This window comes from Lates calcarifer, linkage group LG12 (assembly GCF_001640805.2).
Source record: "Lates calcarifer isolate ASB-BC8 linkage group LG12, TLL_Latcal_v3, whole genome shotgun sequence".
Taxonomy (NCBI): Eukaryota; Metazoa; Chordata; class Actinopteri; family Centropomidae; genus Lates; species Lates calcarifer.
In genome coordinates, this window is record NC_066844.1 from 19,966,173 (window position 1) to 20,090,452 (window position 124,280).

At 40.4% G+C, this 124,280-nt stretch overlaps 8 protein-coding genes and 2 long non-coding RNA genes across 13 annotated transcripts; 6 read left to right on the forward strand and 4 right to left on the reverse strand.

The window, feature by feature from the left end:
* The first annotated feature begins 741 nt into the window (after nt 1–741).
* dyrk3 (dual specificity tyrosine phosphorylation regulated kinase 3) lies at nt 742–11,176 on the forward strand. Of its 3 annotated transcripts, none has more exons than XM_018686741.2 (6): nt 742–1,644; nt 3,781–3,890; nt 7,064–7,269; nt 7,386–7,689; nt 7,831–8,247; nt 8,356–11,176. In XM_018686741.2, exons 1-6 carry the CDS (start codon nt 1,602–1,604, stop codon nt 9,085–9,087), a joined length of 1,812 nt encoding a protein of 603 aa, XP_018542257.1. In that variant the 5' UTR covers nt 742–1,601; the 3' UTR covers nt 9,088–11,176. The 3 variants fall into 3 exon arrangements, with proteins under 3 accessions (XP_018542257.1, XP_018542258.1, XP_018542259.1); XM_018686742.2 differs by lacking the exon at nt 742–1,644 and adding an exon at nt 1,955–2,074; XM_018686743.2 differs by lacking the exon at nt 742–1,644 and adding an exon at nt 2,340–2,490.
* Nucleotides 11,177–27,663: 16,487 nt separating this feature from the next.
* On the forward strand, nt 27,664–52,297 carry mapkapk2a (MAPK activated protein kinase 2a). Its single transcript, XM_018686738.2, has 10 exons — nt 27,664–28,445; nt 43,706–43,845; nt 48,021–48,085; nt 48,317–48,396; nt 48,551–48,677; nt 48,818–48,893; nt 48,985–49,109; nt 49,955–50,040; nt 50,160–50,240; nt 50,454–52,297. Exons 1-10 carry the CDS (start codon nt 28,206–28,208, stop codon nt 50,601–50,603), a joined length of 1,170 nt encoding a protein of 389 aa, XP_018542254.1. The 5' UTR covers nt 27,664–28,205; the 3' UTR covers nt 50,604–52,297.
* Nucleotides 52,298–56,340: 4,043 nt separating this feature from the next.
* il10 (interleukin 10) lies at nt 56,341–59,080 on the reverse strand. Its single transcript, XM_018686737.2, has 5 exons — nt 58,504–59,080; nt 58,255–58,314; nt 57,948–58,112; nt 56,988–57,050; nt 56,341–56,878 (listed from the first exon to the last, which is right to left on the reverse strand). Exons 1-5 carry the CDS (start codon nt 58,666–58,668, stop codon nt 56,768–56,770), a joined length of 564 nt encoding a protein of 187 aa, XP_018542253.1. The 5' UTR covers nt 58,669–59,080; the 3' UTR covers nt 56,341–56,767.
* A 10,175-nt stretch (nt 59,081–69,255) lies between these two features.
* Nucleotides 69,256–71,644, reverse strand: il19l (interleukin 19 like). The gene is made up of 6 exons (XM_018686736.2): nt 71,588–71,644; nt 70,962–71,141; nt 70,632–70,694; nt 70,358–70,510; nt 70,210–70,272; nt 69,256–69,739 (listed from the first exon to the last, which is right to left on the reverse strand). The coding sequence occupies exons 2-6, from the start codon at nt 71,115–71,117 to the stop codon at nt 69,653–69,655; spliced, it is 522 nt and encodes a 173-aa protein (XP_018542252.1). The 5' UTR covers nt 71,118–71,141; nt 71,588–71,644; the 3' UTR covers nt 69,256–69,652.
* On the forward strand, nt 71,546–73,925 carry LOC127143089 (uncharacterized). The gene is made up of 2 exons (XR_007814274.1): nt 71,546–71,685; nt 72,106–73,925. It is a non-coding gene; the product is annotated as an uncharacterized LOC127143089 (long non-coding RNA).
* prelp (proline/arginine-rich end leucine-rich repeat protein) lies at nt 73,573–82,452 on the reverse strand. The gene is made up of 7 exons (XM_018686732.2): nt 82,304–82,452; nt 77,674–78,112; nt 77,405–77,590; nt 77,103–77,260; nt 76,771–76,967; nt 74,506–74,581; nt 73,573–74,323 (listed from the first exon to the last, which is right to left on the reverse strand). Exons 2-7 carry the CDS (start codon nt 78,106–78,108, stop codon nt 74,233–74,235), a joined length of 1,143 nt encoding a protein of 380 aa, XP_018542248.1. The 5' UTR covers nt 78,109–78,112; nt 82,304–82,452; the 3' UTR covers nt 73,573–74,232.
* An 11,764-nt stretch (nt 82,453–94,216) lies between these two features.
* On the reverse strand, nt 94,217–100,167 carry zgc:113307 (uncharacterized protein LOC553753 homolog). Of its 2 annotated transcripts, none has more exons than XM_018686727.2 (5): nt 99,733–100,167; nt 98,036–98,271; nt 97,579–97,903; nt 96,963–97,280; nt 94,217–95,683 (listed from the first exon to the last, which is right to left on the reverse strand). In XM_018686727.2, the coding sequence occupies exons 2-5, from the start codon at nt 98,189–98,191 to the stop codon at nt 95,532–95,534; spliced, it is 951 nt and encodes a 316-aa protein (XP_018542243.1). In that variant the 5' UTR covers nt 98,192–98,271; nt 99,733–100,167; the 3' UTR covers nt 94,217–95,531. The 2 variants fall into 2 exon arrangements, with proteins under 2 accessions (XP_018542243.1, XP_018542241.1); XM_018686725.2 differs by having other exon boundaries at nt 98,036–98,367.
* Nucleotides 100,168–106,763: 6,596 nt separating this feature from the next.
* Nucleotides 106,764–110,752, forward strand: fmoda (fibromodulin a). Its single transcript, XM_018686751.2, is given in 7 exon segments — nt 106,764–107,183; nt 107,925–108,320; nt 108,866–108,946; nt 108,948–108,989; nt 109,081–109,221; nt 109,305–109,572; nt 109,663–110,752. Coding segments are annotated over 6 exon segments (1,062 nt in total). The 5' UTR covers nt 106,764–107,183; nt 107,925–107,942; the 3' UTR covers nt 109,815–110,752.
* A 2,131-nt stretch (nt 110,753–112,883) lies between these two features.
* slc6a14 (solute carrier family 6 member 14) lies at nt 112,884–118,510 on the forward strand. Its single transcript, XM_018686750.2, has 15 exons — nt 112,884–113,210; nt 113,570–113,714; nt 113,814–113,945; nt 114,700–114,861; nt 115,014–115,128; nt 115,220–115,352; nt 115,490–115,630; nt 115,754–115,889; nt 116,146–116,238; nt 116,331–116,456; nt 116,557–116,675; nt 116,776–116,875; nt 116,964–117,073; nt 117,317–117,484; nt 117,591–118,510. The coding sequence occupies exons 1-15, from the start codon at nt 113,145–113,147 to the stop codon at nt 117,744–117,746; spliced, it is 1,902 nt and encodes a 633-aa protein (XP_018542266.1). The 5' UTR covers nt 112,884–113,144; the 3' UTR covers nt 117,747–118,510.
* Nucleotides 118,511–119,727: 1,217 nt separating this feature from the next.
* LOC108889996 (uncharacterized) lies at nt 119,728–123,859 on the forward strand. The gene is made up of 4 exons (XR_001962091.2): nt 119,728–119,923; nt 121,103–121,166; nt 122,265–122,326; nt 123,324–123,859. It is a non-coding gene; the product is annotated as an uncharacterized LOC108889996 (long non-coding RNA).
* The last annotated feature ends 421 nt before the right edge of the window (nt 123,860–124,280 follow it).

The following is a 124,280-nucleotide window of genomic DNA, read 5'->3' on the forward strand; positions in this document are numbered from 1 at the left end:
AGCATCACCCTCTGCCAAGCATGTATCACTGTCTGAATTTAGCCTGTTCCCTTCCTCATGCCTGCCTGGTCTCACTTCGTCCGTCCTCTGCCCTGCCCCTAACTATATCTAGACCTGTATAGATCTCCATATCCTCTCCAGTTTCAATCTACGGATCAGCTTTCCTGACAGGGTATGAAAAACGAATGACCAACGGCACCGTGTGGACCTGAGGAGAGGTCTTGTTAGCCCTGGGACTGCTGTTTCCATTGTAAATCAATCTGCAGATTATTTTCTTGATTGATCAGTTGATTGTCCAGTTTATAAAAAGTTTTTTAAAAAGAAAGTAGTGAACAGTGACCCAAACAATTAAGTCACTATAAAAATAGTTACATATTGATTAACTACTTGGGTCGACCAATTGCTCTAGCTCTACCAAGCCGCTTCAGTCTCAAGCTTTGCACTGTGAAAAACATGAACCTGTAGTAAACGTATTAACCGTTCATAAAGCCATTAGGTACAAGTTATAAACACGTTATAAAGAGAGACATATTATATATACGTGTGTGTGTGTGTGTGTGTGTGTGTGTGTGTACATATAAAATTCTTGCTTTGCCAACAGTTTCATGATAGAGTGTATCTACAGTATATTACAGCTGGAGCACATCCATACCGGCTCCTCTGCAGAGCTCCATTTGGCCGCAGCGGGGCGCTCTTCTGCTTGTTGTGTCGATGCTAAGCGCCGCCCTGCGCCCTCCCCCCGTTTGCCTGCTGACTCCAGGCTTAGTGAAGACGCCCTTAGCAACAACACACAGCTGCGTCGAATAAGATACTCCTACCGCAGAGAAGAAGGATTAAACACTGCCGCTTTATTGCACTGACTACAGGTGAAGCTTTCTTGCGTGGGAGATGCTCCGGTTGTTTCTGCAGTTAACATGGGGCATCAGTGCAGCTAGCGAGCTAGCCTGTTTTGGCTAGCTATCCCAGAAGACGAGCGAAGCAGCCCCAAGCTGTCCCGAAGGAGGACACAGTCCGGGGGGTTCACCGAGTGGCAGCATCGCTGTTTGCTAGCTACAAAGTCAGCTAACCGGGAATAAGCACGGGAATGGTGCTCTGGCATCGATTCACTGCACCGACAGAGAAAGGCGAGGGGCACCCGGGTCAGACCACCAAGCTGTAATATTTGGACTCAGACTATTTTTAACAGAGGGAGCGGCTCTCGGGCGGACGAGTGTTTTTGTGGCTGTGCGAGCTAGCTGGCTAGCTAGCTGAGGGAAACGACCCCCACCGCCTGCTCAGGTTTTTCAAACGGCAGCCAAGGCTAATGCCAGCCAGTGCGAGTAGCAAACTGAACACACTAGGCTGTTGAATAAAACAAAAATAAATTCTAGAGAAAGCCAAGAAAAAAGAGCTAGATAACCCCAAGGAGAAAATAACTTGAGTTAGTTCAATCGAAACCACAGCTCAAAGGTACTGAAACTCCTCTCATTAGCAAACACGGCAAACTTCTAGATGCTTTTAGCTAAGTTTGCTACGTGACTCTAGCTTGAACCTTTGTTTTCCACTTTTTTACTCGGGATTTTTTCCACTTCGGATGCTGGCATCACATATTAATTGCAATCATGATGATAATAAGCAGAAAACCAGAGGGCCCAATAGCAACAGGTAACCACAACAGAGTTTCACTCTTTGTCAGTACTTTTTGTTTCCTTGCTTTTCTCCGCTGTCGAAGTATTTATGCCTTGTTTTTGTTAAATTCTTGTTTAAACTGTTTTAAGTGACGCGATGACGGTATTAAAGTGGCATCTCGTGGGACTGGTTCCATCCCCAAGCAGCTCTCGGCATTTACAGAAATACCTTGCGCCTAAAATGGCATTAATTGACAATTTTTCGGCTTAAATGTCACGTCGTGTCGTTCTGTGAACAGAGAACGGACAGATGCAGATAATGTCACAATGCCGTGGGCATTTCACAAGACGCAGGATGTAAACATGTTTTCTTTTGCTTTGCAATTCTATATCAATCACGAGACTTCAGTCTGTGAATGTTTTCAGGAAGGTCCAGGAACCGCTGCGTTGTTTTTACGTCTTTACTCGTAAGCATTTACTGTCTTATCAGAGCTTGATAAGCCTCGATTTTCAATGTCGGTTACATTTGGAATTTGCACCGTGACTGTCATGGTGGTTATTGTTATCTACATTGGCACTGACCTCATCATAGTTTTGTCTATGTGTTGTGTGTTTGCAGCTCCAGTACTTTAAACGTTTGTGAGTACTTTCAAGTCTCAGTCATATGCACTCTATACTGTACATACTGTCTTGAGGAGACTCTTTGTCCAGGACGCCAGGAAGAGGAGGACAAAAAGCTGAGCCTTTACCCCACCACACTGACACGTTTTATGACACATGATCTGCCGTATGTCTGTTTGCTTGAACCTTGTTCTCTACCCTTTGCTGTGCAGAGGGGGATTTTCACAGTGTAGAGAGGAGAGCTGATCGCCAGCTGGACGTGGTAGGCTGGATGTTTGATTACATCAAAGCTTTGGGCTCTGTTTATTTTTTTTTTCTGCCCCGGGAAAGATTGCTTGGACAACAAAGTCAGATACTGTACAGAAAGTGCTGAGCCCCCACTGAGTGATTAGGAGTTTGCAGAGGGCTAACGGGGTCTGTGCTTGCCTAATATTGTGTGTGGAGCCCTAATGCCTCTGTTTGCTGTGCTGTGCAGGTCTAATGCGTCTGTATCCAGGCAGCAGGTCTAATCTGTCCCGGAGCTGGTCTGTTGACGAGCTAGCGCAAGGGAACTGGGCTCTGACGCACCTGCACATGGTTACAACACTCTCAGGGGCTGGTCAGAGAGAACACCAAACTTTCTGCTAATGAGCTAACTGAACACGGTAGTTCTGTAAATGGCTTACAGCCTCATTTCAAGCTATCAAGAGATTATATTGGCAGCTTACTTCTATTGAAGTAGCAACTTATGTGCAAGCTGAATGACTGTTGAGATGAACAGCAGGCTGACGGGGGTTTGTCATTTGAGTAACTGGCTTCCTCCTACAGTCCCAAATGCTCCTCTCATCCATCCACTCATGTCTGTATCATCTCACATTAGGTGTTTGGCGTGATGCCACATAGGTGAGCGCGCGCACACAGCACTATTGAGTGACAAGCACCCGCATCCCTCCATATGAGCTCTATTTCTGAACACACCTGGTGTGTGCACTACATGACTCGGCCTGAATGGACAGATGGGCAGACGGAAAGATGCTGTCGTCACAGAGGCATCTGTTACCCCCATTAGGCCAATAATACCACTTGCAGCGCTAGCGATCTGAGACCCTAAGCCCTATCTAAGCTGGTCAGGTCGGAGCCCTGGCCTTGGATACAATGTATTGGATACAGTAGATTCAATGGTGTATCTGCTAATAATGGCCTTTCCACAGTAAATGTGGGTTAGGATGTTGTGGCAGACAATATGCATCCCTGCTGGTCTACAGAGAGCAGTGTAGAGGGGCTGACCTGCTGAGGCTAGCTCTTGGGATGTGTTGGCCCATACAAAATCATTTGTTTGAGTCTCAAGGTAGTTATTGGAACTGGTAGGTTGATAGATGAAGTAATCAATGGGACTTTGCCTGGTTTGAACAAACAAGGGATTGTCTGCCTCTGTGGAGAAGATTAGGTTGCATTCTGTAGATGCTACCTATGGATGTCATCCGCAGCTTTTATCCTTGAGTGCGTCTGTGTTGCAGATTTGATGATTCCACATGATCACACTGATTTATTTGTCCCCCTTTTGTCCCTTCAGCACGCCATGGTGACGGCCTGTATGACTCGTACATGAGGACAGACCACATCCTCAAAGACGAAGCCGATACAAACAGTCCGTCTGGGCTGCCCCCAATGCCCAAACACACAGTAAGTATACACACAAACATACACACAAAGCCAGCAAAGCCCTATTTCCTGTGCTGGAGCACACTCTGTCTCCAGACATCCTGTTCCTCAGAGAGATATTCCCCTCTCAGCCCTGTTCCTGTTCATCCTGGTTGCACCCCTCCTTCTTTGCTCAGTCTTGCTTTGCAGGGCGGATAGCGTATCTCTCGCCTTATCTTTTTTCTACAACCTGCACAATTCAGTTAAGTTTCATGCCCTTCAATGAAATGAGAATAACATGATCATGTGAGTGATATTGATTGACTGCCTGAGGGGGGACACAAGAATGCGTGTTGCAGCAGGCAATTCTCCATGACTGTATCAGATTATCTGACATGAAGTAGCCATTTTGTGTGCAGCAAAGGCAAATACAGAGATCCAGAGAACCACCAACAATTACCAGCCTTGACATTTGTTATTTGAATGTGCAAAATGTTCACTAACACAAATTCACCAATATTTGGTATATTTACATACTGTATGGTCTCCCATTTGCTTGTAACTTGTGGTGCGAATTTGTCTGTGGGGTATCTTCCTGCTATGTTAGCCTTCCTGAAAAGCCCCTTTGGCAGGAAAGTGCACACACACACACAGACAATGATACTCCATGGCCTCACACACCAGCAGAGGAAAAAAGGCTGGTTTGATATATTGTAAAGATTTATTGGGCTTGAAAATGTGACCCACAAACAAAATCACCAATCAACATTCCCCCCCCCTCCCCTTCTTCTGTCTCGTGTAATCCTCCATCAGTGGGCTCGCACAGAGGTTAGGCCTAGTTTTCTATTCTAGTCCTGTCCCTCTTCCTTTTGTATTTTCTGTCACGCTCACAGAGGTAATATCCTCTGTTGAATGTGACTGACAGCAGCTCGCCCCAGTTCAGCGTGTACAGTGCTTGGAGAGTTGCTTTGTGCTCTATTAAAGTAATAAAGTGATGTCATCCCTGTTCTCAGTCAGAGGAAGGGACAAACTAATAAAATAAATTGTAGCAGCTCTCAGTTCCAGGTCGTAATACAACATTAATGAGTGAGAGGATGGACAGCTCTGCTCAACATTGTAATAGACATCACTTTTGTGTCTGTGACCCAACTTTTATCTCGACCAGGGTATGCTGACGTATGTGTGACAGAAGGCTGCTTGTCTCTTACATATGTTGAGTTGTGCAACTGTGTGTGTGTGTGTGTGTATGTGTGCTTCAGGGGAAGGAGCATACATAGGTGTTTCTCTGACAGCGAAGAGATTAGCTCTTCTCCATCTGTTGCCCGATGCAGATTTGTAGACAGAGGACTCTCCACCCCCCCGGTATTACCTGTGTTAAAGAAGATTCACACTCCCTGGTTCTCGCTGGCCATTTTTTTCTGATAGCGCCCCCTACCCCGTCAATCAATAATACAGCACAGTTGGTGCGCCACACGTAGAAAGCTTTGATTTATATGCCAGCATTTGTGTCCGTGTATGTGGGTGAATTGGCTCAATCAATGACATTGGCTGGGTTTGTAGCACAGCCTTGGGACAACAGCTGCATGGAACCCTAGGTCAGCAGTAGGGCTGTTGTAATAAGTTAAGACTATATGGTTACACGTATGGAACCCCATCCTGCATTCCACCTCTATTTTAGGACTCAAAACTTACAACACAAACACACTCCAAGCTGAGCCCCCTTTCAGTGGAACATGTCAACACCTTCTTTTAATGTATGTTTCCTCGTTGTGTTTTCTATATCAGCTGATGTAGGTTCAGCCCCGGACCTGCTCAGCTGTATGTATGAGCTTCAGAAGGTCCTCAGGATGGCAAAGAAGACTAATGGGAGAAAAGAAAACATTAAGACCTAACATTTCCCCTCCGTCAGATGAGTGAAACCACTTTGCCATTAAAATAAAAAGTTTTCATATGAGAGAGAGGCAGCCAGAAAGACCCAGTTAATATGTCTCTCTAGTGTGTCTGTATATAGGAAGGCCATGCTGAGTTTATGTCAGCGCGTCTTATTAACAGCCACACTGCTTCTACAGTTTAAGAGTATAATCTAACTTTAATGACTGTCATTTCCCTTGTGCTCCATAATCTTGTGGAGGGCTCTTTCCGTTGGTGAGAGAGAGAGAAGAGAGAGAGACAGAGAGTGAAGAGGAATGAATTCCTGGGGTTGCTGAAACGAAGCTGTTTACTGGCAGGCGAGAGCAAGACTCTAGAGCTTTCCATAAACTCTTCTGACCTTTTAGGTTTTCTCAAGCAAAGGTCGATCTATCACTTTTAAGGTTGTGGGCAAATACGTTCAAAAGAGATTCTGAATTGTACAGTGGAAGTTAAATGTGGGACATCACAGAGTAAATGTTTATTGCCCCAAAGATTCTTTCTACCTTGTACCTAGTTGCTAACAACTAGCAAGCAAACAGCGAGTAGGTGGAGACGTGGGTCATTTTGCATGTTTTATGGATGGGGGTTGGCCTATTGTTGTTTTGAATTTCCTGACCGACTGTATGTAGATCCAGTTGTGCTGGTTCTTCCACTGCATCTCTTCTAAGGGCTCATGACTCTGAGCTGTTAATATTTAGGCCTGTGGGTAGCAAAACAAAAACGTGAGTCAGGTCTGCCAGCTAGTTGCATGTTCTTTTTGCACAGTGATTCACAAGTTCACTGGGAAAAGTTGCACTCTGTGATATCTTTTTCTCCGGCCACATCCAAATCACTTCCAATGAAGCACATTTTAGTGTGTGGTAGTGATATGTAAATAGGTACATCCGGAGTGTGCTGTTGTCTGTTTTCACCGTTTCCTCATCCCTCCTCTTTGTAAAATGAGCTTGAGAGTTGCAATTACAGTATTATTATATTATTGTTTATGAAATACTGATACGATTCAGTCCAATACCGAAATATTTTGTACACAATTGTGTTCCACATCCTCTCACTTGAGGTCTTACAGACTTCAGGAAGTCCCTGCTAGTATATTGCTAGTTTGTAGACACATACAGGGTGAAGTCCCCTTAGCTCTTTGACTACATTCATGGAACACAACGAACCATGTCTTCCACACAATAAAGTCTAATATGTACACCCAGTTCAAAGACTGCTTACGCTATAGTGGAGTGTTTTCCCAAGTGGATTAACTAATGCCCTGCTTTTTCCCCATTGTCTCTCTGTCTCTTTTTTTTCTCAAATAGGTTGTCAGTAACAAGGCTGTGATGCGGGATCAGGTAACTGTGCGAGGTGGCCAGCTGAAGGTCAAGTACCTGTATGAAGACTCCACTAACAACCGAAAGATCAACGCTATAACCACAGCAACCACTCAGAACAGCGGGACCACTGGTCAGACGCCCAGTAAACCTGCCCCAGTCTCCAGCCTGTCCAAGGAGCACAGTGTAGAAAGGTGAGAAAGATGGCGAGACGTCAGAGGAACTTAAAAACACCTCTCAAACCACGTTTAGTCGCTAAAAACACTTTCACACAAATTCATCAGTAACACCACTTGCTCGTTTGCCACAGCACTGAATCCAGTAAGGGCTCCACTGAATCCTCCAGCACACACGGAGGTGGTAACGGAGGGAACAGTGGCAAGCTGTGTGGCCCGCTAACTCCTGACCAGGCTCTGAGACTGTACCGATCTCAACTGACCACCCTGGAGCAGACGGAGATCCACTCCTACCCGGACATCTACTTTGTGGGACCCAATGCCAAGAAGAGACCTGCCGTCGCTGGAGGCAACAACAACTGTGGCTATGATGATGAGCAGGGCGGTTACATTCACGTCCCCCATGACCACCTGGCTTACCGCTATGAGTTCCTCAAGGTCAGACACATATATATTGATACTGTGAAGTGCTAAAAGGGTATTACAATAACACTCGAGTGCCTGTAAAACTAATAATGTTGTCTTTCTGGTTTTTAGCTAACATCGAATTCTTGTCTCCCTCTTTTTTTCTCTTTTCAGATTATTGGTAAGGGTAGCTTTGGCCAGGTAGCCAAAGTATATGACCACAAACTGCAGCAGCACCTGGCTCTGAAAATGGTGCGTAACGAGAAGCGTTTCCACCGGCAGGCGCAGGAAGAGATCCGCATCCTGGAGCACTTGCGCAAGCAGGACCGCAACGGCACCATGAATGTTGTGCACATGCTGGAAAACTTCACGTTCCGCAACCACATCTGCATGACCTTCGAGCTGCTGAGCATGAACCTGTACGAGCTGATCAAGCGCAACAAGTTCCAGGGCTTCAGCTTGCCGCTGGTCAGGAAGTTTGCACACTCCATCCTGCAGTGCCTGGAGGCCCTGAGCAGACACAGAATCATCCACTGTGACCTCAAGCCAGAGAACATCCTGCTTAAACAGCAGGGACGTAGCGGCATCAAGGTAAGACACCTGGCACATTTGTCTTGTGGAACTATGTACAAGCCCTGTAACAGTACAGCTGATGTTGATGTTCACTCATACATATCTTTCTTCTCCTGTCTCCGCCAGGTGATTGACTTTGGCTCCAGCTGTTTCGAACACCAGCGAGTGTACACCTACATCCAGTCTCGTTTCTATCGGGCTCCAGAGGTGATTCTCGGTTCACGTTACGGCCTTCCTATTGATATGTGGAGCTTTGGCTGCATACTGGCAGAGTTGCTGACTGGCTACCCGCTGTTCCCCGGCGAGGATGAGGGCGACCAGCTGGCCTGCGTCATGGAGCTGCTGGGCATGCCTCCACAGAAGGTTCTGGAGCAGGCCAAAAGGGCAAAGAACTTCATCAACTCCAAGGGCCACCCTCGCTACTGCGGCGCCAACACCCTGCCCACGGGGGCAACCGTGCTGACGGGGTCTCGTTCCCGTCGCGGCAAGATGAGAGGGCCCCCTGGTAGCAAGGAGTGGAGTGCCGCCCTGAAGGGCTGCGAGGACCCCACCTTTACTGACTTCATAAAGAAGTGTTTGGACTGGGACCCCTCGTCTCGTCTCACCCCTAGCCAGGCCCTCAGGCACCCTTGGTTGTACCGCAGGCTGCCCAAGCCCCTACCTGGGAACGAGAAGAGCCAAGGGGCCACAGTAAAACGACTCCCCGAGCATCACAGCACCTCCTTTCCCTCTATCCTGGCCAAAGGGGGGCCTGTCTTAGGCACCACAGCTGCCAACAACAAACTGAGGAGCAACATGATGGGAGATTCAGGGGAGGCCATACCTCTTCGCACGGTCCTCCCCAAACTTGTCTCTTAGGGGAAGAGAGACCGAGAGAGAGAGCCCTGTAATCTCCTCTCTCCCTCCACTCCCTCCTCCTCTGCACTTCTCAGGAGGAGTCAGAGTACAGGAGAAAGTGGAGCCTAGGTTTTAAAACTTGTTTGGTTGTTCTTTTATTTGTTTTCTACTGAGAGGTGTCGACACCCCAGTTCCTGGTTTTTAATATTAGCTGAACACAGAGAGAGCGCCAATAAAAGAAATACTCTAAAAAAAGTTTTTATACAGAGGATTTTCTTGAGCGGCTGTGGAGTTTCTGTTAACAGCCAACTGATAAGGTTTGATTTAGATAATGCTTTTTAAAATCTTCCTGGTGTGAGTGGATAGCTTCGTAAAAATGAGCAAATGTTTTTAACCTGCGTGTGTTGTCACATGAGTGTTGTGTTTTAGCAAACACACTCAAGCACACCTGCACTGTCACTTGCCTCACTTCACACTCTTAACACTCATAGGACACCACCCTTTCAAGGGAAATGTTTATATGAGTGACACTTGAAAAGGGCTACAGAGATTACTCTTATCAGGTTAGAGTTAGCAAACATCAGTTAACAGAAAAAGAATCATGCTTTAGTGTTTGGGCCCTGCACACACTGACAAAGTTGTCCCTCATATATACAACACAAATGCCTTCACACAGGTAATGAGGGATTGGCATTACATAGTTAATAATTAGGAAAACATTTTTTAGCAATAAGTTCACTTGCTCATATTTCTAATTGTGCTCTTTTTCTACCTTTCCTGATCCCTGGTGCTTGCATGTCAGCTCAATATGTGACGTTAGTATGTGTGTGCGCTTTAGTTTCGTGGTGCTACTGTGGGAGACATCGAGAGGGCGTAGGACAACCTATTTACAGCCCCCTCCTCCTCCTCCTCCTCCCCTGCCCAACTCCTCCATTTGAGTGCAAAGAGAGGGGGTGGGGGTGGGGAGGACAGTAGCTCCACTCCAACTCTGTCACAGAGGTGTCACCGTCACACTCGGTACTTCACAGACTGGTTTGCGTGAGGCAGAGAGATGGAGAGCTGCAAGTCATTTGCACATACACACCTGCGGGGTGATTGCCAGGAAAGTTGTATTTGGAAAGTTAAAAGTTTGTTACGAATGTCACCTGCCTGTGCCCCTAATTAGCTGCTGTGACTATTAGGAGTGGCGCATTAATCCAAATGGAAGAATGGCGCAAGATGAGAAAGATCACGGGGTAATATGAAGGGCAGTATGTTTAATATGAGCCAAGATGTTTGTTTTTTTTTCTCTGGGGGCGGTGTAGAAGAGTTGACAGGATGGGCCAGTGACAAAGGAGGGTTTTTATGGTACTGCAGAAAGAAGTGTTTCTCAGGGAGACATACTTGATACATCCCTTAATCTTATATGAACTGTGTTCCACTTAAAGTCCTCTGTCCCCGACTACGGATGAACATGCATGCAGTTCTGTCCACTGAGAGCCAGAGAATGCACGTATGAGTGTGTCTGCGAATGGGGGTCTGCATGCTCCACAATCTGACCTAGATTCTCTCCTCCCCCACCATCTTTCTCCCTCTCTCTCTCTCTCTCTCTCTGTCTCTCTCTCCCGGTCTCCCGTTTCTCTCTCTCTCATGTAGGGCAGGGAACCTCTTAAACTCACACACACACACACACACACACACACACATTTATATAGTGAATTATGGTGCTGTCCAAAAACGCGCACACACAGACACGCACACAATAGACACGTCCGGTGCATGTTGGTATGGACCACACCGCTCAAAGAGTTTTTTCTCTCGTCCCTCGTTTTCTAAGTGAAACTGTCAGGGATTTCTACTCTTGTCTCCATTTTTTTATAGAAGTGGTTTCTATTGCTATTCACTCCAGAAAATCAGAGGATGTAAAATGCAAAAGTGGAAAAAGAGAAAATTGTATACTGTCATGTTGTACTAGTGGTGTGCGTTAGTAGGAGGGTGTTATGGTGTTCCAGCATGAAATCACAACCTGTTATCAGACTGAGTGACAATGAGAAGAGAAACTGTACAGTAACCAAATGAAGTTGTGATAGTTTCTTTTTCTAAAGAAAATAAAAATGATTATTAACTGAAATGTGCTGAATCCGGGTTATTTCTGATTTATATTATTTATATTTTAACATTGATAAAACTGACTGCCTTATAAAAGTTGTTATATCTATTTAACAGGCAGAGTTGAGGCAAAATTTCCAGGCTCTGCCAAATCCACTATGTACTGTCCACAAAGAGCCAGCTAAGAACCGTTGTCCTTGAACCCTAACAGAATCCTTTTTTATCTGATTTCCAGTTGAGATCTGCTCTCGGGGGAGATCTGCATAGACGGCAAGACAACAGATGAAAAGAAACTTGAATTCAGATCATCCTCATTCGCCACCCAACCTGAAGCTCATGTAACCAGCAGTAACCAGTGTTGTTTTTGCCACTTGATACCTGGGGCTAGTGTTATCAAACAAAAGTGTATCTCCAGACAGCACCTGGTCCAGTCGCTATAGTGAGTCACCATAAAGTGAGCTGGATTTCAGTCGGTGATTAGGTTACAGATTCGGTGAACATTGGGACACTGATGAGTCAGTGGCCTGTGACACCACTTCAAGGCACTGTGTGATACTGACACTGCCTTGTTATTATGCACCTCCATGAAAGTCATTATACAGAACCAACTGAAGAAAGGCTGTAACATACGTTTGTGAAGATTTTGAACCGTTCAGGTCATAAGACATTATCTAGGAGTACTAAGGCTACACTCGACTCTCACTCACAGATAATGGAGCATAAGAAACGTTACTTAAGTTATACTTTTGCTCTGTAGTTTTTTCCTCTCTGAGTTTTTACGAAGGTGCCAGAGCAGCTGCAGCCAATAAAATTAATGATGGGTATGGGTTTGTATACAGTGAGTTAATGAGCAAGCGCTGACAATATTTGGTATCATTGTTAATTTATAGCCGCAGCTGCGTCTACCTTGCTGTGACATGTGAAACGGGTCTGCTCGGTGAGTAGTGATGTCACTTCCAGTTAATAAGTAAGCTCAGGTGCTCAGCGTTTGTCATTCTAGGAAACTTCGAGAACTGAACATCTGTTATGACGCTGTGTGTGGTTCATTAACTCTGTAACTAGGAACCTAAGGACCAAGTTAGTTGGATAACTGGCCTGAAAAAGCTCTTTTTAAGTCACATTTAAAGGGTGGTTACTTGTAGTTACGTTAGTCTAGCATCCTGCCCCTGCAATAGCCACATTTATCTTGTTTTCACCACGTTTTTAGTATCTATGTGTGAAAGTACTTTACACCTCCTCATAATGTGCCTCTGCTTTCTTCTTCCCCCCTCCCATACCAAACTATCTGCCCTGTGTCCCGTCTGGATGGTAACAGAACAGATGCACAGCACTGCCAGAAATATCCCTGTGAAGGAAAGAGTGGGGGTAAAAAGATGACTATCTGGTAATAATGACGAATATGACTGAGTAGACTGATCTCATGTAACACTGATGATTCATGGTTGTTTACACTTGCAGGCTGGTGTCCCAAGGGAAGAAAAAATCAGGTATATATGCAACAGGAGCAGGAGGAGGAGGAACCGGTTGAGCAACATCACCTACTGAAAAGGACCATAGAGAGAGAGGTTGTGTGTGTGTGTGTGTGTGTGGAGAGTGGGCGGTTGGGTATATGTACAGGAATTTGACACAGGTGTTTCATGCCAGCTGATCTTGAAAGTATGAAGGATGCTTCATGGCAAAATGACGCGGGTAACGTTATATCACATTGGCCTGGGCGAGGTTCATTCTTTCCATTGACAGCTTGTGTCTTCATTATCATGTTTATTCAAATTAGAGATCAGGTGGAACAAAAAAGAAAGCAGACAGTATATGAGAGGAGACAGGTGATTTTACTTTGGTGAACATAATGCAACCTCATCTTATGTCCTTATACTGTTGTGTCTTTATACAATGATTGTGCTACCCTGATATTAATCGTTCCTTAGCAGATTAATTCTTTGGAATTGGTGTCCATACAAAACAACCTGTTTTAACAATGCTGTATTCCTTTACACTTAACAGGAAGTTGTTTTCTAAATGGAAATGATTCTGTTTGTCTGTCTTTCTCCCTCCTCCTCTTTCTATTAATGAAAAAGTAGATTAGATCAATCCCATTAGACACCAACCCAGTCACCTTCTTACCATATGGTCTAAAGCTCCTTCGTCCCTACATCCACTTTGGCACACTGACTTCTATTCTCTGAACCACACACATTAGATGGTGTTTCCCCTTTACTCTGCCTATTCCTCTCCTCTCCTCTCCTCTCCTCTCCTCAGTCTCAACGAGTGTAAGCCTGCAGACCATATGGAGTCACAGCAGGACTTCTGGTTGTGAGTGTGGACAAGGAGGAGGAGGAGTAGGAGGAGGAGGGGGAGGTTGGCAAAAGCAGTGACATGTCTCTGATTACCACGCAGGTTAAGAAATCTTGAACTGCTTGTTGCTCCATGTTTGGCTAAAAGTGTAAACATCTGTCTATGTCTCTCTACCTGTCACCCTATTTCTTTATTTTCTTGTTGATGTCAGATACCTACAATCAGATGTGACTGGGTATTTACTTAAAAGACACCATTTGAAATACACCATTTGGCCAACAGACAACAAGAGCCCCATTTTTAGTTATAAATGTCAATTCAGCTCACTTCAATCTCACTGCTGTTGCATCTAGCCGTGACGGTAGCCATGTCTTGAGATATGACATTGTAGGTCTGTCAGATTTCTGCCCCAAATCCAGTGAAATGGAAGTTAGTGAGTCTCAAGGTATTAAATATCAGAGACAATGTCCCAGTTACACTGGGTAACACAGAGGCCTCCCTGTGTTAACTGAAGCTACTTCCTACTGAAGAAGTTGTCTCTTTGGAAGGAGTTGAAAGTGTGTTCAGTAGATTATCCAGAGTGGATGTGTCACAACCTAAGTAAATAAAAACAAAACTGTTGTCATCACTAGATACCAACCAAGGTAAAAGTGAAAATACTATATGTTTTTTTGTAATTTAGGTGAAGCTGCCCTTTAATTCAGTATGTTTTACTAGCTAAACTACCGGGCTGTGAGTTTGGTATTTTGCCGCCATTGGGAACGCAGTATAACCCAAAACAGCTGTGCAATTAATTGATCCTTTTTTCATCTAAAGAGTCTGTACTTGCTCTTTGTTGGTCTGTACACTGCTTTTCTATGTGCGGGACCCAAAAATAAACAAAAAACCCATTTAAACTAGCGGTTTAAGAACATATCTGCATGATTGTTACTTACATTGTTTTAATATTGTTAAGACTTGTGCCAAAAATATGTTAACTTGAACTTTTCCTCATTCTCCTTGAAAATTCTCTGTGACAGAGGACTTGCTCAACCTGTATTTAAGGCTGTTACAGAGTGACTGATGTGTCTTGGCAAACTTGAAGGGCTGCCCTGAAGGCTGGCGGTGCTGTTATGATGTTTTGTTTGTTCGCTTATTTGCATGTCATAAAAAAACTACTTCATGTGGTTTTTTTTAAAATGTCACTGCGAGCTCTGTCATGATCCACCAGAGTCCAACTCGTGTTGTTTTGATTGAGGCTTCAACCAGAACAGTAACTCACCTCTCCAACACAGAGTCCTCTGTACTTCACTCCTCCTTTACATAAGCTTTTTTTTTTTTTTTTTTTTGCTAGATGTTGGAACGGACAATACAGTCACACACGCACACACAACTATAAACACACACTGTCCTGGGTCACAGAGTGCAGACACACACCAGAGCTATGTGTGTCGTCTGGCTTCGGTCCACTGGGACAGCTGAGGTACGAACCAGGCAATGGAAGCAGCAGGAGAATGCCACATTAGTCCCCCCTGTTGCACCAGCACACACAACTACACACACACACAACACATGCCCCCACATGCACAAAAGCAGACTTCAGCCTACTGTTCCTTACTCATATATACACACACAATGACACACTCACAGCTGAGCTCACACCAGTCACAAACACACACAAATGCACAGCTGAGCACATGCCTATACAGGCTGAACAGATGCAGATCGTTGGGAGAGGTGGGGTTGTGCTCCAGGAACATTTGCCCACCCAACCCAACAATCTACATTCCACACAGACTGCAGGGTAGAGGAGCTGTGCATGTGTGCATGCTGCATGTTTTTCCTGCAAAAGGCATTTTGTTGAGACCTTTAACTTCTTCTGACTGGTCGAAACTCAAGCTACCCGTCTGTTCCTACAGTTACTGTATTTGTTGCCTGCATATACAGCCCCCATATCTAGGTTTTCAGTTTCCTTGCCTTGTTTACATGACCCGGCTGGGTCACAGTTGGGACTGGAATAGAGGATGACTCATCCCCTGTCTACAGAGATGAATCTGACTGTCTGTCTGTTTCTCTATATGTGCGTGTGTTTATGTGTGCGTAAGTTTGCGTGTGTTTTCATGGTTTTGTCTTTCCAGTTCTCTTATAGCCTGGAGGTAGCGGGTCTGCATAGCAACACTCTGAGAAGAAGCTCCAAGGGCACATCAGAGCAGTCATTTTTTCACAATATCTGTAAACCCACCTACTCGAAAGCTCCACAGAGGTTATTTTCCACAGTCTGGTTTGTGAGTGAAGAGGCGGATGAATATATTTATTACAAAAACAAAGTTTGGAGTTTTATTTTTGTGATCGATCGAAGTACTGTTTCGCAATGATTCAAGATTAGTATGACTTTTGCCCTTATGTTAATATCTTACTGTACTGCACAAAAACAATGCAACCATTGGCTCATTTTTTCCTTCCTGAGCCATAAACAAGCATCTGATTCATTTCTCTTTCCCCACTGTGTCTTCACACCTTCTGTTACCTATTTTTTCCTCCATCCACTGGAATATAAGGGAAGCTTATCTCTCAACAACATGGCAATTCAAAGAGCTTAAAAGCATTGAGACAAGAAATAATAAAACAAAATGGAATGTAACTGGTGAATAAACATTAGAGTACAATAATACTGTGGTACAATATGAATGATTAGTTCCAAATTTAATTTAATTAAAGGAGGTGGCAAACAGAAAAAATATTTAGGCCTCAATTTAAAAGGCAGAAACTATGATTAAGGGACTCCATCTGCTTCTGTATTTTTATGCTTAATGCACATACTCAGCTCAACCTCTGTCATGAAAGGGAGGTGGAAAATCTATGTCCTTATATGTACTCCATTACCACTGGAAGCCATAAATGGCTCCTCCACCCAGCAGTGCCAAACTACTGTCCTCAGATAACACAATTCAGATAATACAGTGGCCTCTTTCTTTTTTTTCCCCTCTCCATCTGTTATACTCCCACTCTCCTCCTCTTCCACACACACACATACATCCACTCTCAATGTTACAGTATGTTCTGATCAGCATGGTGACCTAAGACCGTGATGCGACAGGAGCTTTGTCGTACTAGATGTGTGGTTGTCACTAACAGAATGGTCCTTGTAGGTTATCTGTGGTGAAGCCGTACACTCCTATTGTCTGGAAGGGCACCTACAGTCTGGACGCTGTTGTCACAACCTTTCTGTTGCTGGGTAAATGGGATATTTATGGTTGGTTTCAGGTTTCATGGAGAAGACATGACAACCTTTACCAGGGGAATTTTTGGAGTTTGGGGAGACGGTCATCTGCTGGTGTGAACCTGGGCCCTTGTTGCTAAGCTACCTCTAATGTATCTTCCCTTCTTGGTCTCGGGTCACCACTGGCATTCAGATAATCTCACATTAATTGACCTGGCTTCTTGGAATTTGTAAATCAGGGGAATCGCATTTGTAAAAAAAAAAAAAAAAAAGGAAAGTAAAAAGAACATGCAAATATCAGGGCCTCCCTCCCCATCCCATCCAAGTTTTGCAGTCGCATGTGTGTATATGTACAACACGGGCTCATGTGCCGTATGTCTAAGTCTGTGGACGCACAGAGTAAACACAGACTCATCAGTTTCTGTCACATGCTCCATCTTGTTTGTACTTTTACTGAAACTGCTTTCCAAGTATAAACTCAATATTTTCCAGTGTTATCCAGCCAGAACAAAGAATTCTGTGAAATTGCCATTTTGTGCTGCTGCTTGTAAACAAGAACAGCAATTTAGTGTGCTTCAGTCAGGACATCTGTACTTTGAATGCTCTCGTAACAGTGGATACTTGGTAAAGTCAATTCGGTGCTGATTATAGTAAATCTAGTTTGAAGATGACACACTGCATTACTTTGTCCCAAGGGACAAAAGCTCCATTGAAATGTTCCCTGAGGGTATTTAACAGCACATTATATGGCAATGTTTGCAGGACAGGGTGGTACCAGCAGTGTACATGGTAGATGCTGTATTTGTATATAAGTTTAGATGTTTGTATGTTGGGTGGGGGGGATTGGCCTCATTCTCTCTGACGTCCTCCTTCTCTCATCCATCCCTCTCTCCTTTGTAGCAGCTGCTGGGTGAATTGTTGTCCTAAGAGCTTTTTCCATGGCACAGTGTTGAGAGCCAGTTTCCGTCTGCTTCTGACAGGAAACACGCTGACCTACTGAGGAGAGGAGAGAGAGGAGAAGAGTTTCCCTCACTAGCCAAAATGACGATGAAACTCGGTAGACTCTCTGTTTTTTTCTTTTTTCTTTTTTTGTCTGTCTCCCTCTCTAGTTTTCTGTCTGGCACACACAAACACACCAACCCACACACACACACACACACACATACTCTGAAGGAAACTGAGGAAATGTTTTAACAGAGCCCATCAGCTGGGCATCAATAATTCAGCCATTCTGTAATGCGTTAATGTTTGTGTTTCACTGGTGGATGAGCGCAGAAACTCTGAGCTATATTAAGACCTGAGGAACAGTGTTGAGAGGCAAACTGGCTGCTTTGTAAAACATCACTGCACTGCTCAGTGTTACAGGCAAAAACATTTTTGGAAGGACTATGTGAATACCAAATGCATTTGGTGGGGGCACAATGTTTTTTTCTCTCAGGCCTCCAGTGTTAAAGGAGAGCATCAGCTTTTTGGGAGATATGCTTATTCACTTTCTGGCAAGGAGGAATGATACCATTTTCTTATTTGTCCATTAAGTACAAGGCTACAGCTAGCAGCCTGATTAGCTTAGTCTAGCCTTTACACAAACAGCTAGTCTGGCTCCTTCCATCAATAACAAAAACTGCCTACTAGCACCTCCAAAGCTCAATAATGAACACATTATATGTTGCTTGTTTAATCCCTACAAAAAAGTGTAAAAATTTGGAATTTCGTTACCTTTTGACAGAGCAAGGCTAGCTGTTTCCCCCTGTTTCCGGTCTTTATGCTAAACTAAGATAATAAGCTGCTGGCTATCATCTTAAATTCAATGCACAGATTTGAGTCTTTGCATCTACCTCTCTGCCAGAAAACAAATGAACATATTTCAACACCAATGATTGTGCCACATATGCCTGGGTGCCCGTGTCTGTGTGTGAGAAGGGTGAAACTTTGCTCATGGTGGCTGTGTGGCGCACACACACAGTCAAGGTCAGAGTCAACACTTGGCTAAGACACAAACACAAACACATACAGACACATACAAAATCAAACAGTGTGAGGCCTGTCGGATTGAACAGTCGTAGTCTAGCCTCAATGTTCTCTGACTGCACTAAGTCCCAAGTTCAGGAGTTCAGGGCTTAATGTTACTAATCCTGTCAGTTGGTGAAATGTACACTGGAAACGTGAGGCAGGCAGTACAGTATTATGTATATACAGTATGGGCAGTGTACACTAAAGGTCCATAATGACGTCTATTTATGTTGCTTATGTGCAAATGGCACGGGTTCACGTCTTTTAGATAAGCAGGTGTGTGTGTGTGTGCGTGCTGTCATACATATACAGTATGTCCACATGGACGTACTAGGAGTAGAAGAGCTAGTAGGCATAAGGGGTGACAGGACGTGATATTGGCTGAGGGAAATGTATGTTTGAGGAGTGGGCTCCAGGAATGGAAATCCACACCAGTGGGGCATGCTGGTCTGTGGGTCATACAACCATACAAGGGCATAATAGAGGCCGAGGACCGTCGTACCAGCCCGGCACATGCACACATATCTCTGTTTGTGTGTGCGTGTGTGCATCTGTGGTGGTGGGGTGGAGGAGGAGGAGCGATGGGGTGGTAGTGCCAGCTGGGCAACTTAAAAATAGTGCGGAGTGGAGGATTTCAACTGCACGGGACTCTAGGAACACATGACTACCAGTCCAATAGTAATTCACAGTGGATTTCTCTCAGCTTTGTGATGACTGACGAGACAAGAGAGGATGATGATTAGACTGAGTTGTTTCATAGGGCCCTATCTGAGCTGCTTATCTTTAATAGTGAGACACTGTTGGAAGTGAAATGAGAACACTGTTTATTTTACTGCATTTTACAGATAGAGCTGTGTTACAGGTATCGCAAGGGTAGTAAGCTGAGGACTATGGAGTCTGTGGAGAAGTGAGCCGAGCAGGCATGCAGGGGCAGTGGGGCAGTAGGTTGAGTGTAGGAGGTGAAACGTGATGGGGATCAGACTGGCAGGATTAAAGAGCACTGCACTGACCTCTGCTAATGCACAGAACAGAGGAAAGGGATGAAGAACTAGTGGAAGGCTGCAGGAACAGCTGCTCATTAAAGAAGGGCCAGAGCACTATACCCCCACCCTGCCCCCCTCCTCCCATACACACCCATGCATATATATCAATACATCTGCACACACATGAAAGTGCAAATAAATGTGCCAGTGTGCGCATAACAACATACACAAACTGATTTGAATTGTAGGATAATCTTATGCACAAAGTGGCTCTTTCACCTCACATAATCTCAGTTTAGATTAAGATGGATTATTGGATTACGAGAGCCTCCCCCACAAGAGGGAGAGAGACAGGCAGAGAAAAAAGATGGATAGCTGAAACTTACACTTTGATACCATAGGAAACATGCATTACTATATTCATTATTACATATAATATAATATAATATAATATAATATAATATAATATAATATAATATAATATAATATAATATAATAATACTATTAATAATATTACCCTTGCTTTTATTTCATTCCCCAGTTTTACAGCATGTCTATTCACTTAGGTTTTTATACAGTTCTGGATTTTTGTAATGACTTTATGACTTCTGCAGTATGAGCTCATGAACTCATGTCATTTCCCCCTATTTCCCATCATATCCCTTATATCCTCCTTGTCTCTTCCTTTAAAGCAAGAGTAATAACATTTTTGGGAATACACTTTTTGCTTTGTTGCTGAGGGTCACTCTTGCATCTGTTTGGTAAATATGAAGCTACCGTAAGCAACAGATCAGTTTAGCTTAGCACCAAGGCAGGAAACACTTAGCCTGGGTCTCTCCATAGGTAACAAAATCCAATTCCTGAAATTCTGAACTATTGCTTTACAGTGTTTACAGTACCTATCATCACTTATGTTTGTGTATTGCTCAGGGTGGTTTTATGGTACATCAGATGCTTTAATCAATATTTTTCACTATTACAAGCAAAGTTCTTGCCTGTTTCTTAATGTTCTCTGGGCATTTTGGTCTACCTCTTTGTTATTACATAACATACATGTGACATAACATACATGACATGAAAAACATTAAATTAATCTGAGATGAAGGACGGGGGTGTGGGAAAAACAGAGTCATGTGTAAGCACTCTGGAAAAAGAAAAGATGTGTGTTCTCACTGAGAGAATATTGATTTAACAGACACAGGACATTTCATTGAATTAAATGTATAAGCATACAACAACACACAGTGTGACCTTTATGCCAATCTGTCAAGAATAGACACCCACACAAAGAGGGGATATTCACAGTGTAACAATTTATTGTACATCGATATCCATGAAGAGCACTTTATGAGCTATGACCATAATATTCTAGGTCATCATAATCATAGCAGACTTGTGACTGAACTTGTGTGTTTGTGTCTGTCCAAGTGCCCAAACAGACACATTCAAGTGTTTCTCTGGTTGTGTGAGTGTGTATCTTCCCTCCAAGACTGGGTCAGTGGCCTGGAGTGAATCATGGGGAGAAAAAACAGCACATCGTTGTTGTGTCTGTGAGGAAGTCAGTGTTGTGCCAAAGCACCAATAACTGCAGAGGCTCCCTCTGTGCAGGATAACTAGAGCGTCCTGCTGCCCCAATGTCACTGGGTCAGCAGAATCAGACCTGTGTATCTGTGGGCAAATGTGAGAAAGAAACAAGAGACAGAGTGGGTTACAAGTTTGTGAGTGAAAAGGAGAAGCGGGTGTGAGTGTGCATGTGTATGTGTGTGTGTGTGTGTGTGTGTGTGTGTGTGTGTGTGCGTGGTTGTTTATTAGTAGGGTGGGAATGAAATTAGGGCATTCTCTACAGCTGAGCGGGGCAGAAAACAAGCTGGCAGCAGAAGTGGGCTAAATAATCATCCTCTACCATCAAATGGCCTCTTGTTTATTTGGGGGGGTGGGGGGTGGTGGTGGTCGGGAATGTTCATGTGACGAAAACGTGAGCGCAACTGCACACACATGAGCTAACAAATTGTTGTCCCATTAACCCCGAAAGAAAGAAAAAAAGAAAACGCATCCTTCGTGTTTCTAGTCTATTTCACCAATTTATCAGTTTCAGTTGAAAAGTTTTTTTTGCTCCAAATTTCCCTCTATTTTCCCTCTATTTCCTTTCTCTTTCAGTCACACAAAACTTTCCCTCTCTCCTCAGCTCCTACAGCAGGCCCCGGGGTCAGTTTGAAAAGGCCAGCGCACAAGACCGCCGAGGGCCCTCATGCCTCTGCGGGGACCTACGTGGTTCATTCTCTCTCTGTTCATAGATGAAAGCAGGATTCCAGCAGCGGTCACATGCTCCCCGCAGGGCTGTAGTGGGCCAGGCATTTCATGGATGACAAGCCATACATGGATTCTTTTGTCTGTGGATGCATGTGCAGATTTCTGTGGCATTGTTCAATTCTTCTGTTAAAGGCAACCTGTGCCTTTTCATGTTTGGTTTTTGCGTGTGCAGGTGTTAATGTGAATGTGAGAGAGAGAGAAATGAATGTGTTTGCTCCTGGTCCTCAAGGCTTTCAAGTGGAATATGCTAGCATGCAAAAGTGTTCCATGAGAATAATGTGAATGAACCACTATTGCAGTTGCACTTAAATATATATGAGAAGTATTAATAAATTATATTCAATGGACTACTGCAGCACACCCACACAAAACAAAACCACAATAATTTCCTGCAGGCCGTGGTGTGCCTCCACCTTCAGAGGCCTGTGTTGCAGAGCTGAGATTGGAAGTGACTTTACACGCTCTGTATCTCTCCATCACAAGACTGGATCGCCTCTGAGCTGATAATGTCCGTGACTCCTTGTTGGGGTTTTTACATCCTTATGCGTGTGTGTGTGTTTGTGTGAAAATGCGAAAGAGGGGGAGAGAGTGAGAAAAAGAAGCATGAGAGTGGAGGATGAGGATGATCTTAGTCACTGCCGCTGCCCTTAAGAGCTTGTTGTCTCAGAGGAACTGTTCATCGGTCTCCAAAGAAACCAGAACAGGGATGCCACCTCTTCTGTCCTGGGAGAGTTTTGTCATGCTTCACCGAGGTGAACCAGGCCAGGAGCAAATCGCACCGCAAATAGACCTACAAGTAAACAGGCTGATGAACAGGTAGCCTTAAAGACAAAGTTTATAGTTTCTAGTTCTAGTTTCTGTGGGTCATGTGTAAACAAATGTATTGCAGTGGTTGAAGGATGCAGATAAAGCAGGGTGAAATGAGATCATATGTAAATATGGGTTCTTGGTGCTCTACTTAGCAATTAGAGAGAGACGGAGAGACAAAGAGAGAAGAGCAGGCGAGACTGAGAGATCATACGAGGGGATCATCGGGGGTGTGTGTGTCTGCGTGCATCAGATGGGGTGAACAGGTTCAACAGGTCCCATGTGGGAGGCTTGCGAGTGTTCAGGTGTTAGAATCCTATATCAGAGCCAGTGCTGACCATGGGTCTATATCAAGAGCCGGCTAGGGTTTCAGCCCCGGGGCGATGATGGAGGATTATTCTGAGAAAGACGGGTTCTGGCCAGCCTGAAATAACTGATCCAAACTCGCTCTGACTTTCGCTCGCTAATGAAGAACAGAGGGAGGAGAGGGAAAGATGGAGGGAGATGCACCTACTGCCCCTGAGATTTCCTTCCTGTCAGGAAGTTAAAAGGAGTGCCTGTGAAACAAGAGAGAGTGTCAGGGGAGCATTCTGGGAAGGAGTGGAGAAAAGGAAAATGTCAGCATGCCAGATTCTGCAGCTCTGTGCGCAGGCCATGCATTCCTGATCCTTGTAGACCAGCACAAACTCTGGGACACTGACACATAACCCAACAGCTACAGACAGAAATCCTCCATGTACTGTTGGTGTGATATGAGCATTCTTCTCTCTGATATTGAATAAAGGGAATAAAGGTTGAAACCGTGACACTTTCATCAGGGAGAACACTGTACTGAACAGGTTGTCCTGAGTGTCTGTGGAGCAGTTTTAAGTGTGCCGGGAGCTATGCAAAGTAACTGTAACTCTGTAGCTCGTGTTAACTCATCAGCACAAAGCTGTCAAAGCTCGGGCAACAGTTTCCAATTTCAGACCCCTTTCTCACACAGACTGTGTGTGTTCGTGTCTAGGGGCTCTTGTGCATAGGTGTTTCAAAAGGTGTGCTCTGTCTGTATATATTGGAATTTATGAGGACATGTGATGCGATTCCCTTACATAAGTGAGGACAATAACAGTGAAATGTATCCATGTGGAACCTAGGCAAAAGGACCGTGTCACTTCTTCATGCTCTGCTGCTGGGAAGTTAGGAAGATTGCATAATATCCTTCCATTATTTATCTAATATATACTGTAACTGAAGGAATTTATTATCCTTAAACTTACAGGCAGTTTCCCCTTAGTTCATGAATGAAAAACTAGGGATTACTTGTTGGATTATAGGTGTAACACAATGTTTATCCAGGATTATAGCAGCACATCTCAGAAAATGATCAGATCATGTTATGAGTACATAATGAATGTTTCTAGCATAGAAGAAGCAACACAGACCAGATTTCTTGTTTTCCAAGCAGCCAAGCAACATACAGTATTCCAGGAATACCTTTTCATTCTCGTGGTTGATTTACATGGAAAACTAGTCTTGACAGTTCACTCAGCAATGATATGTATCTCCTTTTTTTTTTTTTTTTTAAGTAAGATGTTGGAGGAAAAGCACACACTGATTTTACACATCAAGATCACCTCACTCGTCATGGGAAAGACTACTCAGCCAGTAAAAACGCTTGTGTAATGTCTTCTGTTGCTCTGGAGGGAGCTTTCTAAGGTCTGATTAACTAACCCTGATGGTGTCATCAGGTTAGTTTATCAGCTTGGATGCTATCAGATTGCCTTGTGGAAATTTTTGTATTTAGATTTTTGGAAAAAAAAAAATCAAAATTATTGCAAAATAGGTGCAGCAATAAAAATAAAAATAAAATAAAATATAGACAGTTCCTAGTCTCATCAGTTTCTTCAGTTACACTGAGGTCAAATAGGATAATAGTACTTACTTTTGTATGATATATTTCATGTGTACTGCACAATGTTATCCACTATAAAAACTTAAACTGCTGAGTATTAGTAGAATGGAGCAGCAAGCCCCTAAATGTTAACTTAATGTACAGACACAGGCAACCTCTCATGATCTACAATTCACATATTTAATATATTTCACTGTTATAACTTCTTGTTTGATAGCAAATCAATCAACATGAGATCAAATTCAACATGATCTAGCAGTTAAGGAGAAGCACTAGGAGTAAAGTGAAGCAAGTTCCCATTGGTGCAAGTGCAGTTGACAAGCTGGGACTTGGCCCCTCCATCCTATTTATACATTGCAATACACAAGAACTGGTGTGTATGGTGGGAGTACAGGACGGCCTGTGACAATGTCATGATACATCTTTTAGTAACATGTACTTGATGTTCTCTTAATGGTGTCATTGTCATTTAATGGTGCATTATACAGCTGATCCAGTTTTAGTTTGAGAAGGCCAGTGTGATTTGAAGACAAAAAGGTACAAATAAACAGAGGTTAATCAAGTGCATTGCTGAGCAGACAACAAAAGCAAAACCAACCAACCAACCAAAGCATATACACTGTTGAGAAATTTTCACATTTTTTCAAGATTCAGCTGGCAGCAGCTTGACCTACACAACTGTGTTATTACCCTTCATACTTAAGTATTTCAGCTATGAATGCTATACACCATCAAGTTTTATCAGCTGAGCAAGGTCACAGAGTGTTTTCAAGAAAGTGTCAGCATTTTGACTGAGAGTGAGGTGTTGTAGCAGGACAGTTCTCTTTCACTTCAGTGTGAGACAAATGGTTGATGATAATTCAGCTACTTTTAGACCATTTTAAACATTTCTTTGTGTGATTATGTGACTCACTTTGTGTCTGTCCTGTGTGGAATACCCTTTTCATCTGCTTCATACTGGTCTAAAAACACTATCATTGTAAATACTGTGTTGAACTCTTAAATATTATATTTACTTGAGGTTCATATTAGGTTCTTACAAAAATTTAGACTGGTCTGTCATCTAGTGGTTACAAGAGGTACAGCACTTAAGTTCCAGTCTGACTCAATGAGATCAAGAAAGGGAAATAGAGTATGTGAAATATCACACAGAATATCAGCTTTGTGAGCATATTAATATGAGATAAGGTTAAATTCAAATGGACAAGTTTAACAGTAAGAGATTACTGTGACAGCTGCAACCTTGGATAGCCTACTTTTTATAATTTACCCCTGATAGCCCTCTTATTATTTGAAGAAGAAGAAAAAAAGGCACTGTGATGTTCTTGGACTCGATGTATTAGTTCTCAGACAGTGGTATATCTTTATATTTCTACGTCTGAAAGTGACATTCAGGTGTAATTTTTGGCTTTTCCAATGTCTTGAAAATCTAGCTTTAATCAAGCATACCACATAGCCAAGACTCATAGTCAAATAACAACATATTAGATTCTAACTGACTTGAACACAGATTGATAGTTAAATGTATTGATGATTAATGGTTAAATTAGCTTTTGGTTAAGGGGACAATGATGTTGATGTAGCCTTGTGAATTCAATTAGAGGTGTAAAAGTGGTATGATTTATTACGTACATTCACAGAACTGGTCAGGGACATAGCTTATACTGACACTGAGCTCAAATCTTTGGTATTTTTGTATGGTGGTTAGGAGATTTATCAAACTGGGAGTTCTACAAGTAAAATGTACACATTCACTCACTGTATAGGCCAATGACAGTATTTTCAGACTACTTTTATGTCAGCAAATAAAGAAGTTTAAATAGTTGTGTTTCACATTACCAATGGAGAGACTCGCCTGTCTTTGTGAAGTCACAAAACTGAAGAAAAACTTTAAAAACTGTAATGTTAAACCAATCAAAATTCAGTTTTAACCAGGAAAAGCCGGCAGGAAAAACTGCATTGCTCACTAACCTTGAGGTAACCTATGGTCAGAGATTACTGGGTCTATTTTTGTCCCTCTCTCTCTTTTACTATCAAAACATTGTAAGTGGGTCTCTACAGAACAGCAGAGAGGGTTAATCTGCTGATTTCAAGTCACCAGTGTGGGGAGTTGAATTTTCCTTTCATAAGGCCTGTAGGGCAATTCAGTGGTGGAGAAAGTAATCAGATCCCTTACTTAAGTAAATAGCAATACTGCACTGTGAAAAATACACCATCACAAATATATATTGCACTGAAGAAGTATACTCAGGAAAATGTACTCAAAGTATCAAAAGTAAAAGGGCTCAATGTAGAAAAAGTGTGAATGTCATACTATCAAATATTATAATACTGGATTATTATTACGAATACATTGTTGTGTAAACAGCATTTTACTTTTTAACAACTGTAACAGCTAATTACTATTTTCATTATGGATTAATCTGCTGCTTATTTGTCTCGATGGATCTTGAAAATAGTGAGAAATGCACATCACAGTTACCCAGAACCCAAACTGACACCTTCAAATGTCTTGTTTCATTTAATTGTCAAGTAATTGTAATTATTATAATAATTCAAGAAACAGAATTCAGTTATGCAATGAACATGAATGTTTATGCATGTACAATACTTTATGTTTTTTAAGTCTTGTAGCCGATGTAAATGTGCAAGTTGTAAAGTATAGTAACTGTAGTGTTCAGATGAATGTAGTGGAGCAAAAAGCACAGCATTTCTCTCTGAATTACAGTGGACTAGAAGCATAAAGCAGCATTGAGAGATGTAAGATACAGGTACCTCAAATTAGTACTTTAGTTAAGTGCTTGAGGATGATAAGGCCAACCTAAGTATATGCAGGAATAACAGCCAAAAGCGATGGTTATTTATGATTACATTAAAGTAATTAGGTTCTAACTTTTCCTCCTTATTATGCAGATGTGTGTCAATTTCTGCTTTGTTATATAAATCCCGTCGTTTCCTCCGTTGTACTTCTCCTTTAAGTGCCGAAAAAACCCCGGCCTTGACGTCAGCAGTAAAACCTGCTCCGGCTGGGTGTCTGTCCGTCGGGGAGTGAAGTGTGTTTGGCGTGCTACTGGTATCGGAGTTTTTGCCCTCTGTTGTCTGTCTTTCGTTGAATGTGTTTTGTCGTTTTATGACTTCATTCGCCAGGTTTTACGTTACTAATTTAGAAAGCCAACACTTTAGCCGATTTATGGGATGTTTTAGAAAAGTTCACGAAGTGCTCTTTTAGGAACCGGTGGACGGCGGACACCACCGGAGATGGATAGGCTAAGCGATAGCTGAGTTGTTAGCTGAGAATCATAGGTCAAGAATTGGACCGCGCTAGCATGCTAACGGCTAGCTAATTTAGCATTTTGTCGGCTATCTAAGTGACTTTGTTAACCTGTAACGTGAAAACTACTGACGGTTATTTCTCGGGCCTGGCTGCTACACAGCGAATAGTTTGTCAGAGGCCAGCTAACCCCAGAAGAGGACTCGGTCCTGTGTTACAAGTGAAAGGCAGAGGAGTAATCGTTGAGAGGTGGCTGTTGTTCATCTCTCAGCCCTGACTAAGAGCATGCTGTCCAACGCTCAGAACCAGCCACTGTTTCCCAATCCGGCGGGGCAGCAGAACCCGGCCGGGCAGCAGAATCCTACAGGCCAGTTCCTCCCCTTCAATGCCAGACCCACCTTACAGATCAAGAAGAACGCCATCACAGACGACTACAAGGTGACCAGCCAGGTGCTGGGTCTGGGCATCAATGGGAAGGTGCTTGAAATCTTTCAGAAGAAGACTGGAGACAAGTATGCATTGAAGGTAGGTTATATGTGACAAATAAACCGGGCAGAGGTCACGGCTGTTGAGTCAGTGCAGAACTGAGACATAGGCGCCCTGGAAAATAGACTATATTAAATAGAGTGATTCTAGTGGATGTGTTGTGTCCAGCTGTGGGTTTCTGGAACTGTCACTGCTTGCAGTGGCTGTGAGGAAGTCCATACTATCTCATCTCAGATATCACTAAAATAGATAGAGCTGATATTGTATGTAAAGAGACAGAAAATTAACCTGCAATATTTTGATTACTGATTCATTGCTTTAAGTCATTTTTAATGTGTTTTTTTTATTATTTAGTTTGTCATTAGTAGGATATAAAGACTGCAAATTAAATGTTTAAAATTGTAGAATAGCCCAAGTCACCAGGGGCAATACACAAGTTCATAAATAATGGATTACATTAACTTCAGGTGTACTTTCCCAATTTTCCATTTTTAAGCAAAAATGCCAAGAAGTCACTGTTTTAAGATTTTTAAATGTGAATACTTACTCTTTTGTTACTCCTCTACGATAATAAATTGAATACCTTTTACATTTTGACCTGTTGGTCACTCAAAACACAAACCATGAAGACATTACCTACAGCTTTTGGAAAACACAACCAGTGTTTTTCACAACGTTGTCACATTTTACAGACTGACTGGTCGATAGTTAGATTTATTGAGAGAATCAATCAGCAGGTAAAGTTTCTTCTTTATGATTGACTTGTGATTGACCTTTTTAGTGTTTATCATGAATGACCATGACTATTCTTTAAAAAAAAAAAAACAACCACATATTTGCTTATCAGTTATTAGCAGGAGGTCTGTGATTTAAATTCCTCATGTAGGTTAAAATGATTTCTCAAATTTCAAGTTGAGACAACAAGTGTTTTAAATGCAGACTGTGTATTAATCTACAACAGGTACACCACCATCTCAGCTGCAATGTTCTGCTCTTATCACAGGTGTTGCAGAGTGTTGTGAATGGTGGAGTCCACAGCACATTGCTGGGCAGGCTATGTGATGTTAAAATAGTTTCTCAATCTGCTCAAACATTTCTGAATCATGTGTTGTAATTGTTTTGCATATCACTATTTACTGCGATAAGATACGAGTAAATGTCGGTTGGTGGTTTCAGCCCTCTGTTTGTTCTTGGGATTTAAATTAAGGTGCTCCCCTGTAACTTGTTAGTTAGAGAAAGCTCAGGGCTGGCTTTAAAGTGACACCGTTGTTTCAGGAAGTACCTTTACAGATCACTTTCTGTATTGGTCAATGATTGATAAAGGACAAACGTCACAGCAGTTATATACACACACAGGTGACTCAGACGTGACCCTGTGAAGACATTTTTTACTGTAAGATAATTCAGTTTTTATTTATTGCTATAGAAGGGATTGGGATGTAACATTTGGTCAAATGACTGTTGCACAAACTCTTCCCTAAGTGAATCACAGCCCAGGAGCATCCTGTGTGGTGGTTCAAACTGAAATTCAGTCTAAATAACCAGGTCACAGCTTTCTTCACAAGAGTGTGTGTGTGTATCAAACACAGAGTAAACACACACACGCACTCTTACTCAAACCTGTTTTGTGTCGTATTGTGTGTTGGTGAGCCATGTGTTTGTTAGTAAGTCTTGAATAAGTAGGATTAAACATGGAAAGTAATTTTGTATTCTACACCATATTGTCCTGCTCAAGTGTCTTTTTGTTGGACAGTACCAATGCTTAAGCCAGTTGGAAGTTGCTGGTTTGTCAGATGAGGAGAACTTCTATCATTGCACTCTAACTCCGGTGAGGTATAGTTGCAGTGTACTAAGATTAAAGATGGGGAATCTGCATGCTGAGTATTGCGAGCTCGCAAAAAATTGATGATGCAGCATTTTGACATTATCAGGCAAGCAATTAAACATCTAAACATATCTCTTTGAAATTCTTTGCAGACAGCTAAAAACCTCTCCCAGCTAAAGATTTCAGCTCCTATTCCGCCCAGCTCAAATGTCCAGACTGTTCAAAGCCACCCACCACACAAATGTTTGCACTTCACTGATCTTACAGTGTTATTAAAAATATTTTTCTGGGGAATCAGGGTTGGATGTGGGTTCTAAGCTACTTGACTTTGAACAACTGGCATTTTTCTCAGGAATTAAAATCAGTTAAGTGATACAGACATTTAAACATCATGCGACTGACTTGTCAGTGAGAGAGGGAGCAGGAATGAGGAAAAACGATGGAGGAAGAGAAAGAGAAAACGTGCAACTGTGCACAATCAAGAGAGAAAGAGCGTGCATATGGAGAGGAAGAGAGCTCAAATTAACCTGTTAAATATTCTATATACTCAGTGTAATTCCCTGGTTTATCATTGAACTTTATGGAGCTACAGTGCAGATCACAGTCTCTGCTAACAGTGAAAATCAGACATAAATTTGTGTAAACATTATGAAATGTATTCTTAAAAACAAAGCATATTTAAAGATTTTATGACACAATAATGAAAATAGAATTTCATTCATAAAAACTGATGCTGTCTCTATGCCATTATCTACTCAACCTGCTAGAATCATTGTTTATTGTTTATTGTTTATAGTAGTGACCCCAATCAATCATTGGGGTCACTACTATAAACAAAAGTTTCACTTAATCTTATTGAACCTTATTTAAAATTCTCATTAAGACTCCCAAAACGTAAAGGAAATGTGATCTAGTTTTACAGAAAGTAATTATTAGAAATTTAGAACTGATGATTTCAAAATAAAGTTCAGTCTTTGATACCAAAATTCGGTGGCACTAGTACAAAAATAGAAATATATTCTTGATATGGGGATAAGGTGGAGGTCAAGAAGAGGGTAGAAAAGGTGACTCTGTGTGTGGACAGGTGAGAGAGAAAAGACACAGGTTCTTTAAAACCAGAGAAGCAGCAGGAAAATGCCACGACTTATCAGAGCTACAGGAGAGTTACTGGAACTGGTACTGTTTGGATAACAGCATAACTACACATAACAATGTGTGGTGAATATTTCAGTGTTGGAACTTCTGGACCAACAGCATCTGTGAGTTCCCTCTCTGATGTCAGCACCCAAATAAGTCTCTATATGTCAGATAAGGCCACTAAGTGATGTGATTGTAAAGGGCTTGTATATACTTCATTCTACGCATTTCAGTTGCCTGTCCTACTGTTTAAAATTCTCATACTCTTGTGACAGACTGTAGGCATACAGATTGATGCCTTCATTGAATGACCTAATGCCCTTGTTGTTCCCGTCACTGACGTCAGCTGAGTCAGCCCTAAGTCATCTTTTCTATTCATTAGGATTGCATTAGATGCCAGGACTAGGAATCTGCCAGTGTGTCCCAAGGTGACATCACTTTGTGAAACTTTTTACCTGTCTCTTGAACCAAGTTTTATGCTAACAATGCAGCTGAATAAGTGAGTGTCTGTGTTTGTAGGAAAGATACAGTGGTAGAGAAACAGAGAAATCCTGAAGTATCGAATAATAATAATATTTTACCACCTGTAATGCATCATACTTAATTCTGTCAGACAGAATCAATAGCTTTTACTTTGTGCTTTCTGTCTGAGACAAAGCTTTGTACCTTTCCGTGTTGATTGGTCTGCCTCTTAAGCGCACGTTCTTAAATGGTGTGAAGCATCTGCAGGTATTGTCTTACAGTGACTACATTTACTGTACATGCACACCAAAAAAATAGGTTATTGGGAGCAATTAGGCTAGGACTGAAAATAGGACTGAATTTGTGTGTCCCTTTGCACTACAATCTATGGGTAAGAAAAAGAAGTTATTTCACAAAGTTCAAATTGAAAATACATGAGATAGTTTGAAGGCATACCAGATGCCAAAACACCACATGATTTTACAACTTTGGAATGTCATTTTGGAGCTTGGGGGCAATCATTTTAGGCTCAACGTTGGTATGATAAACAGTGGAATCATGTAGTTCACGGTACAAGGTGTTCCGTCTTGAAGCTGCACATTAATGCCACACATTGTGTTGCCTGATAATGTTGCATTGCGCGGCGGCAGAAGTATTGTATGGACTGCAGGTTAATTTATTTTTTTATTACAGAAGATTCTCTCTCACTCTCTCCCTCCCTCTCTTACATTAGCTAGCTAAAGTAACTGTAAATTAAAGAGACCTTTGTAAAGGTGGATATGTCAAGCTCCCCAGTGATTAGAGTGAGCAAATCATCAGCTTTTTCATTTAAGTCACATGATGACACGAGGAAAGTTGAGCTTGATATCAATGAACGAATACATTATTATTATGAGATACTACAATTGTGTATTTATAGTTGGTGGCAATCTGTGTGGTAATTGAAACTAACCCACAGGGAATGGCTAAATGGTCAGTAAAAAGCATTTTGTTTCTTGAAGACCTCTGTCTTTTTTTCTGTGTGTGCCTGAAATATATGACTGTTTTGTGTTTTGTGAGAAAGTCTGGCTGTTTATCTCTTTAAAAACTGAACAACCATCATAAAAACTGTATCTCTATTTGTAAATACAGTGACCACTGGGATCAAGTCTGACTTGCATGTCCTGTAGACATTTTTCTTTTTTTCATTTGAACTCTACACATGAACCGACTACTGTTCAGAAACCTTTAAGTGAACTTAAATATTGAACTCCTGACCTTAATTAAAAGATAACCCAATATAATTGAACCATTTTTGTCTCTATCAATCATTTACACCCAAAAAAATTGGAAATAAGTCCAATGTTCAAAAATACTGGAGTTACCCTTTAAGGAAACTGAGTTTCTTGTTTACATGATGTGGTAGGCTGCTGGTTTATTGCACAAAGCTGGCAGTTACCAGTTTACTAAGTGCAATCAACAGACCAAGAAATTGAGGCTCACAAGCACATGTTAAAGTGATGAACAACAAAGGGTTTTTAAAAACAGATTTTAGTCTTTGTAAGAGAGTGTGGGTTCACCACTGACTCCCCAAGTCTAGTTTTCCTCATCTGGAAAGGAGTTCAGTGTGTGTTTGCCGTTAAGGTGATGTAATCATACACAGACTGACTAAGTATTTTGGCCACATTTTGTGAGTCGTTGAAGTTGCGCTTCCTGAAATTTGGAAAGATGTGCGTTTCTCTGCAGTGAAGTAAACACACCTGTCAGGGGTTGGCTAAGAAAAGAGGAACTGGAGCCACTGGCCAGTTTAAATGATTTTTTTTCCTGTCAATGGAGTTTGTATTTTTAAAAATTTCCTCTTGGACTACTATAGAGCAGAAGAATCTTGACTCTGCTTAAATCGTGAATGGTGCTTTTCACTGATACCCAACACCCACACATTGTGAGCCCCTCTGAATTTTGCACTCACTGTCAGTATGTCTGATTAAAGGTTATTGTAGAGATACAGAGGAAGAGCTAGGCCCATTCTTCAATCATGAGATGGTGAGAGAAAGGAAGGAAAAGGAGGGAGGGAGAGAGGAAGGAAGAGGTTCTGTGGTGGCCTTCTTTGAGTTGCTTCTGCACTCCTTTTTTCATCTATACCCTGATGACAGTGGCATCTCTAAGAAATCTTTGGTCATTGCTGGAGGAGTACTTACTCATCATTCCACTATGCCACTGATTACCTGCTTGAGCAAGAGCAAAATCCCCCTGCTTTCAGCATAAAATTCATTATCAGTCATTTTGCCCTGTTGTGGAAAATGTTTTGCCTCTGCATCGTGGTTTGTGTGACTGTGACCATTTTTAATAGTTGTTGATTGTGGGGGTGGTATCTTTAGCTGGAGCAAAATTGACATGACAATATTGGCAGTTGAAGTTGCAGTTCATATGTTGCAAATACTGTCATAGTGTTTCATTTATTGGGACATTAGGAATATCGTTTTGGGAGGTTATCCTCACAGTTTTCTACAGCAGTTAATAGATATCCTACTCTGAAGAGAAATACTTGAGGTGGGGAGATACATCTGTGCCTTTTTATGTATTAAGATACTGAAGCCTAATTCTTCATGGCATTGTGGAGATGGGTTGCAGTTAGCAGAACAGAGTAAAATGGAGTTGAAACCTTTAAGAGTCATAGTCATTTCAAGCAAAACAGAGCCCAGTGTGCTTCACAAGTACAGAATAAAAAGTTACGCTGAGACACCAACACAAAGAGGAACTTTTACAGCTGCCGTAATAAGCTGTGTAATTGATTGCAACTTGGTCCATTCATGCAAACTGAAACTGTTGTTTTAGTCATTGCCAGCTTCTCAAATATGAGAATTTGATGTTTTACTCTGTCGTATATGACATTAAACTGGATATCTTTGGTTCAGATTAACCAGTAATGAAAATAATCATTAGTTGCAGTCCTAGAACGTTTAGCATAATTTATTGGATTCTGTGTTTTATGAATTGCCATGTCCCTTGTTACAGATATCCAGTCTTGTCCTCGTGTTCATTTTTACCTTGAAGTACCTTATTTGAATCAAACACTAAAGAATTTGATTAAACAAATTATCACTTTGGTCAGCTGGAACTTCATGTTGGACGTAGTGATGTTATTGTAAGGAAATCATGTCTTGGTCTCTCATTCTGATTGCCATACATGAATGTTTTGATTAGGAAAGTCATATTGACTAAGTGTTGTACAAGCCTGTGGGTTGAGTCTGAGTAGATGAATATGTAAGGTGCACATCTTCAGGGAGAGTGGACTGTTTATTTGTTACTTGGCCAGTAGCCATAGTAGTAGGAGCAGAAACAAAAAAACCTGTTCATTGTCTATTCAAGAGACATTGTTGTCTTCGGATTTCTGTGCTGTATTTCATTTGTCCAGTGGCTGCAGTGGTCATAGGTAATACACGCTGGACTGTGATCAGTGGGGATCTGGGGATCTGTACTACAGCCTTTGGTGATATAAATCTGTATTGTTGAGCAAAGTTAGGGCTAAACTCACCCAATTCATTAAGATCTTATTTCTCCCCTCAGATTATCAGGAACTTGACATTTGTCACAAACAAACAGATTAGCTGAAGTAAAAGCTCCTTTGATAAACATTTATCTCAGTGCTGTAAGCTCCTTTTGACGTAATATGATTTAGTGGATTGTAATTTATATGCTCTGTGATTGGGTGCAGTAGCCACCCACACCCACACATCGACCTGTCTGTTTCTGTTGCCTCCCTTTCTGTTGAGGGAAGCGTAGTTGGAAGGATGTGGTATTGTGGTTGTTTATAGATGGACCTAAAACTAGCTAGCCAAGTGTATCTGTAGTACAGAGTAATTTCCCAGCTGATGCAGCGCTTTGTCTCACTCATTTATGAATGGTTGTCAATTCCTCAACAAGCTGTAAATAGATGTAACTTTAATTTAAAGTTTACTTTTCATGTATTGGCTGGAAATGGTCTCTCCCAGCTGTTTTTTTGTGTGCACATTTTTTTCTGCGAGGGTCTCATGATCAGTTCCCCAATGAGGAAGCAAAGCAGTTGAATAGTGCTGATTGGTGTTAACGGTTAAGGGAAGTGCATGTTTTTTTCCCTTCCAAAGTTCATTCATCCAGCCCACTACATGCTCTGTTACTCTTATATGAATATTAACCAAAAGACTGCATAATCACACTAATTTGAAGTCAAATTTGGTGGCTACAATGAGTTTACTTTTATCATTTTTACTCTGGGTATTTTTCCACAAAATTTTAGTAAACAATTCGATTATGAAAGTCACTATTGATTAAATTTATATTGATCACCTAATTAGTTTAATTGGCTAATTTGTTGTAACACTGGTGTCTTTTAGCTTCTAACATGGTGGAAGAGACAGTGGGTTTTAATAGTTTGACTACCAGTAAACAGGTACTAGTTTGCTTTGAAAGCTTATTTGCTTTCTTATTTGCTTTCTTGACAAGCGTTAGATGTGAAAATCAATGCCTCACTAATATCTGTACAGTGAATGAGTAGCTGAGCCAACTGCTGGTTAGCTTAGCGTCAAGACTGGCAATGCAGAAACCGCTAGCCTGTAGAAAGGAATCAGAATCCACCTATTAGCACCTCTAAAGCTCACTAATAAAGACATCTCTAATTAACACATTATACCTTGGTTGTCTAATCAGTACAAAAACGAAAGTAAAATAAGACTCAATTTACTTTACTTTTTTCCTGAAGTCTGAGTTGGTCGCCTGGCAACTGATGCATGTTGGGCTTCCCTGTTTTTCTTTAGTTTGTGTGTCCGAAAACATACTGTGCATATTTGCAAATATACACATACACGACCAAGTGAAAGGCCAAATCACTGGCTTACAATGTTAACCTCCTGTCCTTGGGAAGCAGCTGATAACACGGCACGCTCTTTGTATTTGTACAGTGAAGAATCAAGTATCATCTGTTACATGAGGCGCAGAGGGGGATTCACACCATGAATCATAAGGTGTCAGAAGGGAGGTGTTAGTGAGGCCAGCTCAAAGGGAGGCATCAAGGTAGAGACTGTCAAAAATTTGCCACATGACTGTAATCTCTACTTCACTTCTTGAGCAATGCTTATCTGTTTATTATCTCCATCTGTCTTTTTCCATGACAACTCTGCAGTTCCTCTCAAAGACTACTCCCTCTCCACTTTGTTTCTGTGCACGTCTTCCAGTCTGTATCAGGAAGTGAGACAGCTGCTTCTGGGTGCCGTACAGATGTAGACCTCTCTCACTTCCTCCCCCTTGCTACTCTCTTTTTTTTTTTCATAAATGTATGTTGTGTACTGGGACACCTGCTGGCTAAAGATATTCATCTGCAAGCTAGTTATGTGTCTTGTGAGGTTGGCTGTCACAAGTAATGACCGATGCTTTACTCTGACTGATAATATCTTCATGGCACAGACATCTTGTTTTTCAGAGGTGTGTTCAAACTAAATGTAAAATAATTTTTCACCTAATGTTAGTGGCATAATTGACAGCTGGAGTGTTTTTACACCCATTATTTATTTGCCCCAAACAGCCTGTTATGCTGACAGTACATGCAGCATGTTAGCTGTAGCTAGCAAGGAACGTATGAACCAACTCTGTGTAGTTTTTTGTGTTTGTGTCAGCTTTATAAGCAGTCATGTCAAAATTCACTTCACCTGCAGTCTGAACACACCGCCATTGCACTAAATTTACGTGGTTTCCTTTTGTACCCACATAAACAGTGTTAACATTGTGTGTTAACAACATGAGTCTGATTGACTGAACTTAAGCACACAGATTTCATAGATTTCAGGCATCGCTGAAACTTAAAAATGTACTATACACAGGTTACAGCACATTTGTTCATATGCATTGTGCACACACCTAAACCTACCTCTAAAGTCTTAACCCTCAAAAAGCTTTTTGAAAGTGTGCTAGAAAGTGAAAGCCAGCCAAAATGTTCTCTCTCCTGAGGTCTCAAACTAAAACTCACACTGGTCCTCACAAAGTAAGTGTACACACACACACACACACACACACACACACACACACACACACACACACACACACACACACACACACACGGGTATGTGATGGTCTTGTGAGGTCTACCAGATGTCTTTAATCAGATCATGTCCTATGGACACACAAACATGTTTGCTGCTTCACTGAGTCACACACGCATATAGAGAGAGATTGTTGTTTAACCCTTTTTGTCAGGTTAAAGGGCTTTTCTGATTGAGCCAAGCTTAACCTGTCACCCCCCTATACTCTCTCTTTTCCACAGAATATCACTGCCCTATCACCCTCACTGTGGTATTTTTTTCTGGTTTCACTATATCGACATTATGCTTTTTCTTGGCTCACGAGCGGCAGGTGGAGGATGGGTGCTCTTTAAGCTTTTCCCCCATCCCACCTCCCACTGTCCTGCCCTGGGCTTGGGGGCTTTTGTCTTGGCTGGAGGAAGTGTATTGTGTGCCCATCTGGCCCCCCCTTATCTCCCTCCTTCTCCCTAAGCTTTAGTCTTTAGCCTCAAAGGGCCAACAGCAGATGGGGGGCCATGCAGTCACACAAGCACCAGCAGAGAGGTGACGGGGGTGTGTACTCATGTGCGTGTGTAATTGCGCATGTGTTAAAAAGACAGCGTGAAGTCTTTGTTTGTGAAGGGAAGTCTGCTATATTTAGATGTGCTTACATTATTTTTGGTACATGATTCTTTTTTCCGGTACATACATGCACATTTGTCAACCTTTCAGTTCCACTTTGACAGTTGGACATCAGGTTAACAATTAATGTATTAATTGAGTAATCTCATCACATAAACTTCCCTGTGCGGAACAGAGCAATCCAAAATGACTCTTATTGTCGCCTATTAGTTAGTAATGTCAGTTTACACAGCCTTGTAGTTGGTATGAAGTCCACAAGGCTATTGGCTAGCAGTGAGTAGAAAAGAAATAGCATTTTATGGAAGCCTATTGTAGTCAGTTGATGTAAGTGATGTGTCTTACTTTATTTATGTGTGTTGATTTGTGGTCTTAAATGTGCAATAAGACATTTAACCAGTACTTCTACCACCTGATCTGCCACTGCTCTCCATCATCCCACACTAACAGATGTTTAAAAGACTTTATCTGGCTATCTACTTCCATGTGTGGACCCAGTGTAATGCTTTTGACTTTGTTGGGATTCCAGTTACAGGCAGGCAGTGTCTTTGAGCTACTAATTTGCTGCTGATTTGGGAAAATGTTTGAAGTCTAACCTATGTTGAATCACCATTCATCACAAAACAACCCCCAAACAGTGGCACTAACAGTGAGCCAGTCAGTGTCAAATAAAAGATAGGGGGGATGTAAGAGGATGTCATGACCTGTACACCCATCTGGTGATGGTCCTGGCTGGACACACACGTGTGTTACAGATTATACAGTAACATATGTCCATCTACTCTATCCTGATGTCAACAGTGGTGTCGGTAGTGATAGGAACTGCAGTGGCAAAATTCCAAAATGACGAAAATTGGAAACAACAGTTGCTAATGTTGATCTATTATTACTGAAAACATGTTATATCATTAGTTACATATTCTAAATTAAACTTAGCTTCTAGTTGAATCAGTTTAGCTCATGCCTTCTACATTTTCTACATGGGACCTTTTCCCCGCAGGCATTCTGACTTGTCAGAAGAAGAAAAAGCAATGGCAAAAAGTCAGCACTTAAAAAGATTTATTATTTGCTCAATTAAAAAAACAAAACACAACTTTTCTGCCAGTTGTGTCCATCAAAATCATTTTGGACCCTGCGCAGGTCAGTTTCTGTGACATGAAAATCAAGATAGAACAAGAGATCTACACTGATGCCATGAGACCATGGAGCTGCAGTCTGATGTGAATCAGTGGCAATTGTTGTGTTTTACATTTACAGCAAAACTGGCAAATTTTATTTTCTTTCTCTACATTGTTACAGCCCTGCTGGATGCTACCCAAGCCTGCTGGAGCCTGTGTGGAACACTGCAACTGCCTGTGTGCCATTTTCAGTATTTCATAATGCAGAAAACACTTGTTCAATCCTGCAGAGTTAAACTTTTTTAATTGATGTTTTCTTCTGTCATATCTGTAGTAGGTGGAAGTTGAGAGGTCCTTTAAGAGTTGAGAGGCCCATAAATACTCACATTTCCAATAATAGATTTTGTACCTTAGTTTCATCGTGAGAATCACTGAAAAAGTAAAATGCCTCCAAAATCTTGGCCATTATGTCAGAACATTGTAGACGTCAGTGTCCCAGGATTACAGAGCATCAGCTCTGTCCTATGCCTGTAGTGTTTATGTCCAGTCCACAGGTTCATGTGTCCGTTGGGGCGTTTTCACTGCTGTGACGCAGGAAGTAACACCCACCCTTGTTTGTTCTGCCCCAAAGGGTGGTTGAACTGTGCTGTGTGTTCAGTGATGAGATAAAGCCAAGAGTAATACAGCACTACGCCATACCAGCTCTTCCTGGCAACAGAGACAGTCACTTTTTATTGGTCAGTCAGTCACTCCTGAGTCCCTTGCCTCTCATCTGAAGAGTTAATGTATTTTGTAACATGTCAGCACATAGATTCAATAGTCACTACTAAAGCTAACTCATTACATAAATCTTAGTACAACAGCATGCTGTCACTGAGATTATAGGAGTATAGAAGTGCAAATCTGTATGTTATCTCTCATGTGTGAGGTCTTGTTTTTCCTGTCTGTCCACTGTCTGTCAGTACTTTCTTTTTTCATAATATCCTCCTTTTTTTCTCTCTTGTAGGTTGTATTTCCATTACCTTCATCTTTATGAGTTTGTCTACAGTCATGAGTTCACACACAGAAGGCAGACGTAGTATCACTTTTGTGTTTGCTAACTAACAGCGTTAATCGCAACAAGCTATGTTGTTGCAAAAATGGATCTTGTCAAAACATAATTTGGTAGCTCTTTCCAATAAAAAGACAGCTGTTTGCCAGCTGACTGTCAGCACTTGATAGCTGCCAGCTTGGACAAAACTTGAAAATGCTGCACCACAGAGAGAAAGTCAGCTACATAATCACAGAGCTGCCTGCAGTGAACTCTTTAATCCAAATGTAATCAAAATAATAAAGCATTCAAAATCCTGGCATGCAAGAGTGATGCGGAGAAACATTGAATCAGTATAATTATGAATCTAAAAACAAGAGTGTAAAAATAAACCTGTGCCTGAACTCTACACTGCTGTGAGGGGCATAGTAAACCTTTTACTGCTGACCATGCTGGCTTTGTACACAGTATAATGAAGATCTGCTGAAGTGTCTAAAGCTATAAGAAATGTAGATGACAGAGAAGTCTGGACACATTTGAATTGTTAATGATCACAGACAGTGATCAGTTTGGCTTTACAAGCAGTCATAGCATAAATATATCCTCATGTGACCTGTCTGTTTTGAACCAAGCAGTGATAATAATGCACTGCTTTAACTGTTGCATAAAATGTTTTTCAATATCTTGGGGTAATTTAATTTAAATGAAAATCCATTACAATAATGGTATATTACCCTGGACTGCTGTCATGATTCTACAACAACTTTGACTTGTTTCATACTGAAACTGGAGCATGAATAGAGAACTTTCTGGCTTCAGCTAAGGTGGGTTTGAGCTCAGGCACTTTGCAGGTTTAAGTGTGTCCTGGTTGAACTGGGTGGAGTACTTTCAGTGGACTGAGTGAAAGGTCATAATTAGGCATTGACTGGAGGTGGGTGGAGGACTCAGGTTAGAGCTGTCAGTGTATTTACACACACAACAAACTCTTGTCTTTCTGAAGTCGCCCGATTTCTAAATCATCTTGTGAGAAACCTGGTTTCTGTAACCGGGGTAGGGGATTAGGGAAACCTGACTTGCCCAGTAAGATTTCTCCTGGAAAAAGCTGATTTCTCAGACATGTAAATGTGGGGTTTCTAATTGGATTTTTCCATATACGCATGCACATGAAAAAGACTTCAGTATCCTACAGCATCACAAGTATCCCTGTGACAGCACAGGGACCGGATGAAAGGTGAGATCATTACACCACCAACAATACATCCTCATATTCAAGATAACTGCATGCAGAGAAGCTTTGAGGGGTCTAAAAAGTCATCTAAAGTCATGTGTTCCATCTCTGAAAACTTTACAGTTTGTAACTTTGAGACACAGCTTTGCCTGTCCTCTCACTGTTTCATTAGCCTTCTAGTATCCACCCACCCACACAAACAAAATCTGAAAACAGTGTCTTTTATCACAAATGCAGTTATTACAAGTAAGTAATGCTTCTAAAATAAGGCAGGTAGGGGAGAAATCTCATTATTGACCTGTCGATTTACAGGAAACAGACACAGTGCAAGTAATCATATTGTCTGATATCCTGTGTAACCCGGTTTTTCTGAGTAACCTGGTGCTGACAGTCCTGTGTGCCAGGCCTGACAGCAGACTGGACACTCTGGCTCGCCCAGCTCTCATTGCCCGCTGGAACGAAGCCCACTGTTGTGTTGTGACCGTGGGAAGGGTTGGAATGTAATACACAATGAGATGGACAGACGATGGCTCATTGTCAGAGCTACAAGGCTGAATTCTTTCCACTGACTGACAAGGATATTCTTAGGATTTTACATGTGGAATTGTATTCTGTGTCATATAATTAAGTCTATAAACAAACACAGGTGCTTGTTCAACATTAAATTGTAACTACCTCACAACATACTTTGAGCAGCTGTATTTTTGAAAAGTAGAAAACCCTACTGTGTGTAGTTGAAGTATTTTTAAGAAAAGGAAAAGTTTTTTGTAAGTTCAGATAAATTCTCATTTCAGTATTGTTTTTAAAACCATATAATCTATACTTTCTCCTGCTTGGTGGACTTGATGGTTATGAAGATGATTATCTTATATTTACTCTGTGAGACAGGCTGGAGCTCATAGTTCAGAAGTTATATTTGACTAAGCAACTTTTTTACTACTGTAAGGGAGTCTACAAGTTTCCTGTGACAATCTCCATGGCATGTGCTGTGTTATTTACAACTGGGACGGCCATAATACATGACCCTGTCCAGATTAAGTTCCGCTTTATCATACCCAGTTTCAAAAACTCATTCTTTGCTCAGATGAATATCATTAGGTAACCTAGTTTTATTCCAAAAAAAAAGTTGTCACATTTTTCAAAACATTTTTTTTGGTTATGAATTGTTAATACACATTCTGGCTGTTTTCATTAATGCAGGTGCACAAATAGCTTGTTTAAATTCCGTATATAGAGCAATGTAGTACTGAATTTAATTACACCTGGCCATAAGGCCTGAGTCATCAGACACCATAAGGCTAAGGTTCCTGAGTGTCCTTGAGCCACATGCTGAATTTATAAATGTTTCAGAGACATTTTTCTGCAACTGGCCTTCAGGTTTGACTTGCTGGTGTAGGGTGGTGAGCTGAGTGTGATTCTGAGCAGTTAATAGATAAATGTATTATAACAAAAAAATCATTTAAATTGATGGTGCTGTTGTTTAATGGTGTATTGACCTGGTGTCACATGCAGGGGGTGCTACATTCACTTAAAACTGGATTAGAAAAACAAAGAACATCTTTTCAATCTTCTCCCAGCTGATGGCAGCACTGCACTTCTGTCCTTTATGTTAACTGATGATGTGAATTAGTAGTGGCATCTACTTAGCCTCTGGTTTCCTTTAATCTAGTAAAAGACATCAGTTTAGGCCACACCTGACTAATCCCAGCATAAAACAGATGAGTATCAGGGGTCCAGTTTTTCACTTTATCCATTTTTTTTACAAGCAGGAAGGAAGGAAGCAACAGTTAATGAACTTACTGTGTGTTTATATTTGATGTTAATCAGCCTCACCCTCTGCTCTTCTGTCCAGATGCTGCAGGATTGTTCAAAGGCCCGTAGGGAAGTGGAGCTTCACTGGAGGGCATCACCTTGTGCCAACATTGTGCGCATCATTGACGTCTATGAGAACCTCTATCAGAGCAGGAAGTGTCTTCTCATTGTCATGGAGTGGTGAGTGCACAGTCGCGGTAACACACACACACACACAAGCACTTAAATGTCTGTCATTAAGGAGTGGTGAATACAGTTATCACAAACGACTGCATCTCACTGTCTTCCTGTGAGAAGCTTTTTCATTGTCGGTGAAAGCAGTCATGTTTGGGCCTTGGTTAATCACAACTAGTGATACTCTTTCTGACACGTGTATACCATATGTGAATGTGGGAGTCTTTAAACACTAGTGAGATAATGGTTATGATAAAAGTTGCTCTAAGCACATTTAAGCCAGGTCTTATTGTAAACCTGTTCTACATGACCTTAGTAGAAACTGACCCATTTCCTCTAAACAGGCTTTTTCCACATCCTTTTTATTTCCACCTTGCAGCACTTCAAACCACCAACACCCCATTTTGTCACACGTGCACCTAGGTTTTGTGGTTAATGTTGTAGAGCAGAGGTAGTGGTCCTGACTGCCGACATACTCACATGCAAATAGGCTGCAGATGATGACTAATTTCCTTGAGAAAATGAGCTCAGCACAAATTGCCAATAAAGAAAAGTTCTTCTGACGAAACTAAAACATTTCCTAGAATATCACACTAGGCTGTCCCAGAATCACAGTGAAATCTATCTATTCGGTATACTTTCCTTCTGAATCAGCAGAAAGTGGGTCAGTCTGATGACCTGTATTTTGCTGTTGAATTTTCTTTCCCATCTTGTGTAAAGGGTCACCATGTCACGAAGTAAATTTCATTACCTGACACAAATGTTCACATGGACTCAGTGATGAATTCATTAGATTTTGGTGGTCAAAGGTTAAGGTCACTGTGACCTTACAAAACATGTTTTTGGCCTCAAGGATGCAATATCCTAGAAAGTATTTGAGGGAATTTCACTTGGACTCAAAGATAGACTAATTAGATTTTAATTGTGTGAAGATTTGAAATGTGAGGTCAAAGGTCAAGGCCACGGTGACCACATATTCTTGTGAATGCAATATAACTGGAATGCGGGAGGCAATTTCACTACATCTGGCACATATGTTCACATGGACTCAAGGATATACTGATTAGCATTTGGTGGTCAAAGGTTAAAGTTTAAGTTCACTGTGACCTCACAAACTTTTGACCTCACAAACCTTTGGCCTTTTGCCTTAGAATAAAGGCAAATAAAGGAAAATCAAGGTATTGACAGGTGAACTAACACATTTAGGTTTGGTTTTGTCATGGGACTTATTGAGACACACAAACAAAAACATAGACTAATGTTAGCCCTATCCTTTGTAGATAGTCTGAAAGTTCCAGCTGCATAATCTATTCCTACTTCTCTTTTAACTTAAGAGACTAAATAGTTGGACTCACTCAAGAGGGCTTGGTCAGAGTGGCAGTGAGGGGCAACGACTTTGTAACATAGAAAACATATTGGCCAAGTAATTTAACATTAGATAACAAAGGTAGTTATGACAATATGCAACACACTGAAGAATCTGTAAGCCACCAAATACAGACGAAGTGCTGAGAGAGACTGTAATTAATGCACCTTGTCACCATCAGTGCAAATGTAAACTTTTGTTCAGTTTGTAAAAATGCATTTGATAAAATAACAAAGCATCACCAACTTGATTAAAGAAACATTTTTTGACTTGTGACTCCGTTTCCGAAAAGAACAAAACAAAAAAAACAGCTGATGTGTATCGGGGTTTTTTCTTAACGGTTTGATATTTGAGTGAGTACATGTCATCATCCCTGCTGCCAAGGTGTTTCCACACTGTACACGAGATGTGAAAGAGAGTAGATAAAAATGTGTAAGGGTGTTACAGTGTTTCTGCTGTGATGGTGCTAGATGTGCAATCTTAGTACTTCCATTCTCATCAAAATCATTAAGTATCTATTCTGCTGAGAATTCACACTTCGCCTCTAGACACTTTCAGAAACAAGGGTGGGGTCAAGAGACCCGCATTGTATCTCTCTCCTATCCTTTGGCCACATAAGAAAACTTGTCAGACCAGTGTGAAAACTGTTTGCAGAATTGAAGAACTGCCTCATTGCTGGAGGTTACTCACACTGCAGCTCTTGTATAATATTACAATATACCGCATCAAGCTGCTGTCCGTTTCTCAGTATGCAGAATGCGAGTGATTAATTATGAGAAGTTTGGAGTGTGCTGTGGTTAGCACAGCCAGCCCACGGTCTGCGGGTCCTGCTCTCCCGTTAACACATACGTGCCTGAAGAATCGGTCTCTGCTTTCATGCATCTTTGGTCTCATAGACACACACATAAAATTGGCATTGATGATTTGACCTGAAACTGACACAGTCATAGTCAGCAAAATGATTAAATGAAACTTATCATCAAGTATGTAAAGTAGCATTTTCTCATACTCAAATGAATTCACGTTAACCATATACTTTGTATTTGACAATACCTGTTTACACCAGTAACTTTTTCAATAAGCCCTCGTTTTGAATGTGCCTTAGTAAATACTCATGCTGTTTACAAATGTGCAAGTCTTTTAGTGGATCTGGGAATAGTGAGTAATATTCAGTTATTTATTTTATAAATTGTGTAGTTTTGGTGATCATTAAAAAAAAAACAACAACAAAAAAAGCATGAAAGCTAGTCCAAGAGCACAGTGTATGTTTTGTCTTTAAGACCATGACTCCCAGCTCAGCACTTCAAGATCCCTTTGCTCCTAACCAAACACTGAGGACCAAAATCAGATGAGAAGTTGGCTCTTTACAGTGGGTCCAATGTAAATGCCAAGCTTTTTGAAGTAGATTTTTGCATCAAACACCTAAATGAGCAGAGCCTCCTTCTTCTTAATTTCCTGCTCAATAAAGTCCAATTTGTGTCATTTAATTTAAGTGATTAAGTGCCAAATATGTCTAAGCTCTAAAGTCAGTATTATAAACCCTTTGATAATAGAGTTATTTATGCATTTATCTCTGAAATGGGTTTACAAAGAACTCTCCTAGTCATATCAGTGCAGTGTCGCCATTTTCCAGTCTCAGATAAAAGGCCAGTACAAAGATAGTTACAGTAACCGTTAACTGTTTTAATTCATTTTCTGGAGAAAATGGAAAATCTTAGATCTGTTTTCCACAGAAGTAACTGAGCTCAAAGTAATTAGGTAGAAATCAGTGTGTGGCTTGACTGCTTTGTGGCTCTGGAAATGATTGTTTTCCTCTTGATTTTTTTTGGAATTACGCTCATAATGTTCTCGCATTTCCGATTGACCTGTACTATGGCTGATAGGCGTTGATCTCTCTTTCTCTCTCAATCACACGCTAACTAACGTGTGTCAGTAGTGTCTGTGTCTCATATTGAATTTTTGTGTGTTATTGGAAAAACTGAATATTATGATTCATCATTGTTCGTCATCACCGCACCATAGAAAATGTGTGATTTCATATAGATGACGTGATTTGTCTTCACATCTGCTGAAACTGTGGTGAACTCCTGTGTAAGAGTTTTAATAGGTCACCAGTACTGGTCATACCGAGACTAAAAGTGTGCAAAGGACAGAAATGTATACTGTATTAATTAGTTGAAATGTCCATAAAAATGTTTGAAGTTTTTCTGTTATGTGTTTTTTGTATGGCTAATAAATTGCTGCGAATGAACAAGCATATCTAGCATTTCAGGTATATTCAGCCATAGTTTAAACCCCTGAAAATGACTGTTTCTGTCATCTGGTCACTACCGCTGACCTGTGATTGTTGCTGTTGAGGTTACTTACTGACCAGGTCTGTCACATGGTTATGCTGGTGTGCAAAAGGTATGAGCTAATCTTTCAGTTGGTTTCACACAGTAATCACCTAGGTAGGTCAACCAGCAGACCACAGACCACCTCTACCAGCAAACCAGTCAGAGGAACGGAGAAAAAAAAAACGTCTGCATACTCTTTGCTTTGAAACAAGTGGGTTGTTTCTCACAGTTGGGACCACAGTCAGGCTAGAGCTTGCATCATGACAAGCAGTCTTTTTATTTGGCTATAACATTTGATCATATGGTGGTTTGGGGTTTCAAATTAGCCTTTCTCTGCTAATTTTAGTTCACTCCTACTCAAATAAAATGAGTCTGCTGAGGTCAATTTCCCCTTTGTGTTTCCACTTCTGTTAGTGCTATACGCCACCAGAAGCATTATCTTTTTAAAAAATCTCTGATCTTGACCTCTTTTTTTCCAGCATGGACGGGGGTGAACTTTTTAGTCGAATCCAGGACAGAGGAGACCAGGCCTTCACAGAGAGAGGTAACAAGCTTATGTTGACTGAATACTGTAATATTTTATTAAGTGATAATAAAGCACACTGGTTCAGATACACCACTACATCCACACAGGCGCACACAGCTGGCACCTCTTAAATATAAAAATCACATGTAAGGTCCATAACATTATGCAGTCCCTACTGGTGACATTCACATTTGCTGCTGTCTGTGGCCTCCAGTCTCTGTTAAAGAGTGTTTTGTCTCTTCACTTCAGAGGCATCTGATATCATGAAGAGCATAGGGGAGGCCATCCAGTTTCTGCATGCCATCAACATTGCTCACAGAGACGTCAAGGTTTGTTTCATAAATTTATATTTTCACAGGAAATTGATACAAAGTTTTCCTTCTCATCATTGAGAAATCAAAGGAATCTGAGAGGTGGGTTTAAAGGATGAACTAATACATTCTTCATTTTTTTTCTGTCTTACTTCCCGAATCATTCTTTCAGCCGGAGAATTTACTGTATTCTTCGAAGAGGCCCAACGCCCTGCTCAAACTCACAGACTTTGGCTTTGCCAAGGAAACCACCTCACACAACTCTTTAGCTACTCCCTGCTACACACCGTACTATGTTGGTAAGGACTGATTTCAAGTACTCAAATATTCCTTCTACTACTTGCTTATAGATCGATAGTATAAAAGAACATTTAACACATTTCTCTTTGACTTTCTTCTCTCCATTACATTTCTGTAATTCCTCTCTTTCAACTTACAGCTCCTGAGGTTCTGGGCCCAGAGAAATATGACAAGTCATGTGACATGTGGTCTTTGGGTGTCATCATGTATATCTTGTAAGTCAGTCGTTTTGTAATCTCCCTCATCCCTTCACCTCCTTCTTGATTGAGTGCAGTGACTAATGCTGCCATGTTCAACCGTCACCAGGTTGTGTGGATACCCTCCTTTTTATTCTAACCATGGTCTAGCCATCTCTCCTGGGATGAAGAAGAGAATCAAGATGGGCCAATATGAGTTCCCCAACCCTGAATGGTCTGATGTATCAGAAGAAGGTAAGTCTATAAATGTAAACCGCTACGTACTCATTTAAATGTAGTAAACTGAGACTTTTGCCTTTTTCCTAAAACTGATTCAAAACCAAATTATGTGAAGAACTGTTTATGAAGGAAGTACTTTTTAAACTAAATATGTGAAAATACAAGTCAGTGAATAGGCTGATAAACAGAGGAGTGCCTGTCATGTGTCAGTCTTCTTACTTTCATTTAAGACAGAAATAACATTTGACCACAATGTTATTGTTTGACAAGCCTCCTCAGGCTCTCTTTACAAAGCATCACATCTAAACATGATGAACAAGCAGATCTGAACTTTCTGACCAAGAAATTGAAACTAACTGGTGCTTATTTTCCACCAAATTCACTGCAATTGAAAGTGATGTCTTATTTCCTGAGTGATATAAAATCATCAAAAGAGAAGCTGTATAGTGAAGGTTTGGCCGACACCTGCCCTATATCTATCAAAGGGGGGATTATATAGGTATATGTGTGGAAAATTAAAAGAGCCAGATGGGTTGTACTTACTGTAATACACTGCTCAAGAACCCATGCGATCCTTACTATCGGTGTGCGCATTTGCCTTTTTCACGGTAGGATTTCACAGTTCCGTTTGAGATGAAACCAGCAGCAGCAGTATCCACCAGAACTTTAGCTGGCTGCAGTCTCAAATCTTGCACTTCTTTTTTCCACTTCACATAACATACTTCAGAAGAAAACAATGAGCCCTGCCTGCATTTGTATGTGTGTGCCTCATCCTAGTTCATCTGTCAGATATGAACAACAGTTGCAGTAGCCAAGACTTTTTTTCTATTTATTGATGTAAATAATAATTGTGTTCGCAGCTAAACAACTGATTAGGACCCTCCTAAAGACTGAGCCGACCCAAAGGATGACCATCACAGAGTTTATGAATCATCCATGGATCAATGTAACAACATAAGCATTTTTTCTAGATTGCTTTCATACCGTCTTTTCAACTCTGTTTTTTTGTGGCTGATATCCCTACGCTGAAGTATGATTTGGATGTTTCTGTGGATCTTCTTAAAGCAATCGATGGAGGTTCCCCAGACCCCACTTCACACCAGCCGTGTACTAAAGGAGGAGAAGGACACATGGGAGGAAGTCAAGGTCAGACATTTGATTATCTTTGTTGTCTGACTGCCAGTGCTATCAAGAAAGATACCTATGATTAGCTTAGCAAGTGACGTGGTATACCCCATGCTGCAGCTTTCATTGGCTTGACAAGCAAAGCAGTGTATTGTGATGATGTCTGTTTGAAAACAACAGACTTTGGTTGGATAAAGCAAGTGGCCTCATGAGCTTCTTCTCTTCATATTTCAGGAGGAAATGACCAGTGCCTTGGCAACAATGAGGGTTGACTATGAGCAAATCAAGATCAAGACCATTGAGGACTCAACCAATCCACTGCTAACGAAACGGAGGAAGAAAGCCAGTAACGCCATGGTGGACCCACAGGCCGCTGCCCACTGAAAGATGCACGCATGCATGCACATATAAACACAGGTTGTAAAAAGGAAGCAATAATTTGTCGACATGTGAGTCGCATTGCATGGATTTTCTCAGTGTTTTATTTTTCATGGCAAATTCTAATGTTTTGTAGGAGTGTTTGTTTTTATTACTCTACCATTTTAACAAAGCCACCACTCTGCTCTGGCAGGGAGGATGGCGATCTGTGTTTCTACACCATTGAAGAGATTCTAGAAAAGGGGAGGTGAGGGAATCGGTGAGATCTCTCTCCTCCCCTTTCCCAAATATCAGGTTGTGTACTCAGAGGGGCTCGAAAGTTGGAATAGGACATACGAAGCCTTAGCATTAGCAGTAGTTCTCTTTCACCCCCACGGCCCTGTTCTAGCTCCTGCCCCAAAACCTGTGAATGTTAAATCAAATGGCTAAATCCCAAAAATTAAAGCAAGGGAAGGTTTCTTTTACGTACATGCAAAGTAAACAGATGTATTTTGAACTGACAAGTAGAATGTAAGGACTCTGTCCCTGACTCTTGGGATTAGCTGGAAGTGGTTGCGCATTTCTAGGACTTGGACTGGGAGCGTCTGTCAGGTTCAGTTTGTCTTTGTGAATGTCGAACAGAGGCCTATGCACTCACTTAAAGGCCATGTGCCATTCAGACAGAGCACCTCACTCATGGCCCCTCTCTCCTGTTTTAACCTATGCTTGTTTTTCAGGTACATCGTTTTAGGGCAGAGAAGGATTGGCACGTTTAAGAACAGAAACTGGCTCGTCTTTCTCCTGCATGTAGCTCATAGGAGAGTAGGAGCCAATGATACTGTATTTTTTCATGGATTTTATGAACATTTTAGGATAGGCCTTACTCAGTGTTGCTAAACCAGCAAATTGCTTTTAACCCCTGCCTACTATTTGGTTCAGGCTTTTACCAATGTCATGCTTCAGAATTTATAACATTGCCAGATTATATTTCAGGTTATTGCTATGCAGATGTGTTTGTCAGCTTGAAGTACTGCTAGGCCCTTTTTGTAAGTGTTGATTTCTGCAGAATGTGTTGGAGAGATGTCAAGCAACAATAGGGAGCGTTTGTGTGTTTTTATGTGTGCCGTAGCACCCTTTAGGGAGTACATGGTTCAGATTGGCCATTCAGAGCTACTGTTGGTTACACCAGCTCAACTGTCAGGAGTCTCAGTGGGACTAATCTGGTGCAGTGCCAGTGTTCTCCAATGCCTGGAGGATTCAAAAGAAAGTAGGGAGTACTTGTTGTTCCTCTCCCCTGAGCAGAATCTGACGTACCACCAGCAAGCTGTCATCACATTCAAAGAGGGTGTGATGGTTGGTTCCTCTTCAATGTTCTGTTAATGCAGCAGGAAACTTCCCAGCTCACTGGGGATCATGGGAAATGATTGTGTTACTTTTGTCAGTTTGGTCCACTTCACTTTGTAAAATCACATCCACATTAGCTGTCGCATCGCACCTACAAATCTCTCACTGTAAAAATGTTCATTGAATGTTTGGGGCAATGCCCCCCCGCCCCCGTTTTTTTTTTTTTTTTTTTTTTTTAAATCCCTCTCAACACTTTTTTTTTTTTTGTAGTGGAAGCACAGATGTGTTTGTTTTTTTCCCCTCCTGTCATTGAGTCTGTTCAGCTCCGTACTTTTGTCTGCTTCAGCTTTGGATTAAAAAAACACATAAAGCACAAACCTGCTCACCTATTTCTCCTCATTTTCTGAACTCAAAATGTTTTGACAAGAGCAAGTAAGAAAACAGACAAAAGAGGCTTTAAACCTGTAGTTCTTTTCTCAAATATATTTTTTATGAAATATATATAAAAATAAAAGAAATACCGTACTTCTGTAGCACAAAGCACAATATAGCATGTCAAGAATTGTATTGATGACAACAGTAATGTCTTTTTGCTACATAATAATTTCACCTTTTTTTTTGTAAACTCCTGTAGAATATTATCATCATAAATGGTTGTCTTCTTGATTACATTTTCTACAAAGCAGTTAGATATTTAGTATTGCAAAGTCATGGTAATACAAAATTTCTACTTTTAATTATTTATGTAATGTATAATGACAACAGTAATATTATGAGTTGAAAATGAAAAATGATATTCCTTACAGTTGATATCAGTTATGCTATATATATATATATATATATATATATATATATATATATATATATATATGCCTAAATTTAAAAAAAAATTTAAATGACTTATAAATTAAAGTTATCTGCTTGTTTTGGATGTGTCCTGTCAGGAAAATTCACCTACTATTCTAAATGTTTAAGTAATACAAACACTATGAGTTTTACATATTACCTGCTCTGGGTTGTTGGCTGAGTTGTCCATTAATCAAATATCTTGATTAAATCTCTACACCATGGTTTGGAAAGGAAATAAATATAAAATGCAAATACCTTCTCCATGCTTGACCTCTGTCTCCACATACAGAGACTTTTTCAGCTCAGTTGTGTCTCCAGATATGACTCGAGTTGTCAGGTCGGCTTGGGATTTGTGGCTTTGACACGGAGTGTAGAGACTCAACTCGTGACAGATGTCTATCATCCTTGCTAGCTGGAATATACACATTTGCGTAGCAAAACAGCGTGGTGGCATTGACTCAACACGGACATTTGCCAACACTGGGGTGTTTAGAGCAGTTTCCCACCAGTGCACAAGGTTTTTTATTTTTATTCAGGTTCAGGTCAGTGGTTGGCTCTCAGCTTCCAGCTCTGAGTGTGATGAAACCTACAGTCATCTCTCTCAGTTGTGCATGTCTGTCAGGTAATTTAGAGAGGGTGTAAACGGGGCCTCAGGGGAGTCCCTCGTGGCAAGTGCTGTGGAGGTCCAACCCCTTTACCCTGCCCACAACAAACCTCAGGACACCCACCCACATGCTTTACAAAAGGAAGGAAGGCCCTGCACCTTTTAGCATTTTACACAGACCAGCTACAAACTGGTGACGAATGTCTTCGTCTGTGTGTGTCTTACCCCTTTACCTTAAAGACATATATGTATGTGTATGTGTATATATATATCTATATATACATACACACACATATATACATTTTCTGTGTCTCTCTCTCTCTCTCTCTCTCTCTCTCTCTCTCTCTCTATATATATATATATATATATATATATATATATTATATATATATATAAAAAAAAAAAAAAAAAAAAAAAAAAAAAAAAAAAAAAAATATATATATATATATATATATATACACATATATATATATAATATAGTGTGTATATGGTAGGTGTACCTTTTTGAGCTATTACTCAAGAATTTAACATCAGAGATTTTCCATTACCAAAGGAAGACAAGACTTTCATTTATTCACAAAAACAAGTGAGAAATTCATTTTTCTAGGTTGGAAACATAAACGTGTCAGTGTGGGGCCTCTGTATGTCATTGTTATGTACACCACTTTAAAGGTGCGGGGAAATACGGAGGCTGACGACCTCTCAGGTAAGGTGGTGACACACAGCACGCAGTTCTTTCAAGTGGCATGCCATCCTGATTCACACAAACACACATGCTCTCAGACAGAGCTGGTCGACCCTTTCCAGACAAGGTAGCAATAATGAGATGCCACGCATTACCTCAGTAAGACACCCACAGCTTAGTGTGAACCTCAGCAAGATCTTTAGGCATGATCAAATGGAAAGGCTTTTGCTGTCAGTTTTACATGTACAGCGGCATTTGCTAATCTTTCACATGTGCTGGAAATCCGATTGTCTTACTGTCAAGTGCAGCTCTGGGTACATGTGGTTCCTGTGGTTGCTTTGATTTTTTTTTTCTTCTGTTCGTTTCTTTGCTGATTATCTTAAAAACGTGCCTCTTCTTTTGTAGGAACACATTCTTCACTGTCTTCTAAGAAAAGTTGCAGTAGGAAATGTATACATATATATATTTAGCCTACACACTGAATAAAAATCATGCTCTACTGTTGTATACTAAGTTGCTCTGAAAGAGTGAAGGGGGTAAAAAAAATGTTCATCTTAGAGCATGTAGCTCTGAGTTGTACAGAAAAATAGCTCTAATTTATTGTCACTGAATAATTTTTCAGGTTATTTAATATTCTACATACACAACATAAATATACATAATATCTGTAGGTAAAAAATAACCTATAATGGACCTCTCATAAAGCAAATTAGCACCAAACAAAAGTGACAGTAAAAGTCTTTTTGTACAATTTTTGTCACATGCTTACTTAGATATGTAACCTAATATTGACTTATCCATATTCAGTACCCAGAATGCCATATGTTGCACAATAATATAGCTGACTTATTTTGAATGGTGACTTATGTTTATATTATTAGTGTTGTGAAATTAACTTTGTAATGCTTTGGTCAGAGCTTACACATGCCTTTTTCCAATGAAAGAGGCAAGAAGAGGGTGAGTGTTTTTGCATTCAACCTGAGCCTAAATATTCAGCAGCTCTTTACTCAAAAATAGAGCGAGAGATTGTCACTGCACTATGTTGTTATGTTTGCTATAAATGTATTATTTTGGGAGGGTATTGCATTTTTTTCTACAGTTGGGTGATCCAAAGAAAATCCTCATCCCATCCCAATGAACACCCGGGATATTTTAACATTTGAGGGAAAGTGGCATGACATGTTAAATCCATTTTAGATACTAAAATTAACTCTTTTTAACCATTAATTGTGATCATTCAAAACACTGACATTTTGAGTCAAACTTCCTCTGGCTGAGCTGCAAAAGACTCTGTAACAAAGCGTGCCAGTTTTGAATGGTGTATTAGTTAGCGTTAATACTAATGACGATGATTCACTCAGTTTTTTTTTTTCTCACCCTGCCTTGAAACCTTTGTTCTCTGAGCAAGAGGCATCCAGTCATTACATAACAGCCAGATATGATCGTTCTGAGTTGATAGACAGGCGATTCAAAACGTAAACACTTATTTTGAGGGCACATAAGTCTGAATCAACAATTATTTAAGAACTCTTAGAGTAGTGAACACAACACTGATTCATCCTTAAGGTAATCATTACTAACACTGGTCAAAAAATAAAGTGGCCATGCTCCATCAGACAAATGTTATGAATGATATCTTTGCATAAGGTACTGTCATTGCTGGAATGATACTATTCAGATCATCCCACACTGACTAAACAAGTGACTGTTGAATTGTCTTAGAGTAGTTTCAGTGCAGAAACTGAGTCAAGTCAGGAACCCGACCGACGCTTGTGTGACTTCGTTGTCAGAGTAATGCATGTACATACATTCAAATGTTATTACAAGATGCAGAGCGTGTTTGTGTGCCATTTTTGTTCAGAAGATTCTTTTATTACTCAGGTATCAGTGTGCAGTGGTGAAGCTTATGAAGTAAAACGCTGTTACTCCCTTTTGTTCAGTTACTCTGAAGAAGGTGACATATCATCACATACAAAAGTAATATATATGTAGTAATTATACTTTTTTAAATGTGGGTCTGCTCTATTTCAGCCCTGTGTTAGTTCTGTTCTATATGTGCGTCTCTGTGTGACTAAGTGAGATTGCTTTTGCATGTGTGTGTGAGTGCATGTGCAAGTGTGCATATGCCATGAGGGTGAGGCTGGCTAGTTACAGTTACGGTAAGTTAAGATACAGCAGGGCTTCTGCTGGTAAGTGATGTATATGGGTCACGTTTGAGGTTAGTGCATCAGCTTGTTGAGTTTACACTCAAGTAGTTCCCCACATGTAGACTCAGCACTGCAGGATGTGATGTACTCAGTGCTCTAGCAGTTACCCGCTCCTAATAAATGGCACATGACAGCAGCTGTATAACCATGTGAAATAAAATGAAGGGAGGCACTTGTTATAATTAAGTCATTTATTTGGCTTCAGCGATAAAAAACTAATAAATACAAAATACATAAAATAAATATAACAGCTTCATATGTAACACTTTTGGTTTCCATTTCACAACTGTAAATAGTCTTAAAAGGATGCTTGTCCCCAGGACAAAGTTAACAGGGGTCTCAGAACAACAAAGACAGTAAAGACAGACAGTAAAACCATCTGTCAATATTCAAACCACAAAAAATAATGGATTGAATGCAAAAGACTGCAAGAGTCAGTGACTGGTTTTTTGTTTTTTGTTCCTGAGATGAACAAATTCACATTTTCATTAGGGTCAAGTCTTCAGGCAGAGACCACTTGGTTTCTCTGTCGTTTAGAGGCCAGGTATGTCTCAATGTAGTTAAACAGCAGATCCAGTTCACCCATGGCCTTATATATACCTTTACTCTCCATCTGTGGGACAAACATGTTTGAGTTAATTAAAATCCTATGTGAAAATACAAGCATGCACATATGTATACTGGACATATTTCACCATTAAAGATTAAATCTTGGCACTCACCTGAGTGTAAGTAGAGTTTAGGGTTTTGATGTCAAAATGTTTCTTGCATGAGAAGTAGTTTCTCTGTAAGAAGAAGAACAGAGGAATGATGTTACCACAGGGGTTACCAGATTTCTTTAGATTGTCATGCCCTGAATTCACCACCCCAGAAAGCTCCCTCTCCAGTCCAGTGAGTAAAGGAGTAGTAGTAGTTATATGCAGCATAAGGAACTTGATGAGCAGCAGCATGCCTTCCCCCCTCTTCCCCTTTTGCAACAGCTGGATGATGCACAGTTATGCATGCTGCTGCTGCAGATTAGGAATCACTGAGTAATGCAATATTGTGATCTGTTCTGAGCCATCACTGAACTCTTCCCCTTTCTGTCAGAGTCAGCCATTTGCCTCATGTCAAAAAAGTGCTGGGAATGTTTTGACAGTTCTAAGAAGTAGTCCATATCAGGAAGGTGGTTTTGATGGTTTGGCTGTGGCACACATGGTCAAGTGACATGGTTAAGTGAGTGACAGCTGATCACGATCAAGATCACATGTTTTCCTGAAAAGCATGGCAGCTTGGTTGGTAAAGTATGAATGGACTATAGTATATTTTCTGAGCAATAATTCACCCTAATAGTCCACTTGTCCAATTGTAATCGTTAAGTACGGGCGAAATAGTGACTCGAAAATTATTTTTTGAACACCAACTCTCATATCTTGATCCTCCAGTACCAATATGTTACAGACTGGGACTTCACTCTTTAACTTTATCCACTTTAATTCTCACTAAGTATTCAACAATATCACAGCGATTCTGCACGAGAATAGCTTCTCTTCAGCAAGCAGTATTTGGACAAACGTGCAGCTGCACATTGCGCACTGGACGCTGCGTAAATGATATCGGAGCATCCAGCAGCGCGCAGTCGGCGCGTGGGTTATTTACATCTTTATTCTCCTGTAGGAGTAACACGTGTGTCTGGTACTCACACATTTGGTGACATCACTCTTGAGCTCGTCGAAGATCTGCTGTATGGACTCCATGTGAGGCATCAGGTCCCTGGTGTCCTCCGTTACTCCGGCTATGGCTGTGGGTAGCACCGTGCTCAGGTAAAAGTCCAATATGCTGTTCATCGCGTGGCAGGCAAACGGGCTCTGATTGGGGCGGAAGACACCAGCATGGTCATATGATGCCGTTTAACTCTTTACTGGTGTGTACGATGCTCGCCTTGTTGGTAATGTTAGGGACTGTTTAAGAGTGGCTTGATATTCGTGGGGTGTTTATAGCGAAACTTACTTTAAAAGAGTCTTCGACGGTCTGATCTAGCAGCGCTGTGTCCAAGTCATTGTTTGCTTCCTGCAAGCAGAAAAAAAGCTTAGTGAACTGAAAGACAAAGTCTGCAGCCGCAGAGGAAAACAAACAGAGGTGACAAAAATGCAGCATCACCTGGAGACTGATATGACACGTGTCCACAGGGAAACTTTACAAATGATGCTGCACAAACTGTCAAGGCGCTTGCATAGTAATCGCTGTGCTTTTACTCACATAGAAGTCTCTGATCTGTGAATAGTTCTCTCTGAGCCTCTTGAGCCTGACAGGGAACCCCTCCACAAAACGGCAGCACTGGTTGTTGCACATTGGACTGCACCAGACGGTGCTGAAGACAGACAGGAGAAGCAGGACGGACAGGAGGAGAGACCGAGGAGTCATGCTGGTTGACGATCTGCTGAGATCTTCTGGATGCAGAGAAGAGAAGAATGGGTCCTCAAGAGTGCAGATGCTGCTGGTTCGATGGACTCAGTCGTCGGAGAAAAATCTTCTTGTTGTGATCTTGCTCAAGACCCCAGAAAAGATAAGTTGCATATATCTGGGCTCATGTTGGGTCTTCATTTATAGAGAGAACAGGATTACTGAGGGAGGAGACTGACTGGAAGAGAAACGGTTAAAGAAGACATGCTTCATGCATGCGGGGGGGGGGATTTTTTTTTTAGCATCATACATTACATGGGTTACTCCTCCCATGAGATAGGCAGGCACTGATGATAATGATCAAGGAGGGAAAAATCTGACAAAGCACTTATGGAATTTTGATATGGCATCATTCTCCAATGTTATTATTACTTTATGCGCCCACACACACACACACACACACACACACACAGTTACTATTATTATTATTATCATCATATAATAATTATTATTATCTGTGTGTATCTGACGTCTGTACATATATATATATATATATATATATATATATATGTCTGTGTGTGTGTGTGTGTGTGTGTGTGTGTGTGTGTATGTATGTATTATGTATGTGTATGTATGTATATATATGTATGTGTATGTATATATATATATATATATATATATATATATATATATATATATATATATATATATATATATATAATAGTAGTGGTAGTACTTGTACAGTACAGTAGCATTGCCTTTATCCACTAAATGCACAGATATGGAATTTATATATAACTATAGGTGCAAAGATTTGTGTTTAAAATAAGTAAAACACATATGCAGTAAAACACATATATTACTCCATGCACTCTCACAATAACAGAGGAAATAGTGTCACTCAGATTGAGATGATATTAAATTGTGGTTTGACTTGATGACGCTGTGGAGTGTCTCTGTATGTGAGGCATACGTTATAAAGCCGACAAGAGCGAAGGGAGGTGGTATCTGGTTTTTTTTTTTTTTTTTTTTTTTGTAAGTAAGTGACAGGAATCACGGTATTCTATCTAGAGATTCCATTGTCTTCAGAGAGAAAATAGCTGATTAGGTTTCCATATCTTTAAAAAAGAAAAAAAGTTAAAACAAAGTATTTTGTAAAAGAGAAACCACATAGAGAAGTGATGTTTGTAGTAGTGGACGCATAAGTGGTATTTTCCCCTTAGTTTCTGTTGTGTGGAATGTCCACTTCCATCCATAGCACCTTGTTCTGTGCAGTTTATGTTGGGCAACACTGGCATTTTGAAAACTGTTGTAGGGAAAATCATTCCAAGTGATTCACAATCTTTGCAAATAAACTTCTGGACGATTTGTCATGGTCCAGGTTAAAGTTCATTTGAAGCTTGTCTCAATTCTGAGGATAACACTTAGCATTAATTAAATGAATAAAAGTAAAGGCATAATACACTGGGTACCACCCGGGCAATGCAGACAAATGTGGAAAACCAGTGCACCAGTACTAGAAGTGGAGGTTTAATAAAGGTTTTGAGTTTGTTCTTAGAAAGGCCCTGTAGTCACAACGCAGAAAACAGGGTGAGGAGGTTTGTTACGTTTCAGTATTGTTCACCAGAAAGCAGCATATACCTGTGATGCCTAATGAAAAACACTGTCTCTGCAGGTGCAAGAGATCTTTTTCTTTTTTGAAATGGAAGTACGTTGTCAGAATGAGAACCAATCAACTGTCCAATAACAACTTGGGGGTACAGCCACGGGTGGAGCTTAGTGGCAGCCATCACAGACAGCTTTTCACATTAAAGGACCAGTATGTAGAATTTAGTGACATCTAGCAGTGAGAACACAAATTCTAACCAACTCAATACCCATCCCCTCTCCCCTCCCTTTCAAACATGATATAGAGTCTACGGTAGCTGTCAGGTGACAAAATGGCATCAACTACCACATTGACGCATTCTTGAAGTGAAGAGTTTTCTTTATATAGCTATATTTAGATATTGTAACCAATCCCTCCTTTCTTCCTCTTCGTCTTCTTCATTTTCCACATGCAAGCCATGGTGTCAACGAAAAAAACACGAAAAGCCTTATACAGAGGCACTGTTTGGTTGGTGCCACTATTCTTTTCAGATTTAAGACTTCTCAGTCACAAATGTAAGCAAATGTAATACCAAATGTCAATATTAGTGTTCCTGCAGCCAGCCATTTTGTTTTCTGTCTTGTGATTTCATTGATAGTGTGTATTTCAGTTAATTTCTTTGTTTGATTTGTTTTTATTTAGCTGGATGCATGTGATTAACATGTATTCTAAAATGCCTGGATTTAGTTTGTGAAAAAGTCTTTTGCCAACTCAGAATTTCAAAAGTTATGACAGATTAGTGTGAGCATACTGAGCAAACGTGTCGCTAGAAATAGATTTTAGCTAGCTTTTTTGGTTTGTTTTTGTTTAGTTCTTATTGGTCAAAAGCAAAGAGGCTTATGAACATAAATTAGTGTAAGTCCAGTGCGATTTTTCATCTCCAGTTCTTCTTTATTTAACCATGTAAAAGTCCTGTTAAGGTTAAAACCTTTTTTACAAAAGAGACCTGGTCTCTTGGTGACTTGGGACTGAGAGAGGAAAGAGGCCAGAAAGAGGTTGCTGAATTAGTTCCTAGAGAATTCTGTGAATTGTGAAATCCATGTAACACTGGACAAAAAGAACTGCAACAATATGCAGAAAATGAGGTTACTGTACATGCACATGCAAACTGTAGCAGCTAAAAAAGACTGCTGATTTGTATACCAGTGGGTTAAAATAAAGTTGATAATTATTCTGTAAATTGCTCAAATGTATGTGAAAATTTGTATGTGAAATTCAGATGAGTCAGCAGTAAGCAGTTTATGGGAAACCCCTCTTACTTTGGTACTCAGTGTGTGTGTATGTGTTCCTATTCACTGCATTCAGCTTTGTGATTTCGTGATTTTGTGTGGTTGCAGACGCATTTTAGATACTTCTGCCCAGTCTGTTGGTATTTCAGTTGCGGCTCTGCTTATGTGTGTGCAAGAGAGATTTTGAGTCTGCTATTATGTCATATACTATTTTTCATAAAGTTACTGAAGAGTTTTGTCATACTCGTCCTGCAACACACAATTAAACCTAGTGTATCAGAAGTGACCAGAGAAACTGCTGAGTGAGAAAACCAACATCACACACTGTCAATGAGACAGCTGCCCACAGAAATAGGGTTTCATGACAGTGTTTCAGTGTGTTTAGTGTGTGTTTACTAATCCAGTTTAATTTATCTACATTTTTCAAGCTGTGTTTACATCTCTCTCTCATTTTATTGTTACCATCAAAATGTCAAATGAGTAAACTGAGACAGAAACTAGCGAATTTCAGTGAATGGCACTTTATAGAATCAGAATCAGATGAGTGTTTGATTCTCTTTTTGCTCTGTTGGCATATGCTTTTCTGAGTGACAGTGTCACTGAAACAATAATTAGATTAAATTTTTTACGTAATAATCCTGTGACTTAGAAAATGTGATGATCCTGTGGATTATTTGCATCAGCAAATTGTACACTTTAACCACAGGTAATTTGTCAGTGGTATTGCTTACTCTATTGCTCTGCCAGGAAACAGTGTCCCTTTCTCCATGTCCCGTTCACACTGCCTCCTCAAAACAGGGCCAAAGGCTGAATCAGTCATATTTTATCTTACACATTTCACTTTGTCCTCAATCTGTGACTAACTCTCAGCAGAACATTGTTTGATCTTGAGATGATCAGGTGTAAATGTGGTGAGGGTGTCTCTTTTTTCCTCCCTGCTCTTGCCCCCTTACCTACTAAACTCAGTTTCTGATGGCGTCACTAACCACTGCTCAGAATCTTAAGTCAGCGTTACCAGAGCATATTACCTGAAATCTGACTGATATCACATGAAGTTGGTTCAGCCCCAATCTTTGGAACATGAATCACAGTGGAATACCAGACTATGTTGAATTTAAACTACAGATTAACAAAAATTAATTGATTGATGTGGATGCACGTAGCTGTGAATCTTTGTGCACTACAGACCAAATAGGCTGCATAATCAAGTGTAGTTGTGCGTTTACATTTCCTCCACTTCATGTCACATTCTCTGTGTTTGTGCGTGCATACTGTCTGCATCGTGCAAATGTCACCTTTAGAGGAAATCTTAACTGTCTTACAAATAGATTCACCACATTCCTCTTTCACTTTCACACCGGTCGTCTGTTTGACGCTGTGTGTGCCTGTGTGTTTTTGTGTGTATTGCTGAATCCTTCAGAGGCCTGTTTCTGTTATTGTTTATGTTGAGTGGCTATTGTTAAGCTTTAGATTGTTTTAAAGCGCTACTTTTTTCTTAAGGTTATAAAGAAAAGAGGAAGCTATGAGAAATATATATGAGGTGTTCCAAGGTCATTACATCAGGGTGACACTGTCCCATTCAACCACGCACTACTCACTCACATGTCAATGAATGCTGTGACATGTTGTATGACAGCTGATTTCTAGGTAGGTGGATATTATGAGGACTATGCAGAACAAAAAAGGCAGCGTTCTCTGAGTTTCTTCAGTGTTTCCTGTGAATGATCTACAGAGACCCCTCTGGAGTTCATATGAATTCTTTAGTCATTTAACATTCCACACATCTGAACCATCATGGTTAATGTGAGCTGTATTCTGACGAATTGCCTATTTCATCCCGTGGGTCTTTGCAATCTCTGGTAGAGCTTTCAATATAAGTGTGGTGGAGTCTGGCAGTATTAAAATATGGCATGCAAATGTGACCTTAAATACCTACTAAAAAAGATAACACGAGACTTCCTCAGAGACTTTAATATTTCTGCTGCGCTGAGCCAGCAATGTTGGTTGAATGTATCTCTGTAACCTAAAACTAAAGTAGCCCTGAACTTCTGCTGTCCAAGTAACTTTGTGGGACAAGATGAAACTTTGAAGTTTCCTCTGTACAGAGCGTTCAGTTTGACCTGATCATTATTAGTAATGGCAGATATAATTAGCCTAAGCCTTTTAGAACAATAAGTGATGGATATGCTCCAGTGTGATGCTGTAAAAAGTATGACACTTTTATTCTAGAAACAGTTTTTATGTGTGTTTGGGTGCAAGTGCGTAAGCACATGCGTGCATATGGCCATTCGCAAATGTGCCTCTGATGGTGTTAACCGCACTTATGTAAGCACTCTGCACTGTGACAGCTCATATTTTCCAATAGCGTTTAAACCATCTGAACGCTCAATTAGTGAAAGTAAAAAATAACACTGTTTCTCAATGTAATTTGAATGGTGAATCACAGTTTCATTGTTTTATATATTGTAAAGCAAAGCAGAACCTGACGTGTGAAGATGGAACCCTCATGTCTGATCACCATGTTACTGCTGATCACCTGTACGGGATCAAAACACTGTGTCACTGATCTCCGCTAGAGGGTTATAATGCAGAGCAGTCTTAGTCTTATAATTACGCTTGCACCTGGTTTTCATGGTGTCTCTCTGGTAGAGTTTAGACTGTTCTCACTGATGATTTCAAATCAAGTCCTTAGAGGGTTGTCAGAGGTGTCCCCCAGGGATCAGCATTAGGCCACTTGCTATTTACCCTATGCATATGTAATATTTATTCTCTAACTGAACATTGCCATGTTCATTTCTATGCTGATGATGCCAGCCTGTTACCACTGGCTCTAATACAAACCACCTACTCCAGATGACAGACTGCTTTTGATGACAGTCTGCTTTTAATTTAAAGCCTGTTCTAGACATCTAAAGCTAAATGTATTCATTTCACAAGAGTGTGGAGCTCTGATGTTGGATGGGATGTGACATGTTGATCTCAGGGCTCCATTCCTGATTAAATAAAGCTCAAACACCAAATGTAACTTGTTTCAGATGAAAGGAAACACAGCAGTTACTCAAAGGTGGAAGGACAGAGTGATATTTCTAACTGCTGTCAAAATGAAACAAAAACAAAACAAAACAAAAACAGTTTAAGTTAAAAAATGTATTTAATTTACACAAGAGAATAGCAACAGAAGAACATAGCATAACATGGATTCCATGTTAAAAAAAACAAAAGTAAAGTGATACCAATAATACAGTAGTAGTAGTGATAGTAGCGATAATTACAGCAGTATTTGCAAAAGTAGCAATAATACTACAAGCAGTACTAGTAATTTCTAATTATAACAGCATGTGTTGAGCAGAGTTGTAGGAGCAGCAGGAGGCTTGTCATCACTGATCAGACTCTACAGCTCCAGAGGCAGAAATACCTGCAGAAAGTGACAGAAGAGGAGAGAGAGACGGAAGCGCACAACTCTAACATAAACATACTAAATAAATAAAAGTATAAATACAGAAATAATGAGAAATGCACAATGGCACAGTAGGTGCTACATGTAGTGACAGACTAAGAATGACATCTTTGCTCAGGGATGTTGAGTTTCTGTCTCATCATGAAAGTGATTCCCTCCAGCCACTCCAGCACACCATCCACAGCCTTCTGTGTTACCTGGTTTATTTGTGTGGCAGCTGCTCCACGTGAAGGAGAGGGAAATAGAGTGAGGGCACAGGATGACCTGTAAGAATAGGTTGAGTCAGAGTATGAGTGAAAAAAAAAAGATTTGTTATTTGCTTTATGTTGTTGCTGTGGGTAGGTTATTTAATGGAAGTTTAATTTCATATATTTGTCTGAGGAGTCACATAGTCACATCCTCTAAGCTGATATAATTGTTTATTTAATGTTTTCCCTTTACTCTGCTAAATGATTCAGCCATCAGCAATTTGTTACATGTTCATTTTATTATCAAACCATTACCAAATTCCCCCTTGTGAATAACATGTTCCACAGCCTCCTTTTAGATAAGTCTTAGCTCAAGGTTAATATAGGTTATTTAATATATTAAAAAGTTAATAGTTATTAACAGACTGAACATCAAACATTGGCCCTAACTGCTTAAAAATAAATAGCCTGCCATTAGAAAAGTAAATTAAATTGCTCCTGGAGCTTTTTTTTTTTAGCATCCTCTGCATTCCACTCTTTGAATGTGGGACATGGAAAAATGTGAATGTACAGTATAATGAGTATTTAATCATTTAATTTAATTTAATAAGTACACCATATACCTTTGTAAATGCAGAATGTGGGGAATTGTTCTTTGAGAATTCCCTCGAAACACAGCAGCAGGCGCAAGAAACAGCATGTGTGACCCTCCTCATGGGGCAATACAAAGGTCAAACTACACTAACTAGTATAGTCATATACTGTTTATGTAGCCTTGAGCAGTCTTAGCAGGTAAACATCTAAAACAAGTGAGGATGGAAAGCGCATTGTTATCACTACAAGGTATAGAGAGTTCACGCAACACACCCAGAAACTGACACTTGTACACAGGCAGCATGAAATGCACAGCAAGAGACTTTGTGAGTAGCTGCACGCCTTCTCCTCTTGTCCCATTTTGCAACATGAATGCAGTATTCTGATCTGTCCTGTGTGAGCCATCACTCTTCCCCTTTCTGTCACAGTCATTTGCCTCATGTCAAAATGTGCTGGGAAAGTTTTGACAGTTCTAAGAAGTAGTTCACATCGGAAGGGTGGTTTTGATGGTTTGGCTGAGGTGCACATGGTCAGTTTTAAGTGAGTGACAGCTGATCACATGTTTCCCTGAAAAGCATGGCTGCTTGGTTGGTAACATATGTCTCTTCTATGAGCCATCATTGGACTCTTCCCCTTCCTGTCACAGTCAGCCATTTGCCTCATGTCAAAATGTGCTGGGAATGTTTTCATTGTTCTTGGATGTAATCAATATCAGGAGGGTGGTGTTAGGGTGGCTGTGATAGTCATCAGATGACAAGAGTGACAACTAATGATTTGTATTCCTGAAAGGCACAACATTTGGGTGTTTTTTGTGTAAAAACAGAAACCAGCTTGTAAGTGCATTCAATGAGCAACATGTAGGTGTAGACACACAGCCCTTGCTCATAACCCATGTGTCCAAGTTTAACCTTTCCCTGCAATAATAAATAACTTGAACATTTCCTTCAAGTTTAAAACTATAGCAGGAATATTTAGGGTTAGCGTGTCATATTTTAAATGTCTGCACTTCACTTCGAGTGCATATGGAGCCTGCAGTGTTTTTTCTCCTGTTCTCTTATTTGTTTCTGAGGAATCGGTTAAAAGGCTTTAATACGTCATTATCATCAAGTTTTCATCCCTAATAAAGATGACTGCTGAGTGGGTTGACCACTTACTTGGAAATCTCCTCCTAACTGATAACACAGGTCAGCAGTCATCCTCTTTAGATGAGCTGGGTTAGTGCTGCATGTAAATATTACTCACATCAAGGTCTCTGAATTGTGAATAGTTCTTTCTGAGTTCCTTGAGCCTGACAGGGAACCCCTCCACAAAACGGCAGCACTGGTTGTTGGACACTGGACTGCAGACAGTGCTGAAGACAGACAGGAGAAGCAGGACGGACAGGAGGAGAGACCGAGGAGTCATGCTGGTTGACGATCTGCTGAGATCTTCTGGATGCAGAGAAGAGAAGAGTGGGTCCTCAAGACTGCAGATGCTGCTGGTTCGATGGACTAAGTGGTCGGAGATTGAATTTTCTGACAAAGAAAAATCTTCTTGTTGTGATCTTGCTCAAGACCCCAGAAAAGATAAGTTGCATATATCTGGGCTCATGTTGGGTCTTCATTTATAGAGAGAACAGGATTACTGAGGGAGGAGACTGACTGGAAGAGAAACAGTTAAAGAAGACATGCTTCATGCATGCGGGGGGGGGGAATTTTTTTTTAGCATCATACATTACATGGGTTACTCCTCCCATGAGATAGGCAGACACTGATGATAATGATCAAGGAGGGAAAAATCAGACAAAGCACGTATGGAATTGACTGGCACTGCTGGTAGAGAGAGGCTCTTTCAAGAAAAAGTTCCTCATTGGAGGTTTCATTATTTCACATTGTTGCAGTGTGGTTGTCACCACGTCTGCCTAAACTGCTGACCTTTCAGTTATTGCTTTTTTACTGTGTGTAATATTTCAAGTCTGCCACTCTGTATTATGTTTTATTTGTGATTGAAGTAACTTAAAATGTTGGGGTACTTTCCATATTGAGTAGTACTTTATAACTGTACTCCACTACATTTCAGAGGGAAATACTGGACTTTTTACTCTATTACATTTGTCTGACACCCATAGTCACTCTATATAACAAACTTATAAATGCAATCCATTGTTAAAGATTTTTTGGTTTGTTATCTCTTACAGACGTAGTGTCTAGTTGTGCGGGTAGACACATTTCAGAACACTTCAGTCTGTAAGTTGTCTGAGGCCCAAAGAGGTAAACGTATTTAATATTTAGTTTCAAAAAAGAAAATCCAGAAAAATAAATCCAAACTTGTGCTGCAGAACTTTGTTTTGTATTATTTCCTGCCCCATTAACCATCTCACAACGCCTCAGATTTATCTGGCAATGTCACTTTGGAGAGGTCTTGCAAACCAGTGGACTAAACTGTCTCCACCTCTAACAGTTACAGAGAGTAAAATGCAACTTGCGCGCAAGTACCTTTTGCTAATAATACCCACTGTACTTTTACTTAGGTAGGATTGTGAATGCAGGACTCCATTTATTGGAGTTTTGTTTTTTGTATTATTTTTTTTATAGTAGTATTGTTATACTGTATTTATGTAAGTAAAGGATCTCAGTCCTTCCTCTTTATATTCTTATTCCTCCTCTATTGATCCCATCTGTAATTCCTTTGTCGCAAGTTAGTAGCAGACAGTAGCACCGGAAACAGCAAAGAGAGAGAGAAAAGAGAGACAGTTTGATTTAGCCGTATCTTTCTAGTTTTAGTTTCATTTTTTAAAAATCCTATCTTATCATTCCTGGAAAGTGATAAAGTATGTTTTGTCAAATGGCAGGATGCTTAGTTAGTTAGTTTTGTTGATGACAAGACGATTTAATAGCTGTCGCTACATGCACTTGCAGAGCAACTCTTCGAGTGATTATGCAGAAAGTTTGAGGTTAAAAACCTTTGTGGTATTTCTGTTTCAGGTAATTGAAAATTGCAAGTCAGCAGTGTCTGAGAAAATGGTCAGCAGTGATGATATCATTGTCACTGTCAAAATGGCAACCAGTGAGCTACTTCCTCATCTTTGGGAAGAGGTAGTAGTCTACAGATGCCAAATCGGATGAACAGGTCAAATGAAGATGACTGCGGAAAGGCCGATGTCGTGCATTTTCTCAGACATCACTTGCAGTTGCAGTTTTCGGTTGCCTGAAACAGAAACACCACAAAGGTTATTAACTTCAATCTCTCTGCAGAATCACTCACAGAGTTGAAGTGTGTGTGCATGTAACTAGAGCTGTTAAATTCATCTCCGTTTACCTTAGGTCATGAACCTAAATCACTCTTGCTATATGACAGAGGATCGCCTCAGTGACAATGTCTATGATCCGGACATAATGAGAAGCAGGTCTGCAAGTTTTCTGTTTTCATCAGCGGGTTACCTGCTTTGATGGTGCGGCAGTATCACAGAAACTAATATTTCAGAAATAAAAATGACAGGCAATGACTGTGTAATGAAGTTTATAAGAGTATTTTTTTATTGAAGTTGAAATTAAAGCATTTGTAAAATTAAAACATTGAAATTAAAGCTTTACCAAAAATAAACAGTTGAAATTAAAGCATTTTTTACCTTACAGTAGAAGCACACACATATATAAAAGCTGTAACAGCTTTCAATCCATGATAAATATAAATACTTAAAAGCTTATGTCATGTTAATTATAAATATTGCATACAAAATTTTGTCCACATGTCAATGGATAACAAACATATTAGGTTAATTCAAGTACAAAATAGAGAAATGCAAATTGGCACAGATGTGAAGTTGAATTTGGAAATCCCTTCACTCTGCTGACAGGTATTGTCAGTGCAAGAGTTCCCATCTTTGAAGATATCCTGGGGATTCGTTAACTTAATTCTCTTTCTCCAGTCCCTCCAACCACTCCAGCACAGTGTCCAGCTCTCCCATGGCCTTCTGTGCTGCCTGGCTGATTTGAAGCTGCTCAGAGAGAAGGAGAGAGCAAAGATGAAAAACTGGCTCAATGATGAGCACAACTGTATAGAAACAATTTTCAGTTTGCTTTGTCTTGTTAGGGTTGAGCACTTTGGTTAATGGAAGCTGCAGCTGTAATGCTGAGCTACAGACCTACATATCCATAGACTTGTAAATAATTATAGGTCACTTAGGACCCTAACCTGGTTTGGTGGTTTATGCACATCACACCTTTGTGTTTAGAGATATCGTCACATGATATCTGATATAATTATGATTAAAAAAAGATTCCTGATACAATGTTTGTGCCTTCAAACTTTGCTTACAGCTGCTGAAAGCAACAAATTTCTATACAGAGGTGAAATGACTGGCATCTGGGGCTGGCTCCCTGGCACCCTCTGCAGTCTGCTCTGAGAATGTGGGCCATGAAAAGATGTTTATGTCTAGTATAGTGAGTTATTCCATATACTACATACCTTGATAAACTCAGCATGGAGGGAGTCAATTTTCCTCTGGGTTTCCTCTCCACATTGGCAGTGCTGCATAGAGCAGAGCATAATTATTAGAACAACTTAGGGGCTGTTAAAATTAAAATCACATTTTATTATTGAACAACTGACTTACACATTTATGTATGTCTCTTCTGATGCTGACAAAAGCATTGGCCAGAGCGCTGGAGCTGCGCTGCTGCTGAGGCTCTGTAGAGGCATAGTTGTTGAACACCCTCTCAACATAGAAACGCAGCACAAGATGCATGAAGCAGCACGTCTGTCCCTCCTGACAGAGACATACAAAGGTCAGATGATAAAATATGTTTAAAAAAAAAAAAAAAAAAAAAAATCTAAAACGGGTGAGGATGGAAAGCACACAAACATCACTATCTGGCATAAGTACTCACCTGAACACCCTTTATCAGTGATCTGTCCAAAAGTTTTACTCCAATCTCACTGTCTCCTGCTACCTGTCATGTAAAAAAACAAAAAAATTAGTATTGCTCTCTGACGTTTCTGCAAATTTCCACCTACTTAAAGAGGACATAAACAGTGTATGTTGTGAATAGCTTCTGGTATGTTTATGTGTATATGTGTGTAGTCAAGTGATTGCCTGTGTCTGCATGCTATGCTGGATGAGGCAGCCACATTTGTTGATTGCTGTGATTTATTTTGAGTCAGTGTTTTTGAATGTGTGTGGGTGTGTGTTTGTGTACGTGTGAGTGACTTAAACTCACCACATCCGATCGTATGGTAGAGTAATATTTGCGCAGCTCGTGTGTGTGAACTTTGACGGAGCAGCTGTCCAGATGCACAGTTCGGCTCTCGGCAGGTTTGCTCAGACAGCTGAGCAGGAGGAGCAGGCAGAGAGAGCAGCCGAGCAGCATCTTCATCACTGTGGTTATCTGTTGGCAAAACTAAAGGAAACATTTTGTTTGTTGAAATCTCTTCAAATAAATTACTCATTGGTCATCATGTGAAGATAAGAATTCCTCTGTTGAATGTAAAATAAATTCCCAGAGCTTGGCGTGACATCTTCCTAATTCTTGTTTTGTCAGACCAATAGTCCCAAAACTATAAATACTCAATTCATTATGGTTTATAAAATTTACAAAAAAGAGAAAATCAGTAAATCGAAAAACTTCAGAAGCTAAAGTCATATAATACATAATACATGACATAACTGATTAGCTGATCCATCATTAATCTTCTGACACACTAATATTTCATTACTTTCAAAAATCTAAGGCATCACTATCTTAAGACCATTGTACCTGTCTATCAACAGATAAGGAAAAAGGCCATCGCAATGCTCAGGTACCATCACCCACCACTATGACCCAGAGCACACCTGTGGACTCACCTGTGTGTGTGTTTCTCAGAGGAGGATACCCGAGAGAGCTGTGTCCCTGTGCTTTCATGCTGCCTCCTTTTATATTGGAGTGAGGGGGATTTCACCAGGTATTGCACAGCTTACACAGACACATACACACACCTGCACCTGTGCATGTACTCGCTCACTAATTGGTTTACAGGAGAAGGAAGTGTGTGTTGCAATTAAAGGAACTGCCAGTGGATGTCTCAATACGTGATTTGAAGAAAGGGAAAAGGAATGACCGTGGATTTCCTCCTCCGTGAAGTACGGTGTCATCACTGTAGAGGAACGCCTTCGCTGTCAGGGATGTGCTGTGTAATTATGAGTCATTCATTAGATTAGATTGTTGTCTCTGCTCTGCAGCTTTAATCCATTCAGCTTATGTGTTCCTTGTGACAAAGTAGTCACTCCAATATTTTTTTCTCTTATGAGTTTTTAAAATATGTGTAGCTGTTGTTTTAGGTGGAAAGTGTTTTGCACCAACATTAGTTTTGTCTTATGTCCAGCTTCTTTTCAGGCACCATACTGTATAACTCCTGCACTGTGAAACACAGGCCTGCTCATTTTCCTCGAGGAGCACCGTCAGTGGAAGTGACTTCATTCCTGTCAGACAAGTCCTGATCAGAAACACCCACGGGACCTGCTCACCCACTTGTCTGGCCAGGTTTAACTTCTGATGACTGCCAAAAAGTCACTGTCAGTGGAAAGAATCATGAGCAGGGAACTCCAATGGAAACGGGAAAAACCTGTGTTTATGGATTGATATGAAATCAATCAATAGCTTCTCTAGGAATATAACTGTAAATGGGGAAGTGCAAAATTTCCTTGTTTCAAATTGGACCTTCCTCCGACGTGCCTGTCAACGCAACAGATTTCCCTCCAGGGAATATATGTCAGCGTCTGTGGTTAAAAATAGCAGACAACACTTTGCGGGGCAGGAATGGTTAGTGCTTGTTTCTAACCACTAGAGGTCATCACAAAGTTTTTTTGAATATGGAAAATCCTCTAATGATTCCCAGTCTCTGATTTTGTTGCACTGCTTCAGCAGCATCTACTGGTCCAACATATCTGTGCTTATATAATACGCTTTTACCAGAAAGTATGAGTATGAGTAAAGTATGAGTTATATGTTTGTGAGATTGAGTTACAGGTCTTTTCACACAAGCCAGTAACAGAAACACCAGACAGTACTGTATCATAATTCTGCTGTAATTGGTTAAGCCGGTGGCGCGGAACCTTTTCTGAGCTGTGACCCATTAAAACAACACAATATCTCTTTGTGAATCATTGTCACAGGCTTCATGTCAATGATTTGTAAACAGTTCAACCAAAGAGTGATTTTTTTTTTTTCATTTGATTAGTGTTAAGAGGCCAGAGGAGACAATTTATCTTTCAAAGGCAATAGAAGTTTGAAAAAAGAACATTTCTGTGGCAGATAAATGTCTTTTTCTTCAGTCTTATCTCAATCATTATCTCCCGATGCCTCAGAGTTATTTCGTCTTCCCTGAGGGGGTCCTGACAAATGACCTACTTCTAACCACTGTTACTCTTTGCTAATGCACTTTGTTTTATCTTTCTGACGTTTGTCATGATTTTCAAGACTTTCCCTTTGATACATGTCGTAATTGTGCAGTCTTTGTATATCTTTGCTTTAGGTTTGTTACGTTATATTTCATGGCTGAGAGGAACTATTAGAAGTAAAATAATAATAACAAATCAATACATATACTGATGTCACACAAATTATTGGGGAAAGAGCTATGTGGAGTGATTGTCTTGTGAACAGAAACATTATAAATAGCGATTTGTTTACATTCATGGTCAAAAACTCCAGAGGGTGCCTTTAAGAAAAATGGCGCTCTAAGATTTAACTTGACTTTCCCTCAGAATTACTGTGACATAAGTTGCTTTGGTGGTGAGAAAGTCTCACAAATCAAATTTCTAATTTAGATTAAATTAATCATCAAACATGATCAAATGATCAAAGAAAAAGTTTTATTTTCCGTTATTTGTACAAAGCGTCTTTATACAGAAGAATAATATACAGAAGACTACGAATAAAAAGAATAGAATGACATTTTTACATGGAGTACCTTGAAAATCACAGGCACATTTGGGACAGTTTCAACTACATGGTAGTTATGTTTTAAACTGGTTCTTCTGGTTGTTCTTAATGGTGGCAGCTCTACTCTGATCACATCTGCAAGCGAACATAACTACCCGCCATATCTGTAGCTTCTGTCACTGTACCTGTATTTTCAGGCTTAACTCAAACTTTTTTTTTTTTTTTTATATAAACAAAAAAATTACGGATAAACTGTAATTTCTACAGAAACCTAACCCTAAATGTTGGCATATCCACTCCTCCTATATTTATAGTTCACTGTTCTGGCAACAATTAAACTTTTCAAAGCTTTAACTATCAAAGCTTTACAGTTTTTCCATTTATCTCTCACTAACACACTTCCACAGTATCTACGGGTGGATATACCTTGTGCTTCACTGAGTATGTTTTTCCTTGAATTCAGTTTGTACACAGTGACTCTGTGTTTGTTTGTGTGTGTGCTGTGTACATGCATGTGTGTGTGCTTTATGTGTGCGCGTGTGCCTCCAGGCCTCGAGGCAAGTTTCTCCTAAATGACAATAGAGTGGAGATGCCTGAAGCACATGATGATATCCAGAGGGATGGGGGGGCTGAGGTGATTTCCATCCAAACGCAGGTACCTGAGGCAACAGAACAGGTACTTAACATTCCATTACAATGACAACTCCTGCGCTTCAAAATTAATTAGTTTCTTGTTAGACATTGGTAATTATCTTGTTCCTATTTACTTCCTCTCACTGTACTGGCACAGTGGTGCGCAGTTTTTAACTGAATATTAGAGACGTTACATAATGTGACATACCTTAGTCTGGGCACCACGCTGAGATCACTCATGTCGGCCTGCAGGCTGTAAGGGCAGAGCAGGGTACCATTGATGCCTATGAGGAAAACACAGTCATGAATGTCAAGTCTTCAAATGTTGCTTTCTTTCAAACAAGCAAAGAATTTAAAAATATATAACTGAATGAGATTATTTTACTCATTTATAATACTATTAATTTAATCTTGATAATTTATTGGGCACTCATTAAAAGATGTATAACAAAAAGACATGAATCAGTTACTGTAAAGCAAGATTATGAGTAAGACAGCAAGAGGAAATAAAAGAAAAAGTCAGTTATTGTGGAATTTCTTCACATAAGAACTAAGTTCTGAAGTGTGATTTAAACCATGTTAATGAATCTGAACCGAAGCTTTAAGGCCCTGCCAGAAAAAAACTTGTTCCACTCTAGGCTCGACACAGAAAACAGGAAGGCAAGAGTTAGCTTGTCTCTGTCGAGCGTTAACAGTAAAATCTAAATCAGGGGTTCCCAATACGATCCCAAATTATCTATTATCCCTTATGGCATTTGCTAGTTAGCCTTCACTTGCGTCAAAAAATGCAACACTGTTTCACCTGAAGTCATCTGCAGTGGAGGATGAGATTTTCACACTACCGGCTGGCTGGCATTCATCTGAAGCTCAGGGCTCATGGACAGTTTTGGAACTTACTCACACACACATAAGTACCCAAACATGAGGAAGTGTGCTACCTCCTGAACTGCATTATTCAACTCTACTTATTTATGCGAGTCAGCCTTTTCCCACATGAAGATTATTAAGTCCAAATACCGTTCCACCGTGACTGATGATCATGTGGAAGCCCGCTTGAGGTTTTCTACCAGCAGCTACTGTCCGGACTATGCAACCCTGGCTGACTCCATTCAGCGCAAGTAAGGTAGAGACCATAATTGTATTGAATTGTAGGTAGATAATTTTGACATGGTCATTTTAAAAGAAGCTTGCAAGCCGAAAAAGTGTGGGCACCTGATCTAAGTGGTTTCACTATGCAAAATGACGTTGACTTATTCTACGAAGTAAGATACAGCACTAGTGCTCCAATGACTGTGAACTTGCTATTGGTTAATGGAGTTCCAGGTAAGGTCAGGGGGTTCAGACATATAAGATGAATAAATTAGGATTGTGCCAATATGCTAGATTTAAAGCTGCATTACTTGTGCTTTTGGCCACTAGAGGGCAGACTAACTCAAACAGTCTTGACATATTATCTTGAATGGTGTAAAGTATTAGCAAACACGTGCCTATTTACACATCTATCAGGCATGAATAGCATTAATATGGAGACATGTTTCTGGTCGACTGAGAAACCTAAGTCCAACATTCACTCTCTTTTAATTTATTGTAGGAGGTTTATGATTATGGTTAAGTTAGATCACTTAAATACACTTGGTTAATGAGGTTTATGGCAGAGAAAGTAAACTGACTCATTGAAGACAATTCCAGATGTGAAAACACGTGCTTATGGTAAACAGATACTCAGCACAGGAGGTCTGGTGTTAATCGGAACTTGATATGTCCTTTATGTATATTATATACATGTGCGTACAGACTGTGCTTGATTGATGTTTCGCATACACTTGCATTAGCCTTGCTTTTCCTGTTACAACTTTATCATTCTACTTAGTACTAAAAGGAGTTTGTAACCTTGTGTATTTCCTAGCATAGCTCTGCCCAGTGTTAACCTAACCACAGAGAATTAATTGAAAACACATGTGACATGTGCAGGGACTTGAATAGAAATGTATTGCAAAAAGGCAACATTAAAGCTGCATTAATTGCTTTTCTGGCCACACAGGGGGCCATGGAAACAAGCTGTAAACACAAGACTGACATGTCTATGTTATGCCTAAACAGTTGCCTATTTAGACTTCTGGCACATGTAGAGCAACACAAGGTTATGTAGATTTGTCTTTCTGACCACCCCACAAATGTAAACATGTCCTTTTATATCTGATGTCCGCTGCATCTGGAAACAAAGTTGTTGAGAGCTGTGAGAGTTAACCCAGACAGTAAAGTTGTGGGTTGGAAAGATTCTAAAGCACTTAAGTCGGGTGACAATTCTCTGTGGGTTCATTGTGATAATGATCCATTGTTATTGTAAGAATACTGGCTAGTGCAGCTTTAAGAACACTATGTTCTATAAAGATGATCGCGTGTCTCAACACATTTCTCACAACACATTTATGCGACCTTTTCCCACATATCCTGAGAACGGTGTTGGACTTACTCTCGATGCTGTTGTGGTTGAGATGCAGGTGCTCCAGGTGACCATTGAAGAGAGGAACAGAGGCGAGCTGGTTGTGGGCCAGCTGCAAGTCCAGCAGGGTGGAAACGTTGAACACATTTTTGGGAACTCCTTTATCGCTCAGCTGGTTGTAGTTCAGCCTCACAAATGCCAGGTGAGTGAAGCCTTTGAAGTAGTCTCTGAGTGAGAGAAAGATAGACAGAAAAGAACAATTGTGAGATTTAAAATCCAGCCACTGTTTAATAATGCATCCAGTGTATGTCTGCGTGCTTGTGTTCATCAGCTATGTGACAGCGTGTGCACTGTATACTTGCTTTGGGATGTCATCTATACGGTTCCTGTCCAGGAAAAGTTGAATGAGGCCACTGGGTACGCCATCAGGCATCTTCTTCAGGATGTTGTGAGCCAGATTGAGCTGCATGAGGCTTTTCAGGTCCCTGAATGTGTTCTTACCCAAGTCACTGTCACTCAGCTGAGGAGAAAGAGTACACATTGTACAGTATGTTCACTTATACACTACATCACTGCTCCAGTGATGCAATCAAGCAGTTATCACTGCTCATACCTAAACAGCACATTGATGCTCACAAAAGTACATTTAAACTGAGAGGTTTACCTGGTTGTGGTACAGGTCAAGCAGAGTCAGGTTCCCCATCTTGCTGAAGGCACCAGAAGGGATTTTGGAAATACGATTCCTACTGAGGCGGAGCTGCTCTAGGCTTGCTGGGAGGCCTGGAGGGACCTCTTTTAGCTGGTTACGGTGCACGTAGAGATACAGCAGTGCTGGAATCTTCTGAAATACCTGCACGAGAGAAAGATCTAGAATTTTTAGATGACTTTATGGTATTCTGGAATTATGAATATTAGTCAAGGAAACTCCCTCACCTGTTTATCTATTCGATGGATGCGGTTGTTTGCCAAGTTGACCCAGCGGACCTCAGTGGCGTTGACGAAAGGCTCTGCTGTCACCTCTGAGATGTAGTTGTTCTGCAGGTACAAGTAGTGGGTTCTGGATGGGATGACAGGGATCACACGGATGTTCCGGTTCTCACAGTTGAGAGAATTCGGGTAGCTTGGGGAGCAAAAGCACTCTCGGGGGCAGTCAGGATAGATGGAGGGCGGGCCCAGGATGGGCGGGGGGAAGTCAGTGGGCTCCTGGGGTTCTGGCTGTGCTGGTACAGCAGGCTTTGGGACAGAAGGCTTCCTGGTGGTGGTGCCTGGGCGCCTGGTGGGCTTCCTTGGCCGAGTTCTCTGGGTGTACACTGCCCCCATCAGGAGGAACAGAGCCAATGCAGAGAAGAGTCCCGCGCCGGCCTTCATCGTCCTACAATAGAGTACAAAACAGTGGAAGTTCATTTTTATATTCTACTATATGAGAGAAAGAAGTCAACCCACAACACACAACCTGTCATTTTGGTTCTACTGGTTAGCCAATGCCGTCAGCTAATTCTTCCCACTTAGAAGGTTTAACAACTGGAATATATTGGTTCTTTTTTTCTTGGCCTATGTGGGAGCTCTGGGAGTCAGCAGTGCTGACTCTCAAGTGTGCACAAACTCTGTTTCCTTGATTAGCAGTCATTTAGAGGCTCACTGCCGACTAAGACAATTGTCTCCTAACACAGTGAAAACCTCAGTACACAGCTGTTTGTATTTGTAATTGTTCCTATTTTGGGAGGGTTTTGGGAATATTTCTTTGTGACTTGCAGCAAAAAATATTCTAAGGCACCACTGTTTTTTGTTCAAACTGCGTTGCGATAAAGAGCTTTCAGGGCTGAACTGGTGAAACAGTAGTATCAAGACAAATAATGAAGGAGGTTTCTTTTGGATCTTATCCATGAAAACAATGATTGTAGTACTGAAAACCAATACATTCAGCAGTCTGCCACCTGCACTTTTATTTTCACATCAAATATTGCTGTCTGATTACAAAAGTATAGAGCAAATGTTTCTATTTATGACTTAACTGTCCTGTTAGGCTGAAAATAATTAAGAGTCTGGTTAATGTTTTATGACTTTCCCAGTTTCTCTCAGAGTTTCTGTCAATGTGTATTAATAAGAAAAGAATGTTAATGAATGCTATGAATCAATTATGATAGATAACTATAGTAGATATTAGATATTTGGTTTGTGGTTTGGTAATCTAAGCAAGATGGAGAGGAGACAAGAAAGTCTAGGGAAGAGTGATTTGTTTAATCTAATTCAGCTTAAGGGTAGGAGGGGCAGATACTGGTACAGGAAATTAGTGCTTAAGATGAGGAGGAGAGGAAAGGTTTTGGGATAAAGGCTCTATTGTCAGCACTTGTCCAGAGGGAGAGCTGTGGAGGGGAAAACTGCAGGTCTGCAAGGTTAAAGCTCTTTGACCCATGAGAGGCCCAAAGGAAACTGGACCTAATCCCAATGACTCTGTGGTGGATCTTCATCTTAAAACATTGTACATATATGTTTAAAGTTTACAGGCATAGTTTTTACTCTTTTTTCACCATGTTTTCAGTGTGAGTTATTGTTTCAGAATTGTTTAGATTTAGGCATTTGATGAACTTAAATTAGCATGTTGATGGTACAGAGACCCATCCAAGACACACCTGTGAGTTTAAACTTTCACAACAACAGCAGAAAGGAAGTGATTTTAGGTTTGTACTGTAATTAATTGCTTTTCAAAATATGTCCAACAGATGTATGCAGCTTAGATCAGTTTGGCCCTTGTGTGTATACAATGTAATGACCTCCATGCTCTCAGACAGAGATGGAAAGACTTACACACACACAGATGCAGATGTTTGACTTATTGTCACAAAAATGTACCATTCGCTGGAGATAAATCCATTTTGCAGGGTGGAGTGATTTCCTTTCAGGCTGCGCTTACTGCATCTCTTTATCCCAACATTTTAGATTATACAGAATGCCTGTTTGTGTGCATTTGTTTCTTTGTACTTTGTATTGTACCTCATCAGCATAAGCCTGCTGTAAACAATCACCACACAGCTGTCAAAATACACAGTGCTTTCCGCACACTGAATGTCCCACAAAATGCAATATTAGTTTCCAATCACTTTGCTCCAGTTATGAAAGCCGCTGGCCGATTTGATAAACATCACGCATGAATCATGGGGCAGGAATGAGGCTCAGAGCCAGAATCCGTCCTGCATGGAAAAACATATCTGATTTTTTCTCTGACGGTGTTCCCTGGCACTGCCCTTCCTTTTCCTTCTACGCCACCCAGAGCCTCCCAGCCCCTCGCTCAAAACCAGAACCAGCTCTCTTCCCTCTCATGCTGCTTGTTGTCATCACCAGTAGTCTGGCAAACAACTAAAGCCTCTAAGTAAGGGATGGCTGACTCATTGGTTTGTTATTTGTGACCTCAATAAGCAAATCAGATACATATCAGCGTGAGAACTGCACTTATTTTGCAGTGGTTCAGAGATTCTTGTAGTAAATCTCTGCAGATCGGTTGTCGTTAATCTTTGGCACACCCATTTTGCTGAACCATCTTATAATAAAACGTCGACCAGCTTCTGTTGTTTCAGTCATTGTACATACAGTCATTTTCATTAACAAATAGAGTTTGTCCAATTGTCATAATGTTGAATTGTGACAATTTGGTGATGCAGCCACTCAGTTGACCTAATGGTGGAACTGTTTCCAGGGTCAGGAATGAACATGTTGAACACTGTCAACAGTTCAGTTTTCATTATCTTAAATGTAAATTCTGAATATGTCCAGTAGAATTAAAGAAGTTAAAGTATATTTAATTTCTCATGAGACATTTCTCCTAGAGATGTTTTCATTGTATGTTTGACATCAAAGTTGCTTAGTTACAGTGCAATAGCAGATGTTTTGAATAGTAGCCATTTTTTACATAAAAACTATGACTATAATCTTCAAACTTTAGCACTAGTTGGGTACTATTACCAGGTAAAAGCCCTTTTAAAGGCTCATCAAAAGAGTTATCAGTATTTTCGGTCAACATCAGAGCTGTATATTCAGACTGTTGTTTATTTTTTGTGTGTATCGAGAGATGAAAATAAATAAAAATATAATTCTCATTCTCAAAGGGCAGCCAGGGAAATAAAGCTCTTTGTCGCCACAAAGTCCTTGGTGATGAGCTCCTTCCAAGTCATCACATTTTCTCTCAGTTTTCTGGCAGAATGTCCACTGTCATTTTTCAAACCAAACAATGATCACCAGTGTTTCATAAAGCCACAAATAAGAGTCACATCATGCACAGCAGAATTTAGAAATCTGAAAGATATCTGAAAATGTCGGTGACTAATTAACACGATTACAAATGTCTCTAACATTATTCATCATGGGCATGCTGAGCTGTATATGTAACCTAAGAACAAATCGCATCTTATGACTGTTGATCTAGACTCATTTCTACAGATGTGCGTTTTTTTGTCAAAATGGGTTGAGACACACACACACACACACTTTCAATTCTGCACTGGAAATGTGCCAGTTATAGAGGAATCTGCCCTCCGTTCAAAACCATCCTCACCAGCAGATACTTTGCACTAATGCCAAAACATTTCCTCATGTGGGTGTGGCAGTCCTGGCTGTGCAAAGATTGGATCTACATCTGTGGTACGTCCATCTGGATGTGCAGTTAGAGAGTTAGAAGGTGCAGAAACAGTTTATAAGTAGAAATATTATGATTATAATCCAGAAAGAAAAATAAAACAGAACTCCGCACCATCAGGCTCCAGCAGGCAGTCTGTTCTCCTGCTTGACTGGACAGTTTCATCACTGCCTCTTCGTCCTCATCATCAGCAAGCTCAACATAGGTCAATTAATGTTACATTTGTCACTCGCTGCAAAGAAGGATTTTTTTTCCAATGTTCAACCCACTTAAAGCAGAGCTTGTGTTAAAAAAAAAACATGCATCCCAGAGATGTTTTAATACATTTCCAGAAAATTCCTTTTCAGTTTTATTTTGGCCTCTAGTTAACAATCCAGGGAAGATGATCCCTCAGAATTTGTAATGATGGAATTGCTTAGTAAGTAGAAGTTTAGAAGTTTCAGGAAAAAAAAAACCACTGACAGATAAAATGCCTGTAAAACCCAAAGGATCCATCTGATGAGCTGCAAAACTGAAGATCCTTCTGCACCAGCCAAAGTGAGCCACAGGGCAGTTTTTTTATAACCACAATGAAAGCTTCACTCTCTTCATATTTTAACTTTCCAGCAGCAGCAGCTCTCCTCACTCACTGATGGAAAAAGCTGAAATCAAGGTGAGCGTGCAGGAGCGGGGAAAAGCGCCAGAGTCGAAGTGTGCGGCAGCTCCCTGGAGGACAGAGTACCACTCGGTATGGCACATACAGCATGGCCCAGCTGTGCCGGTGCCAGGATCCCCCTCTCAGTCCACACACACATGTACATACACACACACACATACACACTGCTCTTTCTGCTTCTCTCTGTTTCACACACAAACACACTCTGTCTAGAGTCTTATCTTATTGATCATGCCTTATCAAAAACAGTCCCCCTGGAAACAGCACATAAAGTTTCTTACCTGCCTCTGGTACCTGCCCTCTTTTGTCAACTCACAAGTTTTGTGTCTTTTCGCCTCTCTGCCTCTCTCACTCTTGTCCTACCCCTCCCTCCCTCTCTCTCTCTCGCTCTCTCTCACTCTCTCTCTTCCTCTGTTTCTCTCCGTCCCTAACCCTCCCCTCCCTCTCTCTCTCTCCTTTGGTGGACAAGCCTGCCTGTTGGGTTTGTTCCCTGGCTTTTTTCCCTCTGAAGGTCACAGTGGTTCTTTCTCCCCCTCTGCTCGGCTCAGGGCCAGAGAGATTAATTCCCTCTGGAAGACCGCAGACTCTTCCATGTGTCCAAACTGTGTCACAGTTTATTATTATTTTGTTGTGTCACAGCAGAGCATGAGGGTGTTTGTCTCGAAAAGACAAAAAAACAAGGATACATGGGTTTTGTTTGCATATTTGTACATATGCACGAGGATGTGTTTCTATATCAGAAGTCTTTGAGAAACGTTGTGAACACTGGACCTCTGTTAGGGAAAGCCCAGCTGTAATTGCATCTCTCCTCTGTCTCCCACCCACTCCGCTATTGTTTAGATGACTGCACAGAGATCCAGTCATGTGTTTTTCATTAGCAGCATCTCTCTGCAGAGTCCGTGGCATCTTTTCTGTGTCAGTTAAATGTCCAGGAAGATTTTTCTATTTCCTCAGTCTGATTACTCAAGTCCAGCTGAGGCATGGGGAGGGGGGCTGTGGAGGGTCTCTCAGGAAATGGGGCTCTGTGGCACTCTGATTAACAACATGAAGAGCTCCCTATTAGCATGTGTGCATATGTGCTTATATGTCACTGGGGGATCAGAGGTGGACATGTGTTTGCTGCCCTGCATTCCTGCACAGTGAGCTGCAGCCGAAGAATAATGAGGCGAACATATGTGGGGAAAAGTCTCAAACACACATGCACACAAGTGCAGCTCCTTCTTCCACTTTCCCCTCACAGTCTTTTTCTTTTCATGGTTTCTCCCCACTGCACCCTTGTCTCCTATTCACTCAGTCAGTCACCAGCTTTGGGATATTGAGCTCAGCTGGGCCAAACATCTGGACCGGACTGGTCCCAACTAAGATGGGGAACAACAAATAAGTCAGACAGAGGGAGAGAAAAAGAAAAAAAAGAGAATATGTAACACATACGTCACTTTTTGAGTGGTTGCTGTTTCTCCTTCATCCTCTCTGCTACCATTTAAGACAGGCTGCTTAAATGCTATTTAATGACTCAGCTCCTCTGATCAACTGCCACAACCTAATGTCTGTGTAACAGTTTTTATATTGTGTGGGGATGACATCATTGGAAAGAGTTGCTCATTAACAGCAATGCTTCATGATTCAGCTGAATGTTTCATATATCATGTCTATGATGTAAATTCATCAGAAATTAATTTAAAACAGTAGATGTAACATGTTGAAATCGAATAAATTGGAAACTAAAGCAAAGGTGATTCTCTGAATGAGGTGGTCTAGCCACAAATTGTTGGTATCTGGCTTCTGTTCGGCGCTGTGTTGACACTAAATGTGACAGACTCAGTCTGTGGCTGCAGTGCTGTTTCTACAGAAGTGGCAAATAAAAGTGGAACGCCCAAACAAAACAACAAGGGAGGCCCATCAGCATGTGCCTGTGTCACATTAGAGAGAGAAAGAGAATCACAAAGAATTATCAATTCCACCCATTTAATTAATTTACTGTTTTATTTTTGACATCTCTGCTTCATTATGACAAAGATAGTGGGGACAGACAGGAAAGGCAGGAGAGGGAGAGAGGATGACATGCAGCAAAGGGCCCTAGTGATTCAAACCCGAGCTGCAGTAAGGACTTAGCCTTACATGTCAAGGCCACCAGTGTGCCTGAATTAATCTTATTATTTATTGTATTATTAGGACTTGATAATGGTAATTTACTCCCACTCTCCTGTCCAGTACACTGTGGAAACACAACACAAGATGAGTATGTTAGATTAGCACAAAATTTGGCAGCAAGTTAAGCTTGATAGCTGAGCTGATAAACTGAGTAAAGTCACTTATGCAAAGGTTTTTTTTTTTGTGAGGAGGATAAGTTAAGAGTAAAAAACCAGAGTTCTATGTGTGAAGTGACTGTTATTAAAGTCTGTCTTTGCAGAATGGAGGGAGAAAAAGTTCCTCTGACAAAACATGAGAACCACTGGTTAAGGCTGGTTTTTAAACCTGCCCTGTCCCCTCATAAACCTTAAAGTAAATAGACTTCATTGTTGCCATATTTTATTAACTTAAGCTTAAGCAGCTAACTTAAGCAACAGCTCCTGTATTTCTCTCCTCACCTGTCTAAAATTTGTCTGTCGTATTTGGCATTTAATTTCTGATTTAGCTGAATCTTTATGGGCCTCCTAAAGTGTGTTTATTAACATCATCTCCTCAAGTTTTCTGTCAGACATTTAGGTTTAGTGCCCTGTGCTGACAGCATGTAAAATGGTTCCAGTCCCAAGAACAGTCATATGGTCATCACCTCATAGTTCTCTGGGATAATCCCAGGAATAAGTTTTGATGAATTATACTTTTCTTTTTGTATTTATTGGAGCTTAAGTAGCTAAAATTTGAGAATAAAACTGTGTGGTTAGGATTTGTATGTGAAACTTAGTCACATGGCCTGTGGATTGTACCATTTGGCCTGCAGCGCTCAGATACACAGAGTCTGGACAAAGCTGGTTGGATTTCAGTTCTATGTTTTTCAGGGCTGAATTCAACCTGTTGATCCAAGAAGAGAGGTATTTATATGCCGGACAACCTGCGTTTACTGCAGGAAATCTTAAAGCAGCAGTCCTCTTCATTGCTATTACATACTGCAGCAGCTGCTCTCCAAGCAGACGGGGTGAGCGAGGCAGCCTCAGGATCTATCCCAAAATGACTTGGTGTGTATAATAATCTGAATACTTTCCAAGAACGGCCTGTTCTGTCATCTGCAGAGTGATTTAGATGATTGAACTGTTTAGCTTAAAGGAGACGCGCATGAACTTCAGCCAGAAATGTTCCCATAGGAAATACAGCCAGAGGAATTAACTAATACTAATAGTCTCCCCAACATTAACAGAGAACTTTCTAATCTTGTTTCGCTGCAGCAACAAGATGATACAGCATCCTGTGAGCTCTGTGTATACATACCTAAGTTCTGTGGGCTGCACCCACTTTCTCCTCGCCAAAGTCAACTCAAAAGCCACAGTTTTGGACGCCCACCCTGGCAAATGTTAGCAGTCTTTCATAAAACCAAGTTTTTACAGTATTCTCATTGTCTTTGCACTTGAAGGATGTCATACAAATACACATTTATTGTCTCATGACTCATTTTACGGTTATACAAATTACATTATTATTGCATTAATCACAAAAAACTGTGTGATTCACTTAAAACAATGCGGGGTGTTTATACAAATATGTCCAGCAGATCAAGTAAAAACAAACACTGTATCCTGACAGGCTTCTTTCACTGCCTGTTTTATCTGCCAAAGATAAAATGCACAGACCGTGTGTTCAGCTTTTGCAGTTAGCTACACCGCCCAAAACCTGCCTAAAAATAGGTCACTGTGCATGCTACCACAACAGGTAGTTGGAAGGCTCTGTGTTTATCTATGAAGTCAAATGGAAAATATTTCTCATTATAACATCTGTCTATCAATACACGCAGATTGGACTCAATATTAAAACCACCAGCCTAATATTGTGTAGATCCCCCCTTGTGCCACCAAAACAGCTCTGACCCATGGCCATGGACACAGGACCTCTGGGGGTGTCCTGTGTTGTCTGGCACTGGGGCATTGGCAGCAGGATTTGGGTCCTATGGGTTGTGGGGTGGGGCTTCCATGGATCTGGCTTGTTCCAGGACATCCCACAGATGCTCTATCAGACTGGGATCTGGGGAGTCTGGAGGTTGGGTCAACACCTTGGGCCTCCCGCATTGTCCTGCTGTGGGAGGCCACTGCCATCATAGATACTGGTGCCACAAAGGGTGTGACTGGTCTGCAACAATGTTTAGGTGGGTGTTATAGGTCAAGTAACAACCACAAGGTTTCCCAGCAGAATATTCTATCATAACAAGAAGATCAATGTTATCAATGTCACTTCATCTGTCAGTGGTTTTAATGGTGTGGCTGATCAGGGTATATATTGTATAATTATATACATATATAGATATACATTGTATATACATAGATACATACTGTAACTTGTTTTATCTTGTAGCTCAGTGGTCTCTAACCACCGGGCCGTGGATCATTTGGTACCAGACCGCACAGAAAGAATAAATAACTAGTATTATTTTATGTTATTGACTATTGGAGCATGTGGGGTGTTTTATTTTGAAACATGACCGGAATCTCTGCCCATCACATCCGTCTGTGCCTTAGGATACCGCTTGACACACACCTGTCTCTGTCATGGTGGTGATGACCGACAGGTTAAACTAGCCAGCAAATTTCTGTGGAGAGTTTCTTTGAAAAGGGAAAAAGGCCCAATGATGAAACAACAGAAAAATCCAAGACTGTCAAGAAAAACAAAGCTGCATTGGTTGGGAAAAATCCGAAATCCAACTTAAAGTACGGCCTTATCGCGACAGGTGATTCACCTGCTTCAGGCCTCCTCCACATAATATGTGGCAACAGACTATCAAATGAGGCAATGGACCCTTCAAAACTGCTTCGACGCGTAGAGACGAAGCACCCTGCATTAAAAGACAAGACAGAGTCCAAGTTCTTTGAGGACAAAAACGTGGAGAAGAAGGACAGAAACAAGTCTTCAGGACCACCACAGCAACAGGTGTAGCTACACTGAGAACACCGTACTTCGTTACTAACTGTCTTGCTAAGGCTAAGAAGTCTCTCACTGTTGGTGAAGACCTGATGCTGCCTTCTGCTGCGTTATGGTGAGTTGTATTTATAATGCACTTTACGATGCAATATTATCTTGCATGAAACTTTAAATGTTATAATGCCTGCTGAACACCATCAGTAACTGTGGATCCCAAAAGCAGCTGATGAGACTAAGAGGCATTACATCATGCATGAACTCATACTACTCATGCCGTTAACTGACAACTGTGTTCTCGCAAGTAAGCATATTGTTAAGCACGCCAAAAGAAAGAAGCCACCTGGAGTGTGGACATTTCCAAATCAAAGCTCATTCTAATAAATTAAATCAAACATTGCCCAGCCCAGACAGGCTTCGGCTCATGTTTACACACAATCTGGTGACCTTCATTTACAACTGGTGCAGTGAATTATTGGAATAAGTTACTTTGTCATTATGTTTTTTCTCTAAAGATGACTTAAAATGCTGGACCTTTGTAAATCTCTTTGGATGTGATGGGTGTAACTAGCTATAACGCAGTCGACTGAGATCAGACGTCTATGAATGGCTGATTGAACACATCCTTCTGTATATTGGCAATGTGTGCGCTGACAAGCCAGGAGCCATGGTTAGGCCAGCTTGTCTGGTGAAATGTCAGCTTGTTTAAACTGCATGAAGTATATGGATTTTCCATGCTTTTCAAAAAACAAACAAACAAAAAAAAAAAAACAAAACAAAACCCAGCACTTGTCAGAACTGATTCTCATGTGGTTCAGGCATCTTGTTCAGTTTTCTTATTTCTTATTGCTGCTTCTGTTATTTGGAGTGCTACATCTGAGATTAATTAGTTCTTTGTAATTCATCACAGCAGTTTCTGCCAAATAAGTACCCAGTGAATAAGAAATTGTCAATATCATGATTTCCTCTAAATCATAATAGACTCGTCCTCATCTGGAGTCACAGAGAGATGTACTGCACACATTCAAGAGTAACAGCTTGTTTTGCAAGATTTAATTTTAAACACTCACACTTGCTTCTTCTTATCAGCATTTCGTTCACAGTGGGTGGAATTTACTGTTTCCTCCCTGTTGTTACTGTTGCTACGCCTGTCAAATTTTCTTGCATGACACATGCAATTTACTGTGATAACGTTTGCACATGTACTGCTCAAAGATCCTAGTAATTTTAGAAACAATGGGTTCTTGATTTCAGGGGCAGACAGAGCAGACAGAGCAGACTTCTCGTTTCTAGGCAGCAACTGTTGATGACTGAAATGACGACTCTCGTTGGCAGAAATGATCATCTGTAGCTAGCAACCTAATTAACGTTAACTTACCATGGTTTAAGACACAGTGTCCAGCTGGCATTTTAATGTGTCCAGCTGAATTGTTTCAAAATAAGAACCTTGTAAAAGATAAATACACTCACTTTTGACACTCTCTTAAGTATCACTCTAACTGCAGCTTCATGCACGCCACAGCAGGTTGTGAAATCAAAAACTATCCTGCCAAAACTGTTGCTAATAAGTGGTGATTGGACAATCACTGTTCAGGGGAGGGTTTTTTTTTTTTTTTTATCTATTATGTAATTTACTGAATCAAAAAAAGGGCCTTTATGTGGACTCAGATCATCCTTTTACATCAGGAGATGCATGAATGTATCCAACATGTTGAATAAGCTTATATTTTTTTCACTGTATAGTGATTTGGAGACAGGAAAGAGTAAAGATGTTTACACAGATGGATTCTTTTTGATAAAGGAAGCACAAGCTTACCTTGCCCATATGCTTTATTATGTGTTACTGGTGCGGCAGAGCAATGTGTGTGCGTGTATGCATGTGTCTATATTGTGTTAGGTAAGCTGCATGTGTTTCACATATGAGTCTGGTATTCAGATAAATATGGAATGTGTGACACAGACTCCATCAGTAGTTGAACTCTCCTCTCACACGCAACAAGCATAGTTCACACATTCAGTGTTGAACCTGGATCCTAAACTCTACATCTCCCACCTTTAACCACTCTGGCACAGCCACCTACATCCCTACCCCACCCCCCTACCTCACTTAATGTGTAATCAGCAAGCTAATGAAAGTGTCATAGAGAAAAGAAAAACCACAGCTACTCACCCTGTTCTGAGTTGTATTGCATTATCAGCTGCTTAAACATCCAGTAGTGCACACAGCACAGAGACCAGGAAAACCTCAGGAAATGGTGTTGTAAAAAAGTCCCTTTCACTATTATGACAAACTCAGACAGAATCCTCTGTATCACTCTTATAGTAGATAGGATGCTTGTATGAAAAAAAAACTATATGTGAGAACAGAGGCTAGATTTGAGTTTCAAGAACAGAAGATTTTGTGAAGATTATGTGTTCCCCACAATAGAGACTGAGGCTGATTACTGTAAGCTTGTGGCCAGGACCATTTCTGATACTGTGTTCAAAAATTAATCGCTGCCATGAGTACACAAGCTTCTCTTATTTTGCAATGAAGTGGTTTTCACACATTGCACATTGGTGACTCCATAAAACAGAAGTAACTCTCTTCAGACCTTAAAGGAAATACAAGACAGCAGAATCAGCGTCTGTGTGTGTGTTTGTGTGTCTAATGAGAGGGCTAGAGGTCTTAGTCATGCTTGTAAACAGGCCTGTAAATGAAACTAATGACTTCCTCGGTCATCTAGCCAAAACCAGAAGTACCATACAAGTCTGTGATGGATTTAGAGATGATTTCTTCTCCCAGTAACAAACAGACTCCTCACACAGCTGGGAGGTCCAAACCTCTATGTATATTATTCCTCCCTGTCAGAGTCAGTTGGTCTGTCAGTCTGTCCAGGAGTTTTGTTTGATGCTTATTTGTTAAACATAGATTTTACAAGAGAACTGATTTTGTGGGACAGTCAGGGCAGTGACACATTTGACTCCTCAAAGCAAATCCAAAAAACATAACACTGTTTCTTCAATTCAGTGTTCTGAAACTACTGGAACACTTGACCTGCCAACCAGACTTGAAGTCAATCATGATCTCATTACAGCAACAAAATAACATTCAAACCAGCCAGTGCTTCCAAGTCAGTAACCAAAAATCTCACATTTTATCCAAGATCCCAATAGGCTACCTTGGGGATAAACTGGAGGATGAGGCTGCTGACATTTGGCAAGTAGCTTGCTGATTTACTGTCACAAAGGCACAGCAGTTCAAGCTCCAACAGCGATAAAAATCAAGAAAACAGCTTTCTGCTGGGGCAACTCATTAGCTTTGTTTGTTAATACCCAGCATCTCTTGCACATATTCATAGCATTACAGTTAATGTTATCTGGCAATTTAAGGCAAGTTTGTTCAAACCCCAGCTGAAAATTAAGTTAATCTCTATCAAGTAACTAAATTCTCTGACAGCACCATTTACTTCAGCCTGCATTAATTGATTTTTTTACTACTGGGGGGCAGCAGACATATAATCATGTAAACTGTGATATGATATAGCAAACAGTTGCGTACTTTCAATACAGCGGGTATGTGACGTCATATTACCAACAAAAACACCACTGCTCACTCTGTTTAACTCTGTTTTGATCTACCTTCTCCTGAGGGAAGTGTCTGGAACTTTAGCTGCTAAATGCTTCACTATCCTAACCAACTAGTTGCTAACTGACTCTGTCTGCTGTTCGGACCTGATCAGTTCCTGTACAGCGCGTTTATTAGAGCTTTTTTATGTAAAAATAGCTGCATGCTGAGGCTTGAATTTAGGTTGATGAACTTGATGAGAATAAACCAAAACTGTGTTGCTGGTTGTATAACCAAAATCTAAAACAGCAGAGGGGAACTGCAGAGTTAGGTAATAACTCTATGGGTCATTGCTACAAGTAACCTTTCACATTGCACATAGTAATTTCTTCAACTGTTAATGTAAAGAATGTAATGTAATATATTGATTAGTGCAGATCAAGTAAGTCTCTCCTAGCCCACGTCCCAGACTTCTGAATCTCTGCCCACATAACTATTTTTTTTTTCAGCAGTTTAAATTCATAAACTATTTTTATAGGGAGTAATGGAAAACAAATCATGAGGCAACTAAGAACCATCTGGAAATATTAACGGTGTTAATACAGACCATCAGTAGCAGTGGATACAACTAGAATGGTATTCAAAAGATCAGAAGAGTTCATACGTATCTAACCTGAGCAGATCTGATGGAGACTGTTTCTGTGGGCAGAGGGGTGTGATATGTGAGGGATCCTGAGCTCTGCAGCGCTCTATGTTGCTGTTATGACACCGCAGGGAGCTTTGTAGCAGATTGTTTTGACTGCTGGTTTCCAAGGCAGAGTTTCGTTCAGAGGAGAGGAATGGCTAGAAGTTTAATGATTCCACCAGTTAGAGTTTTACTCTGTTAATTCCTGTCTTTGATCCAAATCTTATGAAAAAGAACTCATATCATCTGAGATTTGAGACCAGAAAAATAGCACTCCACTATATTAAACAATACTGCTCAGAGCTGCTTTTTGACATGAAACTGATGTCTACCAGTTTAAACACTTTTTTCCCTTTTTTCCATGTCCATTTTACATTTTTTCCACTCCATTTAGATAGCTGAGCAAATCAGTGAGTCTGGACTTTGTGATGGAAAGAATGATTAGAGACTGGCAATCCACTATTAAGGACAATGACCACATCAATGTCTTGCAGTTAACGCAACAAAAGCACTTTCACTCAGTGGCTCATTCCACTGTGATGTGCCAAGCAGCTTTTCAGGTGTTCACATGTGCCATCTGGCTCCATAGTGCCTCCTCCTGCAGCGTAAACACCAGCCAGCTGGCAGTTCCTGAAAACCTACATCTGTGTCTTCTCAACTGTTTGAGAGACACTGGTGAGCGCTCACTAATACAGACTACGCGCCACATTTCAAATGTGTTTTCCTTTAACATACCGGTATTGTTGCTGTTAATAAATCTGTGCTTTATATTTGATCATCGTGCCTCATGGCTGTGAAAAGGAGGAATGCAGCAGAGGCCTGGTTTTAGTGTGTGAGGACGATTGATTTACAAGACTTAACACAGAGTACAGTAAAAGAAAGAGAAGTAGAGCTAGTACCATATTTATAAAGGTGGGTATGCAGATGACACGACAGCATCAGCACATTAAGAAGTATCTATAGCACTGACCTCTATAAAGGTAACAGAGATTAAAAGAAAAGTTTCACATTTTGGGGGAAATATACTTATTCACTTTTTTTTGCCTAGAGTTAGATGAGAGGATTGATATCACTCTCATATTTTTCTATCAAATATAAAGCTAAAGCCAGCTGCTGGTTAACTTAGCTTAGCATAAAGACTGAAAACAGAAGGAAACAGGTAGCATGGCTCTGCTCAAAGGTAAGAAAATCCACCTACCAGCTCCTGCAAAGCTCACAAATTAACATGTGATATCTTGATTGTTTAATCCAGATAGAAAGTGTAAACACTGAAAGTTGTGGTTTTATGAACTGTAATGTGACTTTATGTAAAGATACATAAAGATAAATCTCAGTGAGAGTTGATATGCTTATTTCCTAAAATATTTAACTATTCCTTTAAAAGATTGCTTGATGTGGCAACTGGGCTGCTCATATTGTGTTTACAGCCTCTCAGCAGTACATGGAACCACTGAACTTTTTCCTTCAGCTCGTCTCCATCCATCATGACTTCATACTTATCCAGTACACTGCCGGCTGGTCGTCACTGGAACAAGCTTACGCAGACTTTTATGGTTAATACTCGTCCCTCAAAGGAACTCTGTCTGAGTGACTCCTGTTTCTGGTAAAAGTGGGTCCAGTCATAGCACAAGTCTGATCAGACCTTCAGACACCCTCATAGCATTTATAAGACATGGTGTTACCTGGAAAATATGGCAGTGGCTTTAGTAATGGTACAAGAAGAACACAGACACAGACACAAACAGTAAGTAATTTGAGTTGTGAGTAAGAGTGAGATCAGTAAGTAGTTAACTACCTGAAGACAAATTATAATTAGGGTTAGGACCCAGAGACGATAAATCTGTGCAGTCACAAGATGATTAACAGGATAGAAATAAATCAAAGATATACTGAAAAAACAAAAATTATGTTTTTATGATCAGTGCTATTTTAAAGATTTTAGTGGCATTTAAATATTGTTCTCTATCGCCCACAAAGTGAGTGCATCCATCTAACATTTATCAAAACGATCATATTTCAGCTTTCCAAAGTGACTCAGATATTCACATAGGTTTTTTTTTTATATTTCATTTTGCACTCTAAACAATAAAACAAATGATATTGTATGGACTTGCTTAGCATTTACTGGAAAACTGAGCATTCGTACTCATTTTGCTGTAATTACATACGTTGTAATGCTGACTCTGCATCTTGTAATTATGCGGAAACCATCTCATAGTTACGTGACCTTTATCTTGTAATGATGGGAAATGGTATTACCATTACAAGATCTTTACCTCATTATTATCAGGAAGTATTGTCATAATGAGAAAAACAATGCAAGATTATATCAGTAAGGTGAACAGGACCACAATGATTCCACTTTAATTCACATGTACATCCTTCTTGGTTTGTGACATTGAGAGGAAATGTAGGTGGCGATGCCTACACTGTGAAGGCATGTTATAATTGATTTTATAGGTCCAAACAGGTATAAATACACCGCAGAGAGGCTTTTTTCATAATTATGAGATGCTAAGTTGGTTGTAATTAGATGCTAAGTAAATGATGAGATATGGAAATCCTAATTATGAGATAGAGGAATCATAATAATATTTATTCAGTTGCTGTGTTGCTTCTGTAGGCATCTGTTAAAGTTTAAAAAACTCCCACACAGGTCTGTTCTGACTAGTATGGATGACAGAATTACATAGAAAATGAGAGAGATTCTGTTTGCAGGACATAAAAAATTATGAGCGCAGTTCTGTTAAGCTACTGATTCCGACTCGTGCAGCATACTTTATCTATGTTCTTTATCTCTGAGAGCTATGTGTCTATACATTATGAGTGGATCACCCTGTTATCACTTCCTCCAACATAATAAACTGAGATAACATCATCACACAACAGAGAATGCGGAAATGTAAGTTAATTAGTCTTTTAATGCATCATCAAAAGCCAAATATCAAGGTATCAAAAACAGTACAGAACTTAAGTCTCTACCACCACTGCAGCTGCCACATGGATCTTTTTTTCCCACTGTATTTACTCTTTTGTTTTCTATATTTAACTGATTGTACTTGTCATATTAAACTGCACATATTACATATTACATATCTGCTTGTTTACACTGCATACATCATAGCTAGATACATACCATTTATTGTCCTTACTGTAGACCATGGACCATTTAAAAGCTATGGTTGAGTAGTTTGCTTTATTCATGTCAGAATGGAAATTTGGTTATTGTAGACAAAAAGGAAGTAATTTTTTTTATCTTTTAAAATGTTTTTTTATTTTTTTATTTAAGACAGTAAATTCATACATAAAAAGAAATAGATATAACAAGGTGTATTATATTTGATTTAGTTTCTTTGTTTGATTTGTGTTTATTTGGGTATTTTAAATCTTCCATAAACATTGTTACATCACTGTTACATTGTTGCTGCATTCACCATGCATATTCTTCATTTTGATTACTGGTTCATTGTTCATTTTTTACATATTGTATCATTGTTACCTCCCTTTATTATAAAGTATGAAATTTCACATGGAAAAGCATGGAAAACAGGGTTGAAGAGCTATGTTCTAAAAAGTTGTTTTTAGAGAGAGATTTAAAGATTTTCAGCAGTTGCATCAAAACATTTCCATATTCCACCCATTTCCAGTAGTGGACTGGTGTGGCTGCTTAACACTGTCCAACTAACTGAGTCAGATTCTCTCCAAGGAAAGCTACTGAATTTGCCATTCATACATATTTCCCTTTGCCCCAAGACAGCTCACTCTAACCAGAGCACATTATTCTTTAAAGTCAAGCAATGAGAGGGTTTGTCACAGTTCCTATTTGGTAATAACACACAGATGTACAACCCTGCAGAGGCTGAACTTGGAAAGGATGGAATAAGAGAGAGGAACCCATGGGAATGCACTGGTGGTATGAGGACTGTTTTGATCAGAATTTTTGGCATTATGATAAAATAACACTGGTTTAGTGTATGGGTTCAAGCTTTGGCATCTCAGTTTTCCCATCAGTTTGCCTGGCTGTGTATCTACATATTGACGACACAACAAATTAGAGTCTTCTTCGCTGGTTTCTAGTTTTAAGGCCGAGTGGTTTGAGTTCACAAATGATGACTTGGCTTACAAAAGAAAAATCTTAAATTGAATCATGTTTTTTTCTTTATATCACTAGATGAGGTTGGCCAGTCACATACAATAATCCTAATTTTGGGTGGAGTCAGATGTAAATACTTTCAAGCACTCGCAGGCAGTAAACCCAGTCAAATGGCAGCTGGTGGTAGAACATTTTGTTTCCATCCAGTCGGAGGATCTTCATCCTGGAATAGGACAGAGGTCCCACCTCTCTGCAGAAACTGGTCATGTTGAACTCTGTGGTGAACAGACAGAAAACAGACATATACAAACCACATTTTATTATTAGAGACCCATTATTCACTCGAGTGACAGCCTACTGCTTATTGCTGTCTTGTCAAAACATTGTAGATACTAAACCAGTCCAGAGAGCTTTGATTTCACATCATGTACCATGTGCTTGTCGTGTTTAAATTCCTAAGATTAAGGCCTTTCAGTTACTTTTCTTATCTGCGCAGTCTACAAACGTCTTCTCATGGAGCCTGCTTTTACCATTAGATGTCTTTGCAGGTGCTGTGGTGAAGACAGAGGCAGAAGAAACCACAACACCCTCTTCTGTTTCCTCACTTCATTTCAGTAGTAGAGTTTCTCTCAGTGCAGACTGTAGGCTTTGGCAGACAGGAACCACGGTAGCTGTAAAGCTGCTAGCTAGACGATGAGGTGTGTGTTATTGTGGAAGTGTTTTGCTGTCTGTCTCTCTGCCTTGCTGGTGCACAGCCTGCTGTCTGCTGCATCATACACTTACAAACAAGAACACATTTTCACTTTGCCAGAGCCCACGAGCCAAATAAAATTTTTGCCAGGTCATCGCTGCTGGATGGTCATGTGAGTCAAAATGTGGCTCCTGGCTACAAGTCTGCTGCTTTGTGATAGGAATCCTGTCTGTCAAAAAAAAAGCCAGTGTGATGGGGAGCAGACAGAGAAAGAGAGAGAGAGGAAAGGGGAGACTGAAGAGGGGAACAGCATGTGCTTCTGGCTCATCTGGCACTCTTACCTCTGAATCCAGCACAGATGTTTTCATACCTCTCTCCTTGCTTCTTTGCTAGCCTACTTCCCCTTGATCCCACCACCCAATATCCCCTCCTTCTCCTCTCTCTTCCACCCTCTTTTCACTTATTTTCTTTTCATGTCTTCCTCCGAGTCCCTCCCCTCCCTTAGGCTCTCACTCATCTACTACCTCTGACCCACCTCGCCTGCTCACTGTGCAACCCCAGCCCCTCCTTCGTCCGCATGCAGCGAAGAGGGCCGGCTGTGTTAGAGTTTCTTTATAGCTCTTCACACGTCACATTTTCCACATTTCACAGCAGTGTTTGGGTGTTCGGACCTCCCCAAGTGGTCACCCACATAACTCACTGACACTGCACTTAAAAGATGTATCATATCAGTGCACATATGTGTGGGACATTAGCATTTCCCAGACATGAAGTCAGTGACACCTCTACACTCACAGTGTAAAAGGTGACTACATCTGTGTGCGTATGCATGCACATTCTCTTTGTGTGGGCAAGCACCTCACCTCGTATTTCATTGGCCTCCAGGTAGAGGTATTGCAGGGTGGTGGGGACTATGGGAATGGTAGTGAGTTTGTTATAAGAAAGGTCCAATTCCACCAAGCTGGAGAAATTGAACACCCCCCAGTGGACGCCACCGCTCTTCAAACCACAGTGACTTAGACGGAGGTACTTAAGGTTGAGGAACCCCACAAAACTGTCCTCATCCAGCCCAGAAAGAGAGTTATTGGACAGATACAGCTGCTGGATGGTGGAAGGTAAATTCCTGGGGACAGATGAGAACAAATTCCCACTGAGGTCCAGCAGATTCAGACTGGCCAGACCTGCAAGACAATAGGAGAGGACAAAAACACAAACATGCATGTAACTTGTAGACAATGTAAAAGCTCCACTGTTGCGAGTAATGGAAAACTGGTTGTTTCTAATAGTTGTTTTTGCATGAGAACAAGTACAAGAAAACAAGATAACGCTGTGCTGTACTTTCTCACTTTCCATCCCAACTATGTACAGAGATGTACACTGATCAGCCCCAACATTAAAACCAGCTGATGTTTTTTTGTGTTGTGGCTGATCTGTTTATATGATGCATGTATAAAGAAAGGAAATGACACATTACACAACCTTTGAGGTCTCCCTCTGAGATGGTTTGCAGTCTGTTTCCCTGCAGCAGCAACAGCGTCAGGTTGTGCAGGTTCTGGAAAGCTTCGGGGTTGATGCTGCTGATTTGGTTGTGGGCCAGCCGCAGCTGCTTAAGTCCTGCTGGTAGCATGCCGGGCACTGAACTCAGGTGGTTGTGGTTGGCGAAAAAGTAGTACAGCTGGGTCTGGTTCTGCAGGGCGGCGTCCTGGTCCAGCTTGTTGCTCTGCAGCTGGTTGTGGTCCAGGATGAGCCAGCGTAGCCCGGTGATGTTGGCCAGGAAAGAGGACAGGGACGAGATGTTGTTTCCCTGGGAATAACAGAGAACATTGCCTAATGGATTTTGTGCAATGTGAACGGGAAATGAAAAACAACTGTGGGTTAGTGACAGACTGTTGTAAAGACAAAACATGCTCAGTGTCTGCATCAGTGTTTTTCTTACCTGTAGAAACAGGTATTGTGTTCTGTCCGGCAGGCTGTCAGGGACCTCTGCCAAACCCCTGTGGTCACAGTAGACCGCTGTGGGCCACTGGATGGGGCAGTCACATTGTTGAGGGCAGGCCTGCGGGTTGTTAGCTCGAAACCAGGCCCGGTCCATACGCCCATGCAGGCTGATCACGCTGGGTTCACCCAGCAGGCGGTTAATCCATAGAGGAACGCCTCCGTAGTCTGCATCAGCTACAACAGTGGCCGAGGCAGAGTGAAAAACACAGAGCAACACCAACACGGCACAGCGCAGGAGAGCCATGGAGACAGCTGGTGAGATATATAATCCTGCAAATTAACCATGTTGAAGGTGTTAAATGGGAGCGCTGCAGATTTGACACGTCAAAGTCAATTTACTACTATAAGCCTGTGAAAGGAAGAGCTTTGTCGAGTCTGAGAAAATAACTTTAATGATATCATTACACATTTAACAGAAAGCCTAGGGGCACTGATTGTGGATCTAAATTTTTGTATTTACCTGGCAGGAGAAGACCAGTAAAGCCTGTTGTCAAGCTGTATTATGGGAAATGTAAGATCCAGGGTTTTTGGAACTTGACCATTAATTTTTAATACGCTAGCAGCATGGTTTTAGTGATAGTAATGCTGGTCTTTTTGATGGTCAGTCAGTCCACCTCTTTGGTCCATACCGAAATATCTCAACAACTACTGGATGTATTGCTAAGAGATTTTGTACAGACATTTGTATTTCACTGAAGATGAATCTTTATGACTTTGGTGATCCACTGACTTTACGTCTAGCGCCACCAGCAGGCCAAGGTTTTCAGTTTTTCAGTAAAAAAATCTTAAAATTTACTAGAATTGTAATGGTGACCCCTAATTTGTTCGTTTAGCACTTTGGTTTATGACCATATACTCTCAGCACTGGAGACAGTCTCATGAACCTTAGCTGTAATTTGTGTTTAATGCTAATTAGCAAATGCTGAAATGCTACCATGCCAGTGGAGCCTCACAGAGCTTGTCCCCCATCTCAGTGGAACTGCAGCACTACAGTAAATAGTTGGAGTACCCCTTTAAGAACTGATGCAAAGAACTGTTGAGTGTGAAAATGAAAAACTGTTATTCATCTGAGACATAGTTTCAGATTGAGGTCAAATAGGGTTACACTTTTTTATGTCAGTCCCTCTCTTATGCCATGAATTGTAATAAATTAGTATTAAATAAATGCAAATTATGAGCCACTGTTTGAAATGCAGCACAAGTTGAGACAGTTGCTTTTGCATACACGTCTTTACAATGCAACTTCTGAGTATGGGATGAAAGAATATGTTTTTCCCTGCATGCTGTATGCAAGCTGTAGATTGTTACGGTAATACCCACAAAGCAGGTATGCACAAAAGCACACACACACACTGAAATTCTCAGTTACTGTATAACACAGCACTTGGTAAGAAAAGTTTGCATCATCAGGAAGTCTGACTTGAGCAGCATGTTTGCAATGTTGCATTTTTCCTTCCTCACCTACATGTCCAGTCTTACAGTACAGCACATGCTCAAAAGGTTGCCAAGACATTAGCTGTGTTATGCAACCATGCCTCACCAAAGCAACTGTAATCTGACAGGCACACTTTCTAGTTTTGAACATTTCCAGTTTTGCAAAAAAGAGGAAATGGCAAACAGCAAACAGAGACTTACCTGTTGATCAGGAGCTGCAGAGACAGGTCTTAAATTTCCAAGAAAACACTCCTGTACCTCCGGGAGCTCTGTGGAACGGTGTGTGTGTGTTAATGTGTTTCCATGTGTGTGCATATGTGTGTGTCTGTGTGTGCTGTCAAGCTAGCAGCAATGTTTACCCACTGTCTGATACATTCCCTTTCTCCAAACACTGCCCACATCCCAGACCCCAGACCTCCTCCACAGTCTTCCCTCACTCACTTCTTCCTTTTCCCCTCTCTCAGCCCTTGGTAACAGTTGTACCCACAACATTTGGTGGCAACATGTTTGCTTGTACCGTAGAGATGCACAAAAAATACACAAAAAGGACTGACAAGGACTGCTGAAAAAAGGGAAAGAAGAGGAAAGAAATCAAATGAGGGCAACAGAGGCAACAATAGTTTGGCTCCTGATGGTTCAGAGCTTTCAGCTAATATGGGAAAATTTTGATCAGCATTCAAGTATTTCAACTTGTGTTTTGTGTGTGGGTGTGTGTTTGTGTGTGTGTGATTGGATCTACAGTATGTGCTCTGCCTGGAGGTAGTCAAGCCACAAGGTACCTGGGGAGCCAAAGAGACCATTCTGTGTGAATATGTGTGTCTTTGTGTGTTTGACTGTCTGTGTGTGTGTGTGTGTGTGTGTGTGTGTGTGTGTCTGCATACTGAAGGAAGGAACTTCTTGCAGGCATCTGAGCAGAGCAGAGGAAAACGATTCCAGATTCCTCTCCCCCCAAAATATGAGTGGAGTGCTCTAAGAAAAGAGGCAAGGTGGGAAAAGAGGGAAAGGAGGGGACAGTGTTTCCTGGTGAAAAGAGCGCCCTCTAGGACAAACATAGAGAATGACACTCACAATAGACTTCAGAAAAATTCATAACATAATGAGTGTCTGTATGTGGTTTTTGGGGGGAAGAAAGAGGTAATGGAGCATTTTATTTTAACCTTAAACCATGAAAAGAACATGTGTTTTACTGTAAATGTAACTTCCACTCTGTCTGTGTCTGTATGTGTGTGTGTGTGTGTGTGTGTGTGTGCGCGCATGATATAGGGCTCTGACATACAGAGGTCAATACAAAGGAATATGTGTGTGCATTACAGGTGCATGTGCCAGTAAACTGCAAGTTGTTAATGATAAATTCTATAAAGACTGATGTATAGTTAAGCAATATTAACCGAGAGGGTGTGCTTTAACGTTATTTGAGCACGACAGTGATGCGGTCTGGACCGAGGCCCTACTGCATAAATGAATGCTTACTTTTATCAACCACGTTATAACAAAGACACTGTGTTTGTTTTCTCACACCCTCGAGTGTAATCTTGCGATCACACAACTATTACCAATAAAGTAAAATGTATATGGCGGAGTAATATTTTTAGTGATGAGTAAGGTGTGCTGTCATGCTGATTTGAGCACATTCAAAATGTCTTGTGGACCAATCAGATTGCTCGGTCAGAACTACTTGTTGTATAATGGTGTTTTGAGCATAATGTTCCCATCAGCATGCTAACCTGCTCACAATGACAGTGCTAACATGCTGAAGTTCAGCAGTTGATTCTCTTTACCATCATTTATCATATTAGCATGCTAACATTTGCTTATTAGCACTTAACTCAGAGTACAGCTGAAGATAATGCAAATGTCATGTTTAGTTTTGTAGAAATTAGGGCATAAACAAATGTGTTGGACAAATGAATATTTTGATCTGATGCTGGTGCTACATGAAGTGATTTTCTGTATGTTTGTAAAAAAAAAAAAAAAAAGTACCAGTCCATCTGGCAGATTTTGACATTTGACTGGATTAGTAATACATTTGACTTGCTATAGTGGAGCTTAATGAAGAGTCAAGGGGTCACTCAAGTCATCTGGCCACATGCATGTCATCTAATTTCATGGCAACCCATCCAATAGCATCCTAACAACCAACCCTAACATTTCACCAAAAAAGAACCTTGTGTTGGTGCTAAAGGTAAAGTCAGAAGATCACCAAAGAAAGAAAATTTCATGGTAATCCACTGAATAGTTGTTGAGATCTTTCAGCTGAGACAAAAATGGTGAAAAAACTGACCAACTAATAGAATTGTTCTCAGTCTGTGTTACCTTTACCTATTCTTTCTCTTCCTCATCAGACATAGTTCTTGTTAAACACAGCTAACCTCTATCTGGCTGGAGTGAGGGATTTTGGAAATATGAACAAGAACTGGGACACAGTCTGTCATCAGCAACAGTCTGGCAGCTCCCAACCATCCCACACAGTGCATGCTCTGCTCTGTCTGGTTTACTTATAAACAGGAGAAGGAAAACGGAAAAGGCCTCCTTCCTTCCACTCTTGGCTCTGATCCCTCTGCTCCAGAATAACACCTTTCACATTCTCTGCACATAAATAGTCACCTCACTGACACATCCATCAGAAATTGGATGGGTGGGTCATTGCACATTTAGAAAAAGAAGGGAAAGCTCAGCGTTCAACTACATCTTTAGGGGGTGCTGTGGCACAACATGAAGTTTTTGAGCCAGTTTCTCAGTTGCCCACAAACAACTAAAAAGTCTGATAGTTTCTGCAGTAAGGTCTGTGGTATGTGACACACAAAACACCCCTGGAGCTGGTAGAGTCTTACTCAAAGAGGAACTGAGGGAAAACCCTAATCTATTCCAGTGAAGTGCTGGCTCACAGACAGACGTCAAATAAAGAATGGGAAAACCGCACACTGGTAACTATGATGTAGTCATTTATTTCATACTATAAAGATTGACAGCCAGCTGACTGAAATTTATACCAGCGGGTTTTTCAAATCAGTGACAATCAGCAATCATTTGAAGGGTCATAAAACCAGTTACAGTATCAAAATTCAAATAGAAATTTGAATGAAGAAATGAATCAACGAAATTCCAATTTATATCTACATACAACACTGTTTCAGTTCAGTAGGATAAATAAAGAAGTAGCAAACTTATTTCTAAATATCTTTAAGTCATTGTGTGAAACATGGAATCATTGGTTTACAATCTAGGACATATCTCTTTTTGAAAGGTTTTAAATTTCTAAATCTGTGACCCTGGAAAGGAATCACGCAATAAAGAAATTTTTTAGGAAGATTAACTATGAACATCAATGCTGGATCAATGTGGAAAAATAGTCAGTAATTCTAATAAATTTCACAGATCTTGACTACAGCGTTAAAAACAGAACACAGTGTCATTTCCACCACATATAACGCTACAAGTGTTAAAACAACCTTACTGTAATATGACGTCCGAGAGTCTCTTCTGAGAAGAGTTCAAAAATTTATCAATCTGTTTACGTAACAAATAATTCTGTCTGATTTCATCTCTTGTTTTTTAATGAGTCATCATCTATTCGCAGGAATTCCATTCTCAAAGTAGAAGTTGGCCTCAGTTGGTTTCCTGTTGGCAGGTAGAGCAGCTCCTCAAACAGCTTGTCAAGCTGAGAACTCTTCAGATTTCTCTGTTGTTAATTCAGATAATGCTTCAGTGACACTTGTGTCCTCCTGCTCTCATACATCTTAAAAATTGGTTTTAGGGCCTTGCCTTTGTTTGACTTTGTGTCTAAAGATATTTTAAGAAAAGCTGCTTATGAAATAGTACCTACTACTGAAATATTATCAATAGTTACCGAGGTCAGACAGTGCTCTCCGTAATACAGGGGAAGTATATTGTGCCTGTATTGCAGCAATGTAACTGTTGCTTTATAAGTTTCAAAGTTTATTGACCTTGGAGTATCACCTCCAGGTCCATTTATTGGTTTGTAAAGCTTTCAGTCACATTGTGTGATCTTCATCAGCAAATGGAGTTGTCCCTGTTAATACATGTAGATGTTAAAATATTCATTTTTTCTACCCACTTTAAGGACTCTCTTCATTTGTGAAAACGAGTTGAGTTTCAGTTTACAAGAAGTTGATGACATTTAATCATGTTAATCTAGAAATTAGAACGTATTAAGTTAGAAGTCTGTTTCCTCTTGCACCCCTTGTCCTCCCACTTCCCATAATTTCTCACCATCTGCTCCCTACATTTGTCTCCAACACTTCCTGTCACTGACACTAGAGGGCTCTATTCCATTAGAAATTAGAAACAGCAGATACACACTTGCTACAGGTTGGGTTAAACTGATGTTAACTGTCCACTTGCAAACAACACATTAATGCTAATACATCATATATCCATTTGAGCTGAGTGTATTTTCATTGTGCCTGAATCATCCTAATACTGACAATGAGCATGGTGTTGAACTGGATATGTTGCAGTTGCATGCATCTTGAACCACTGGGTCACCAAGACACCCTTGGGTGTATTATTCAGGTCTCCTTTTCAGTATAGCACAACAAATTTAGCACCAGCAGAATCATAAATTTGCCATGATGCACCAGGATCAGACCCATAATTAACATTGTTACCAATGCACATACATAAAAAGCAGCTGCTTTTATCTGTCTGAGAAAAAGATGAGAGGCTTTAATCATGAACATCTGTGTGTGATTTATGTATGTGTGCGTGTGGACATCTGCTTTCTATCGCATGGTTTATGCTGCCCCTGTGCCCTGGGGTGCCATGGTTCAAGTTACCTTGAGGAGCCACATTGTCCAGGGACTACCATGACTAGATCTGTGTGCATCTTCTGTATGAACGTGTGTTATTTATGTAATGCAGTGTTGTGTATTTCAACAACCTCTGTATGTTTTTTTTGGTATGCAGTTAGAGAGAAGGTTTGTGTGCATGTATGTGTTCCTATATAAATCACCTTGTGAAGAAAAAAATCTGGTTCCCACAAGGTTAACCATTAAATTATAGGGTTAACGCTTGTTTTTCTTGTTGTTAATCTTAGGGTGAAAATGAAGTTGGGCATGTAATGGTTACAGTTAAGTGATGAAAACTCTTAAAAATATATATTAGATGTAGAAAGAGATAAAGAGATGTAGAAAAGAACACACATTACATCTTACTTAGTTATTTCAAGCTTATTAGGGCCATATGAGTCAGCTGGAGGAAAGAACATCTGACTGCCATATATACATAATAAGACAATTTACATAACTTCGTCCACTATAATGGCTTCTAACCAAAGTGTATTTGTCCTCACTGACTTGATTTCATGCAGGAGATAACAATATATTTGAAAGCCTGAAGAAACCTGGATGTTTTTGTGTAGTTTATGGTATTTTTGCAGCAGCTTTTTTGTCTTTCTCTGCAGGTGAGTGACAAGAGAAGCAAACCCCGGAATGAAAATTCCACTGAGATTCCTGTGAAGAGTTCACGGTTTGAGTGGAAGGGGCTTGGTCCTCTGATCTCCTGATCCCTGCTCAGCGCTGCTCATGACCCAGACAGGAGACCGGGGGGCTCAGGCTCAGGCACGGGTGGGGGTTGGGTGTGGGGTGTGTTTGGGGCTGCCCAGAGTCCACCTGGGCCTCTTACTTTGAAGTCCTGGTCAGCAGAGAATCATTTTTTCTCACTCTAAGTGATAACCGCTGCACCCTCTGTAGCTCTCCCACATTTTTTTTATGTTGTTTGTGTATGTAGATAGATATTATCGACTTAACCACCTCATAAAAATAGCCCTTTGATGTTGTGTTGCAAGAGGCATTAACCTCATAAGGCTCATAAGGTTCTCGGCCGTCAGTGATGAGTCAAGGGTCGGAGTTTATCCCGTTGACGTTCACACTTAAATAGCTCCTTTGACCTGTTCAGAGAGAAGTAAGCTGTGTTTAGGAATAAGTCAATTGCCCACATAAAATCACATTTACAATAACAAGTAAGGTTGTTATAGTGTCTCACGAGGCTGGACAGAGCACTGGCAGATCTCTTTTGCTGCATCTGGTGTCCACAAATATCTGCGGGTACACAGAGAAGAGAAAAATTGTTTCATAATGCTGCAGTTATAAAGAAATGTGACCATCTGGTTGCTCCTTTCTCCCCTTTTTTGATGTAGAAAAGCCTTTTTTGTCAGACATCAGACACAATGGCTACACTGAGTAACAACTTAAACAACATGTGTAAGACACTAAGTCAAACCTAAGCTGGTTCCTCAGAGATAATGTGGTTAAGTGTTGACAGGACCGCTCTTTGATCGCTCACAAAGATGATTCAGCCTTTAGACAAAGATATATTTTAAGCTTTTTTCATATTCTTACTTGTTCTCTTTCCAAGAGATTAAAAGACTTGCCATAAAGACGCAAAGCACCAAAACAGTGACATTCCTGTTGCAGTTTTTTTTCTATAAGTCAAGAGGAGAGTTGAAAGAAAACATAAATTAAGGCCTTTCTGTCAGCATGAAATGATGCATTCACAGGAAGCAACCAGCATTATGTTACTTTTCACACATAGAATATTTCCATGTGTTGAATATTTGAATACACAGAATCAAAGTACTCCTCCACTGTCACACTGTGGATCTTGTCCCATGATAACAAGGAACAGAGATTGCAATGGACAGAGGAAAAGGGGGATAAAATAGTTTGGAGAATCAACGGCTCTGTGCAGAGATGAAAGTGAGTGAGAAACGCTGATTCAGATGGAGCTCGTGTCGGAGAGAAGATGCAGAGGCAGGAAGAGGTCCACATTAAGACCAGACAGACAACATGAGAGGACTGTCACACATGTTTTCATTTAACCCTTTACAAGATGTAAGTTGTTGGAGAGGAATGGAGAAAGTTGGATCCGCCCCTTTGACAAATCGGCGAGACCTTTGCTAAATGGGCTAAAGAGCATTTGAATACTGTTTGAGGTTTTGGTATCCATTTGCAGTATATTGATACAGTTGCATATAGAGTTTTAGTACCGGCATGAATATATTGCTTATGAGACATACCTTTACACCACACCTTTTACCATAGTCATATTTTATTTCAAAGCTGTCACTAATCCCACTCCATTCCTAAATTAGATGTAAAATCTGCTACCAGTGTTTCTATTGATTTTGCCCCAGGTGCTGAAACAACAATTGACAGCATGTGGGATTCACTTTTTTTTTTTTTTTTTTTTTTTTTAGCAAGAAATGATAAGTAATTTAGCATTTTTGATCCAGCGAGCCAAAAGTGTCAAGGGCAAAGGTGCAAACTGTGAAGAAACAGTGGGTTTCAGATCAGAGGGACTGAATATTCTTAACACAGATGGGAACAATCCCTCACAGCCACAGCATCTCACATCACTCACATCAGTGGAAAAAGAGGCTCCAGACTCAGGGGGTGTGGGGGTGTGCTGGGAAATGCCTGAATGGACAAAATAGGGTGCAGGAGGGTGGATTAGGGGGTGGAAGGAACCAACAGTTGAGGACCAGAGAGAGGGGTGGAGAGGGGGATGGCAGAATGGAAAGGAAAGCAGGGAGGGGAGGAAAGGATTTTACAAAGTGTTTGTCAGAGTCCCCTCCAGTCCTGAGCACACACTGAGAGAGAGAGGGGACAAAGAGGGCCAGTCTCTCTGATCAGGTAGGTGTGTATGTGCGTGTGTGTTTGTATGTACATGCATGTATGTGTGTGAACATGTGTCTGTCTGTCTCTGTGGTATCTTTCTATGAGACCTTATAGGAGATAAACACATGATGACAGAGTCATAGTTTTTGGGGGGACTTTTTTCCTTCTGCAAGATTAGAGGGTCTTTATTCGAATATTTCCCCACAATTCTGGCACGACAGTGAGAGCCATTCACAAAGGTGGTATTCATGGCCAGGTTTTTCCTTTTTTCAATGCTTCCCTGTGGATTAAGACCTCTAAGAATGTGCCACTCTGCAGGGAGTTACATTTCCAAAACAAGGTCAGTGTCTGCACTGTACCTTTGACTCCTTATTTAATCTCAACATGATAACAGTGAGGTTAGCTTTGTGCTCACAGGAAAAGAAAATGTTCTGGAACAATTGTTTTCTAGAGGTGTGAAAGAAAGTATGCTTTTGCTTATGCTTTTTACTCTTTGGTGGCTTAATGAACATTTTATTCATTTATTCTTACAATTTCTGTAACTGAATCATTTAGAGGAGGAATTTGCCATTACTGGATACAGAGGGTCAGCATAACAGCACATTTTGTACCATCAGTTTACTGTGAACTGTATCAGTTTTAAAATGGTAAAGTCAGTCAAAGTAGCCCCATTAACAACAAAAAATGTGAATGACATCTCTAAATTTTATTACTGTTTTTCTGTTTTTTTTTGTTTGTTTGTTTGTTTGTTTTTAGATTACAGTGAAGATTTGTATGACTGTGACCATGCGTCTGGTGATAGTCTTCCTCTTGTCTGCCCTGCTTCCACTCTCTCTCTCCCATGGACGGGACCCCTTCGCCTGGCTATACGGCCGGCAGAGCCAAGGAAACTATTTTGGCTCGCTGCAGGCAGACACCTCGGGAGGGGCGTGTCCCGATGTGTGTGACTGCCCCCCCACCTTCCCTGTTGCCATGTACTGTGATGGGCGGGGCCTGACAGCCATGCCAACCATTCCCTCCCGTATCAAGTACTTGTACCTCCAAAACAATGCCATCACAGCTGTGCCCGACTCGGCTCTGATCAATGCAACCAATCTGGTGTGGCTCATGATGCACCACAACCAGCTGACATCTGATGCCATTGGCAAGAAGGTAAAGCTACATCTGGTCTTAGTCAGATCCAGACACATATATGAGCTCAGAGTATAATGCAGGGATGCTGGTCTAAATGTCAGATGGCTGGCAGGTGGCTAACAGGTTGGGTAATAGGTTAGTTTTATTGCTGCATGTGTTAGTGAACAAAATGTGAATTCTTACCTTATTTGAAATGTTCTTTAAAGTCTGCCTTGTCTTGCACCTCATCATACTCAAATAGCCATCAGACAGACATTCACTGCTGAAACTAATTAGCTGCTCAGCTGTGGCACATCAAACAGCATTTCAATGTCCTGCAAATGTCTTTTTACCCAGGTTAGATGCTAATATTTATGATACCTTCCCAAAGACCTTGTTTAACAGCAAAGAAAACTAGTAACAGTAAATGTAAAAGTTCTCTGACATTGTTTTTAGCTGCAAAAGGGATGGATAAATGTGATTTCAATTGGAGTTTAAACTTTTTCATGGTGGGTTTGGTTCCCTTTGGGTTTTGACTATTATGTACATGTTGGAGAGTTGTTCATTCTCCACATCATTTTAAGGCATTTTTGAAGTTGGAGGGACTGGAGCGCTTATATCTACAACACAACAATTTGACCAGCATGCCTCCCAACCTCCCACTGCTCCCTGCGAGACCTGAGGATCAATCATAACAGGATTGAAAAGGTAATATTTTGTGTAGTTTGATAATCTCTGTTCTCTCTTTTGGCTGTGCATGAGAGATACTGGACTTTGAAACTATTACACTGTTGCCTAGGTAACACCTGCAGACCTAGAGGGAATGGATAACCTCACCATCTTGTATCTCAATGACAACGCTGTCACAGAAATGAGCACGTCACTGAAGGCACTGACGTCCCTCACACTGCTGGACATCAGTGGCAACAAGCTGACAAAGGTAACATCAGTGTTTCCGTGTGGCCCATTAAATGGATGTACAATCTTCAGTCCTCCCACAATATTTTCATTAACTGATCCCAGGTCCCAGAGGGTCTCCCTGAACATCTGCACCAGCTCTACTTAGAGTCCAACTCCATTGAATCTCTGCCAGAGGGCTTCCTGGGCAGTCTCACGGAGCTGCAGTACGTCAGGATGGCTCACAACCAGCTAACAGACAAGGGTATTCCCTCCAACACCTTTAATGTGACTGGGTTGGTGGAGCTGGACCTGAGTTTCAACAAACTGGAGAGAATCCCAATAGTCAGCACCACACTGCAACATCTCTATCTGCAAGCCAACCAGATCAAAGGTAAAATATGTAATGTTGAGAATACTATTTAGAAACTATCAACTCTGCCTTTCTTATCTATGCCTTCCTTACTCTGTCCTGCATCTGCAGAGTTCAGTCTGGGAAGCTTCTGTAGCATTGTGGATGTGACCAATTTCTCCAAGCTGCAGACACTGCGACTGGATGGGAACGAGATCAGCCGTCAGGACATCCCCTCAGAGTCGTCCCTGTGCCTGCGGCAAGCTTCCACCATTGAGGTCTAACTATGTGTACGACATGGTTTTCGCCAATCTGCTCACAAACACAGTTCACTCTTTGACATGCGCCACAACGTCTGACACATTATGTTTGTGACACATGCCAAAACTGAAGCACAGCAGGGGTGATGACATAACTTACTACCGACAGCATATGGCAGCAGTTAATATCCACCATTCGCACCATAGTGAGAGCAAAGACGGTCATATGCTTCAGTGATTTTTACAGATGTTTGTGAAGCTTTACCAGAGTAAAGACAAGTCCTGAAGATGGCCTGGTCTCTGATTAAATTAATATTATTAATCTCTCATTCTAATCAGATGTGTCTGATTAGAATTACAGTAATTGATCTTTTATCCACAAATACAGTATATAGACCCAATATGTTTTATGACTCACACATGCTGTTTCTTTTTTGTGCATTGAAAATTATCTAGCCCCGATCCTCTTTATATGTTGCTGTGAGGATCAATGATCTTTGTATTTTGAAGATATAGTTGTCTTTATTTCTCTCTGTCTATCTCTGTCCCACTTCATGTCTTTCTTTGTTTTGTCTGATGGTAAGTGGTGTGTATCATGTATAATGTGAATTAATTTCAAACCATTTGCAGTCATAGGATATTATAACACTGTAATATAGTGTCTGCTTGCATTGTGCCAAATATTACTTTTCTCTGTTTTTAAATATGCTGTGACCCCTTGAGAGCATCCTCTTTTTGCACAGTGAAATCAACTTTCCTTAGAAACAAAGAAAATATCTATGTATAATGTGAAATTATCTCCATACTGTACTATAGGGAATCAGACATACAGAGGGCTTCCGGTGTTGTGATTCTTGAGTTACTGTATGCATTGCATGGATTGAGTATCATATTGACAAAGGGTTTATGTTTACAAGCCTATCAGCAGAATAAATACAAAAGTTGAGATTTTTAAAAAAAGACATCTGTGCCTTTTGCCTTCTCATAGATCTAAGTCTAGAATGTGCAGCATACAATATTTTCAAGTCTGTGTGGCTACGTGTGTGCTGCTGGTGTGATTCAGTGCTTTTATGAGTGTAACATAGTTAGCTCAGAGTCACTATTCTGGAAGAAGTGCTGTTAATACAACAATGGAGCTTTTGTTGAGTGGAACTTAATCCAATAAATCTTCTATCAGTAGAGTTCAGGCTTATGTAAACAGTGTCTTTCCCTGTTAAACACATACATGTACTTGTTATCTCAGAGGTTTATGAATTGATTTTACTTCATAACACATTATGGAGGATGCCTCTTTTAAAAGACCACACTATCTTCACTTGCTCACTGTAGGTGTAAGTAACTTCCTGCTCCACATCCAAGTAGCAAAGTTATTCAGGCCAGTAGAGTACATATTTATGGCTCAAGGTCAGAAAGGATTTACTGTAGAGGATGCACCCTCTCCAGCCTAATGGACAGGATGAAGTGCTGCTTTTAATTTGGTTCTTTATTTACACTCTTGAACCTAAGGTACACGACGAGGCAACTGGAGAGAAGAAACCACGAAGAATGTTTATCTGATAAGTAAAACCAATAGATAACACTTTGGAAAGCTCTTAACAGGATGTTGGTTTATGAAGCGGAGAGGAGAGCTTTTCCACAGTGCCACAATAACAACTACATGATTTTTTTGAGTGAGTTGCAAACTGTGACACTGTGTGGGCTGATGGGTAGGAGGAGACAAAGCCTTTTGTAGAGATATTAGACACTTGGAAATCTTAGTTTTTCAACTGATAAACCTGACACATACCAGCTTTGCAGTCTGTCTCTTTATCACCTTCCAGTCAGACTATTTGTTCCCCACAGTCATGGCAACAAAGGCTTGTTTTCCCTCGCTCATACTGCCTTGCCTCATTGAGTCTCCTTTTTAGATTTCCCTGAATACCCCTCGCCCTCGGATATAAGGGGATTGATATTGTAGACAACGGGCCACACCGTCATGTTAAATTCCTTATGCAAACCAAACCAACTTGTTCTAAGATAGATTCATGCATGTGTTGATCAAACTCTGACCATTTAAAATCTGATGAGCTGTTACATCAGGGCCAAACCCCCCGTCTATGTGTCAGCTCGTCGGTGGTGAGATGGTCAGAGGACACTGGATGTCTGTATTTACAGTATTCTTCTCTATCACTATGTTTTGTAACCTGTGGTCACACAAGCAGATCCTGTCATTACAGCTAATGTATATTATAGGTTTATAGTGGTTAGGCTGTGGCTGTGTGTCATTGACCAAAATGGCTCTGAATCTAAATGCGCTTCAAGCAGAGGTCATTGCACACAGGCACAATGAGGACACTGAGCAGAGATAAAAGCCCTCGCCCTGCCTGTGCAAATGTTACTACTTAAAACTCAAAAGCTCAGTCATCAGAAAAGGAGAAATCATGTATCTGCTGTGTGATTTTCATCATGATAAAGCACAGTGATGAGAACATATGACTCACTTCCTGTTCTTGTACTGCATCTTTACTGCTAGATTCATTTGCATGTCATAGCCAAGCAGTCTTGAGTATGAAATTCTTTTTTTGAAATATCTTTTCTGTTCATTTCATGCCTGTATGTGAAAGCGATAGATGACAAAAAAAAACCAAGGTGTGAGGAAGAGATGTAACAAAGGCCCCTGACTGACTTCAAACCAGGGATGTTGTGGTTCATAGTCAGCACTTTAGCTGCTAACTGGGTTTACCTATGACTGTTACCATAAAAATAATAGGCACTGTAATAATCTGTTGATTAATGAGTAGAGCGGGACTTTTTTAGTTTATCTCTCTGTGTCAATGGTCATCTCACAGCATCGTGGTCACATCATCTGACTGTGATTACATGCAACACAGACGTGCGCAAGCTAACAGTACAGTCATTATGTGTTGATGTCATTGACCAAAATGAGATCTATCCATCATCAGTCACAGCAGTGGCTTTAGGGAGTAGTTGTTAACATCTGCTCACTGGCGTAGAGTCACTCACCTGAGCCACATACACACCACACAGCAATCACTGTGTTGTGTTACTGGACACGGCTCCACTGCTTTGTCCATTTATCAATACAGATGATATGATGTTGTTATCACTCATCCAAAAAGCTGTGGGGAGGAATCATAAACTATGTGTGCTTATTTTAGCACTGTGATGATTCCTGTTTCAAAAAAAAAAGATTAATTGTATGACAGGTCAGTGTTGTTGTGGGAGGAGGGTCTGGGCAGGTGATTGGTTGGAAAACATCACTCCCTTGTCTGTTAGAGGGAGAGACTTTAAAACAGACCTACCTGAGCCATTTGAAATTTCTTACAGAGAGCTTTAACAAGCAGGTGAAAGAACATGAGGAAATACGGCTGGAAAGGTTTCAAGGATTTAATTTTCAGAAATCCTGCAGTTGTCGACCAGGTAGGATTGCAAACCTGTTTGACCAGACTTTCATTTGATAAGTAGTTACACTGCATTAGACTGAGGAATTAGGTGCTTGCCTGTACGAGGACAATACAAAGCATATTGTTTGCTTATTTTAATTCAGAAAAAAAAGGTTTTCATTTAACTAAATCTGGAAAAATGTGTTTTTATAATGTGCTGCCAGTGTTTTAAGATGACACAAAATCTCAGTTAAATATATGTTGGCTCTCTAATATACAAGTGGCCACTGTAAGTGAAATGCCTTGATGATACGAAATTCCAGGTAGAGTTGACAAAATATGACGGACTTACAACTTTTACAAATTTTATGAGTTTTGAAACTTTTCAATGAGCAGGATCCACATGTGGATGATGGGGATGAGAACACTGAACGTGGGAACTGGGCCAGCAAGAGGGAGTACATCCTCTCTACAATCGGCTATGCTGTTGGACTGGGAAATATCTGGAGATTTCCATATTTGGCCTACAAGAATGGAGGAGGTACGTAGGTATTTGATGTCTAATCCATTAAGAATCCAATTTGATAAAATTGGCTTTATTATAAAATTTATCTTATTCTGCTGCCACCTTTTTGAATAGGTGCCTTTCTCATCCCCTACTTTGTGATGTTGGTGGTGACTGGAATCCCTCTTTTCTTCCTGGAAAGTGCCTTCGGTCAATTCTGCAGCCAAGGTCCAATTAACATATGGAGAGCAGTGCCTTTACTGCAGGGTGAGACTATCAAGTTTTGTGAAAGATTAGTCGGTTACCTCTGAAGATGATGTCAAACAAGAGGGATTCAGTGAGGCTTTTAATGAGGCTGCTGGTTAATGGTCAACTGTGCAAACTAAAATCCAGTTATTTTATGACTCCTGACTTCAGACAAGCTCTTGGTTGTTTGGATTTAAGGCTTTGTATCCAGATATAGACAGAGCTGCAGTGATTAATTGTGGCTACCAAGATATGTAGAAAACATGTTTGAAATGTACCCAAAGAGGAAATACATCCCAGACCATAACATGGAATTAATGTGATATAGGATGTTAGACCAAAATGCATAATATAAACTACAAACTAAAACTAAAAGTGAGAGTGAGGTAAAGTAAGGGTGAAAACAGAGAAGTTGAAGTACACACACAATTGTACTAAGGAACATAATTGTTGTCATTTGCACACTGAGTTTTAAAGGTTTCAGGAGGAGAATGCTGAGTTAGTATGACCACTGCTTACAGTTCAGCCGCTCACCATTACAGTTTTTGACATTTATCATTTTGACTACTTATTAGCAAGTGTCATGTTACGAAGTTAATATACTCTGAGGTATAAAATATTAAAAGTATATAAGAGATTTATTCATCTAAGATCAATAAGCATAATCCACTATCAGGGGACTACACATAAATTGCTAAAACTCAACAATATTTTAAACTTTTCATAAGAATTTCCTTTACAGCAGCAGTTCCTTATAACCTCTCTACCTCTGCAGGTGTTGGCGTTGCCATGGTTACGGTGACACTAATAGTATCAATTTACTATAATGTCATCATTGCCTACAGCCTGTACTACATGTTCGCTTCCTTTCAGTCTCCTCTGCCGTGGTCCAGCTGCTTCAGCTGGGCTGACAGTAACTGCAGCACCACGCCTATAGGTACTGTTTATTATCTCCTATTCTGCTGATTTGTCATTCTCATGGGGTGGAGTGACATGAAATAATGATGAAAAAAAGGATATAATCTAACGTAACAGGAACTGCAGTTCAGTGCTATTTTTGTCGTTCATTGGTTCTCTCTCTTTTTCTAGTGTCTTGTAATGTAAGTGGCGTTGTAGTGGCCAACTGGACTCAGGAAAACAGCACTTGTCCTTCATCTGATGTGATCACAGTTCCAGTGCAGAGTCCGAGTGAGCAGTACTGGGAGTAAGAATCACACACACTCACACAAACGAGCACAAATACACACACTTGTCATACTGCGGTGTCTGTACAGTTGTATGCCTCTCCTCCTCAGTCGTGTGGCTCTGCAGAGATCCAGTGGTCTCGATGAAACAGGACCAATAGTTTGGCACTTGGCCCTCTGTTTGTTGCTGAGCTCAATACTTGTTGCTGGAGCGCTCATCAGAGGCATCAAGTCATCAGGAAAAGTAAGTTATCATCCTTTTCATATCATGTCCTTATCCATTTTTTGTCTATTTTCGGTGCCAACGCTTGTATTATCAGCAAATGCAAATGTGCTGCGATACTACACATGCAAACTTACTTTTTCACATTTTCTCTCCAGGTTGTGTATTTCACAGCTACATTTCCTTATGTGGTGATTTTTATCCTGCTAATCAGAGGTGTGACACTAGAGGGAGCCAGAGATGGGATAGAGTTCTACATTGGCTCTCAGTCCAATCTGACTAAACTGTCAGAGGCACAGGTGGGAACCCAACCATCCCTGTTCAAACACAGCACATGACACAGTAATGTGTTTTTTTTAAAAAAACAAAAATAAGATGAATAAAACTCTCTTTAGACATAAAACATGACTGTTTTTTTTAAGGTCTGGAAAGATGCAGCAACTCAGACCTTCTACTCTCTTTCTATTGGCTGGGGTGGAGTCATGACTCTTGCTTCCTATAACAACTTTCACAACAACGTGTTTAAAGACTCATTTGTGGTCACACTGACCAATGCAGGTGGGAGCAAATGTAATTTCAAGGAAGTTACTGAATTCTATGTCTTAAAGGATAAAGAGGAATTCAGTCTTAATGTGCACAGTAGCAGGTAAACTGTTTTCATTGTGCCCAGAACAGAATGTTTTCCATTACTTTCTCTGACATGTTGGTCAATTCAAGTAAAGAAAAATATTGTATTCTCCTACTGTAACATCTGACTTTAAATAAATTATCTCAAAGATCACAAATCCATGTTACTGTTTTCATCTTTTCCCAGGCACCAGTGTGTTTGCGGGCTTTGCCATATTTTCAATTCTGGGTCATATGGCTCACATCTACAAAATGCCCGTTGGACAGGTTGTAAAGGAAGGTCAGGCAGACACACCACGTGGACACCAATTAGTAAAAATGTGGAAGACTGCCAGATGGCCTCTGATGTTTTGTGCCTTTGTCTTGATGCAGGGTTTGGCCTGGCATTCATTGCATATCCAGATGCTTTGTCTAAGCTTCCCATTTCCCCTCTGTGGTCCATTTTGTTCTTCTTCATGCTTCTGACTGTCGGTCTGGACTCTCAGTTTGCAGGAATAGGTGAGATGTTGTGCTGCCATTAATAGTTTTATTTGCATTACGTTCAGACCACTGCTGTTTAGGTTGTCTGCTGCATCCTTAAATCTTTTCTTGTCATTAGAGGTGATCACCACCTGTCTGTTAGATGCCTTCCCAAACATCTTCAAATCCAAACGTGCCCTATTGACTATAACGACATGTGCCATCCTCTATCTCCTTGGCCTGCCATGTGTGTCACAGGTAAGCCTGCCCAAGTGTAACTTTGTTTTACTGTTGTCTGACATAGGGTTAATTGACCTATTCAGCCTTATGTGTGTGTGTGTGTGTGTGTTTGGAATAGGCAGGAATATACTGGGTGACTCTAATCGACCAGTTTGTTGCCAGCTGGGTGCTCCTAGTTTTGGCCCTCCTGGAGATCATTGGTGTCTGCTACATATATGGTAAATACTGATAACTGACGTTATAGTACGTGCATATATAGGTGACAAAGACAGCCTTAATCACCAGCTGTGTTGTCATGCTTTACAGGAGGGAACCGTTTCATTAAAGACATTGAGATGATGCTTGGAAATAAGACCTCCACTTTCTGGCTGTGGTGGAGAGCGTGTTGGTTCTTCATAAGTCCCTGCATCATAGTGGTGAGTACAACCTTACATAAAAGTGCAAAAGACTCAGCCTGTACTAATGACTTATTTGGGAGCATCTGTTCTTACTTAGGTCTAGATAAGTGCCATCACAGGAGTTTAAACAAGAATTACTGTAATGGCATGGCCTTAAAAGTCACTTAAAGAAATTAAGAAATGTAGCTGAATGTCACACTATCACATCATGTTAGTTCTGATTATGTTTGATGGATGAAACTGGCTGATTCTGTTGTCTAGGTGATCCTTGTCTGGTCTCTGATGACATTTAAACCACCTACCTATGGAGAAGTCCAATTTCCAGTCTGGGGCTTGGCTCTGGGCTGGTGCATGGTTGTGTTCATTCTGTTCTGGATTCCTGCCATCGCTGTGTATAAGCTGATGAGAGCGAAGGGAAGCCCCTGGAAGGTGTGTGTGTGTGTTATGATACCTAGCAAAAGCATTGCAATCTCAGCTTCAGATCATTTCCATATATTTACTCATATTTACAATCCTAATCTCTTACTTTCCACAGCGACTGAAATCACTGTGTTCTCCGTCTGAAAAATGGCATCCCTACCTGGATGTCCATCGAGGAGATCGCTACTCAGAGGAACGCTGCCGCCGCAGGAAAAGTGACTTAAATAGACCAGAAGTAAATGTAAATGTAATTTCTAGCTCATGGCTTTAACGTGTGTTTTTGTATGTTTACTCTCTTCCCTTTGGTGGAACAGCATCACTCTGTGGACACCTTGTACTGAAAATTAAAGCTGCTTTAACTGATTTTTGACCTCCAGGAGGAAGAGAGTAACTCAAATGCAAACCCATTGCAGATTACAAATGTCTAATGGCTGTTGATTTCTATTGTGGCCGTTGAAACAGAGCAACATGGGCATCCCATTGTTCTCCTCCCTGTCAAGTACTCCACCTTTCAGATACCTACATTCACGTTTGTTTTAGCTGAGGTTTTGTAAAAAAAAAAATATCTGAGTCTCTTTGACTCTTCTTCATTAGCCACATTTACATCACCTGCTGGGACAGGTAGTATACAACAAGGTAATGTGAGTTTATGTGTTTACAGTAAAAGAGAGTGAGCCATTTTAGTTCTCAGCCACACAGATTGAAGAAGCAAAACTATGAGTGGTAGCTGAAAGCTAGTTGGTACAATAATGGCAATGCTTTCATGTTAAAGGGAATCATTTGATTCAATTTATTTATCAAAAAATGCTGCTTAATGGGGCTTTAGAATCAGGTAATATTCCTTATTTTGTCAGAGATCTAGGGTTTGTTATTTATTCACTGTTTTCACCTGAAGTGTTTAATATTATATCAATAATGATGATTTCTGTTCATGCTTGTCTTTCCATGTCAGGTACCACTTCTTGTTAATTAGCTAAACCATCTGTTCCTCACCTCTGATATTCTACAATAAATAACTTATTTCTGCCTCTCTGATTTGTGATCAAATCATTTGGACTGGCTGGAAATGCCACACAGATTAAGAAAACAAAAACTTTAAATATCAAGCTGCTTTAAATGCCATGGATCAGGTAGTGTCTAAATGTGTGGTGGCAGGGTGCTGTATTATACAGTTCATGTCCCAGCTTAAGACAACAACAACAACCTTCTTGAATTTACCTGAGTTCTTTAAGTTTGTCTCATTATCTAGATAAGTACTACATGTATTATGTAGTATGTAGTATTATCATGTATGTGTGTCAGCAGTAATTTCTACAAACTGTTGTCTGCCAGTGTCTTTTTGATATCAGGGCCACAGTCCCAAACAATATTTGAACCCAAAGCAATGGCATATAAAAATTAATATTGTATATTCTGTTGCTACCATTGTCTCTCTCTTTCTTTGCTTTTGTCCTCTCCACAGGTACACCACATTCTGGTTTGGTTATGGTTTGTTTAGTTTAACCTTGTTCTTTACATTTGGCAACATTACCACACATACATTCTTCACTCATGCACACACGCCACTGATTTTTCACATATCCCCCTATCAGGGCTGGGTTCCAGGCAAGCCTATATGAGGGGGCAGTCAGAAATGTGAAGGGAGCATCGCTGGAACACATCATGCTACAGCAGCAATTTTCTGGGGCAGTATTTTACACACATTTTGTGGAGGGCATTTTTGTCTATGACAGCGTTTTCTCCATGAAATTGGGTTATTAGCTATGTATCAAACCCCCAACCTGGAGAAGTGGATTGCGCTTTCTCAGGCCTCTACCCTACGACCTGTCCAGTTTGGGTGTCCCACCTGAAGACTAAGCTTCTTCTGGAATAGTTCCCAGGGTCACTGAGGCACACAAACTCTCTGCCCACAATAAGGTGGCAATCCCTCAGGGGGAAACTGAAAAATAAAGATGAACATAAAATAACATAAAAGAAACCATAACATACAGTTTCTCAACTGAATGAGCCTAATTCTCAAATTTTGAATTTAACAGTAAGACCAATATTTACAAAATTTAAAGTTAATCTTATATAAAATTATTTCACCAAGCTTTTTCTCAATCTTTTCAACCAATCAGAGGCGGTTGCTAGGCGGACCAGAATCGACCGGCCAATCAGTGTTTTTCTTGCCAATGGTATCTGACGTTTGTGCGACGTGTCTCGTCATTGGCCGGGATCCCGTGGGAGGAGCGCAGAGAGGTGGAGAAACGGAATTTAAACCAAGTTTGAACCAGTGCTTCGGTTTGTCAGTACTGTGGGAAAACGTCGTTGCTGTTGTCAGTACTGTGAGAAAACCTCATTGCCGAAGAGATGTGCTGAAGAGATCTGGATGCTAAAACAAACTGAGGAGCTGTTTTTTTGTCGATCATGAGTGAGACTGGACGCTGAACATGCTTGCGGCAGAAGGTAAGGCCAACAGTTAGCGGCTAGCGTTAGCATTAACGTTATCGGAGAGCGTTAGCATTAGCATTACCTTGCAATGATGTCGTCTAATTCCATTTTCACTCTTACCCACGCGATATCGCCTGGGTGATAGTGAAAATGGAATTAGACGACATCAGCGAAAATGAAGTGAAAATGAAGTCGTTTTTATATAATTTGGCGTCTCTACCTGGCTGTTTTACACCTGGGTGGTAGCATTAGCATTAAGTGGCGAGCATAAGCATAAAAGTCTAGAGTTAGCATAATCCTTATCTTTATATGATGTCGCTTGTTCCTTTTTGGCATCGTTTTTATTTGCGTGGGGTAAAGTGTGTTTGCACTTCTGTGACTAAATGACTTGTGGAGGGTGGTTAACTGATTAGTAGTCAGCTTGGCCGTTTACAACTCCACTTGCATCTCTTTACAATTACTCTGCAGACATTTTGCTACTTCTTTGTAATCGTGTGCTCCATCTTGGCCATTTTAAGTCAGTTTTAGTCCCTTTGGCGGATTATCATGTCGATATGATCTTTTTGTGTTTATTTGTGGTGGTATTGCATAGTTTTTCGTCTCCAGCTGACTGCTGTTTTACATCTATTTGTGGTTGCTTCATATTGTATTGTGCCGTTGTAGTTTTGTGTCTATTTCAGGTCATTTAACTTTTCTTTGTGCTTCAGTGTGTCACTTAAGCATCTCATTGAGATCATTTTGCGGCTCAGTTTTTTTGCCGTGTGTTTTGTAGCTTTGTGTTAGTAATCTGTTCATGGCCATCCGGTGATCCCCTGTTGTGTATATTATTGATAAGAAATTTGTTTGTAGTGACATGAGACTTTATTGAGCTCAGTTTTGTGTTAAATGCAAGCTTGAAAACTAGATTTTAACTCTGTGCTCCTCCGTGAATTTTAAGCCTTAAGAGTAGGTCACAGTGTATGAGCTGAGATTACGGTTAGAAATTATTATAAAAACGACTTTAAAAATTGTTTATCTCTCTGTGATCAGTTAAGTCATACTCTAGTAACATAATTAAATTATTGACCTCAAAACTCAAAGTGTAATTGTCAAGGTTCTAGTGTTTAATTTTTCAGTGTTGTATTCTCCTACACTGTTCAAGTTTTGTTCTTTATTAATGAGGTTATTTGTTTTTGTTGTACTTGTGTTTTCCAGGTTTACTTGTTCAGCTGCTGCAACCTGGACAGACACACCAGCTCTCACCTTACAAACCAAACAGGTATGTGTCCTAAAGATTTAACCAGTCTGAAAAAAAACATGTTGATGAGCTGGATTATTAATGTTAGTAACAGTGTTACTGTTGGTACTGGTAATCCTTGGTATTTAATTAGTTTAGTATTGAATATAATAATAATTGATTAATCATTTCTATCTGTTACTGATTCATAAAAATGTGAGGCTTTTTCTTGTGACATGTGACAGTAAACAGCCCATTTTCAAAAACAATCCTCTAACATTTAGAAAATGTTCTGGTTCAGTTGTAATGGTGAATATTTATCTGTGTTTTGGGGTTAAACTGTTTATGAGGAATAGGTTATAGTATATTGATCATTTTCCTTTGTATATTTCTCCTTTTCATCCACAATAACAAAGAGTCTTTGTACAATGAACATGACATTAAATTACATATCTTCAGTAATTGATCTGAATAGTTTGATTTGTCACAAAAAGACATAACTCACTGTTAAAATTTATTTACGTAGTTCATGAATGTACAGAGAAAATGAAGAATTTTAACATCAGCGCTCTCTCTCTCCCTATGCTTCTCTTTTTCTCCCTCTCTCTTGCTCCCTCTCACTCTCTTTAACCTGTCACACACCAAAAGATTTTAAAAATCTTACCCTATGTAGAAAATGTGAGACACCACACACATGACGACAAATAATGTCAGATTTCAGTTTTGTTCTTAAAGTGTGTGATGTACAACAAGACCAACACAGCACACCACACCACACACTAAGAGATTCACCACCAACAACCAGAGTCTGGACTCTCAGAACCCCAAATCTCACAACTTTAGAGTAAACAAACATGGTGGACAACAATGTCTCGTTTGTTGTGATTCTGGCCTGATTATCCTTTGGTGTGTACCCTGCTTTACTCTTTCTCTACTTATGTCTGACCCCCACCCCCCTTTCTTGCTCTTTCACTCTCTCTCATGCTTTCTCACTATCTGTGCAAAAACATCCATCCTCTGCAGTGTCTTTTACTTCTCTAGCTTTTGACAGATTGACGTTCAGTACCCAGAAACTGTGTTTATTTTGATGTATTAAAAGTCACATCTTTATATTCATGTTTGCTGTGTTTTTCTCCACAGGATTCAAACTTCAACCATTAAATCACAGAGAGAAGAAACAGACACAAAGGCATTTCCAGAAGGTCAGTGGTAGTTTATTCTTTTAAGTCTGACTCTGTCATCTCAGGTGCAGTTTGATTATTAGTATTACTCAGTATTTTTCAACAATTTAGCTACAGAAAGTAAATCTAAAAATATGAATTTTTATATATATATAACAGAAATTATAAAACATTAGTTTAGAATAGAATACAACCAAATAGAAACCATTTTAATAAATGTGTTTAAAAAATAAATATAAAACCTTCAAAAAATGTTTAAAAGCTATAAAAATTAAATGTGAGACTCTAACTCTAACGCTTTATTTATTATTACACTAAAATGTGTTAAAATAAATATAAAACCCTTACAAAATACATTTAAAATCTTAAAATAGGTCTAAAAAGTATGTATAAAATCATTTGAAAATACATTTCAAACATTAAAGGAATGAGGCTAAAAAATTTGAATAAAACATTTTAAAAATCTTTTTTAAAGTATGAAAGTTTTAATAAAAATAGTTTAAAACCTTAAATATAAATCATATTTTCAAAAACAGATCTAAAAACATAAGAATCATGACATTTTTCTTAAAATAAAATATAATGATTTTGTATAACAGCAGTTTCAAAATTAAGAAATGCAACTCAAACATTTAGGAACAAACTTTTAATTAATCACCGCAAAGATAATGACAGATATTTGACCACAAGGAAACACCTGTTAGAGCTGGTTAGGGTTAATGTAGTTATGAGCAGATTTTCCAAAGATGAACATGTCTACGAAGCATCTTTGTGATCATTTAACTGCTTGTGATACAATAATTAATTAAATAATTGTATCATAAGTAGTTGAATATTCCCACAGGTGTTTAATAAGTCTTTGGGAAGTTTGCCCCTGACTACATTACAGATGGTAGAGAAAAACAAAGCGTTTTCACTTATACAACAGAAAACCAACACTGTTTACAGCAGTTAGATGGTGGATGTCTTTTATCTAATTAGCAGCTTCGTAACACTTGTTTTCTTTCATCCACTGCAGGTGTTGCTGTCGTCATCTCCTCCTGCAGAGTCAAGAACACGTATGAATCACAGAAACTGAGCAGTAAATCTAAATTATTTTATGACATACTATTCTTCTTTTTGATGTTTTTATGCCTTACTATACTATACAGACATATGACATAGACATGTGGCTTAAGACAAAAAAAAACCTATCTTAACCCATAAGAGCCCAGAGCCATTTCTCCTTTTAGGAAAATGATAAATTATGGGGGATGGAAAACAGACTAAATGGATCACGTGTAACACATCTCTGAAGTTTTACTTTTTTTTCCCTTGACTTCATGAGTTAAAAGTCACTCATGAAGGACTTTCAACAACATTTAAAGAGTTCCTAACACCTGTGCCACCATGGATTCTTATGGGTTAGGTTAGAGTTTCATTTTCATATTGTGCTATTTCAAAAGTACTTGAATCCAATCTATTACTGTGTACATAGTCCTGTTTATAATGTATCTTGTCTTGTTTATATGATGCCTTTTAATATTTTTGCTACTGCAACACTGAATTGCCCTGCTGTGGGACTGATAAAGTATTATAATACTAAAATAAATACTTCTCAGCACTGATTATTTTGTCAGTCTGTTTAATATTGTATTTAAGTAAATAATTCTTAGCCAGAGAATAGCTTTTAGCCTCAGTTACATTACAAGCTGCAAGTGGACAATATTTGGCATTTCTGCTTTACAAAATCCCTTTTGTGATTTTAATTTAGAAATAGAGAATCTCAACTCAAAAGACATTGTTTTGACCACGTTTGATCCCATACTAAACTATGACATTTTTTGACCGTTTTTGACGCCATACTATACTATGACATTTTTTTGACCGTTTTTGACGCCATACTATACTATGACATTTTTTGACCCGGTTTTTGACGCCATACTATACTATACATCATGACCATACTATACTATGACATTTTTTGACCGTTTTT

Bases quoted from the DNA above. Each gene is read 5' to 3' on its own strand.
- dyrk3 (XM_018686741.2), top strand. From the start codon at position 1,602: ATGATGATAATAAGCAGAAAACCAGAGGGCCCAATAGCAACAG. The intron at 3,891-7,063 runs GTAAGTATACAC...TTTCTCAAATAG, and splicing joins CCCCAATGCCCAAACACACA to GTTGTCAGTAACAAGGCTGT. The intron at 7,690-7,830 runs GTCAGACACATA...TTCTCTTTTCAG, and splicing joins ACCGCTATGAGTTCCTCAAG to ATTATTGGTAAGGGTAGCTT.
- mapkapk2a (XM_018686738.2), top strand. From the start codon at position 28,206: ATGCTGTCCAACGCTCAGAACCAGCCACTGTTTCCCAATCCGGCGGGG. The intron at 43,846-48,020 runs GTGAGTGCACAG...CTTTTTTTCCAG, and splicing joins CTTCTCATTGTCATGGAGTG to CATGGACGGGGGTGAACTTT. The intron at 48,397-48,550 runs GTTTGTTTCATA...TCATTCTTTCAG, and splicing joins TTGCTCACAGAGACGTCAAG to CCGGAGAATTTACTGTATTC.
- il10 (XM_018686737.2), bottom strand. From the start codon at position 58,668: ATGACTCCTCGGTCTCTCCTCCTGTCCGTCCTGCTTCTCCTGTCTGTC. The intron at 58,315-58,503 runs GTGAGTAAAAGC...TTCTGCTTGCAG, and splicing joins CACAGATCAGAGACTTCTAT to GAAGCAAACAATGACTTGGA. The intron at 56,879-56,987 runs GTGAGTGCCAAG...TTTGTCCCACAG, and splicing joins TAAACTCTACTTACACTCAG to ATGGAGAGTAAAGGTATATA.
- il19l (XM_018686736.2), bottom strand. From the start codon at position 71,117: ATGAAGATGCTGCTCGGCTGCTCTCTCTGCCTGCTCCTCCTGCTCAGC. The intron at 70,511-70,631 runs GTGAGTACTTAT...TGTCTCTGTCAG, and splicing joins CACTGATAAAGGGTGTTCAG to GAGGGACAGACGTGCTGCTT. The intron at 70,273-70,357 runs GTAAGTCAGTTG...TGCTCTATGCAG, and splicing joins GAAGAGACATACATAAATGT to CACTGCCAATGTGGAGAGGA.
- prelp (XM_018686732.2), bottom strand. From the start codon at position 78,108: ATGAAGGCCGGCGCGGGACTCTTCTCTGCATTGGCTCTGTTCCTCCTG. The intron at 77,261-77,404 runs GTAAACCTCTCA...CTTTCTCCTCAG, and splicing joins TTGACCTGTACCACAACCAG to CTGAGTGACAGTGACTTGGG. The intron at 76,968-77,102 runs GCAAGTATACAG...TCTCTCACTCAG, and splicing joins CGTATAGATGACATCCCAAA to AGACTACTTCAAAGGCTTCA.
- zgc:113307 (XM_018686725.2), bottom strand. From the start codon at position 98,341: ATGGCTCTCCTGCGCTGTGCCGTGTTGGTGTTGCTCTGTGTTTTTCAC. The intron at 97,904-98,035 runs GTAAGAAAAACA...TGTTATTCCCAG, and splicing joins CACAATACCTGTTTCTACAG to GGAAACAACATCTCGTCCCT. The intron at 95,684-96,962 runs GTGAGGTGCTTG...TGTTCACCACAG, and splicing joins GGAGGCCAATGAAATACGAG to AGTTCAACATGACCAGTTTC.
- slc6a14 (XM_018686750.2), top strand. From the start codon at position 113,145: ATGAGGAAATACGGCTGGAAAGGTTTCAAGGATTTAATTTTCAGAAAT. The intron at 116,457-116,556 runs GTGAGATGTTGT...TCTTGTCATTAG, and splicing joins CTCTCAGTTTGCAGGAATAG to AGGTGATCACCACCTGTCTG. The intron at 116,876-116,963 runs GTAAATACTGAT...CATGCTTTACAG, and splicing joins TGGTGTCTGCTACATATATG to GAGGGAACCGTTTCATTAAA.